At 41.6% G+C, this 144,179-nt stretch overlaps 1 protein-coding gene across 1 annotated transcript; it reads right to left on the bottom strand.

The window, feature by feature from the left end:
• Positions 1–54,524: 54,524 nt before the first annotated feature.
• LOC148036748 (uncharacterized) lies at positions 54,525–130,260 on the bottom strand. Its single transcript, XM_087677031.1, has 8 exons — positions 129,309–130,260; positions 127,986–128,450; positions 127,794–127,883; positions 127,632–127,702; positions 127,458–127,534; positions 127,226–127,373; positions 126,979–127,140; positions 54,525–55,139 (listed from the first exon to the last, which is right to left on the bottom strand). The coding sequence occupies exons 1-8, from the start codon at positions 130,258–130,260 to the stop codon at positions 54,723–54,725; spliced, it is 2,382 nt and encodes a 793-aa protein (XP_087533157.1). The 3' UTR covers positions 54,525–54,722.
• Between the last annotated feature and the right edge of the window lie 13,919 nt (positions 130,261–144,179).

The raw sequence follows: 144,179 nt of genomic DNA, 5'->3' as shown, positions 1-144,179 counted from the left end.
TAGGCAACTCAATTTCAAAAGGTAAAACACACTCTTCCCCATATACCAATTTGAAAGGGGTGTGGCCTCCTATAGCTCTTTTAAATGTTGTATTATAAGCCAAACTACCACATACAACTTTTAATCCCAATCACACTTACCTTCAAATACTATGTTGGATAAAATTCCCACAAGCTACTTATTGGTACTCTCTCATTGTCTGTTTGCTTAGGGATTGTAAGGTTGGTCTTATTATGTTTAATCTTTAGCACTTTTGTTAATGCCTTACTTAATTTATTTAGAAAATGTGTCCCATGGTTAGACAAAAGCTCTTTAGGTGGACGAAAATGACAAATAATTTGATCCAAAATGAAACTAGCCGTCTTCATTATCCTTCATCATAGCATGGGCCTCCGATCACTTTGTAAAATAGTCTGTCACACCACAATGATATAACGCTTTCGTGTAGTAGACAAAGGATGCACAAGTCCAACAACATGAATGCCCTACTTCTCAAAGGGTAGGGTAACCAGAATGGGATACTGATCTCTTATGATTTCCCCTAGCATTATGCCTCTAACAGATATCACAAGGCTTAACATATGCAAAATCATCTTGAAAAACCATCAGCCCACCAATAACAAATACGTAAGTCATCCAACAAAATGAGGCCCACATGTTAAATCATGGCATTCCTTTAAAATTAATGATACGTGATCAAGCACTACGCAATGACAATACACCTCATCCACTCCCCTTCTATAAAAGATACCAGCTAAATAATGGAGAAATGGAGAAGCAAAGTGTTTGTTGCTTAATCTTTCTCTTCTTAGATTTAGAAAGAGTTTTCATCAGGTTTCTTGTGGATAGATAATGCATAATTGACGCATACCACGATGGGATGAAGGTCGCATTATCTTGCATAGATCCCTAGTCACTAATATCAGCCCACTCTTCCTTAGCCTCACTAAAATCTACTAAATATTCAAAAATTTCTTGCAATTTTAGTGGCTTACTTCAAATCTCATAGTCAAACTCCTAAAAAGAGATTAACCACTTGGCTAGGCAACCAAGGGACGACTCTTGTTCAACAATAATCGTAAACACTCAGTCTTGGTGAAAAACACCACCTTCTCATGATGTCTAACCTTCTTGGTGGTGAACACCATAACCAAAAACACTTTTCTAAATAATTATAACAGAGCTTCAAAAAGCCTAATTTTCAACTTGCAAAAGTGATCAGATGATAGAGTTGTGCCTCCCAAATCTAAGATAGGAAACAATTGATACTACACCTCATTGCAACCGTAAAGATATAAAAAACCTCACCCCGTTTTTGGAGCTTTTAACACTACCATTTTAGATAATTAGACCTTAACATGCTCAAATGCCATTACACACAATTCATTCCATTCAAAAACATGGTTGTGTGCTAGGAGATTTGTTAAAGGTAATGAATGCTCAACCAATGTATTAATAAATTGACGATAATAGCTTGCAAACAAAACAAAGCTCTGAACCTCCATAGGGCTATTGGGTGGGCTCATGGCCACAATGATTGCTACTTTCTTAGGATAGTGGGTGGGCTCATGGCCACAATGATTGCTACTTTCTTAGGATTAGTGGGAATGCCAATGGCACTCACAACATGACCAAGGAATAAGCCATAAGGGACCCCAAAGACACACTTTCAAGGATTTAACGCTATGCAATACTCATGACAATGCTCAAAGCACTTATCTATGAAAATAAGTTGTCTATCATGGGATTTGGTAGCCGCTCCCAAATCATCTACAAAAACCTTAAGTTCTTTAAGACTAAATATTAGCAAACATCTTGTCAATCATTCTTTGCCAAGACCCAAGAGCATTGCATAGAACAAAAGCCATTACATGGTATGCAAAGATACCAAAGGCAGTAATGAATATTGTTTTTAAGGTATCCTCCTCAGCTATGGCTATCTGATTATAATCTCCAAAACAATCCATGAAGGAGTATATTTCTCACCTTGCCAATTGGTCTAAAATCTGGTCAATAAAGGATAGAGGATAGTAGTCCTTTACTGTCTACTTATTCAGCTCCTTAAATCTATGCATAGACAAATTTGATTGTTCTTCTTATTCCTTATCACAACCGATAAGCACCATTAAGTGTATTCAACAAGAAATATCAAACATGCCTTCCTTAGACATATCAATTCCTCGAAAGAGACTCTCTTAGCTCAAAAGGCATTCGTGTCTAACCTTCTGCCTTACTGGCTTACTACCTTCTTTCAATGTAGTTGGATGCATGGAAATAGAAAGGGGAATCCCCTTCATTCATCATAGCTCCATGTAAATATATCCTTAAAATAATCTAGGAGCGATACATAGTTTGCATGTTCATCATCAAATAATAGAGTACCATTAAACTTGATTGATGGAGATCATTAGGAGTCCCAAGATCCCAATCTAGCATATTGGCATCATGTATCCAATCTTTTGTCCCTACTATCGGCTCATTTAAACACACTTGATATATCACCTCCATTGTTGAACCCTCATCAGACTCACTAGAGCTTGAAGTTCGAGTGATAGAGGTGCCCTCAAGTGTCTCCCATTCTATAGTGGAAAGGTGACACCTTTTCACTCAATGGGCATTAAGGTAAACATCCAAAATCATTCTCCTCAGTCCAAAGATCAATCAACCAGTTGGGCTGCCTACTAAAAAATTAGAGTGTAATATCCATGGCCATCTTAGCAACAACTGATAACTTCATCTCTTAGAAAATCAAATAACACAAAAATCAAGAACAACTCAATGTGTGTGAGTATTACATGTACTTGAGAAACTATTCCTTCTGGTTGTCCTAAACTGTCACTAGCCATTTTTAGGATAGTTGTAACATCCTTTTGAATGGGTAAACCAAGCCTCTCTAGTAAGTCCATACTCATAATTTTTACAAATGCCTACCATAGCATTTTCTATCAAGATGCTATCAATATACGCCTGTACCTTGGGGAAATGTTTCTCCACATGTTCTCACCATTCACTACCCACTCAATTGATACCAACAAGTTATATGACATAACTCTAGTTCAAAGTCTCTCCACATGTTCCCATCAATCACTACTCAATCGATTGATACCAATAGGTTCTATGATATAATTTGTCCATAGGACTTTCTTGAACTCCTTGTTGCAAATGTTAGGTCACAACCATATTAATTGTAGCAAGTTCACATCTAGCTTGACTCCACATGGAGCATTTGCTAGATCAAACTCAGAGAAGTTTGCAACATCCTTTTTTTCTTGTCACACCATCCTCTCTTTTGGCTTTCTAATAGCCTTAACAACCTCCTTTGCTTTGTACTTGTACTTTCTCTTAATCAATCACTTCTCTAAGACACCTTTATATTTAAGAGGACCAACCTGGGTCTTGGCATTTGTAACCTTCTTGTCAACTACGATACACTTAAGGTTTGATTTACTTGTAGTTGAGTCATCATTTTGAACCGCTTTCATTTTCTCACCCCTAGTAACCACTCTTCCATTGTTGAAGGTTGTGTTTCCATAAATTGGAAGTGCCTCTACCACACTAACCCCACTAGGTACTTCCTCTAAGGTGGCTTTTCCTTTGCAAGATTTTCTTAAGGCCCTCCCCTCACTCCAACTTGCATTGGCCATATGTGCTGACTTCCCACATATATCGCAATTCACAAGAGGGAAATTCCACAAGAGGTGTTAACCACCATACCGCTTACAATTCGATCTTGATGGACCACCCTCTTCAAGGCATCAAAATCCTATTATGTGTTGTTGCTTCTTCAAGAAGTTTTTGTCTACGACTATTTGTCTATATTGTTCAATTATCATGTCAATATAATGATGTTCTTGACTTCCCTAAGAGCATTTGATGCACTAGACTCACAACCCTTGTTAAATGAGCAATGATCAAGATCAAGTCTCACTCACTACTTGATCTTGAGACATTAAGGAGTTCCGAATAAGGTATTGACTTTATTGATGAGTAACTCAAAAGAAATTTTTTTAATGTTTCACAAACACTACAAAACTCACACAAGAATCCAAACAAAACAACTATGCCTCTTGTAGCTCTAAAAGAACACAGAAGATAGACACTAGGTAGAGCATACATAAACATTCAGACATGAAATCTTGAGTTCAAAAACAAATAATCATTTCATACCTCTTTAGTATTCGATACACAATGCCTCGTCTTAGTAGCATCTAAAACTCTCGCAAGGTTCAACAAACTCTCACAAAAAACCATACTCATGTATGGGACCTCTTTTCTCTCACATTAGAAAATAAGCTGCATATCCAATGAAGGGCAAGGGCCCCTAGTACTTCTCACATCCTCCTTTTATAGGTTTACCAATTGAGTTATGCTTTTCTAAAAATCTTGAGGGTTTTCTATCATTTTGTAAGCTTTAAAAATTTAATCGTTTTAAATCTCTTGAAAGCCTTAAGGCTTTAGAGCTTAAAACTTTTAAGCTTTTCGAAATGCCATCTTTCATTTCTAAGATGCCACCTCTAGTATGATCATATCTCAATCATGTTTGCCTTCCTCGTTATCTTGAGACCATTGCTTTCTTGAGACTCATTGATTTCTCTTCTTCATTGTTAATCACCGTGTCATCTCCAACTTAAGAAGTCTCCACCAAGATCAAAAGTTTGGGCTCAAATGAACTCCTCTCTTGAGTCTTCAAAGACTGAGATTTTCCATATGTACCCGTTTTTTTTTTTGCAATGTGTCCTACTAGAAATATGCCATTGAAAATGTACTCCATGCTCACCCATTGATGATTTGAGAAAAGATAAAAAATTGGATCCATGGCACGCTATCAAACAAGCAATGTTCTACACGAAAAAAATGGATGCACTAGAAAATTGTGCCAAGCCTATCTACATGTGCCCATGCATCATGCGAGATGCAAACACAGTTTCTTAGTTAAATTATATTCTTTATCTCTTCTCTCATCTCCTAGCAAGAAATGTTGTACTCTGCTCCACCCTCCCAAAATCTTAGAGTCACTCAAAAAAATCATAGTCCTCAAGATAAGGACTAAGAAAACAACCCATCACACAACTAGCAATGTCCTTCACGACCCTCAAACTCACCCAATCACCATTCCCACTCAACCAAAGGATCAAAACTCAGTGATGAATATCCCAACTCTCATGCATGCAAGAAACAATTCATGCTCAATGAAAGGCGATCTCTCAAGTGTGCATGCAACTAATTTTACTACACATAGCTGCAACATGCCTCACACCATGCTAGTGCTCAACGATAGTGCAAAATGTGTATCAACCCAAGCCATGGCATGGAAATAATTGATAAGATCAAGAGACAACTCCCTAGTGCAGTGTATCATCTAATAAGGGCAACGTGAAGTGCTCGTGAACCCATAATCCTTGAGATGTACAAGAGTCTCGGCAAGAAAACATACATGTTCTAAAATATTCAATAGCTATTGGCAAACTATAGCTCCAACCTGTCCAAAAAAACCAAACTCGACCAAGGCTATCAAGTTTCCATACTCATAAAATCAAACAAAATAATAAAAACAAATCTTAAGGTAGACAAACACAAAAAATCCAACTACAAAATAACAAAACAAATAGTCACACAAGCCTCTAAGCTAACAAAAAATCAACCTATCTATAGTTTTACTAGGGGTTTTCAATTTTTGCAAAAATGCTTGACATATCTAGCACTCCCTTTAGTCTACAAATATATGTGCAGCAGTTACTTTCATAAAATGATTCAACATTTATGAGCCAATCAAAAATCGAATCCAACACTTCATTTTTGAGTTCTTCAAACTCAAAAAATAGAAAATTCAATGGCACATCACTCTCAAGCAACTCCTAAATGAACACACAAAAGTCATCCATGAAATTCCCTTTAAAATCAACAAAATTTTCAAATCCAAAATTCTTAAAATAATCGTCACTGTCAATACAAAATATATCATCATCCACAACAATCCAAAGTACTCATCTCTTCAAAAAAACAAGACTCCAACTCTTCAAATCCACAAACACAATGGTCAACCCTTTTGATAACACTCTCCAAACAATCTAGGGCAAAATCTCACAAGAAGCTTCAACAATACTAGGCAACACATTAGAGTTAAAATCCTGATCCAAATACCCTATTGTCCATTTGTATTCAATTGCAACCTCACAATCTCTTTCAAACTCTTTACCCTAAGTTTTAGATTTCTCTTCTCTTAACATTTTAATCATTTTCAAAGACTTAAATTACTTTTTACATAGAGTCATCAGTATGACTCTCAGGGTTCTCAAATCCCCAATCAAATCATCACAAACATCAACATAAACTCTTGGAGAACTCAAGGAAACCAAAAGGCTATTATATGAAGTTTTGTCTTCGTCATTAATGCCTAAATCAACCATACAGTCATTCATACAACCATTAAGAAGCATGAGGTTAGGTCTACTCAAAACAACATTAAAAACAACAAAAACAAAAGCTTCTTTTGTTGAGACTCAAGCTCATTAGTCTTCTGTCAGTTGTTTACCTTAGTGAATAAGGTTAAGTCACACTGACTTAACCATGATTAGATCTAGGTCAGTTGATCTTAGTATGTGTGTTGTACATACAGTTGACTTTTTTGTGTGTGTGACTGTGTGTTAAAGGAATGGATTACAGGGAGCATGTCTGCTACCCTCACTGCGTGTGCCTTTGTCATGGTCTACCTCTCTCTCTCAAAATGTGAATATGGTATCAGAGTTGTAAGGAAGAAGCATGGCTCCATGAATCCAAATGACAGAACCGTATGTGCACGATAGAGGGAAACTTGCTGATCAAACCCCAACGTACTGAATATTCTACCATTTCGGCACAGGACAGGGAGCGTAGAAGCTCTATCAGGCCCCAAAGCATTGCCAACAAGATCAACAAGATCCGTACAATCCATATCACGTTGAATTCTTGGAGGGCAAGCAGCTGGCCATGCCAGATTTGCCATCGGAAGTAAAGGACATAACATATGCAGAAGAGGCCAGCTATGCAAAGTGCAATGACAAGCACCACCGTAGCCAAGCCAAGAGCATCTGCTATAGAACTGAGATGGGGCATTACCTGTCCTATGGTGCATACTATCTCTGCACATGGGCGCTTCCTCTTCTTTACTCCGAAGAGGTGGCATTACCTATTCTTAGAGTCCAATGTCTGCACATTGCTACTCGTTCATTAGCAATCTGATCATTGAAGACCTGCCTGTGATAATCCAAGCTCAGGTATGGACCTTATACTCAGGCATACATCTAATGTCAGACTGAGCACACGGTCTGAATGTGAGGCAGATAGATTCCAACATTAAACCAGAACTCAAATTCTCACAATATACCACAACTCCAACTCTACAATCAAGTTGAGAATGCACAAAAGGATTTGGAAAGTGTGAATAAATGTTCATTCAAGCAATACAGGAAGAAGCCATTTCTTGCTTCAAGAAAACAGCCCGTGCATGGAAACTATTTTCCAGAAGAAGCTGTGAATCTTCCTCAGTCATGCAACAGTTAAGAACCTTTGTAAAGCTCGCGGAAAGGGTTCTTCGCTGAAGGATTGTCCATTTCACTCTAGGCTGAATGTTTTGCCTCTGTGTCATTGATTGGAAGCAGGATATTGCAAGCAAAGAAGGATGCCATAACTAAATGAAATTTTCTGTGTTCTTGGAAATCTGTGGTGCTCAACATAGCAGCATTACAAGAAAAGAATAGGCACATGTGTCTTTGTCTTCAACTGTAATTGGGCATCATCAGAACTAGTTTTACCAAGCTTTAAGATTTGGGATGTATGAATGCTCGAGATTGGATTTTGTGCATCTTCTGTATTGCCATTCAGAATGCTTTCTGAAGATTGGATCTCCATTTCAACAGTCTCTGTGACAGCAGAAGTAGTACAATGTTGCTAACAAATAGATGACAAGTTCACGGTTTATTCAGTTGCACTTGTAAAGAGGTGCTAAGGCACAGATAGAGAAATGCAGAGCAAGAAAGAATTGCAGTTTTTCATGGCTCTCAGTGTGGCTACTAACCCAGAATGTACATGTCATGTATGCTTGCCTGAACAGTGCTTAGTTTGACACTTCAAATATGGGTACTTGCAAATCCTTGCACATAATCCTAAGCTTGTCAATGGAGATGGTTCAGATTTGCCATAGTAGATAATATTTGCAGGTGCATTGGCTACAGACCTATTGTTGATGCATGTAAAAGCTTTGTTGGAGACAAATTCTGCAGCAACAGTGAATGTATCAAGTGAAACTTTAATATCTGTACTTGATGCTCTCTTATGCACTAGCAATGATTAATGGCAGCCATTGCTGAGAGTGGAGGTTGGAAAATGTATGAGCAGTGATACTTATGTTATGCAATTGGAGTCTGAAATGAGCTGAACTAGAATAAGTTCAGAATGTATGATATTGTTGTGAACTAAAATCTATTGGTTATGCAAAGTTGTTGATGCATTGTAACTACAGTTGAATGGAAACAGAAGCACATGTACTGTCTGAAAATGCAATAGTGGTTATTGCTGCAGTTTTACAGTAAAAACTGGTTGCACTATAGGTCATTGAAGTATATTGCCTGTGGCATTTTGAAAAATTGACTAGTTTTGCAAAGCTTAAGGCTTTAAAATGTCAAACACAGGAGATAAGGATACTATCACTCAGATAGTTGGTGAAAAGCTAGACTACAACAATTTTGTTCTATGGAGATTCAGGATGTCTAATTTTTTAATTGGAAGAGGTTATTGGGACCTAATCACAGGTCTTGAAGATGAGCCCAAGCTACTGCAATATAGACCTCTAACATAGGATCAGTTGAAGGCACACATGACTTGGTTGGAAAAGGCCAGCAAGGTCTTGCATTGGTTGTCACTATGTGTGTCAGACACAAAGGCTATGCAAATTGCAAATTGTACTTCCCCAAAAGCTGCTTGGGACTTATTGATGAAGAATTATAGGCATGTCACTCATGCAAGAAAGACACAACTGAAGCAAAAATTCAGCCACATATCCAGGAATGGAAGGTCTATTGAGGACTATGTCAGTGAGATCAGATCCATTGCAGAACAACTAGGCTCAATTGGAGCTGAAGTTGAGGATGATGATTTGGTAGCTACTACCCTCCATGGACTTGGACAGGAATATAAGCAGTTTGATACTTCCATTTCAATGCGTCAAGAGCAGCCTGACTTTGATGAACTTGTAGCACTTCTTTTGCATGAAGAAGTGAAACTTGGACTTAATACAAGTTCCAGTGGGCCTAAAAACAACAGGGACAGTGTCTTCTACTCAAATCAAAGGGGTAGAGGAGGAAGAGGAAGATCAAATTTTCGAGGAAGAGGTGCTGGAAATGCATATGCAGCCCGTGGACAGCAAGCTACTGGATGGCAAAATAGGCAGCCTCAAGCAAATAGAGGTGCCTCAAATGCTCGTGGAAGAGGAGGTTATTCACCTAGAGGAAGAGGCACTTGGCACAACAGCCTCAAATGAGTCATGGACAGCAATCAAATACAAATAAGGATTGTCATTATTGTGGCAAATACGGGCATGTAGCTAAGGATTGCTACAAAAAGCAGAATGATCAAAGAGCAAGAAGGAAGCAACGTGGTAATTATGCTTCTTCTAGTGGTATGCAAGAGGATGAAAGGTTGTTTGCAATGCAACATGTGAAGAAAGGGTTGCCTGTACACGGCAAAGCAGATGATGTATGGTATATAGACTCAAGGGCATCTAACCACATGACTCCTCATGGAGAGTGGTTTGACACATTGGTAGAAGGTGCTCATGGATATGTTTGCACAGAGGATGATACACAACATGACATTATGCATACAGGTATTATTCCCTTGATGATGCATGGTGACACTCTATGATGTATTATATATACCCTCCATAACCAAAAACTTGCTTTCTATGGGACAAATGGCTGAACAAAATCTACAAGTTAGATTCAATAGAGATGAATGCTACATTGAAGAGTATGGTCAAGGATACAAACTCATTGCTAAAGGCAAAAGAAATAGCAGGATGTTTACATTGGATACGAAAATTCCAGCATTGAATGCTGCTATGTACTCACATGAAAATGCTGCAATAAGGGACATTGAGATATGGCATAAAAGGATTGGACATGTAAATGTTCAAAAGTTAGAATAAGCAAGTTGTACTTGGACTTCCTAAGTTCAAGCATGCGGAATTGGGACATGTATGTCAGTCTTGTCAATTTGGAAAGCAATCAAGGCTTCCATTTATGAGGCATGTAAGCACTACTACTAGACCATTACAGCTTGTAAATTCTGATGTATGGGGATCCTCACAGAATGCATCTCTTGGGGGATAACGTTACTATGTGTCATTCATAGATGACTATAGTAGGTACACATGGTTGTATGTGCTAAAGCACAAGAGTGATGTCATGGATGCTTTTCAAGATTTTAAGAGACATGTGGAGAAAGAATTGGCTTGCTACATCTCATGCTTGAGATCTAATAGTGGTGGAGAATATGTTTTTAAAGACTTTGATCACTTCTTGGCAGCTCATGGAATTAAAAGGCAATTGGCATGCAGGTACACACCACAACAAAATGGTGTGGCAGAGTAGAAAAACAGGGTGATCATGGAATCGGCTAGAGCCATGTTGAATGAGAAAAGCCTGCCAAATGCATATTGGGCAGAGGCTGTAATGACTATAGTGTATGTCATGAATTGTACACCAACAGCAGGTATACATGAGGTGACTCCTTATGAGAGGCTTTATGGGATAAAGTTGGACATCAGCCATCTTAAGGTTTTTGGATGCTTGGCATATGTACATGTTCCACATGAAAAGAGGAAGAAGCTCGATCCAAAGGCAGAAAAGGCCATCTTTATTGGGTATGCACAAGATAGGAAATCGTACAAATGCTACAATCCTTCTACTCATGAGACATTGGTCTCAAGAGATGTGGTATTTGATGAGCTGAAATCATGGCATGAGAAGAAGATCACTTTGATGAATGATGATTATGGTTGTCACGAGCCTTATGTACATGCAGGTACAAATGAAAGTGCAAAAATTTATAGGCCTTCTAAAGATGCTATTGCATCAGTTAGTCCTTGGACAGGTAGATTGAAGACTTCAACATCTTTATCCATTGACATGGGTATGTCAGTGAGGGGGAGAGATTTGGATAAAGGCAAAGGAAAACTTGATGTTGTTATAGGGGCCACTCACTTGTGGTTATGATTCACCTGTACTGACACCTTGGATAGTGAGTTTGGTATTCCATCAGTTGTGACTCCTAGTGTGAGACATAGATATATACAACCTCATGAGAGAGGAGAGTCTCATACTGCACCTCAGTTGAGGAGATCAGAAAGAGTCAGGAAGCCTGTGGATAGGCTTGCATACAGTGGCTACACAACGAGGCACTATGCATATATGGAAAAAGTCACTAGCTTCAAGGAACCCACAAAGTTTTCTGAAGCTATTTTGGATGATCATTGGTGTAAGGCAATGGATGAGGAATATTCAGCATTGGCTGAAAATAACACTTGGGATTTGGTTGATTTGCCTGAAGGAAAAATGGCTATTGGTTGCAAATGGGTATACAAAGTGAAATGCAAATCAGATGGCACATTGGAAAGGTACAAGGCAAGACTTGTGGCAAAAGGGTATGCACAACAATATGGTCTTGATTATGAGGAAACATTCAGTCATGTTGCTAAAATGGCAACCGTGAGGACAGTGATTGCTTTGGCAGCATCTAAAGGATGGAGTATGTATCAAATGGATGTGAAGAATGCTTTTCTCAATGGTGATTTGGTTGAGGAAGTATACATGGATCAGCCCAAGGGCTATGCACATCCAGATTTTCCTACATATGTGTGTAGATTGAAGAAAGCATTATATGGGCTGAAGCAAGCACCTAGAGCTTGGAATGCTAAGATAAGTGCATGCTTACAAAAACTTGGTTTTACTATGGGCAAGGCTGATCATAGCCTATTCACAAAGAAGACAAGAGCTGGTTATGTGGTATTAGTCATCTATGTGGATGACTTGATCATTATAGGTGATGATGTCACAAGAATTGGAGACATCAAGGAAATGTTACATACTGATCACTGAAGATTCTCTCCTTTTCTTCCATAAAATTTAGGAAATGAACTGGCCATTGGCAAATAGTCCCAAAACAAGAAATCAATACACAAATCACAAACAAAGTCAACGTTTTCGACACTCCTCTGTAGGGGCACCAAAAAAAGAGATGTTAAACGAGTGGTGATCGAGATCAAGCCTCACAACTCACTACTCGATAACAAGACGTTAAAGAATGCCGAATGGGGTATTGACTTTGTTAACTCAAAACGAAATTTATTAATGTTTCATGAACAGGAACACTACAAAACTCACACACGAACCCAAACAAAACAATATGCCTCTTGTAGCTCTAAAAAAACACCGAAGATAGACACTAGGTAGAGCATACATAAGCATTCAAACATGAAATCTTGAGTCCAGAAACAAAAAATCATTTCATACCTCTTTAGTATTCGATGCACAATGCATCATCTTAGCAGCATCCAAAACTCTTACAAGGTTCAACAAACTCTCACAAAAAGCCATACTCATGTATGGATCGCTCTTTTCTCTCACATTGGAGAACAAGTTGCATATCCAATAAAGGGCAAGGGCCTCTAGTACTTCTCACATCCTCGTTTTATAGGTTTACACGTTGAGTTTTGCTTTTAACGTTTCGCTTTGCGAAAAAGCTTAAAACTTTAATCGTTTTAAATCTCTTGAAAGCCTAAAGAGCTTAAAACTTTTAGGCTTTTTGAGACGCCTTCTGAGATGCTGCTATCAACGGCGGCCGCCTCTAGTATGATCATATTTGCCTTCCTCGTTATCTTGAAAGTTGAGACCATTGCTGTCTTGAGACTCATTGGTTTCTCTTCTTCATTGGTAATCAACGTGTCAAATAATACGTTGACTTGCAACACGCCATTTTGGATAAAGCCAGCCCCGTCCGTATTTGGCACACTGAACTGCTATATTTCTTCCTTCCCCATTAATCTTGCTTTCCCCATGTTGGACTCCGACTTCTGGTCACTACCTTCCACTCTGTTTCATCTGAAGCTTCCAACAGGCTGAAGATAAATATCAGTATGGGCCCCAGATTTTCGCGGACGTGTTGGTTCTTTCCCGGTGACTTGCCGGTAGCTTAAATTTTTATATTTATTTGAATAATATATTTGGATAATGCAAGCTTGACATCGTCTTCTCACGCGGGCGCATGGTTCTGAGGGTCTGCATCTAACAGACACGGAACAAGGTTCGAAACCCGGGCTGTCAGTTGAGGAGAGACCAAACCTCATTTTAGGGGCCTTTTTAATCCGTGGGACCCATAATTACCTGGTACGGGCTGAACCCGTCAAAATCTATGGGCCCCGTGCTGAGATATATCCACAGCCCTTCCAACAGGCCACTAAATTACAAGCTTCTATTGTTATGATCATGAAAATATGGCCGTTTATGCTGACAACGTATGGAGAAAATCCGCATGTTACCTATGATGAAATGTGACGTCATAGTTTTCCCATCAATCACCTCATTTGAACAAGGTTTTTCAACATGTCCTAGTTTCCTGCTTCTATGTCAATATGCAACTGCTTTAATGTCTCTTCTCTCAATATAGAATCAAACTCGTCCATCTCTATCACATCACATGCCATGTCCAAACATATACCCTGCCCATCTTCCAACAGCTTCTCTATGATAAGTAATATAACTCTCATAAGAACTGTCATACAAGTCATTCCATCCCCTACAACCTTATTTGTAGCACTAGTAACTTTCTTCCAAAATTTGCTCTGACTTAAATCGAAGAAGTCTCCTCCGAGTTCAAAAGTTTGCACTCAAATTAACTCCCCTCTTGACTCTTCAAAGACTGAGATTTTCCAAATGTACCTCGTTTCGTTTATGCAATGTGTCCTAGTGGAAATATGCCATTGAAAATGTACTCCCTACTCATTCATTGATGATTTGAGAAAAGATGCAAAATTGGATCCATGCTATGCTATCAAACAAGCAATGTTCCATGGGGAAAAAAATGGATGCATTGGAAAATTGTGCCAAGCCTGTCTACATGTGCATGTGTGTCATGCAAGATGCAAACACAGTTCCTTGTTTAAATTATATCCTTTTTCTCTTTGCTCATCTCTTAGCAAGAAAATATTGTACTCCACTCCACCCTCCCAAAATCTCACAGTCACTCAAGAAAATCATGATCCTCAAGATAACGACCAAGAAAACAACCCATCTCACAACTAGCGACATATTTCCTGACCCTCAAACTCACCCAACAACCTTTCCTTTCAACTACAAGTTCCTAGGTCAGTGATGAATATCCCAACTCTCCTAGGTGCAAGAAATAGTGTGTGCTCATTGAAAGGTGCTCTCCCGATTGCACGTTGTCGTGACACTGCGTGTCCACCCCAGCAAATCTGAGGGCAGAGTTTTTCGCCAAGGAATTGATCACATTGGTTAGCATCGTTAGGAATTTATTTTCCATTGTGTGTGTCTCTTTGTTTGTATTTGCATGACACACGAGCACCTGTAGTTAGGCTAGGCACAAATTTTTCAATGCATTCATAATTTTTTGTGTGGAAGCATCGCTCGATTGATTGTATAGCATGGATTTCAAATTAGAAACCGCATGAATGATTGGGCACGAAGTTCTATTCCAAAGCATATTTTTGCTAGGACGCATTACAAGGAAGAACATGTTCATATGAAGAGAATATTCATTTTGAAGACTCCAAGGGTTAGTACACTATAATAGAGCTTATGAAGGAGAGAAGTTGAAGGAAGTGTCAAGGACAAGCAACCACAGTATGGACATTGTTGCAATCATCTATTCTCATAGCGAGGAAAAGATTGGACTGTAGGAGAAATAAAGAGATGTAAATTGTGGACACTCATTCAAGGACAACATTAAAAGGATTTATAAACTAAATCTCATGACATCTCCAAGAACTACACTCCTTCACAAGCCTTTAAGACACTCGTCATGCTCAACTTGACCAACTTATAGAAAAAAATCAACATTGTAATGTACCTTCAAGAATCTTTTGAGAATGTTAAAAGATTATGGCTAGAACGAGCTACATTCAAATATGTCATTGATCAATCTTTAATACAAACTCCATTCCTACAGTCAAAGAGGCTTCTCACAAATACTACATTCATGTGAATCTTGGAGCTAAAGCGTTCTACGGACAAGAAGCTAGTTAGTTACTGTTGTTCTTTTTTATATATCACATTCCTATTACAGTAACATGTTCCAAAAGAAAGCATATTTTAGCTCTTGTTTAAACATTATGTATTCAATATGTGCTTCTCCTTAGTATGGCACTCAACACGAAAGTTATCTTCCTAGGCCTTGACAGGTTTGGAGTCCAAGCAAGCAATATTCGTATTTGAATACATGGAATGCCAATAGAGTCACATTGTATGTGTGAATACACTTGAACCCATTGAGGAAGTTGTTATTGAGGTGAATGATGAGCACATGAGAGCCATCATAGAAATCATGTTTCACAAGCGTGGTGAGCTGATTGACATGGGTCCTTATGGAGATGCTATGGGTAGAACAAAACTCAATTTCACTTGCCCTTCATAGGGGGTTGTTGGTTATAGAAGTGTTTTTGTTACAGAAACACACAGAACTGGTTTTATGCATAGATCATTCTTAAATTATGCCAAATATAGAGGGCCTTTGGGAAATGTCAGAAAGGGTGTATTTGTTTTAATGGCTGCTAGAACAATCACAGCTCATGCTTAAATGAACCTTGAAGCTCGAAGGATTTTGTTTGTCTCCTGGCATGGAAGCATATAATGATTATAGAATATAATACGTTGACTTGCAACACGCCATTTTGGATAAAGCCAGCCCCGTCCGTATTTGGCACACTGAACTGCTATATTTCTTCCTTCCCCATTAATCTTGCTTTCCCCATGTTGGACTCCGACTTCTGGTCACTACCTTCCACTCTGTTTCATCTGAAGCTTCCAACAGGCTGAAGATAAATATCAGTATGGGCCCCAGATTTTCGCGGACGTGTTGGTTCTTTCCCGGTGACTTGCCGGTAGCTTAAATTTTTATATTTATTTGAATAATATATTTGGATAATGCAAGCTTGACATCGTCTTCTCACGCGGGCGCATGGTTCTGAGGGTCTGCATCTAACAGACACGGAACAAGGTTCGAAACCCGGGCTGTCAGTCGAGGAGAGACCAAACCTCATTTTAGGGGCCTTTTTAATCCGTGGGACCCATAATTACCTGGTACGGGCTGAACCCGTCGAAATCTATGGGCCCCGTGCTGAGATATATCCACAGCCCTTCCAACAGGCCACTAAATTACAAGCTTCTATTGTTATGATCATGAAAATATGGCCGTTTATGCTGACAACGTATGGAGAAAATCCGCATGTTACCTATGATGAAATGTGACGTCATAGTTTTCCCATCAATCACCTCATTTGAACAAGGTTTTTCAACATGTCCTAGTTTCCTGCTTCTATGTCAATATGCAACTGCTTTAATGTCTCTTCTCTCAATATAGAATCAAACTCGTCCATCTCTATCACATCACATGCCATGTCCAAACATATACCCTGCCCATCTTCCAACAGCTTCTCTATGATAAGTAATATAACTCTCATAAGAACTGTCATACAAGTCATTCCATCCCCTACAACCTTATTTGTAGCACTAGTAACTTTCTTCCAAAATTTGCTCTGACTTAAATCGAAGAAGTCTCCTCCGAGTTCAAAAGTTTGCACTCAAATTAACTCCCCTCTTGACTCTTCAAAGACTGAGATTTTCCAAATGTACCTCGTTTCGTTTATGCAATGTGTCCTAGTGGAAATATGCCATTGAAAATGTACTCCCTACTCATTCATTGATGATTTGAGAAAAGATGCAAAATTGGATCCATGCTATGCTATCAAACAAGCAATGTTCCATGGGGAAAAAAATGGATGCATTGGAAAATTGTGCCAAGCCTGTCTACATGTGCATGTGTGTCATGCAAGATGCAAACACAGTTCCTTGTTTAAATTATATCCTTTTTCTCTTTGCTCATCTCTTAGCAAGAAAATATTGTACTCCACTCCACCCTCCCAAAATCTCACAGTCACTCAAGAAAATCATGATCCTCAAGATAACGACCAAGAAAACAACCCATCTCACAACTAGCGACATATTTCCTGACCCTCAAACTCACCCAACAACCTTTCCACTCAACTACAAGTTCCTAGGTCAGTGATGAATATCCCAACTCTCCTAGGTGCAAGAAATAGTGTGTGCTCATTGAAAGGTGCTCTCCCGATTGCACGTTGTCGTGACACTGCGTGTCCACCCCAGCAAATCTGAGGGCAGAGTTTTTCGCCAAGGAATTGATCACATTGGTTAGCATCGTTAGGAATTTATTTTCCATTGTGTGTGTCTCTTTGTTTGTATTTGCATGACACACGAGCACCTGTAGTTAGGCTAGGCACAAATTTTTCAATGCATTCATAATTTTTTGTGTGGAAGCATCGCTCGATTGATTGTATAGCATGGATTTCAAATTAGAAACCGCATGAATGATTGGGCACGAAGTTCTATTCCAAAGCATATTTTTGCTAGGACGCATTACAAGGAAGAACATGTTCATATGAAGAGAATATTCATTTTGAAGACTCCAAGGGTTAGTACACTATAATAGAGCTTATGAAGGAGAGAAGTTGAAGGAAGTGTCAAGGACAAGCAACCACAGTATGGACATTGTTGCAATCATCTATTCTCATAGCGAGGAAAAGATTGGACTGTAGGAGAAATAAAGAGATGTAAATTGTGGACACTCATTCAAGGACAACATTAAAAGGATTTATAAACTAAATCTCATGACATCTCCAAGAACTACACTCCTTCACAAGCCTTTAAGACACTCGTCATGCTCAACTTGACCAACTTATAGAAAAAAATCAACATTGTAATGTACCTTCAAGAATCTTTTGAGAATGTTAAAAGATTATGGCTAGAACGAGCTACATTCAAATATGTCATTGATCAATCTTTAATACAAACTCCATTCCTACAGTCAAAGAGGCTTCTCACAAATACTACATTCATGTGAATCTTGGAGCTAAAGCGTTCTACGGACAAGAAGCTAGTTAGTTACTGTTGTTCTTTTTTATATATCACATTCCTATTACAGTAACATGTTCCAAAAGAAAGCATATTTTAGCTCTTGTTTAAACATTATGTATTCAATATGTGCTTCTCCTTAGTATGGCACTCAACACGAAAGTTATCTTCCTAGGCCTTGACAGGTTTGGAGTCCAAGCAAGCAATATTCGTATTTGAATACATGGAATGCCAATAGAGTCACATTGTATGTGTGAATACACTTGAACCCATTGAGGAAGTTGTTATTGAGGTGAATGATGAGCACATGAGAGCCATCATAGAAATCATGTTTCACAAGCGTGGTGAGCTGATTGACATGGGTCCTTATGGAGATGCTATGGGTAGAACAAAACTCAATTTCACTTGCCCTTCATAGGGGGTTGTTGGTTATAGAAGTGTTTTTGTTACAGAAACACACAGAACTGGTTTTATGCATAGATCATTCTTAAATTATGCCAAATATAGAGGGCCTTTGGGAAATGTCAGAAAGGGTGTATTTGTTTTAATGGCTGCTAGAACAATCACAGCTCATGCTTAAATGAACCTTGAAGCTCGAAGGATTTTGTTTGTCTCCTGGCATGGAAGCATATAATGATTATAGAATATACAAGGGAGAAAACATCGTTCTGGTCTGTGACCGCTTCTTTTTGCAGCAATGACGTAATTGGTGATGATAAATAGAATCGAAAATAATGAATGCTTTTAAAGCTTTTTGTTGGGGCCTCAAACAGAAAAAGTAGACGGATATTATTAACGTCGCCATTGATTTCACGAACAATTTTTTTTTTTCAAAAGCTTACGACGTGGTGGACGGTTGTAAAAGGGAGAAGATCGGCAAGCTCTGATCATCAGCGAACACGACAGTCAAGCAGACCGAAGGCGACAGTAGAAGGTGACAAAGACGAAGATGACGATGGTACAGAAGACGATGAGTGAACACAACAGTCAGGCGAACGGAAGGCGACGGCAGAAGGTGAGAAAGATGAAGATGATGATGGAGCAGAAGACGAAGACGAAGGTGACAAAGTCAGGTGACGGTAGCAGAAGGAGATGAAGATGAAAATGACGATGGAGCAGAAGACGAAGACGAAGGTGACAAAGTTAGGTGACAACAATAGAAGGAGACAAAGATGAAGGTGACGATGAAGCTAAAGATGAGAGACGCAAAGAGTGTGCAGGTGCTGCAAGTTGCTCTATGACCCTGTGTCGAACTCCTCCACCTCTTGTTGCTTCCACCTGTCCTTCTACATGTCTCACCGCCATGACGATCAGAAATGATACTATAGTTGAAGCCACATGATCCTCCATATGCTACAAAATTTTACAATTGATGTGGTGCAGAGGACCTACATGCACCTGGTTGTTCTACTTCCTTGCATTTGTCATATGATGATCCATAGCCTCAAATGAATTCATACCTCAATGAGTCATGCCTACATATGGATGATTTTTTAACTAAGAATGGGATATATGCTCTAGTAAGCTTATGTGTGTAATCTCAAAATCTCATGATTGTCATTAATGGTGTCTCTCTCTCTCTCTAAAAATCAATGAGAGGGGCCAAATTCCCCGGTTTTCCATGTTGGTATCCAAGTACAATGTTGTGCAATACTTCTTGTTAGTTTCTCATCAAGATGAAGTTGTACAACTGTCGTTAAGAAGTGATTGAGTTGTGTTGGAGAAGGAAGCCTTTGTGGTAGGAAAATATGCGTTGATTTCATCAAAACAGAAGGTTGAGGATGTACTTATGAAGTCTGAGTCAAACTTCAAGGACAAGCTAAATCAAGCACACTATCACCATACTTCCACTTCAGGAATTCGAAGGAGCACAAAACGAGACTGTTATCTTAATTAATATGACATATTTCAAGGTGTTACATCGTGAGCCTTATCTTTGAAGGTATTCAAATGAAATATGGACGACATCAAATTATCTTCAAGGAAAAGGGTTTTTTTCCTCATCCTTTGGGATCTTATTAATTGGAAGTTTCTTCACTTCAATTTAACTAGAAGTTCCATCACTTCAATTTGACCCTCTTTCATGCATAACCATGGAAAATTACCCTCTCTTGTAAGCAAGGAGCTTTGAATATCTTCGAAGCAAGAAATTGGTGAATTGGATCTTGTGTTCCAAAAAATTGTGAAGTTGGAAATTCTTGTTTCCCCTTCTGCCTTATCATTTGTATTCAGTCGAATGTGCTTTCTAGTTATCAAAAAATTATCCTGAATTAAGTACTCAACATCATCTTTGCTCCCATCTTGCAAAGTGTCCCTGCAACGAGTGACATTCACGAATCCTTGCGCTTGTTATTGTCTCAACCTAACGTGAAAGGCTTCACTTTTGATCATCGAGATGGGAGATTCTTCAAACAATCCACCTACATCATTGACTTCTTCTTCCTTTTGAAGCGATGAGATGAAGACTTTATTGCAAACTCTTTCTTTAGCCATTATGATGCAAAATCATCAGATGCAATTATCGATGCAGTAGCAACAACAATTACATAAGCAACAATTGGATCAACAATAAATGTTGCATCAAGAACAAGAGCATACGCATGGTGCAACCAAAGTGATCGAGACCGTGGTTAGTGAGCACAAATTATTTGATGGCCGAAATGTTTTAGCCTATCTTAAAGCCTTTGAAAGCCATATGCACTTCTTGAGAGTTCCTACCAACAACTAGAGCAACTATTTTCTATGGCTTGTGTCCCGCGCCTGTTTGCGAGTTAAAGTGATAGATTTATTTGTGCAAGACTCAAACTGGAATGTTTTCAAGAAAGTGCTAAAAGATGAATATTTCTTGGAGGATTATGGTATTGCTACGGAAAGACATTCAGAGGGTGGGTCTATCAACCCAACAAAGGATTTGTTGCTTCCGAGTTGTTGCGGGAGTTGGAAAGAGTGATATAATCTATTGGATGCACTAGAGCAAAGATCTCTAAACTTGAAGAAAGTGGAGTTATTCTTGCAAGCGGCTAATCTTGCACTCCAGGATGAGTTGGGAGAGCTTCTTGAAGACTGTACACAACCTATGGGATTGAAGACGGATTGGTAGGATGCTGTTGATGCGGTCTCTACATTGACAAAAAGGCAGAGATGGAAGGCTCACTTGCAAAATGGCATTCAACCACCACCAGCGATGTCTTCGCCGATCTCAACTTCTCCTACTTCTCCTATTGTACCATCCACTTCTTCTCCTATTTCTTATCCTGTGTCTATGCCTACTTCTATGCCTATGCCTATGCATATTCTTGTTGCGGTTGTCAGACCATTTGTAAAACCGACTGTTGAAGATATGGTGGAGGAAATTTCAAAGAACTTGAAAGATATTCAAGTTAAGATGACCAAAAGGGAGCAGCAGCCACTTAGTCCAGCTCCAATTTCTGCCCCAACTTCTTCTACTCTTACAAATTCTTCTACAAATGATCCACTTTGCCATTGCATGTGGTGTGATAGTCCAGACCATGAGTAGAAAGACTGTTAAGATTTTGAAGAGGCAAAACCATTGAAGTTGGTAGTCTAGAAGGACAAGATGATATGTTTCGGAGATACATAGTAATGAATTAAAACAAATTTTGGTAAAGGTGGTATGAAGAAATTATTAAAGGAGTCTCTTTTGCGCTCTTCTTATATGATGCGAGAGGTGGCAAGAGAATTTGTTGCCTGTGGTCTTCAGTTGGAGCAGTTGCCAAAGGATAAATCTCTTTTATGGTCCTATGCACTACATGCAGAGAGGAAGGGAAAAGCTTCATCATCGAAACTTTCAGCCACTAGGAGATACAATCAGAAAAGGGACTGGATGGAATGATCGAGTTTATGTCTTTTCTATCTATGCTTACATCATGAAATCTCAAGGATTTGAAGCGCTTGTTGAAGAGAAGTGCAAAAGAGATAATGATCAGCCTGAAGGATTGAAGACAGTGACTAGGAGAAGTGATCCGGTTCTTCAGCCTTCTTCTTCAGGACCGGATCAGAGTATAGCTGATGTTCAGAAGCCACAAGTACAAGAAGATTAGAAGGCCCCAAAGACAAAGGATTCGAAGCCCAAAAAGCAACCTAGATTCAAGCTGCTATATCTGACATTAAGAAAACTACAGACTTGAAAAAGGTACTTGAGGATCAGATTCTTAATTACAAAATTGAATTTACTCTTGGAGAAGTCTTGGGGATTTCCAAAAGAGAATTTCATGATGTTATCATTGACATTATTAAAAGAAAATGACAGGTTATTGAAGAACCAACAAGGGCTGAAATCTGCAGATTGTAGCAATGAAGCCTGAGTTCAAACTAAATATAAGACAGTAGACTTTATCCGTAATGCTCTTCTACTTTTAAGGTTCATAGATTTCTTGGAGATTGTGTGTTTTTTCTTATTTGGATTCCTCATTTTTCTCATATTGCAGATTATCTCTACCAGCTCTTGAGGAAAGGGCAACGTTTTTCTTGGGAGATGAGACATACTAAAGCTATGCCAAAATTGAAGAAATTATTGAGAGCTGCTCCGACTCTTTGAAAGGTAGATTATGAGTGTGGGAGACCTATTTTTCTAACTATTGATACCAGTCTTATCAGCATTGGATGGGCTATTGGCCTGGGCTATTGGCCAAGACGATGTAGATGGGAATAGGTATGCTATTCCGTTTGGGGAAAAAGTCCTAAATGAGCGGCAATGTAGGTATTCACAGATTAAGAGGGAGCTCTTGGGAGTTTTCACAACTCTCAAGAATGACAGAGAGTACTTCATTGGTGTTGTTGTGGTGGTTAAAACTGATTGTTTGCCTCCTTTAGGTATGATCACGAGTTGTTCTACTCTAGATATTGTCATGCTTAAGTGGATTGGGTACATAAAATCCATGAATCCTGAGTTCAGGCACATAGCAGGTAAAGATAACCCAGTAGCCGATATGCTTTCACGAGCAAGGTATGATGATATGGATTTTTCTTGCATTGATATTGCTGATAATGGGGTTGATCTTTCAGCCATGCATGTTGATCATATTTTTCATGTGTTTGCTTTGGAAAGCTTTGATGAGTCTTTGTATATAGGAGAGTATTTACTGATTGGTTGTTATTTGAGTACCATATCTAGACAAGATGGATGGATTGATGTAGACTTCAAGAAGATTAGGAGAAAAGCTTATGGTTTCTTCTTGCGAAATGGGCTACTTTGGAAGTATCCATGAAAGCGAGGAGAAGAGCCATCGAGTGTTGTCTGTGATAGAGCTTCACAGATATGGATCATGAAAGAATTTCATGAAAGTCTTTGGGCTGGATATCAAGCTGTTTGGGCGACCTATGAAAAGATCAAAGAGTCCTATTGGTGGAGAGGCATGTATAGAGATATCTCACAATTTGTTGAGATATACCCTGATTATCAATTGTTCTCTTCAATGAGGCATAGAGATGAGCTTCATCCTACCTACCCGCTATGTATTCATTATAAGTGGGTTCTTGATTTGATTACTATGCATGTTGGTTTATGACAGATGCACTATATTGTTTTGGCCTCACGAGAAGATCTCACAAATCAAGTGGAAGGAAGAGCATTATGGACGAAGTGTACTTCAGTGATTTGTAAGTTTCTGTTGGAGGATGTTATTTGCAGGTATGGATGTATTGGGAAAATTACTGCAGATAGAGGTGAGTTGGATGCTGATGAGGCTAGGGATTTTTTCTCTCACCTTGGCATTAAACTTTCTTTGAATTTGGTATATAATCCAAAAGGCAACGGGAAGAGTGAAAGAGGCCATCCGCCAATTTTGAAAGCCTTGGCCAAAGCCGGCGGTGGACAGGTCAAGGAGTGGCCTAGGTTGTTGCCTTATACCTTATGTGCTGATCACACTACTCATAGTGTGACTATAGGTTATATGGCAGCTGAGTTGATGTATGGAAAGAAGCTAGTCATGCCTACAAAGACTTGCACAGTTACTAGGAGTGCTTTACCGTGGCAACAAGACGAGATGACTAGAGAAAATATTTTGGCTTTTCGTATTTGTCAATTGGAGAGAATACCTAAAGATATTGAGAGAGAAATTCAAAAGCTCAAAGAGGCCAGGATTCGCAACAAAGACCACTTTGATAGCAAACATAGACTATTGAGACCTAAAGAGATTAACGAGATTGGGTGTTGGTCTATGACAACAGTCTAAACAACCAGTATAGTGCTATCCGCAAGGTTTTAAGATGATGGTTTGGGCCTTATTTGGTACAGCATGTCCATGAAAATGCTACATATTCCTTAGCAGAGCTTGATGGCACGGCCTTGAGGATTTCGACGGTAGAGAATAGAATCAAAATATTCAAGAGAAGAGATGATGCAACCTATGTATTTGAGGAGTTGGATGATGAGATTTATGATGGACTTGAGCCAAGAGATAATGAAGATGAAGATGTGGGCATTGCAAATGCTTTTATAGACAATGAAGAGATTTCATTGACCATCGAGCTTGGCGGTGATGAGGATGGGTAGCTGTGGCCCATCCGGAGGATGTGCAGGTTTGGAGGGGGCAATTGTTGTGACGTTGCACGTCCACCGTTGCAAATCTGAGGGTGGAGTTTTTGGCCAAGAAATTGATCACATTAGCCAACGTCATTATGAATTTATTTTCCATTGTGTGTATCTCTTTGTTTGCATTTTCATGATGCATGAGCACCTGTAGTTAGGCTAGGCACAAATTTTTCAATGCATTCATAATTTTTTGTGTGGAAGCATTGCTCTATTGATTGCATAGCACATATTTTAAATTACAAACTACATGAATGATTGGGTATGAAGTTCTATTCCAAATCATATTTTTGCAAGGGCGCATTGCAAAGAAGAACAGGTTCATATGAAGAGAATGTTCATTTTGAAGATTCCAAGGGTTAGGACACTATAATAGAGATTATGAAGGAGAGAAGTTGAAGAAAGTGCCATCAAAGACAAGTAATCACAGTATGGACATTGTTGCAATCATCTATTCTCATAGTGAGGAAAAGATTGGCCTACAAGAGAGAAAGAGATGTAAATTGTGGACACTCATTCAAGGACAGCATTAAAAGGATTTATAAACTAAATCTCATGACATCTCCAGGAACTACACTCCTTCACAAGCCTTTAAGACACTCGTGATGCTCAACATAACCAACTTATAGAAAAAGATCAACATTGTAATATACCTTCAAGAATCTTTTGAGAATGTTAAAAGATTATGGCTAAAACAAGCCACATTCAAATATGTCATTGATCAATCTTTAATACAAACTCTGTGTTCCTACAGTCAAAAAGGCTTCTCACAAATACTACATTCATGTGAATCTTGGAGCTAAAGCGTTCTACGAACCAGAAGCTCTTTAGTTATTGTCGTTCTTTCTTATATATCATATTCCTGTTATAGTAACACGTTCTAGAAGAAAGAAGATCTTAGCTCTTGTTTAAACATTATATATCCAGTATGTGCTTCTCCTTAGTATGGCACTCAACATGAAAGTTATCTTCCTAGGCCTTGATAGGTTTGGAGTCCAAGCAAGCAATAGTCGTATTTTAATACAAGGAATGCTAATAGTCACATTGTATGTGTGAATACACTTGAACCCATTGAGAAAGTTTTTATTGAGATGAATGATGAGCACATGAGAGCCATCATAGAAAGCATGTCATACAAGCGTGGTGAGCTGATTGACATGGGTCCTTGTGGAGATTTTTTGGGTAGAACAAAACTCAGTTTCACTTGCCCTTCATAGGGGGCTGTTGGTTATAGAAGTGTTTTTGTTACAGAAACACACGAAACTAGTTTTATGCATAGATCATTCTTCAATTATGCCAAAGATAGAGGGCCTTTGGGAAATGCCAGAAAAGGTGTACTGGTTTCAATAGCCGCTGGAACAATCATAGCTCATGCTTAAATGAATCTTGAAGCTTGAGGGATTTTGTTTGTGTCTCTTTGCATGGAAGCATATAATGATTATAGAATATTCAAGGGACGAAAACATCGTTCTGGTCTGTGGCAACTTCTTTTTGCAACAATGATGTAATCAGTGATGATAAATAGAATAAAAAATAAGGAATGCTTCAAAGATTTTCATTGGCGCCTCAAACAAAAAAGTAGAACGATATTATTAACATTGCCATTAATTTCACAAACAATGTTTTTTTTCAATATTTTCAAAATCTTAGAGATGGCGGATGATTATAAAAGGGAGAAGATCGGCGAGCTCTGATCATCAACGAACATGACAGTTAAGCAGATCGAAGGCAATGGAAGAAGGTGACAAAGATGAAGATGATGACATAGAAAAAGATAATGAGCAAACACGACAGTTAGGCGGTTGGAAGGCAACGGTAGAAGGTGAGAAAGATGAAGTTGATGATGGAGCAGAAGATGAAGACGAAGGTGAAAAAGTCAGGTGACGACGGCAGAAGGAGACAAAGATGAAGATGATGATGGAGCAGAAGACGAAGACGAAGGTGACAAAGCCAAGTGACGACGGCAGAAGGAGACAAAGATGAAGATGACGATGGAGCAAAAGATGAAGACAAAGACGAAGGTGACAAAGTCAAGTGACGACAACAGAAGGAGGCACAGATGAAGGTGATGACAAAGCTGAAGACGAGAGACACCAAGAGTGTGCAGGAGCTACAAGTTGCTCTATGACCCTTTGTCGAACTCCTCCACATCCTGTCACTTCTACCCATCCTTCTATGTGTCTTGCCGCCATGACGATCTGAAAAGATACTATGAGTTGAAGCCACATGATCCTCCATATGCTGCAAAATTTTACGATTGATGTGGTGCAGAGGATCTACATGCACCTGGTAGTTTTACTTCCTTTCATTTGTCATATGATGATCCATAGCCTGAAATGAATTCATACCTTGATGAGTCCTGTCTACATATGGATCATTCTTTAACTAAGAACGGGATATATGCTCTAATAAGCTTATGGGTGTAATCTCAAAATCTCATGATTTTCATTAATGGTGTCTCTCTCTCTCTAAAAATAGATGAGAGGGGCCAAGTTCCCCGGTTTGCCATGTTGGTATCCAAGTACAATGCTATACAATACTTCTTGTTAGTTTCTCATCAGGATGAAGTTGTACAATTATCGTTAAGAAGTGATTGCGTTGGGTTGGAGAAGGAAGCCTTGGTGGTTGGAAAATATGCATTGATTTCATCAAAATAGAAGGTCGAGGTTGTACTTATGAAGTCTGAGTCAAACTTGAAAGATGTCAAGGACAAGCTGAAACAAGCACACTATCCCCATACTTCCACTTCAGGAATTCAAAGGAGCACAAAACGAGACTGTTATCTTAATTAATATGACATATTTCAAGGTGTTACATCGTGAGCCTTATCTTTGAAGGTATTCAAACGAAATATGGACAACATCAAACTATCTTCAAGGAAAATGTTTTTTTTCCTCATCCTTTGGGATCTTATTAATTGGAAGTTTCTTCACTTCAATTTGACCAGAAGTCCCATCACTTCAATTTGACCCTCTTTCATGCATAACCATGGAAAATTACCCTCTTCTAAGAAAGGAACTTCGAATATCTTTAAGAAAGATTCATGAAATTTATTCTTTGAATGCATCAAATCAAGAATTTGGTGAATTGGATCTTGTGTTTCGAAAAATTGTAAAGTTGGAAATTCTTGTTTCCCCTTTCACCTTATCATTTGTATTCGATCGAATGTGCTTTCTAGCTATCAAAAATTTATTCTTAATTTACTCAACATCATCTTTTCTCCCATCTTGCAAAGTGTCCCTACGGCAAGTGACATTCACGAATCCCCATGCATGTTACTGTGTGATAGCGTGCAACTAAATTTACTGCATATAAGTGTTGCAGGTCTCACGCCGTGCTAGTGCTCAACGATGGTGAAAAGCATGCATCAACCCAACCCATGGCATGAAAATAATTGATAAGATCAAGAGACAAACCTCAAGTCGAGTGTATCTAACAAGTGCAATGTGAAGTGCTCATGAACCCAGAATCTGTATGATGTGCAAGAGTCTCGGCAAGAAAACATACATGTTCCAAAATATTCGATAGCTACTAGCAAACTCTAGCTCTAACCTGTCCAAAAAAACCAAACTCGACCAAGGCTATCAAGTTTCCACACTCATAAAATTAAACAAAATAACCAAAAAAATCCTAAGCTAGACAAATACAGAAAATCCAATTATAAAATGACAAAACAAACAATCAAGCAAGCCTCTAAGCTAACAAAAATTCAACCTATCTATAGTTTTACTAGGGGTTTTGAACTTTCGCAAAAATGCTTGACATTGTAATCATTTTCTTGGCATCCCAATTGCTTAACTACCTGGTTGGGTATTGGGTGATAATTAATTGTCATTTTATTGGGGTTCATAAATTGGCTCTCACTATTTAATGGGCCCATCTGGCTAGCCATTGGTAGGGTAGCATTAGGAGGAGTTGGCAGCATAAGTTGATTTTACATAACACCTCCTCTTGCATTAGGGTTTATTATAGGTGAACTTATTGCACTTGATCTCCACTAGCTATTGGTGTTGCCAAATTATTGTTAGGACCTAGAATTGAATAGAGATTTTCCCTAGATGCATAGGCCGCTTGTAATCACGACTCTATCTCCTCCACTCATGTAATGGCAGTATCTATATTAGCAACAGAAATACTACTCAATTGCACTTGGATCTTGAAATTCAATCCATGTAGAAAATAATGTAGTTGGATAATAGGTGGAATGGGAATAGAGGCTTGCAATTTGCAAATTTACACCTCCTTCAATTTCTTGGCATAAGTTTGAGCATTCTCATGAGGCACTTGACATATTACATTCAAAACACGTTGCCAATATTGACCACCTCTCTCAAGGAAAAACTATCTTCAAAAGATTGCATAAAATAGATCTATCATGGTTATGGTTATGACTTCCAAGCCATGATACCACACCACAGCTCTTCATTTCAAAGTCATATTAAAGAACATCATAAGATGCCCTTCATCCTGAATCCGATAACTAAACATTAACTTTTGGAACTCACTAATGTGGAGTTCCATATCCTCTTCTACTAACCCATTAAAAATGGGTAAGAAAAAACAAAGCACGGGAAAATCCACCATCCTACAAATATCGCAATTGGTTGTGCCATCATAACAATCGTATTTGCTCTAAGAGTTTGTATTAGGGGGGACTCAAAGTAGACTGACTTTTTGGGAAAAAGGAAACGTTAGAGCTTTCTCCTCTCCCTAATGAACTAACTGAGATATTAATTGGGTAAAAAAATCTCTCACTCTTAGCAATATTGAACTGCTACACTTAGGAGAATACCTCCTAATGTTCTCTACTATTTATCTAGCCCTTTTTTAAGCTCTTTCTTGTCATTAAATCTCGACTTGATGGTTTCTATCAGGATATATTGGATCTATCTCTCCACTTTTTAGCATACACTAACTAACTAGGTTCTTATTAGAATCGAGGTTCACAAGCCATCCTTATTAGAGGCTCTCGAAAAATGCACCACCTTTCGAGACCAAAAATGTGGCTCTAGGCTCTAGCAAGTCTCCTATACTCTCCAAGCAACCCCAATGGCCTCGCGACCAATAATGCTTGAATGCTATGAAATGATTTATCTACGAAATGCATTTGTGGACATGAGTTTCAAATTATAGTTCAATGTACCACCCATCTCAACTCCAAGAAAAGTGAGTATTCCATACATATAGGTGACTAACACCTCATCATACACACAAATAGAGCATCCCCTAGCTGATTTTTGTGGCTAATACGGCTCTCCTACATCCTAGGCATTAGCCCCAAGATGCATTGTCTCGAAGATGATGAATGAGTGTGGCAAAATCCTCTCATAATATATATAAAGATCCATGAATATTTTAACCTCACATAACATCTCCCCAAAGATTAGCATCCTACCCTATAATAAAGGAACCTCACACCCTTAGTGTAGGTCATGATTAGGCATAAACTACTATGCATTCAAGAGTTTCTCTTCTAATACCATGTTTAAATGCAAATGCAACGTGTATGACACATTGTGCTAAAAAAATTTCAACTATAAATCAGCCATGTGTCGTACAAAAACAACCCATTCATGGTTTCATTTCTTTAACGTTATTCTGTGTTGCAAAGGGATAGTATTGGGCTAACCCATGCTACTATTCCTCTTCAAACTTATATAAACCAAGTCCTAAATGCCATAATATGCAATGAAATCAAAACTTGTTCAAATCTTATCTCTTTTCTCCCTACTGCTTAGGTTTTGCTTCCATGCATGGGTGCAGAAGGATTTTGTCATCATTTTTGGCTGCAGCAAATATAAACTTTTCATACACAAATGGAGGTGGACTAAAGCAAATCCTCATGATCTATCCTCATTATATATCCACACACTCTTAATTTTTTATACTTTTTCACGCATTAAAACTAATTTTTCTCTATTTTTCCATTTTAAAAATGTTATTGTTCATGGTTTTTTCATTTATTTGAACATAAATTATTGATTTTTATTGATTTTTTAATTTATGTGGCTCTAGTATGGATCATGGTCCATCATCATATCCATTATTATCCCATGCGAATAACATTGAATCCTCAAAATCCAACAAACTTTCCCTTTTCACATTAAATCTCACATTTTGGGGTTTGCAATTTTAATTGTTTTTATATATATGACAGAAAGTGATCAAGTTTTTAATAATTTTCAACATGCAAAAATATAACTCATGTGTTTTTAACCATGTTCTACGATAGACACAAGAGATATGACATAATATGCAATAAATCGGCACTTCTGCTAAATCTCGCACATGTGATGCATCATATTTCAAAAACTGGAGCCGCAAATGCCATCACACGGCTATTACTGACACTCACCATTGTGCTTTCTTATTCCATTCCTTGCATCTTGTCACATGAATTGGTACCCATTTCCCCTCATCCTCTCAGTCCATATGAACAATTAAGGCAAGAGAGAAAGAGGAGACAGAAAGACTAAATTTTCATATTTTCATTCAATGCATCAGTTCTCTTGATTATTGCGGCAAAATAGAGCAAAACATTGCAGGAAGACATGGCCCACGCTACTCCTCCTGAATCAACTAGCTCTGCAAAACTCCATTTCATGGGGATTGAAGGGGTGCACCAAAAAATGAATCCCTCTCCCCTCATGAAAATTTTGAGTTATACCCCTTCTTAATCACTAATGAGAAAATGCCCGGTTCATTTCCCTTGCATTTGCACTACCAACAAAAAGTGGTTTGCTTAAAATGGGAGACCCAAAAATTTTGAAATTGAAATCTAAAAATACAGCCACATTTGTGGCATTGAAAACTACTGCCTTAGCCTCCATCACTTACTTTCTGGCTTTCGGGTCAGATAGCTGCTTTGTAATGCCAAACCTTGTAACCATTAAATGGCAGATCAAATGGACTCCAATCTGACGAACGGACACTTGTGTTGCATTTTCAACGTCAAAATATACCTTTAAAAACTTCAACTCCTTGATCCATGTGATCAACACATTTATCGCCAAAAACACCATTTTTACGGATCTTAGGCTACTTTTGAACTTTAAATTCCACCTTAAAATCACCTCTCACAACATCAAAGCCAAGTGATGTGGGAGCTCTTTGGACTAGATAGAAACCTACCTCACCTAATGGTGACCCATGAGGATCAACACCAAGTGATATGAGGGACCTTGATCTTATGGAGAAGCCTCCCTCACTTGGTAGTGACCCATACCATGTCTAAGTAGACACGAGGTCAAAACCAAGTGATGAGGGAGCTATTTAGCCTAGATAGAAGCCTCCCTTGTCTAGTGGCATTCAAGTGTACATGAGGGTCAACACCAAGCAATGTGAGAATCCTTGTGCCTCTACGGAGGTGCCCCCATCGCTTAGTGGTGACCCATGCTACATTCAATGCACACGAAGGTCAAAACCAAGCGATGTGGGATTTCTCAAGCCTAGGGAGAGGCTTGCATCTGAAAACTCTAGGATACTATTTGCATCTAAGTGCTTCACTAGGAACATTCTTCTTGAGGTCCAGACTTCAGTGCTAGAGAAGAAATCTACGAAAATGATTATAGGCATAAAAGTGGATATTTTGCTTTCACTACTTGAAATGTTGGGCTTTAGACATTTCTATACCCTCAGGTAAGTTACTCATGAATATATGTGTGCATCATGTGGGTTCAAAATAATATATTTTTAAAATACCATATTTATACATTTTTTACATACAAAAGGGTGTAATATAAAGGGGTTATTATAGATTGAATAGAAAAGGGTTATGTTTTATTCAATAATATTTTAAAAATAAGGATATTTATAAATAGTCCTTGAATGAATGTGATGTAGAGGATGTACATATAGTAACTTCCCTGAGTCTATACCTCATGAAATATCTTACACCTGTAACTCTTGCTTATTCTAGAATTTGGTAAAACAACCACTCCTTGCTCTTGAAATCCGGAAGGGGAAGGTTGGCTTCCCATTGCTACTAGAGAGAGGTGGTATTAAAAATTGTCGTTAAAAAATATGCCCCTCTCAGCTAGTGTGGCTTTTGTCCTCCCCAGTCATGGATGACATCTAGAACATCTACCATACATTCTACTAGATCCCACTCCTAGACCCTTGATGGGTACAAGTTTGTTAACATCAAATGGTCTTGTCAATTACAAGGTGAATAAGAAACATGAACCTACATTCATACCATAAAGTAGATACAACCAAAAAGCACCAAGAATTGGATCTATGGAGAGGGAGATTAGAGGCACTGGGCTCAAGGTGAAGCTCCTTATGCATGAAAATGTATTGCACACACACTTCTTTGATTGTCTTCTTGGAGCCACCAAGCCTAAAATCCATTATCATGCCCTTCCAACATGATAAAAAAGGGTTGGCCATTAAAGATCTCTTCCGCTTTCTTCGTTGCATGATTATCCAAGTTTCCTTTGTTATGGTCAAGGGAACCTACCTATCATACTCATTGAGCATATTGAAAGTGAGTATGGACTTGATGGAAGCATTAGATCATCTACATTGAGAAGACACCTCCATGGAGTAAGAAGGTGGAGGGAAAAGACATGCAGCTGCTAAGTGGAAAGAAAACAAACAAAAAATCCAAAGGGTGCATACCTCATGCAAGAGAGAGAGAATGAGCATTGAGAACTCAAAGATTTTAAACAAGGAGAGGCTTCCACCACCTTTTTTCCCCTCGGTAAGAGAAGGTTGAAATATGATGGCAAAATATTACTCTTGGAAAATGTTAGTACTCCGCTTTACTACAAGAAAGTGATAATTACTCTACTCATTTCAATAAGACTAACAACATCAAAAATGCCAAATTGATTTTCCAAGAATACAAAAATGATTTGTAGAAAAAACGTTATGTCATAGAAGCCTTCCCCTTATTAGTGGAGTGTATTCTCTCTCTACATGCTAAAAGACCAAAACCATCAATATACATACATATTGAGGTTGCCATCTCAACATTTATCCTCAAAAAAAAAAAGACTTACTACAATGGTTGGAATGATAGGTAAGATAGATTACTGCTTTGTTTTAGCATTACAAGACATATGAAAAAAATTGCATTAGGGAGAGTTTGAGGCCCTAATGCTTCTTGTGTTGTTTAGTGAGCTTCCTCTTATGTGTTGTGTGTGCTCGATGCACTAGCTTAAGCAAGTCTTCCCACCATGCAATTCATGTCATATACACAAGTATAAATAGTGTGATAGTCCCAAGTATGAGAGGCAAGACTATGTATCTTATCATAATGTGCAAGCTAGAAATTTTATCTTTTAGAAGGATAGTAAGATTCATTCAAGAGAGATAGGTTTGTCTCTTGAGCCAAACTTTGTCCACACATTTACACTTATCATGTCAAGGGTCATTATGATCCTTGCATAGCCTGTTGGGGGTAAAGGTGCCTCTGCCTAGCCGCCCGTGTATTACTGCACTGACAATACCTACCACTGCACACTGCAGGTGGCAGGTGCCCATCACAGTCACTTATTCTTTATTCTTTTAGTGACAATTTGAATAAAGGAAGGTCTGGCCACACATTGTGGTTGTTGGAGTTCTCACTTTGAGTTTCACTCTCTCTCTTGCTCTTGCTCTCCATCTGCCATAGCTCTCACCGCCAAGCTTCTTTCTCCTGGTTGGGTTCCACTTCCCTTTCAACTGGTATCAGAGCAAAGGCATTGGAGCTTGTGTGGCATTCTCTGCAGCCTAGATTTGAAGAGCTTTAACCCGAGCTTCAATGGCAGCCATGGCACCTTCATTTGCAGGTATGTCTTGATCTCCCACCTCCTCCCCAAGCTTTTGGACCTTCACTAGAATCTTCCAGGGCTGCATCGGAACCCCCTCCACATTGCCAAGTGCTCCCAAGCTCTGTTGAAGACCCCCCAACCCCCAAGAATAGCCAGCGCAAAATGCAGCGCATTTTTAGGGGGATGGGTTGACCTGCTTCTGGCATTTCTCGCTTCTTCCCCGACTTCTTGGCACTCTTCACAACCTTCTCGATCATTGTTGGACTCCTTGGCATTAGTTCTTGGCTCTCAGTGATCGATTGGAGTGCTTCCCCCCTTCAGCCATTGATGTATACACAGTCCCAGGACTGTCAAAATAAGGCAGCACTTGACATTTACTGTTTGATGCTTCTTGGCATTGCTCGTTTGATGCCTATTAATGCTCGGTGATGCCCGGATGTTATGGGATGCTATGTCTATGCTTTGGAATTGATTTGGAATAGATTTAGGCACCGTTTGAGCTTCATTTAATAGTAAATATGCTACTATAATAGAGTGGGATGAAGCTCATTTACTTGGTGTATGCTTGGTTCTTGGATACAAGGTGCTTACTACAGGCTTGAATGATCATACCGATGTATTTGGAGATTTTCAAATGCTTCCTTTTGGTTCCGGAATGCTTTTTAGCTTGGATTAGGCTCCGACTTGGTTGTCCTTCACTGGAATTTGGCTTCAATTGGCATGCTTTGGACTAGTTTATGCCTATTGTCACTGCTTAACATTTAGGCTTCTTGCATTTATTCTTTGGTCAAATATGGATGCCACTTGGTTTGCCCATGCTTGACAGTTACTTGGAGCTTCGTTTTTAGATGTATTTGAGCATTTTGGACCTACTGGGCATTACATTTGGTTGTCAATTACATGCTCTTTGAATGCTTTCAAGCTTATGCTTTAGGGGTTTGAGATAGCTTGGGATTTATGCTCCGGATGTACCCTACTCGGATTTGGCATGTCTGATGCTATGTTTTCGATGTATTAGAGCATTTCTTGCTCTCTTTGAATCTGACTTTACTTCCAATGGGAGCTCTTGGTATATTCGGATGTATATAGAGTCTTACTTACACTTGAGCTTGAGCTTGTGGGACAGTAACATGCATTTGCTCTCTTGAGAGCTTTATGTCTGTAGTTAGTCTGTAGTGGGCTGATTTGATACGCCTATTTTGGCAGGCACCTATCTCTATCATAGGTTTGTCAGTTTTGTATGCATCTTGGATGGTTATGCATTGAGCTTCTTGCTCTATCAGTTGTGCTTGTGGTTGGTCTCTTCTCTTACCCCGAGACCCATTACATGCATGACTTTTAGACCTATGAGATGTCTCTTTCCTGACAGGTTATTGGTTTGATAGTTCTTGGTACCTTCTTGCCCCTTGACACTCATTGTTGGATGTATCTTGCTACCTGGCAATTGCAATGACATATGTATCAGTGATTGCTTCATTTTGGGACAATTTTACATACTGCTGTCATTTTTTACAGCAAGCTGAAATTTGCAGATTTTGAGCATTTCTATGAGGGTAATGCTTACTATATGATGTTATCTTGGTCATATTTGGTAGACAGGTGCTTCTCTTGGTGATATCCACTCTTTCAGCCCGTTTTAGCTGTGGTTTTAGTGCATTTTCTGCTAATTACAACAACTTGCAATTTTGCTTTTTTGCTTTGATTTGGGATAGTATGGCTGGTCATCTGAAAGACACAGCTCTCTTTAACTTTGCCAAATTGGATGGTACCAACTATGGGTATTGGAAGTCCCAGATATGGTAGGTTTTGGTGCAAAAATTGCAGATTAAACCCTTGCATTTCAAGGGTGTTAAACCCAAAAATATGGATGATGATATTTGGATGGAAGTCGATAAGTTATGCAAGTCTACCATTATCTTGTCACTCTCAGAAGAGGTCCACCATAATGTTGTTGAAGATGAGAATCAGAGTGCATGGGATTGATGGGAGAAGATTCAGGAGCTCTATGCGCAACAGAGTCATGCGTCATAGATGTATTGGCTAAAGTAGTTAATGGACCTTCACATGAAGGAGAAGACCTCCCTATCATCTCATTTCAGTCAGTTTCATGCTATCATGAAGAGTCTATTGTCACAGGGTATTGAGTTCAAAGACAACTTGCACCCGTTGTTTGTGCTTGGCACCTTGCCTGAATCTGAGATGTCTTCTATACTGCCATATGCATGAACAAGCTTGATGGGCTGAAAATCAAAGATGTTGAGAGTGCTTCATTGACTGATGAAATCAATAGGAGAAACAATGATGCCTTCCGCTCTTCACATGCATTGACCATTAGAGGTGGTAGACATGGTAGGCATGATAATGATCATAAGGGTAGAGACTCTCAGAAATCCAGGTCCAAGTCACGTGGTTGCAGTAAGTCTTGTGGACGGAAGTCTGATCTTACCTGTCATTATTGTGGGAAAGCAAGACATATTAGGCTGCAGTGCCATAAGATGCGTGATGATAAGCACAAAGAAAATGGAAAAGAGAAAGTGCAGGAAAAGTCTTCTGAGCATAGTATTGTACTTGCAAAGTCCAGTGTGAAGATAGAAGAGGTGTTGTCATGCAGGCCACTGATTCAGATGAAGATTACATACTTGCAACTTCTTCATGCGATGCCTTATAGGCTTTTGAGATACATTCTATGTATGCGCAGTGCTGGCTTTTGGATTCGGGTGCATCATTTCATGTGACACCCTGTAGAGATTGGTTTCATACCTATCGTACCATCTCTGGTTCTGTGCATCTTGGTGATGACAAGTCTCTTGACATTGTGGGCAATGGAGATGTTAGACTGCAGTTTTCTTCTGGCAGTTCTTTCGTTTTGCATGATGTATGTCATGTACTTGTGTTGACTTGCAGCCTTATGTTAGCTGGACAGCTTGATGATGCACGGTACTTTGTGTCTTTTGAAGACTCTGCATGGAAGATTACTCAAGGCAGGCTTGTGCTTGCAAGAGGTGCCAAGTCTCGCAGCCTCTATCCCTTACTTGTATCTGGAGCTACATTGGATCATGTTTTGTCTATGGGTTCTATCCCCATGTATCCCTTTGGCATGCTCGTTTGGGGCATATGTCCCTTAAAGGAATGAAAATGCTCTGTGCTTTGCAATATCATCCGCCTTTTGACTCTTTGCATTTTGATTCTTGTGATCGTTGTTTGTATGGTAGGCAAACTAGAAATACGCATAAAAATTCTAGTAAGAAATACATGGGTGAGCCCTTGGCTCTTGTGCACTCAGATGTATGTGGGCCCATGCCTTGTCAATCACTCGGTGGGGCAAATTACTTTGTTACTTTCATAGATGATTACTCACGTAAGGTTTGGGCTTATCCCATAAAGAGAAAATCTGATGTCCTAGACACATTTCAGCATTGGCTTACATTTGGCAGAGAACCAGTCTCGGAAAAGGATAAAATGCCTAAGGTCAGATAATGGGGGTGAGTATGTATCACGTGCTTTTGAGAAGTTTTGTGACGAGGGGGGTATTAAGCATCAGTTGACCGCCCCTTACACCCCTCCCCAAAATGATATGGCTAAACGCATGAATAGGACCATTCAGGAAAGGATCCGTAGCATGCTTATCCAGGCTGGCTTACCGCAACACTTTTGGGCTAAGGCAGTTACTACTGCAGTGCATCTCATTAACGCGTCACCTAACAGTGGCATTGACTTTCAAGCTGTAGATGAGGTATGAGCAGGCAAGCCCCCCCTCTTATGATCATTTGCATGTCTTTGGATGTGAAGCATTCTACCATGTGCCCAAGGACAAATGCAATAAGCTAGATCGTAAAAGTGTCAAATGCATTTTCATTGGCTATGGAGATGCAAGAGAGATGGGTTACCATCTATGGGATCCGCAGGCGCGAAAAGTGATCCGCATCCATATTGTCATCTTTCATGAGGACAAAATGCATATGCAGCCTGAGAAAATGGTTGAGGTACGTAGAGTTATCTTTCAGGGGGAGCCACCTGCTCCCGTTCAGCCCGCTCCACGGCCAGGTAGACAACATGCATCATCACCTGATGCTCATGGCCCAAATGTTAGACATGTTGATGTTAGACATAATGTCGATCAGGCAGCAGAGCTTGGGTTGAGGCATTCTACTAGAGATAGATGACCTCTTGATCGTTTTACGCCCTCTATGGATTATGTACTAGTTATAGATGTAGAAGAGCCTCTCACTTATGATGAGGCTATGCACATGGGTGATTGTCACTCTTGGGAGAGGGCTATGCAGTCTGAGCTTGACTCATTGCATAAGAATCAGACATGGGATTTGGTTTCCTTGCCGCAGGGTAAGAAGGCTTTGCCATGCAAGTGGGTGTACAAGCTAAAAAGTACCCCTGGACACCCCAAGCCGGCATACAAGGTTTGATTGGTTGCTAAGAGTTTTAAGCAGGAGCATAGTGTTGACTTTGATGAAGTCTTTTCTCCTGTGGTCAAGATAACCACCCTACGCTTAGTCTTGGCCTTGGTTGCACAGCTTGACCTGGACTTGTACCAAATAGATGTCAAGACGACTTTTTTAAATGGGGGATTGCATGATGAGATTTACATGGAGGAGCCTAAAGGCTTTGTAGACCCTGGCAGGGAACACCTAGTGTGCAAGCCAAAGAAGAGTCTATATAGCTTGAAGCAGGCACCTAGGGAATGGTATCATAAGTTTGATGCATTCATGTAGTCATAAGGCTACAGCCACAGTGCTATGGATCCGTGCTTGTACACGAAGAAAGCCCATGACAGTTCTTTACTAATTTTGGTTCTCTATGTGGATGACATGCTTTTAGCAGGGACAGCTCATGAGGAGCTAGGTGCTCTTAAGGCTCGGCTCAAGAAGAGCTTTGAGATGAAAAATTTGGGACAAGCCGCTCATATACTTGATATGTGCATTACCCACGATAGATCTCAAGGAATACTCTATCTATCACTGAAGTAGTACATTCATAAAGTCCTTGAGCACTTCCATTTCCAGGATCTTAAGCCTATTGGCTATCCATTACCTCCTAATGTTAAGGTTTCATAGGCCGATTGTCCACAGACAGATGAGCAGAGGGCAGAGATGGCCAAGATTCCCTATGCATCAGCCGTGGGCAATCTTATGTATGGCATGATAGCCACCTGCCCAGATATAGCTTTTGCAGTTAGGGTTGTGGCATGTTATATGGCTATACCTAGTAAGAAACATTGGGATGTCGTGAAGGGTATCATGATGTACCTAAAGGGCACAACAAATATGTGTATTTGCTATGGCAGCCAGGATACAGAAGTCGTGGGGTACACTGACTCTGATTATGTAGGACATGCAGATAGTAGGAAGTCCACTTCTGGCTATGTATTCACTTATGCTGGAGGGGCTATCTCTTGGATGTCTAGGGCGCAGAAGTGTACGGCCCTTTCTATAGAGGCCGAGTATATTGCAGCCACAAGGCTTGCAAGGAGGCTATCTGATTAGGCCATCTGATTGTAGACCTTGGTATGATATATGATATGCCTACACTGCATTCGGATTCTATGAGTGCCTTTCAGTTGGCTGAGAATCCGGTCTTCCATGCGAAGATGAAACATATGGAGGTGAGGTATCACTTCATTCGCGAAGTCCTTGAGGAGAGATCTATTGACCTTGTCAAGATTCCGACTGAGCAGAATCCTGCAGACTTGCTCACGAAGAGCCTCACTACAGAGTGCTTTGCCTTCCTTAGGAAATTGATGGACGTTGAATGAGATGATGTCTTTTTCCTCATCTTGTTGTACGTGTGTACATGTTGTACTATCTTTTCTTTTCTTTTCTCTCTCACTGGGGCAGATTCGCCTTTAAGTGGGAGGTTGTTGGGGTTAAAGGTGCCTCTGCCTAGCCACCCGTGTAGTACTATACTAACAATACCCGCCACTGCACACTGCAGGTGGCGCGTCTGTCACAATCACTTATTCTTTATTCTTTTAGTGATAGTTTGAATAAAGGAAGGCCTAGCCACACATTGTGGTTGTTGGAGTTTCCACTTTGAGTTTCACTCTCTCTCTTGCTCTTGCTCTCCATCCGCCATTGCTCTCATTGCCAAGCTTCTTCCTCCTAGGTTCCACTTCCCTTTCATAGCCATATTTATATTTTGTTAGTTACACCTACCTACAGCAATTGGCATAGTTATAGTACCAAGAAATTAGTATAGTCAATTATGTATTGTTTGACTTAGTAGGTCACTTTCCTTTATGTTGCATATTATCAGTACTTTGTGTACATTACATTGTGTGTGAAAGAAGAAAGAAAAACTAGCAATAAAAAATTTCAGTCTCCATATGTCTTCTTATGTTATTAGTGAGCTTTCTTTTATGTGTATTGCGTGTGTTTGGTGCAATAACTCAAGAAAGTCCCTCTAGCACGTGATTCGTGACATGGTATCAAATTGGTGCCACTGAGAAAGGGTGATTTTAAAGGCTAAAATGAAAGAGAAGGAGTGAGGATTCAAAACAAGCAAGCAATGGATAAGAAGCTTTTACATTCTCACTCTCTTCCCTTAGTTCATAGTGCTTATAGAGGCACCATAAGTAGAGTGGAGAAAAAATCTTAGATTGCTATGAGATTGTTGACCATTCTTCAATGCACAAGTTATAAATTTTAAATATATGATTTTTGAGGTTTTTATCAAAAAGCAAACATAATATTTATCTACAAACATGTTGTAGATTGTATATATTATTTGAGAAGCTAGTGGAAAAGGCTTATTTTTTTACCACACCTTGTGAAGAGTTACAAAAGTTTTGCTTATTGTTTGGTACTCAAATCTATCATAATGGCTTTAAAAAATAGAAATACAATTATCAAAAAGCTAGATAAGAATAACTATCTATTATAGAAGTTCTATGTAACAAATTTTCTTATTGGAAAAGGTCTCTACGAGTTTGTTTCAGGTGAAGAAAAGGAACTAGAGCTAAGTAGTCCTGTAGAAGAATTAATGGTATAGAAATAATAGAATACAATAGTTAAAAAGGTAATATATTGGTTCTGCAATCATTGATAACATTATGCTAGAGCATATCAGAAATACAAAAACTTCACATGTACCTTGGATAATCTTTGAGAATATCTTTTCAATAAATACAAAGATATGGAAGATTCAACTGAAGCAAGAGCTTAATACCTTGAAGAAAGGGAATAAGTCTATAAATAAGTATTTTGAAAGGTGAGAATCATCTTTTCAATAAATGCAAAGATATAGAAGATTCAACTTAAGCAAGAGTTGAATATCTTGAAGAAAGGGAATATATCTATAAATGAGTATGTTTGAAAGGTGAGAAGCATTGCAAATGCCTTAGCAGGTATTGATATAATATCTAATGATGATGATTTGGTTTCATTTACTTTGAGTGGCCTTAATAATGATAATGATTTGATTTCATTTACTTTGAGTGGCCTTAATAATGAAAAGGCTTGGAAAACTTTTGTTACTTCTGTGTATGTATAGAAGCCATTTCCAAATTTCAATGGAGTGGTATCTCTCTCATGATCACTGAAGAGATCAACATGAAAAGTGAATCATTTGAAAAAAGTGGGGAGTAGGTTCAAGAATTTTACTCAAATTTAGAAATGCAACGTGGTAGATCCTCCTCAAGATATTGTGGTATTAATATGTGCTAGTGGTAACCAACAAGACAAGTTAAATCAATAGTTTAGAGACGTGCAAATTTCAAGAGGCCATTTGTCTTGATGGCTTGCTATTGTTCAACATTTTTCATTATCTGAGAGCTAAATATCATTTCCCATTATTCTTGCATTAAGAAAACCTTCTACAAAGAGGGGTACTTTGATTTTGGTATTCACTCCAAATCATCTAGGTCTTTTTGAGTGGCTTCTTGGTATCTAGGCTTGAAGGAGGTACTTTTATTTACAATGGTGGCTACTTCTCTTTGCAAGATTAGAAAAATCTGATAGAAATAAAAAGAACTTCATTTGCCAATCTCTCTCTCTCTCTCTCTCTCTCTCTCTCTCTCTCTCTCTCTCTCTCTCTCTCTCTGTTGCAAAATTAAGAATACAAAGTTTTTGTGCACATGAATAGCTTGTTCTATTCTTTCTCCTCCTTTAAATACATAATAATTAGTTTTAGGGTTTTCTCATCCCCCTAAGGCATCTACCCCTTTTGTGGTCCTTCTAACTAGTCATGGCTTTATTTACATACTTTTAGACCTTGAAATTTGATTAATGCACTTGACAATTGTAAAGGTGGTTTATTACAATATACATGAGTAGGAGCCCAACTCTCATAGCATAAAATGTTACAAAAATTGTCCCTTGTCAAAAATTTGTAGGCCTCTTTTCTTCCTTTCCTACTTGCACTTAACATATCTACCTCTCTTATCTCCTTGAGCTATCCTTGATGGTTAATTCACGTACATTAACAATGGGAGTAAGGAGATGAGCAAGTGAATATATGCATGGATTGTGGAGTGTGACTCGCCAAGCCATGACAATTTGGTAGGTATTGGTAAGGTTGCTAGATTTGTGTATGCAGGAAGGCTAGGTGAGAGGTAGTCGTGACAAAGTGTGTATGCATGAAGGCTAGGTAGGTGAGAGGTAGTCAAGACAAAGTGTGTCGAAACCCTTGAATCAATAAGGGTGTGTTCATAGTCCCGACATTGGGCTAGTAAGCACAATATGAATGTATTTAAGGATCCAAAATGAAAATTAGAATCTAATTCCAAGCTTCACATCTTCATTTCTCGCAATCAAACCATAGGAGGCTACCATTTTTATGATCCTATTTTTTATAATGTCATAATTGGCCAGGTTGTTATTTTCCTTGAGGATGATATCCATCATACCAATCTAATAGGGGGCCCTTCTACTTCTACAACTACGGAGACACAACCTTTGACTATTCAAGAGCAATGCCTTTACTCTCAACTTTCACACTTGTTTCCTATTTCATGGAGATCCCCTACTCCATCCCACTTATACCCTAGGTAGTCTCTTAGGTAGCTTCCCCTCAAGCCAGCTAGTAGGGTGCCCTAAGTTTTCACTTCCCTCTCCATTAAGGGCTAAGCTTTAGTTTCCAGTTACAAATTTATTAGTTCTAGAGGGGATGTCAAGGGGAGTGACCTAGAGATACATGATTCAAATTTCTAACAAGAGCCACAAACTTCATAGTAGTCAGGATTTTAGGTCCTCTAATGGTTCCAAAGCACATTGCACAAACTAGAAAGATGCTAAGCACTGAGTTTGAAATGATACAGCTTGAATGATATTACAAGTGTCATTATGTTTAATAACTATGTTGTATCTATATACATAACACTCTCATAAAGAGGTCAACATGGTAGATGAAAAAAAGGTGGACCAATAAAGTGGATGGTAGGTGTATCCATAAAGTGGATAGTAGGTGCATGTAGATGGATCCATAAAGTGGATGGTAGGGGATGAAAAAGGTGGATCCACATAGAGGATTCATTAAAGTGAGATGGAGATGGATGGATAAGGTTGTTGGGAAAAGTAGGATATTGAAATATCTTCCTTCATAACATATAGGATATTAAATATCGTCCAACATGGTTGCCCTTAACTCACCACTCACATGTTTCACCTTAACTCACCACCTACATGGTCTATCTGATGATCCACCAGCCATCACTGCTCAATAATATTTCCAAAAATATTTTCCAAATCCTCATAATTCATCACTCAATAATGCACACCATTAACTCTTTCCCACTTGACCAAATGGTCAAGTCCACATAGACCATCCCAATGTGGAGTCTCCATCATGACTTCTCCTTATTTGGGGTCCTTGCAAAATTTGACACTTGGATCATAGGGATGTGACTTGAGAGATGGGCATTTGAGTAATGTCCAAGACTCCCCTCAATGTCCACCCGAAAGTGAACTAGTTGTTTGGTCCAACACCAAGTTGATGTTGGCGCTTGGCTAGATGATTACTACCAATAGCCTTGCTCAATATGTTAGCACAATTTTCCTTTATGAAAAAATATTCCACCTCCACTTCTCCATCCTCAATTAGCCCTCACATCCTTGCTCTCCAGTGGTTGTCTTGAGGCTCATCAAGAACCTACTTAGGATTCCAACTACATGGCTAAAATTTGGCCTAGTATTGCATAGAAAGATAATATTTCCCATATGCTTCTAATAATTAATAAGGACATATTACCAATGTGTTCAAAAGCCCTTCTTTTCTCCTCTATCCTCTATGACCTTGAAAGTCCATTAGCAAGTAGCTTATTCTTAACTATAGAAGCTGGATTCTTCTCATTAGAGAGTTAATTTTCCCACTTGGGAACTTGCCTCCCTCCCCCTCTCTCCTCCTTAAAACAAGGAAAAGAGGAGAGAAGAATAGTAAAATAATCCTCTTCTCTCTCCACTTTTGCAATCTCGTTTTGCCTTTTTTATATTATCTACAAAGATATACTTAGATTCCTTCTCTCTCCTCATTCAAAAAGTCTTTTTCAACCAAATTTTATATTCAAAAAGGAGTTAGTCATGGGAGTGTGGTGCTTTGTTTTCAATGCAAAATGATTAGTAGATACGAGATAATTGATTTTTTAATCAAGAACAATGAAAATGAAATTTCGAAAGTTACTTTTAAGATATTTTGGGGATTTTTTATATTCTAGCTTTTGGTCAAAAGACAAACCAACTGGTCAAATTTTGTGTTTTTTGAAAATGTTTTTGGAGGTAAAATAGAAATGTCTAAAATACGAAAAGTCTTGGACATCCCTACCCTCTCTGAGCTATTTTTCCTTGTATCTATACTCTCTCATGGCTCTATTGTGACCTCTTCTCTATGTTTATGCAACCTTCATTAACATAGTGAATTCCTTACACCCTCCTTTCGCCTGGCACCTTTATGTGCCTCTCTGTGCATCTCCACTCTACCTCTTGTGACAACCAAGTAGGCTCCCCGTTTCTATTAATAGTAAAATGAATATAGGAAAGAAGGAGCTCCATATTGAGGTAGAGATTGAATATGCCCCATTATTCAAAAGAATCTAGCGCACTAATGTCAACCCTCAGGTTTTGCTGAGTTATAGGTAAATGGGATTGAGTCATGTGGACTTGTGGGTTGATGGGGGAATCTACCCAATTGACCCCTTAAAAAATAGACCTCCAACTTTCTCAGGAATCACAAATTTGCTTAAGTATGTGTGTGAGGGTGAAAATGGGTTGCTTGGTTACACTAGGCAGCTCAATGATCAAGCATTCAAAGTATTTACAACTTGCTAAGTAGCCATAAAAAATTGTCATGATGTGATTACTGCACATTAACTTCATATACAATAGCTCATATGACAAGTGGTACAGCTTAAAATGACACTATAATTCAACAAAACAATCAAATTATTTCAATGCAGAACACTATCCATGACATTGGTATCTCATATGAGGAGGCAAAGGCACAATTGGATGACCTGAGAAAGATCAACAACAAGCTAACACAAGAGTGCAGACAAAAGAATAAGCCAATCAATGAGTTAATTGTAAATAATAGCCAGTGGAAGTGTTGTATCAAAGCATGTAGGGTAGCTCAGAATGAGAACCTAGGTGAGGGTGAGGTTGGATTGTGTATTAGTAGATTGCTGAAGGCAAGTACATTGGAAAACACTTTGAGCAATCCTAAGTTTAAGGCTGTGAAGGAAAAGGTGATTGAGTGCACATTAAAAGATGTACCAATTGAGTTCTGAGCTATGGATGCACAATCCATTTTTGACAAGGCCGGTATTAGCACGACTTACTCAAAGATATTCAAAGATATGAAGGATGGGTTTGGTCGTGTGCTGAAGAGAAATAGAATCGTGCCTCTTCCTCAACCTTCAAAGTTAATAGAGACCCGATGGCAACTTAATACAAAGGTTTTCAAGCTGATAGGAGATCCCATGCATGTTCAATGCGTGGAAACACTAAAGGTTGGGACCAAAAATGCATATGAGATGAAGTTCACCAAACTCAACAATTACTATTTAGATTTATACAAGGTGCAATCGGAAATGGTAATGTGATACAATATATCTATTGAGGAATGTAATGGTAAATTGCAGTTTGTTATAAAATTAGATGGAAGTGAGGTTGTCAAAGGAGTAAAGCTTGAAAGAGAGTGTGTAACTCTGATGAATAGAGTTTTACAATTCGACAAGAAAAACCCAGGGGACTTTAGTGTTCAATCCAAGTGCCATGTGTGGTGGCTCGCTGCATTTGAAGTTCCTAAGGAAACATTTGAAGTGCTACAATTGTCCTTTATGCATACAAGCACTGGAAGCATCATTGATCATCAAGAACATGGTGAGATGCTCTCCGTTGAAGGGTATGGTCAATACTTGGTTGACTGGATCCTTGTAAGAGACTCGAAAACTTTAAAATGCATGCGTGGAGTCTCCAATGGTGCAAATACAAAGAATCCATGCCTATATTTCTTGACATAGAGGGTGGAAGAAAAGGACGGAAAGAAGAATTGGCAGAGGGTAACAAGTGCTGCACCAACGCACAATAGAGAAGATCCCACTTGGAAGCCCATCTTCAACATTCCATTGGATCGTATTCACATTTGTTCATTATATGCTTTCGCCAGAATCATGGAGAAACTTGTATATGAATATATTTTCTTTGCTTGTAGGATGCAACCAGAAAAAGAAGCCATTGCAACGTGTAGGAATGTGGAGCGAGTGCTATCAGAAATTGGGCTACACAAGCATCAAGTGACGATTGAAAAAGATGAGAAGAGATCAGAAAAATATGGTAACTTGCCAAGAAAACCTTACTTTGGAGGAGCAAAGGCTAGGAAGTTTCTCTCAGCACCCATAAATGAAGATGGGTGGAAAAGTTACATTTCGCAGTTCTTGATCGAAGTAATGGAGGAAAAACAAGGTTGGCCAAAGCCAAGGTTTGGATAAATATTAACAAATTGGCTCCCTTACTTTGCAAGTTGGTGTTTAACAATGAAGATAAGTAAGAAATTAGTGATGTTGTGCATAGCTTCTACGAAAACACGATGGAAGCATGGGGAAAAAGCTCTATCACACATTACATGGTGCCCACTAAGTTAATATTTTAAAATTGTATGAATTATATAAACTATTGAGCATAGTTTTACTCATGTGTGATATGTGTGTTTGTAGAATATCCTTGAGGCACATGGGCCATACTTTGCAGAAAAGGGAAGCATCAGAATTTGGTCCACAGAAGGAATGAAAAATTCACATTGGATAGCGTGTGGTGCATACCAAAGAAAAATTGATTACGATGGGGGGGTGAATGTTAGCAATCCAATGATCCAATTGCTATCTTGGTGGTATACGATTATAGTAGCAGATGAAGCTAAACTCTTGCAAAACAAATGAAATGAAAGTGCGGATGAATCGGTGCAGACATGATGGAATCACGTCGTGTCACTAAAAGATTTCATTATGAAGAATCAAGTGCCAAAGAAAACCATGCCAAGTGGCTAGAAATAAGGCTTCGACAAGGGAGAAAATGGGTTCGAAGAGAGCTAAGATAGTAAAATGAACAATGTGTTTAGTGTGAATGCAATTCATAGTTTGAGAGAGAAAGAGAGAGTGTGCATCTATATGAATGAGTCTTACAATTTAGGGTTATATAAAAGAGGGTTTCACTTTCTATCTTATTCATTGAGTTCTCACATCTCTTGTGCAGGAAAGATAGCTAGATCTAAGGTAGTTGCAAATAAGCTTCCGCTCAGAGCCCCATATCGTATTCAACCCCTTGGAGCATCTACTAGCTTAGATGCAACCCCTTCTAAACCTAACCCAACTTCCTCAAGTTGCCCTCACAAGGGTCCTCCTTGGCATCCCCACAAGAAAATCAAGTGGAAGCCAGGTACAATGGCCCTGAGAAAAATTAGGATGTATCAATGCTCTTTTGATCTCATCATTTTGAAGGCGAGCTTCTCGAGACTTGTTTGCAAGATTGTGCAAAACCTCTACCGCATAGAAAGCAAGAGGTGATTTTTGGCACAAGGTCAAGATAGACCTGATCGCTTCACAAAAGAATGTCTTTACACTCTACAGTGTGCTACATAGGCCTTTTTAGTTGACTTGATGGCTGATACTCAGTGTTATGCAATACATGCGAAGTGCATCACTGTAACTCCCAAGGACTTCCAACTTGTAAGAAATCTTCAAGCAGTGAAGGATGCATTCGTTCCAATGGAATGAACACAGTTTGTACTGTCTTTTTTTTTGTATAGTGTTCTTCTCGTGCATTCGACATATGACTATATCCTACTGCAAAACTATTGTACGCATTCTTAAAATATGAATTAAATTTTTACTCTTGTCCTTTGCTCTCAACTTTGACTATGTATCTTTGTTATATTTTCAATTCTTAGTTATAGTTTTTGCTAGCACTGCCAATTTCAATAGGAAAAACATGTAAAATTTTACCATTTCTTGTTGTAGACTTTACTTCTAATGCCTCTGTATAGTTTATTTATATGGTGCAAAGTTTCTAAGGGCTAATAGTCACGATGTTGATTTCTTGATCACTAATCCATCCATAATTTTAGTGTGGGATACTTTTAAAAATACTAAACTGTATCGAAATGTGATGAAACTTCATACGCACACTCGTTAGGTGGCCAAGAGCCCTTTTTTGGAAAAAAAATTGCATGCAAAGCCTTGGTCCGAAGTCCGGCATCTGGCATCTAGAGCCACTTTCTTGCCAGACGCCATACTTTGAACTAAGGGTCAACATACTTTTTTTTTCCTTTTTTTTTTTTGAGCTCTTGGCCACCTAACAAGTGCATGTGTGAACTTTCATCACATTCCGATAAAAGATTATGGATTTATAATCACACGACGGATAGTGTGTATGAAGCTGCATTAACCTAGTTGTGGGGTTTAAATGGGCTAAAAGTTCATTATTCTTCTCATTTTCACATCTTGTTTTCTTTGCTTCCTCCATTCTCACACCCCCAACCTCTGTCTCTTCTCCATCTTGCCCTCCTCGAGCTTGGCACACACCAAGCAAGCATTCTACCGTTTCGGTGACAACCGTCCGGGAAGACCTCATGCCATTTCGGCCCCGGCAAGACCTTGCACCAAGGCCTACCACCTCGAGCACAAGGTGAAGCCTCCTCTAGTGCAATAGGAGGTGATCCCCATTGAGCACAACAACCACCACAGAAGACAAGGAGATGGAAACCAAGCACTGTCGCTCTTCGGGAAGATAAGGAGAATCCAACACGGATATGAGCTTCTCATCCCGAAAAGATCTTTTCATAAGGTTGTTCGGGAATTCATGTAAGACTTGGAGCTAAAAGAAATGGGAAGGTTTTGGTCACGAGTGCGGGATGGCCCACCAACAGGAAGGTGGACTGTTGTAGCTATGGAGGCCCTACAAATAGCTGCAAAGGGATTTCTTATCAACTTGTTAGATGATACATAACTAGCGGCCATCCATGCAAAGCATATCACAATCACTGATAAAGACATGAACTTTATTGTTCGGCTTCGACACAACAAGGGGACTCCTCCATAGGTTGTGAGATTAATGATGCAAGGTTTTGTAATGAGTGTTACAACACCATAGCATCTTGGAAGGCCAAAAAATTTTGTATACTCTGCTACATTGAAATATATATATATATATATATATATATATATACATATATATATATATACATATATATATATATACATATATATATATATACATATATATATATATATCTCATGCGATGTGTATTGAATTCAAATAATTGAGTAAAGTTGTTTTGTTTTGTTTCTTAAAACGCACGACTCTTAATTTTTGTTTAACGTACAAATGTATCGAAAGTAGCAATATGTACGGATACAAGTTACGTTATTGCTTATGCACAATCGCAAGTGCAGTACTATGTGTTGACATAATTAAATTGGATTATGTTAACATATGCGAATGCATCATTCACGTACAACACGTTATCTTCACACTTACACGAACCACACATTTATTCAATAAGTATTTATTTATAGGGACAAAGTAAAATATCTTATATTTATCAAGAAAAATACATGCGATGGCTGATAGTGATGGAAGATACAAATAACCAATAGCCAATAAGAACTCTCAATTGTTCCTTGGCTTTTTCATTGATGAAAAGGAGGAGCCAGCTTCCGATGAAAATATAAGTTTCTTCTTTGCTTCAAAAATGATATGCTCCCCCTTCAGCTCTTTCTCCAAGAGAAGCGGATCTGACACTTGAGCAAGGTCACCTAATGTAGCAAGCACACACATTGCTTTTGGTCAAATAAGTAAAGAAGCTTTGACTGCTTGATAACCTCATTATCTGAGAGATCCCTCTCTTCCTTGTTTATAGAATCTTCAGCATTTGGCAAAGGCATAAGGTGGGCTACTTCTTCTTCTTATGACAACATAGAGCACCCTTTCTTCTCCACTACATGTGGCTGCTCTAGAAACACCACATCACAACTAGCAATTACTTTCTTAGTCTCATAGTCATATAGCGAATAGCTTTAGATTCTTGACTGTATCCAAGAAAGGTACATTTCTTGCTCTTGGATTCTAGCTTGTTTCTTTTTTAATATTGAATATGAACATAACACTCACATCCACTTGTTCCAAAGTATACAACATAGGGTTTCTTACCAAAGTAGGCCTCTTGAGGTGTTTTCCTCTATTGAGGATGTATATTGATATGTTGACTACTTCACCCCAAAAAGAGTTCCCTTCAACTTCAGCAAACAATATACCATCTCCATGATAGTTTAGTTTTGTAGATGAGATTTTACTGAGCTATGTAGATTTTCATGAGTTAGCACTAGATACCATTCTATTTCAAGTAATCAACAAACTCATTGGAAGTAGACTCTCCTCCTCTATCACAATGGGAATCCGTCATCTTCTTGCTACTTTCATTCTTTGTAAGCTGGTATGACTCTTTAAACTTGCCGAAAGATTTAGACTTCTCTAAGAATATAAATCCACATCTTTCTACTACAGTCATCAACAAGGAGCATATAAAGATCCTCCCAAAGGTTGAGTAGTCATCTTACCACAAAGATCAAGATGCACCAAAGTCTTCATTGGACATAATTGCTTTATTTTCAAATTAATACCCATTTAATATTAGAAATGAACATATTTCTTCTATTCGGCATTTTACATTGTTCGTTATTATTACAATGATGGGTCTCTTAGAGAACTATACTATTCTTCCTTTGTTGGTCATGTGATGAGATGCTCCATTATATATAGCACCTAGGATTCATCTATAATTGAAGTCAAAGCTGAGGAACAAACCTCCTACAATATAGCTTTAACAATGTTCATAGAGTTTTTGCCTTTAAAAGGAGACCTTCTAGTACAATTCTTTTCATCACCCCATCTTTTGTTTGACTTTTTTTTCCATGTGACCACCCTTTCCATAGTAATGGTACTTTCCTTTGAATCTAATCTTCCCATCCTTCTTCTTCTCACCTTTAGCTTTGGTATTTTCTTGGAATGCAACATCTCCACCATTGCTTCCATTTTCATTTGTCATGTTCCATAGTCCTTTCTTTGTGAGTATAACTTGATCCTTGTTTGTCAAGTATGGAATGCATGACCCCTAAACTTGATGAACAATAGTGCTAAGATTAATTGGTAAAGTAAAGTCAAATTATAATTACTGTATGGACCAAGATGTGGAAGAATATAATGCTTAGATTCTATAAAGAACGCGGGAACTCTTCAATAATGTTGCTATTCTAAATAACATAGTAGATGCTTAGAGACGTCACACACCATAATGAAGCTAGTTTGTATTTGTAACAAGAATGAGTGTCCTTGAATGCAACATAAAGTAGCCCTCTACTACTAAAATAGATCAATAATGCAAGTAACTTATGGTTAACTTTAGTGGGCCATTCTAGAGTAGCATGGACAACCTAAAAGAGAGCATGAAAACAGTGTAGTACATCGACATTTGTTAAATGTTTTCAGCAACATAAAGTAACTCTAACTAGGGTGAAATGAAGTGCAAATCTTTGAAGTAGCATGAGAGTTTTACCTTGAATAAAAAAGTGTGAGCGAGATGACACATCCATCATATAGATGGGCTTGAGAGTACGAAAGACACATGGAACCAAGTGAATAAGCTATTTGGGGCTCAATCCAAAAGCTCCAAGTTTGGGTTTCTTATGGAGTTTTTTAGATTAGAAATGAAATATCAATCCTCTTTAGCATCTCATTTGAACTACATGAAGAGTTTGCTAACCCAAGTTATACATATAGATCTCAAGGGGGAAGAAGAAATGACCATTGGTGTCTTATTCAAGTTTCTTCTTGAAGTGCATGACCATTTGGTTACTACTCACATCAACATTTCTCTCAAGTTGTTTGAAGTTAAGCTTCTCGTGGTGAAAGAAGAGGAGATTGAAGAGCAAGCAAGATTCGCATTGAGGTACACTCTTTAACATCTCATTTGAACTACTAACCTATGTTATACATATAAATCTCAGGGGGGAAGAAAAAATGGCCATTGGTGTCTTACTCAAGTTTCTTCCTGAAGAGCATGAACATTTGGTTACTACTCACATCAACATTTCTCCCAAGTTGTTTGAAGTTAAGCTTCTCGTGAAAGAAGAGGAGATTGAAGAGCAAGCAAGATTCCTATGTGTATCTCAACATGAAGCCAGAACAAGTTTAAGTTCAAAGGAAAGACCAATGATCCTCAATACAATGCAACTTTTGTCATGAACTAGTACACAAAGAGAAAGATTATTTCCACATTAGAAGATCTCAAAAGGTATCCATAATGAAGCAAGTCAACGAAAGTAATGAAGAAGAGGATAATTAAGCAAGATACGAATAAGAGTATCATGAAGCTTTTAATTATGGCATGCAAGAAAAAAGGAGCTAGAGAGGCTCCTCCCATTTCTCAAAGTGAAAGTGCTGCTCTTTAAAGTGTGCATTTCACTTTGCAAAAGTCATAATCCTTGCCTAAAACCATTCTTTGCATCAAAGCTCAAGATCCCTAAAACACTCAAATCTTGTATCCATAAGTAATGGAGCCAAGAATACCTCTATCTATCTTGAGTAGACAAGTCATTTGTGCCATTGAACTAATCCAAGAGTGTAAGAGTCCTTGAGAAGGTCAAGTGGTGACCAAGCAATTGCAAGTTGGTCATGCCTAAGATCTATATATCATGAGTTTGAAGGGGGGGCTTGAAATATCAAGCCCATGATGTGTATTTGGGCCATGTAAGAGATGCTAGCTTAGGATTAATTTTATTCCTATATTTATTTTTGTATCCATCAATAAAGGGACCTCCCTACAAACACTTACACATAGGAACACACTTCACCACAAGGTTAAGAGATTTGGCTACTTACCATTAGGTGGAATCCACTCTCCAAGACCACTAGCAAGAACCACTAATCCCTTTCACAAACATTTTCCATTTTACACCAAGATATTTTGTCCAAAAATTTAACTCTAAATGTAGATGTTAATGCAAATGGGAATGGGATTTGTTGTAGATGCATATAACAAGGCCCAAGATTCCTCTTATACGTTGAAGGATTTGTTTCAAGATCCTAAATGAAATAATACTTTAGGGGCTTACACATGCACTAACCTAACACCATGTGTTAAGCCTTGCTCGTAGTTTAGTTGCTACTTGATGGTCAATCTAGAAAGGCCATCATATCCTTGCCCTTGAGCATGGTATCTTATTTGGTGGTTACTGGATCAAGCTCTCTTCTCATTGGCTACTCACTTTCTAATATCAAATGAAACAATCCATTAAAAAATATTAGGGGCCCTTTGCTCATGAGCAGTAATTACACTGAACATTTGGATGCTAATACGAAAAGCAACTTTGAGGTACACAAGTCTTTATTGCTACCATTGTAGAAGGTATGTTGGATGGGCTACCTATCAAATTTGAGCAAAAAATTATGATATCTTCCTAGTGCTCAAAATTTTAGAAGAAAAACCTGCTGTGGGGTATGTTGGATGGGCTACCTATCAAAGCCATCAACGTGTGATATCAACAGCTTTCGATCATACCAACAAAGTTGCAGCATGCTGATACACGATTGGTTTCTAATTGCTCTTTACAATTGCACATACAATAGGGGCTGCAGAGACATGAGTTGAGGCAGGACATGGCTAGATTAGCTCCATTGTTCGTTCTTCTGCACTCCCCTGCTTCTCCACAAAATCAAGAAAGAATTAAAATCTTGTTCTCCTGGAGAATGATTTGCCTCTTGGATGCATGGACGGTCCTGCTACATCTATGACTTCTATGCGGGTTTCATCATTCTTCCTCTCGTGTAGGAAATTGGTGGCCAAAGGAGGCCAATGGCCACTTGAATCACTACCACTCGGCTGACTTCCTGCTGCTATTTGCTGTGAGCTGACCTCATCCTCATTGCTGGAAGATGAAGGATCGAGCCCATACTCACTTGTGTCACTGCCATGCCCCTGGCTGTCCGTCATTGCCATGACATCATGCCTCCCCATTTGGTGCTCTGTGCTACCGGATGCTGAATCATAAGCAACATGGAAACTGGAAGAGAAATCCATAGTGGCAATATTAGCACCTCCATATAAGCCTCTTTCAATTTCACCTTCCAAAGATCGAAGCACCTGCACGACAATGCATGCCCAACTTAACCTCCTAATATTGAGACATGAAACTATAGAATGTGAAAATTTTTAATCATAGCCCAGAACAGGTGTATCAAGGTGAAGTCTTCTCTAAAGACTGCCTGATCTAAAGTGACATAGTTTGACAGGGTAACATATGGATGACTGGCGCAGTTAAAATCATGCATCACAATTTGGTTGCATCTGTTATTTACTCCGGAGGTCGAGGAAACGGAGCGAATGAAGACTTCAAAAGACATCAATTACACAGAGATGAACGACACAGTTACCACTAGTCTTGTAGCAGAAAAGCCACACTCTGGCAATTTGAACCCTCTATTGAAAATTTCATTTCTAATCAAAAAGAAAGATTAAGAAGAAATAGTCTTAGGAAAATGTGATCAACATAAGGTACTAGTTGAAAAAAAAAAGGGTCAAAAGAAGCTTTTAATAGAAAATCCAAAACTTTTATAGCTTCTAATCAAAACCATCTCAAAAGAAAAGGCTAAAATTTTCATAAAAATTACTTTTATATGTATAGCATGCATCCACATTAAGAGAATTGCAATTAGATAAAAACTAACTTTTTTAAAAGCTCGAAATAGCATTGTTGAGTACTATTTTGACTCATTTTCATGCAAATTTCAAAATCCAAATTTTATAGCAAATTTGTTTCTACTTGAAACTTGTTCCAAACCTTTATTCTACCATCTTATAGTATTGGCTATCCAATTTTGGTATCATATGCACATGTTATTTCAAATACAGCGAAATAAGACCTGAGCCACTAAAGTGGCTACAAGCCACTTTTGTGGCAAATTACAATAGTAGTGTTAAAACCATGCAGCAGAAGTTGGGTGTGTCTATTGGTTAAGTTGAGAAAGCAAAGTGAAAAAATACGTCAATAGACACCAATTGTATGAGCAACCATCCCATTCAATCATGTGAGACTTTCCATAAAGTTATATGATGGTCCTCTATATATCCACAGTCAAGACGTTTTGCACATAACCAGGCTCAGGCCAATGTATTGAGCAAGTTTGAGAGGTTATCAATCATAAGAATCACTAAATATTGCACTCTCCACTGCAAGAGAGGCAGTTCATCATTACAATAAGGGGAGCAGAAATCCTTGTTACACACAATAATAAAGGCTTAAATAGAAAATGCTTTAATGCTAACATGTCTGTCACCTTTGACCCTCCCACTTTTACCACAAAAACTCTGAAAACTACAAGAGTAAGCTGGAAGAAACAAAGGAACTGAAAAATGCAACTTCATCTTTGCTATCAGTCTTCATGATCTAGAATCTGAGCAAGGCTACCAGGCTGAAATCCTGAATGCCTGGGGGACCTCCACAAATGCCTTCTTGTGCAAGGCATTCACTGTCAAGCTACTCAAAGCAGTGTCACTTCTATCCAGAGACTCTAGAACAACATTGTTATGGTAGTATGCTGCTCCAAAATATCTCATCATTATCGCTTGCAGGCCAGAAGCCATCATACTTGGTCAGCTCTGGGAGGCATCTAGATCACTCTTTCACCCCTACATTTTTCTTTCCTATGCTAAGAACTGACTAGGTTTTGAACAGAAACCTGCTTCTTCTTGAGGCTTTGACAAAAAACAACTCATCAATGCATGCTCAAGGACTATCCAAATGTGGCAGCAGTAAAGCCACTCTCAAAATTTAAAGTTGTCATCACAGCCTTTCATGCCAATTGAGTCTTGGACAACACTGTGCTTGCATGTGTACACATTTTAGTGCACGTTTGGGACAATTTTGTCCTGATTACCAGTAAGAAAAACAGTGGGCAAATGCATGGGGGAAAGCTGAAGAGCATGCACTGAACATTCAATGAAAAATTTGGCAGTAGAATGCACCGGCAAATATTAGAGGTTGCAATGGGACGTCGTTTGAGGATCAAAGGTACTTGCTATGAGCAAAGGGGAGGGTTTTTTTTGGGGGGAGAGGTTTTAGTGTGGGACCCTTACTCACTAGTCACGTGGGCGAGGTCACCGCGCTCAACAATGTACAATGGCCATGTCTAGTGTGAATCCGGTGTGGAGTAGGGGTAGTCTGGCGAGATGGATCTGTGTCTGCTGAGCTAGTAGTGCCTGTGGGGTTTGATCTTTGAAAAAAATCCATTATTGCTCTCTGCCTAGGTCCCTTTGGGTGAGCTGGTCTCCTATCTCGTAGTAGCATTGTGTGGCAGTTTTGGAGCTCCAAGAGGAAAAGCCCTAGATATCTCTAGTCCTCATACTCCATGACACGATGAAGAGGTCCAAAGCCCTCACGGTAACAAGACTCAATCTTATGAGGATCAGAACAAGGGAGTGTATAGGTCCCACGCGAAGAGAATTCAAGGTCAAAACCAGGGACAAAGGAAGAAAGCTAGGACCAACAGTGTCAATAATTTTGTTCCTACCCAAGGTAATGGCCACAATCTCTGTTGCTTCCATTACAACAAGCTTGGTCATTTCAAAAGCTCGATCAGCCAGGGCAGTGTTGTCATCTTTGAGCTTCGGTTGCATTGTATTAGCTCAATTCATTGAGCATGATTCGATGATTCGTCATTCATCATCTTCTTCTTGTGTTTCCTCTGAGTTTTTGCTTCTTTCAATGTTTGCCATACATTGTTTCACCCCACAAACCCTACTATCTCTTTGCTATGGTATGAACGCATACCATTCCCTCACACTATTTTGACACAACACACACACTCTCTCTCTCTCTCTCTCTCTCTCTCTCTAAAGCCAATGATACCTTCCTTGTATGTGATAGTACACTGTACATCTGCATAAGTAGTGCTCCTCCGTCTCATGCTTTCTGTCACAAAGCTGGCATATCCTATCCTCCACTGAAATATCTGTCCATCTGCTTGTCTCTACCTTCAACTGATGGGAGGAGGCATGCATTCATCCAACAACAGCCCACATACTATGGGAAAGGTGCGTGTCGATATACTGTGGTTGCAGACAATAAATCCATCCTCTGAGAGGTGTCAGAAGTGGCTCCGGTAAAACTCCATCTTTGGTCTTAGAGAAAGTGTAGCTTGATCCAAGTCCTCGATGTCTCAACTCTCATGACATTGGCCGTAATGACTGAATTTAGCTCAGATCGACTAAGAGGGAGTGTAGGGCAATCCAAGCTATAGTCAAAGGGCAGGAGTTGGTTGATGTCTAGCCCATGTAAGCTCATCCAAGTGGCCATCTACGAGTACCAACAGTCCCTCTTACTTGCCTTTGCTAGCTGTATGGAGGAAGTCAATGCCAATCTAGGATATTTGTGGCATGAGAGCTCCCATATCTTGTGTAAGAAAGTCATTGGTCTAAAGAGTGCCTCCACAATGATAGATGCTACCCCTAACTATGCTTTAATGATAGGGAATGGGGTGGAGGGCTTACTCTTAATCATGCCTGATATCATCATCACCAACAGTCTCTCTATGTGGTCCCAATCATCATAATGGTCTCTATTTGGGCCAGTCTCATCAGCAAGCGGGCTCAATTGTCCATGATATAGGCTACAATCCTAGACCTCTACTCCATACTGAAGCATAGGTATGACTAGTGTGTCAAACAACAATAGTTTGGTGTGAGGTTCTTGTAATTGTATATGGGTACACTGGCTCTCAAGGGCGCCTAGTGCTACATACACTCGCGTCAACCGGCCTTAGCTGCCCCCCTCAGTGAAAATCTCGAGCTAGAGAAAGCGACTCCCAAGTATACATATTCTCCCAATATGTTCCACTACATTTCCCCCAAATGTGAAGTGATACATAGATCGGGTCACCCATGCTACCAAGATGTTGAATACCATGACTTTGGCTTTTCCAAGATTCACTGTGAGATCTCTATCTTTGCAAAAGGTATATAGTGCATCCAAGTGACATTGTAAGCCCACTGGTGAGTCTGAAATGAGTACAATATCATCGGCATATAATAGTATCAGTATTAACACTCCAGCTAGGCTAGCTCTAGCTCCACCTCCTCTATCAATGTATTCAGATACCTCATCTATGTATAGTCAAAATAGTATGGGTGAAACTGGGTAACCCTGTTTTACTCCTATGGTGCTATTGATCCTCTTAGACATCGCCCCACCTGTGCATATATGGCCTATTATTTTCTTGTACAATGTATGTATCCCACTATATACCTTTTGGCACTCCAATCCCCTGCGATCTCTGCGTGAAACGTGCTCGATGTGCTGTGTCAAATCCCTCGCGAAAATCCAAAAAGCAACAATAAATCCTCCTCAATAATTGCCCTAAGTGTGAGAATATGATCCAATGTGGTGTATCCACACCTAAAATCAGCTTGCCCCTATGCTCTCTTGCCTTGCATCTCAGCCCATGCACTAAGCTCATGCTTCAGTTTCGATCCATATATCTTAGCCAGTGTGGGGCCAATCATGATGACCCTCTAGTTTTTAGGAGAGGGTCACTACTCTTAAAGAGTGTGAGTATAATATGGTGGTCTGACCACATTTCCCAGAATCTCTCACATACTGCTTTGTTGAACCTTTCTGCCAATGTGGGTGTCAATGTGTCATATGCATGTGAGAAGTGTTGTGCCACTAGACCGTCCTCATCTTGTGACTTCCCATTCTGTAGTCTATAAATCACCTCTATAACCATCTTACTAGTGAAGAAGAACCACTATGTTGGTCTGTGGGCCTATGGAGGCTATATGGGTGTCTGTCCCAATACATCATATAACTATTATCCCATAATGGAACCAAGCATTAGGTGATGTAATCTATATAGGGGGACTACCTCTCATGAAATATTCTCCAAGGTCTTTTGCTATCCCATCCAAAAAATAGCTAGTATATCTCTTTTTCAATTTTTGCTAAGTAATCTCACTTCTTCTGCACTAGACATCTGAAGAGCATCCTTGCTTGGCTATGTGTCCGAGTGCCCAAAGCAATCTCTCTATGTAGGTGTGTACAAGTGTGCCTGCACTCATTATCAAACCATCCATTTTGGGGAGTCGTAGAGTGTGGGGGTTTGCATGGGGGCAAGGTGTGTGGGAATGCATACATAGTTGAAGTATGCAAGGTCTCCGTCAAATCTCTTGTGCATCCTTTTAGTGATCTACTCAAATCTAGCATGTGTAATCTGTCATGCATAGAGCCACTGTATATATATGAAGTTTTCTCTGCAAAGTAATATTAGGGGTGCTTAGGGAGATATGGTGTAGTGTCTCTCATGTGTCCGCGAGAGGCTGCAAAGGTCAAGATGATAGGATCCATTGCTATTCCTGTCAATCTCCTTGAGATCTCAAAGTTCCTGATGTTTGGTATTAATGATGGTGATCCTATCAAGTAATCCATTGTACTTGCCCCTCGCTTGTGGTTCCAACAAGTCAAAGCATTTGATTATGGCCAACATAATAGACCATTGAAGCTGGCTAATCTATGTGCACTTCCTAGAGCTAGAAAGTGTGTCGTGTAGGTATTCACTTCTCTATCCTGGGCTATCCTGTGTAGATCCATCTCATCTACATCAATCTCTTTGAACATGGCATTCTCATATATGTAAAAGTTACTTTTCTTGACCCAGGTCCATGCATTCAAATCCCCTACCAAAAGCACATCTCCCAAACTAGAATATCTCATGATATCCTCGTACAATGCATCAAAGAGCAACCCATCTCGTGAAGCATAGCCTAAGTTTGTGGGAGGAAAGTATATATCGATAAAAATATCACGTGATCTCCCTATGTGTATCCTAATCCACATGTATCGTGCCTCTTCATCTTTATGTATCACCTGCACAATAACTTGGAGATCCTCTTAAAAAGGTATGGCCATGCCCCTAGATCCCCTAGTTCCACCAGACTTTCTAGCTTGTGAATGGAATGCATTTTCCCATCTGAACCCTTGAACATCTAGTAGTCGGCTACAATTTCATACTGACTTCCTAAGTGTCACATAGGCCATGCACCATCATTGTGATCGATGTTCTACAATAATCACTCTACCATCTCTGTACACTATGTACCTTCCCTCCTTACATGCCTCCAATATCTTGGGCATGCTGGCTTTTCTATGTTCTAGCTAAGCAGGTGTTAAATCCTCATCAAGGTATATTTTTTCTCCCTTGAGGGCCTCGGATTTGTGAGGAATGCTTTTTTCTTGTCCATGTTTTCAAACTTCAGCACAAGGATACGCCCTTTTTTACCCCCATTTTTTTACTCAAGGCTATTGTATCTTCTTGTGGGGTGCCCTTTTCAGCCCATCCTACTACACTAATTCAGAGTGCTTGGATTTTTTGTCTTGCTTCTTCCTCTATGGTAGCATTCATCACTTCTGCTTTTCTTGCATTCCCTCCTTTGTTTTTCTTTGCAAATTCAATCCATTGAGCATTTTCTTTAGTCACATGTTCCATAGCTTCTACCTTCTTTCTTGCCCCTTCAACTGTGTCGGCCCATGTATGCATGTCCTTCTTAAGACATTCCATCTCGTTTTCCAATGTAGGTGCCATTGGTATTGGCTTTTGTGTATCAAGTTTCTCCTTATATGCTGCTGTCTTTCTTACAAGCAACTAGCTGAGATTGTAATTCAGTAATTTCTTTGTCTTTGGCTATTATGCATGTATCAGTGTGCTTTCTTTCCATTTTGTTTTTCCAAGTTGTATCCAATTGCACCACATTATCTGCCGTTTCGGTTTGTAGTTCTACCTTTATGTCACTATATTTCCCATTTTTCCACTCATTTAAGCTTGCTTTCATGTGTGCATTCATGTCCTGCAATATAATTTTTTGTATGATGCATACATCACTTTTATCTCGGCTCTTATGAGAGACCTTATGTCGTCCAATCCCCCCCCCCCTTCCCGTATAGTGTCTTCAGTATTTTTGCAACCTTAGAGCATCTCTTGATGCTTGTAGGTGTGAGTGCATCACACCCGAATCTTTGCTAGAGCTTTTGTCGAGTTTGGAAGGATTGTTCATCTGCCACAATGTCACCTTGTTTTGTTGGTGATACCGTTTCACCCATATTTGCAAATGTCTGGCAGTATTGGGCACAATATTGCTATGTGCAATGTTTACTGCTGTTTTACCACAATCCAGTTGTATGTATTTACTGATGTGATACAATATTTGCAATGCTTGCTTCTGTGTTACAGCACTCCAACTGTATGTGTACCGCTGCATTCAACACACCACTGTTCACTGATGACTGTTCATGGTTCAGACATACACTGCCATTCAGCATACAGGTTCTGTGCACAGGTTTAGACATGCATTGCCATTTAGCACATAGATTCAGACATACATTGTCAGTCTCTCACACACTGTGCAAGCCTATAAGCTCTAGGTGCTGTTAGTCTCTAACAGACATTTCGTCAGAGAGAGAGAGAGAGGGAGAACGACTGTATCAGCATCCACAAATAGGGCTTAAACTGGTCACGACTGCATCAGCGTCCACAGATTACTGGGCACGACAGTATTTCGTCACAGGCATTTTGTCAGACATTTCGTCAGCACCATTTCATCAATCACAGGCATTTCGTCGGCACCATTTCTTCACAGTTCTCAATCCCTCAGCGCACCCTCAGGACAGTCTTTCAACAGTTTAGGGAGCATTCTCACTACGTTACATTCCCTCTGCTCACGACAGCTTAGGGCGCATTCTCTGATCACGGCAGCTCAAGGCACATTCTTTGCTCACGGTAGCTCAGGGATGAGAGAGAGAGAGAGGGGGGCCGCTCGCACACTCAACTACGATGTAGTATTCCAATAGTAGAGCACGAGCAGTGGAGATGATGTGAGGGGGGCCATGTAGAGAAGCCACACTTTTGTGGCATGGTACTTGGAGCTTCTTTGTCATTGCAGGGGAATCGCCAGGTCGCCCTTGAGTTGGGGTATGGCACAACTTTGTTGCTTCAAGGCTGTGCTCTTCTACCGTAATGATAAAGAAATACCACGAGGGGCACCAGGCTTTGGGGCCAAACAGTGTCTTGGCCATAGAGTAGCAGCATTCTAGCTCCCCTATCATGAGTGTTTCATTCACTGACTTATTTTTTCATTCTATTGGGTCTGCAAGTTCATGTTCTATGGCCATTTTCTTGAAATTGAAGACCGGTTTTAGGCAATCGATTCCTCAGCTTTGCACTTCGTTCAGATTTCTTCTAGTAGAGGGAGAGGCACGAACCGTTTATTCCATCTTCTAGCATTTTTTTTCCTACGTATATGTGCTTTCTAGCAAGTATAGAAAACCTCTTGTCTCCTCTTAGTGCCATTAAAAGTTCCCTACAATCTCTACCATCTATATGAAAGGGTGAACGATCTCTATGCAAGTACAAGTGAGTCTTCAAATACGATGTTGCTTCTAGAACCTCAATGCATTTCATTTTCCAGGTTGTATCAAACAATAATGCTACTAATGAGCTTCCACCTATGACAATGGCTTGCATTCGAACATGCTTAAGAAAAATCAAGAATGGGGATCATACTTAGCTCATCGTTTGCTAGGCATAAGTGGTTACTGTGGATGTCCTTGTATTCACAAGTAGTTCCTCTATTAACTGTTACCCCACACTACAGCTTCAAGATCATTTAATCCTGTGGTTATATCAAACCTAATATTCAGACTTCCTCAATCAGGACTATCTGCTCAGCTTGCCCCAAGCATTCTTTCAAACGACTTACATGGAATAAAGGATGAACTCAGATGTTTGGACTATTTTGTTGGGCAAAGCATATTACTTGTAGAGTTTTTTGACAAAGAGACTAGCTGATCCATGGCCTTTTAACAATTGCCATTTGTTTGAGTGAGTCCAATCGCTTTCTAAACCAGTCTACTATGACTCAAATTACAGTATGGTTTCAAATTACAGCAATCCCATCATAACATCCAAGGATATACTTTCATCTTTTATCAAGAATCTGTAGAGGATGTAATAACCCTGCTTATTTGACTAAGCAAGGCCAAAGTCCAGTATAGAACACAAAACCTAAATAATGCTGGAATGAAATCAGCATTGAGTACATGACTATGCGAGTGTGCAATACAAAAGAAATGAAAGAAACATAGAGAGGAAAACGTGGAAGATGATGACAGAAACAAATATCTTAGTGAATGCTGCTATAACAGCCCTTGCACATGTGACTGAGCATGTCAGTGAGGCTGTCACAGTCCAAAGGCAAGAGATTGAGAAATCTGATTGAGAAGAGAAGAGAGAGAATGATGTGGCTGCTTATGACTGCCACAGCAGGAGGATTGGAAGAATCTAATCATGTATGCGAGAGTGAAAAGCCAAGGCTAAAACTCGCAACTCCTGAACCTGGCTGACCAACAACTGTAAATACAGCCAGTTGCAATAAATGCAGTAGATCTGACCAACTAACCCACAAAGTGGCTGTCCAGCATGTTCGTTCTGAAAGTGATTCTGTTTGCCTTCAAAAGTGACCTAAAAATTGTTCACCCAGTAGTGAAAGTGGCAGCATGCACGACCTGAAGGAAAGATATCGCTTGCTGCAGAAGAGAAGCAAATACAAATGTGCCGCTTGGACTGCCTAGGAAAGGCTAGAAACTACCAAAGAAGCCATGGATGGGACATAGAAACCCTAAGTTTTGTGTGTGATGAAGTTGATTGTAAAGGGAGAAACCCTCTTCACCTGAGGTGCATGTGATGAAGGCTATTGTAAACTTGATGTGCATGTGATGACAGACAAAGGCAATGTGAGGGCTCCAGAAGTCCTCTTTTAAGGCTCACAATTAGAGCAACAAACATGAAAACATGTCTAACAACGACTCTATCAAATTCTGGGTGTGGTTGAAGGCCACATGCCAATGCTAATGAAGTCTGTTGATCAAGAAAACATCCTACCAAACAAAATGACCCGCTCTCTCCAAATAAAAGCCTGAAAACATGGACGGCTAAGACAAGCCAATGAGAGTGGAGAGGCCTCAAATGGATCATGAAAGGTGAGAAGGATCGAAGCTTGCACGCGAGCTATGGAGGGAGAGCAAGAGCAAGGAAGAGAGAGACAAGAAATGGGAACTCCAACCGTCACAATGTGTGACCGGGCCTTCCTTTATTTACTAGTCACTAAAATGAATGTAAAGAATAAAGTGATGTGACGGGCGCCCGCCACCTGCAGTGTGCAGTGGCGGGTACTGTCAGTGTAGTAATACACGGGGTGGCACGGTGAAGGCGCCTTTACCCCAACAACCTCCCACTTAAAGGCGAATCTGCCCCAGTGAGAGAGAAAAGAAAAGAAAAAAGATAGTACAATTGTACATAGGTACAAGGGATGAGGAAAGGCAACATCTCATCCAACACCCATCAATCTCCTGAGGAAGGCAAAGCGCTTAGTAGTGAGGCTTTTCGTGAGCAGATCTGCAGGATTCTCGTCAGTGGAGATCTTGACAAGGTCAACAGACTTGTCCTCCACGACACCACGTATGAAGTGATACCTCACCTCAATGTGTTTCGTCTTCGCATGGAAGACCGGATTCTTAGCCAACTGAATGGCACTCATAGAATCCGAATGCAGTGTAGGTATAGCATCAATCCCAAGGTCAGTAACTAGACGGCCTAGCCATATGGCCTCCTTGCAAGTCTCAATGGCTGCAACATACTCGGCCTCAGTGGTAGACAAAGCCGTACACTTCTGAACCCTGGACATCCAAGAGACAGCACCTCCAGCATAGGTGAATACATAGCCAGAAGTGGACTTCCTACTATCTGCATGTCCTGCATAATCGGAGTCAGTGTACCCCACGACCCCTGTATCCTGGCTGCCATAGCAAATACACATATCTGTTGTGCCCTTCAGGTACCTCATGATACCCTTCACGGCATCCCAATGTTTCCTGCCAGGTGTAGCCATATAGCGTGCCACAACACCAACTGCAAAGGCAATATCTGGACGAGTGGCTATCATGGCATACATCAAACTGCCCACGGCTGAAGCATAAGGGATCTAGGCCATCTCGGCCCTCTGCTCATCTGTCTGCGGACAATCTGCCTATGATACCTTCACATAAGAAGGCAATGGACAGCCAATAGGCTTTACGTCCTGCATGCGGAAGCGCTCAAGGACTTTATGAATATACTCCCTCTGTGACAAGTAGAGGAATCCCTGATGCCTGTCGCGTCTAATGCGCATACCAAGTATGTGAGAGGCCTGTCCCAAATCCTTCATCTCAAAGCTCTTCTTGAGCTGAGATTTAAGAGCATCTAGCTCATCATGAGCTTTCCCTGCTATCAGCATATCATCCACATAGAGTACCAAAATAAGCAATGAACCATCACGGGCTTTCTTCGTGTAAAGACACGGATCCATAGCACTCCTGCTGTAGCCCTGTGACTGCATAAAGGCATCAAACTTATGATACCATTCCCTAGGTGCCTGCTTCAAGCCATAAAGACTTTTCTTCAACTTGCACACTAGGGTGCTCCCTGCCAGGTTCTGCAAAGCCCTTAGGCTGCTCCATGTAGATCTCATCATGCAAGTCCCCATGTAAGAAAGCCGTCTTGATATCCATCTGATATAGATCTAAGTCAAGCTGAGCAACCAAAGGCAAGACCAAGCGCAGGGTGGTCATCTTAACCACAGGAGAAAAGACCTCTTCAAAGTCTATACCATGCTCCTGCTTAAAACCCTTTGCTACCAGTCTAGCCTTGTATGCCGGCTTGGGGTGTCCAGGGGTACTTTTCAGCTTGTACACCCACTTGCATGGCAAAGCCTTCTTACCCTTAGGCAAGGCAACCAAAACCCAAGTCTCATTCTTATGCAAGGAGTCGATCTCAGACTGCATAGCCCTCTCCCAGGAGTGACTGTCACCCCTGCGCATAGCCTCATCATAAGTGAAAGGCTCTCCTTCATCTGTAATCAAAATATAATGCATAGAGGGCTGAAATCTATCAGGTGGACGTCTGTCTCTAGCAGACTGTCTCACTGCAGGCTCTGCTGCCTGCCTAGCTACCTGTCCAACACCTTGACCATGAGCATCTGCTGCAACTGTAGGCTGTCCAACTGGCTGTGCAGGAGCTCTAGGCTCCTCCTAAAAGTTCACTCTACGGATCTCAACCACCTTCTTAGGCTGTCTGTGCATCTTGTCTTCATGGAAGACTACATCATGGCTGCGTACTATTTTCCGTGCATGCGGATCCCATAGGCGATAGCCCATCTCTCCTAAATCACCATAACCAAGAAAGATGCATTTAATACTCTTTGGATCCAACTTACTCCTCTTGTCCTTGGGCACATGGCAGAATGCCTAACATCCAAAGACACGGAGATGCGCATAAGAGGGTGGCTTACCAGCCCAAACTTCCTCTACAACCTGGAAATCCAATCCACTAGAAGGCGATCGGTTTATGACATGCACTGCCGTACTAACTGCCTCAGCCCAAAAGCTCTGTGGTAGGCCTGCATGGCTAAGCATAGAGCGGACACTCTCCTGAATAGTCCTGCTCATGCGCTCAGCCAAACCATTCTGGGCGGGGGTGTAAGGGGCGGTCAACTGACGCTTAATACCCCTGTCATTACAAAACTGCTCAAAAGCACGTAAGACATATTCTCCCCCATTGTCAGTCCTAAGGCATTTCAGCCTATACCCAGTCTGGTTCTCAACAAGAGCAAGCCAACGCTGAAAGACTGCCAAGACATCGGACTTTTAATTTATGGGATAAGCCCACACTTTCCTAGAAAAATCATCAATGAAGGTAACAAAGTACTTTGCGCCACCCATAGACATACATGGCATGGGCCCACAAACATCTGAATGCACCAAAGCTAAGGGCTCACTCATACATGGCCTACCCGATTTCTTATGCGTAGACCTATTCTGCTTACCATAAAGACAATGATCACACGAGTCAAAACATGCATAGTCCAAAGGCGGAAGATACTGCAAACCAGATAACATTTTCATTCCCTTCAAAGACATATGCCCCAAACGGGCATGCCAAAGTGATACATGTGGGATAGAACCCATTGCTAAAACATGGTCTACAGAAGACCCAGATACAACAAGAGGATAGAGGCTGCCAACCTTGGTGTTTCTAGCAAGCACAAGTCTGCCTCTGGTAATCTTCCAGGTAGAATCCCCAAAACAGACATGAAACCCTGCATCATCCAACTGTCCTGCAAACATAAGACTGCGTGTAAGCGCAGGTACATGACGTACATCCCTGAGCAAAAAGGAACTGCCAGTGAAAAACTGCAACTGAATATCTTCACAGTCCACAATATCAAGAGACCTGTCATCTCCAAGTCTAACTGATCCAGATACAGTACAGTAAGAGTGAAACCACTCACGGTAAGGTGTCACATGAAAGGATGCACCTGAATCCAATAACCAGCACTATGCATACATACTAGGTGTCTCAGTCAAGTGTGAGGCATCAGAAGAACTGGCTGCAAATATGAACTCGTCGCCACCATCGGAATCCTCGGTCTGCGTGACATTAATTTCCTCAATCTTGACGTTGGACTTCGCAGGTACTATGCTGCGATCAGAGGACTTCTCCTTCACTTTGTCTTTCCCCTTATCCTTGCGCTTCTCATTGCGCAACTCATGACACTGTAGTCTGATATGGCCCTTTTTTCCACAATGATGACAAGTGACATTAGCGTTGCGCCCACACGACTTACTACGCGACTTTCCACGAGATTTAGACCGACCCTTCTGCGACTCACGACCACGGCCATGACCACGATTATTTCTGTCATTCCTGCCTCTAACTATCAAAGCATGTGAAACACGAGAGGCATCCAAGTTTTTGTGATTAACCTCTTCCTACAGAAGAGCACTCTCAACATCATTCAGTTTCAGAGTAGCACTAGAGGCACATAGGGCAGTGCGGAATACATCCCATGACTCATTCAGAGTCCCAAGCAAGAAAAGAGGAGTTACTTCCTCTCCAAGGTGATATCCTACGAAGTTAGGTTCTTCAGTATAGCATGGAACTGGCTTAAGTGAGCAGACATAGTCGCATTATCCTTCATGCGCAGATCCATAAGCTGCTTCAACCAGTACATTTGACTCGCCGGACTTTTCTTATCATAGAGATTCTTGATTTTATTCCATAGATCCCATGCACTCTGTGCTTCCTCAAATACATTATAATGTACCTGTTCAGTGAGAGACAATACAATCGTGGACTTGCATAGCTCATCAAGTTCAAGCCAGCCGTCATTGTTCATAGTTTCAGGCTGCTCCCCGCTCAACCGAAGTGGCTTAATCTGAGATTTCTGCACCAAGACCTGCCAAATTCGACTCTTCCAATAAGAGTAGTTGGTACCATCTAACTTTGTGATGTTAAATATGGCATTATTAGTCGAAGAGGACGCCATAATGCAGGCTGGAAATGTACAGACAGTCTAAAACTGCTTGCTGTTTTACTGCAGAAAATGCCCAAAATCCACTGAAATGAGCTCCAAATGGCGAGAAAAGTGTGCCCAAAAGATGCTGCCCACTTAGTACTAGGTGCGATACACCAAATCAGGATATTTCAGCATAAAAAATACTGCTCAGTCCACCAATAAATGCTTGCTGTAATAAATTTCAGAACTGCAATAATGAGAGCAAACTGTCCCAAAACTGGATCTAATGTCAACTAAACAATGCTAGGTCCAAAGCCGGCATAAAGAGGACAAAGCAAAGCCAAATGACAATGAAAGTACATGAGCATAACACCGAGAGATGTCAAATAGCATCTGCCAGTAAGAGGCACATCCCCAGACAATCTAGGCAAAATGTACCTGCAACTGCCAAAACCTGACACAAATAGGTGTCTGCTAAAAAAAAAAGCGGATCCAAAAATGAGACTCAGCTCATAAGCATCCTGTGAACCAAGACATATACTCAATGCAACATCCAATTGTCGGAGTATAATCCCAAAGTCTCAATACATCTGTAAAAATTGCTCAATGACATAGACTACTCCAATACATGTAACTGCTCTAATAGCATGTAATCCCTGCTCAAGGTCAAGTAAGCATGCAAGATGCTCCCACTAGCACAAAAGGCGTACAAACGAGCTCAAGGGCTCAAGCAACCCAAGATAAAGTACCAGTGACAAGTGACCAAGTCAATGCGTCATACGCATCCCAAGAGCATGACATACATGAAGCAACTGATGGAAGCAACCAACGAGCAATATATAATCCCAAAATAAAATCTTTGTCAACTCAAAGACATCTGATAGCAACCAAGTAAATGATCAAACTGAGTCGGAAATGCTCAAATACATCCAAGGCAAAGCTCCCAATGTCGGTAAAGCATAGATGAACCAAGCGGCATATATCACCAACCAAAGCATGTAATGTATGAAGCCTAACTGTCAAGCATAGACATGAGGCATAAGCGGTCCAAGAGCATGCCAAGTCGGTCCAAATGCCAGTGAATACCAACCAAGACGGAGCTTATGTGTAGCTCAAATACATTCCATAGACTCAAACATGAACTCAAAGTCGTCCCCAAATGTCAGATACACGATGGCAAATCCCAAAGCATACATCCGGTACCAATAGGTAAGTGACAAAGCATCCAAAGTACCTTCAGCCCACTGTTATTACAGCCAAGTTTGACTGTCAAAACTGAAAAATTTCAGCCAATATTTCAGGCCAAAATCATGGCATAATCATGTGCATACATTCCCAAGGCACTAGGCATCAAGTAGGCCTCATACATCTCATAACCATAATCCATGACCATGAAGCATCCAAGAGGCAAGTGTTGCCCTATTTCCAGCCTATGAACAGTGAAAATCTGAGCAAACAAGGGCTCAATCCAGCTCCAAAAGCCTATCCAAACAATGGCACATCATCCCCAACCATATAGGCATTTACCGAGCACAAAAGGGGCATCATCGGACCATCACCACTGATCTCAGGCATGAGAAGCAGGGGGCTGCCCTGTATTACAACATGTAGACCTGTGATTTCTTAGCCTATCTGAGAATGTGGAGCTCAAAGCTCAAAGGCTAAGTGCCATAGATCAGTACCAAAGGGCATAGAGCAAGGCCAAGGTGGTTATTGAGTGCCCAATGAGCTCCAGGAGGAAGTGGGAGCTGGAGGAAGAGGAATGCCACGTCTGTAAAGTGTTGCCACAGCAGGGCGCAGCCTGCATGATCTCTGAGCAGGCCTGGACTGCCACGTGTGCTGGGGAAGACGAATGGGGAGGGTAGGTAGGCACTAGTAGTGCTCCAAGAAGCCTTGAGTGGGCTCAAACCACATGGAGCACAAGGGGGAACTACTGACGGGCTGCCTGGGGAAGCTGAATCAGTTGTCCTTCAGCTGCTAGATTTCAGCGCAATTTGCATGGGGTCACGCTGACTGGGAGGAGACAATCGAGGGCCAATGAGGGCCAATGAAGATGAAAAAGCCCAATGCAAGGGCTCACAAATCTCAATGAAGCCTGGTGAAGAAAAGGGGCTTCAAAAAATCCAAGTAGAAGTTCATCAATGGCTATCCTTATTCCCTGCTGTCCACTGTTTGACCTGTAGACTGAAGTCTGGCCTGAAAGAGAGGCTCTGGGCTGAGCTCACAAGAGCCCAAACAAGCCCTGAGGCATGGCCAACAAGTCCGAGAACAACCGGGGAGAGTGGGAGGAACAAGTCATACCTTGAAGCTTTGAGCTATGGCTGCCATGAGGACTGCAGGCTGTAGATATTCATTTGAAAGCTGAAGTAATGCGAGTTGAGGTCGAGCTCCACGGGATCGGAGAGCCAAGCTCTGATACCAGTTGAAAGGTGAGAAGGATCGAAGCTTGCACGCGAGCTATGGCGGGAGAGCAAGAGCAAGGAAGAGAGAGACAAGAAATGGGAACTCCAACCGTCACAATGTGTGACTGGGCCTTCCTTTATTTACTAGTCACTAAAATGAATGTAAAGAATAAAGTGACGTGACAGGCGCCCGCCACCTGCAGTGTGCAGTGGCGGGTATTGTCAGTGTAGTAATACACGGGGCGGCATGGCGGAGGCACCTTTACCCCAACAGATCATGTCGTAGGTATCCCTTAAAATTTCTATTCGAAGGAGAGAGCATCACTTTGGGGTGCAAGAAGAGGGAGACAAAGGTGAGATGTGTCAGAACATGAGGGGAGGAGGGAAACATGGATAGATGAGGGATAGGTAGCTGAATGCTTAATGCCCTTATAAGCAAACTCAATTTTAGGGAGGTAACACTCCTCTTCAATTTGCTTATGGGAGACATATGCATGCAACATATGCTCCATGGTTTGATTTGTTCTCTTAGTCTATCTGTCTGCCTCAAGATGTTTAGGCGACGGTATAGAATATTGGGTCTCTAAGTTCTAGAAGGTCATTTACTAGAAATGAATGGAGAACGTAGGGTCAGTTCACTGACTAATTCTTGAAGGAAACCATAAAGTTTATACATATGCTTGACAAAGAGACCAACCAACTCATGGCTTTTGACAGTCATCTCTATTGGGATAAATCTATCCATTTTTGTCAATTGGTTGACCATGACCTAGATTGCATCATGATCATAAAATCTTTTTGAGGATATTCATTAAGTACACACATCTTACCTTGTTTAAACACTAATCCATTACGAATGGAATACATTTTCACCATGTTTCTCTCAATAGCCACCTTTTGGATGTTTGGATCACCAAAACTCCCTAGGCTGCTAGGTCCTTCCGAGACTCATTGCTAGATCCTACCGAAGTAAGGATTGTTTTGACAATACCCTTTGAGAGAAAGATAGAAATTAGTCGAAATTTTAGAAAAAATGCATTAATTTTAGAGATCTGATTAAGGCATTGACAAACATATTAGTTGCATCCTTCCAATAACAGATCTCAAATTCAAGTTCTTGTATAAGCTCCACTCATTTGGCCTTATGGGCATAGAGATCAGGCTAATTGCAAAGGTGGTATTTTAATAAATGGTGGTCAGCCCAAATAACGAACCGGGTATCCGACAAATAATGACACCAAATTTTGAGTGCATGAATTAGCACCACAATTCCTTCTCTATTTGCCATATAACAATGGAGGGTCTACTTGTTATATGTGGTAAGACAGGTCATTGGAATAAAGGTTGCTCCAAAAAAATGGGAATTTCGTCTTTGCTCGCGCTCACATTCACCACACCCGATATTCCATTTTGGTAGTGGCAACTCCAGCAACCTCACGCACTCCTGTATCTCTGGCAATACCCGTTCCTTGACCGGTTGCGGTGGTTCCCATGGTCATTCCACCTCGTCACTTTGGAGACATCCTTCTCAAGTGGATTTGAGAGATAAATGAGGAATGAATTCAAGATGAGAAAGCGTAAGAGAAAATGGCTTAGTCGAAGACCGAGACAGGGGGGATTGAGCTAAGCGGGAGGAGAGGATATGCCCCCTTTGCAGATCAGAGGTGGAGAGTGAGGAGCATTTTGTTCTCAGATGCCCGGCATACTCAGAGTTGAGATCTAGATACACATTGAGCAGCTCACTTCAGGGATGTATGACTGATATGGATCAGAGATCATTTGGCCGTTTTCTGGGAGAGGCATGGCACATCAGAGAGCAGAGCACACAGCGGGTCCTAGTCAGAGAAGGGCCCACCCAGACGACTATTACACAGTTCTTTCAGACAGACAAAGTGAGAGCTACTGTACCAGCCTCCAGCCAGACCTCCAAGCTCACACTACAGCAGGCTGAGGACCAGCGTACCCGACGCCGCATGAGGATCCGTGGGTTTCGGACCCCACAGCCACACCGACAGGAGATCCGGAGGATTCTTGATCTACATCGACAGCAGATTGAGATCCGACGACACTCGAGACTCGACACATTGGATCTTAGATAAAATCATTGATTTTAGTCACTCTACTCAACATGCCAATTCCTAAGCGTGTGACCTCTTTGCTTGAGTAGGGACCAGAAGCGCAAAGTCAAAGAAGATTCAAGCAAAGTGGATAACCTCAAGCAAGCAAAGTGGTAGAGCTTCAAGAACAATGAAAAGAAAATCTGCATCAAAGTAAAGAAGGACAAGGAAAAGAACATTTGTCATGCTGAAAGAAAGCCATAAAAAGCTTACAATGTCATATTTGAAGATGAAGATCATAAGGGCCTATCTTTTCTTGTCTCCAGACCTTTTTATAGCCTTGCATGTACTTGCTGAATGCTCCAAATCATAAGCTTTGTAATCCTCATGTAACCCATGCACTACAGTCTCTACACACTTAGCAAGGCCTTATGATAGCCTGTAGCTTTACATGGTTGATTTTTTCCATGTCTATACTTAACAAGGTTCTACTCATGACAACCTCTATATACCCAATGCTTTTTATGGTTATGATTTTTATTTTTTTTTGCAATTAAAATGTGGCTAATTATATTACTCAAAAGACTGATAAGGGGACAAGAAGCCATGGAGGGGGGATATATCGCCGTCTAGTGCTACTTGCCTGCATCATGAAGAACAGGTCCTGGCCGCCCTAGGTGTGCAGAAAGTGAAAACAGAGCTCCTAACAAGCTCGAGACTTGCCCTACACTTAGTCCCACCGACCACGGAGGGAGTGGATGATGAAAGTCCAAAGCTCAACCAAAGTCGCATATACTAAAAGGCACTCCCCTCCAAAAATCTCCTAACAATGTACCTTTCAGATGTGCCATCCTGTAAGACTCCCTACGATCTCCCATACCTCAGAGCGGTCTGTTGTGGGCTCCAGTACTTGGCGGCTGGGTAAAGCCTCCAAGCCAACCACTACGCAAGACGGAGCCTCAATGATGAAAATCGTGTCCTGTATCCCTACCTCATACAAAAGGTGGCAGCCTTAGCTAACTGTCTACCAGCAGAAAGCTCCCCACGAGATACATCCAAGGTTGGGCGCTAGACGGCGGAGAATGCGGCAGGTTTCTCTCCACACGAGCTGTGCTGCCTCGCAAGACCAAAGGCATTGCTTTGGAGTTTCCAAAAGCTAATGTGGACAGCGTTTACACCCTCCATCTTGCTGCATCTAGGCTAGCCAACTCCCGCCAGACCTCCATGTCCTAAAAGCCATAGGAAATATGATACCCTCCTCGGACTCTAGTTATCCCATAGACAGCGCCAGAAAGTTCGACAGAAGGCATCCATGATGCTATGCTCCGCCTAGTATCTACTACGCGAAGGCGCGCAATCCATGTCTTCCTGCATTAGTACATGTCTGCCAATCCTGGTTGTGTACTCTAGGAACCTCAGTGGCTTCTTGGCAACTGCAGGAACCGGCCATAGCCACTCTCCAAGGTCCCACTCCAGCTCATCAAGTGGCTTGCTCTCCCATATCCAGAAGCGCCACTCCTTGAACTCCTCCCAAAATACATAAGGGTCCAAACGCTAGGTCTTCCCCTGGAGACCAACCACACAAATCCTCCTCCAAGGAAGGCCAACGATCTCCTCATCCTTCTGCCCTCTATCAAGAATCAAATGCTCCCCATCCTACACGGTGAAGAAAATCCCGTAGGAGGCGCCACCCACTCTACCTAACACATGTAGCGGGATACCTACCGATGAGAATCTAGTGGCCCACACCTCGCCAAGCTCCACTGGCTCTCGGATCAAGGGGTCAAGCCACTCCTAAGGGATCACTGTGTCAATCTCCCTTCTCCTCAACTCAATTCCTTGCTGATAAACTGATGCATGCTGCAGTACCTCCTAGTACACCTCCCACCACATCCTGATAGTACGAGCAGGGCGAGCCTCCCATCTAGCCCACTGGATGTGGGGGCGCTTGCCAATCTATATCCCGTCCTCATCTCTGACCTGGGGGTTCCAGACAACCGGCTGGAATGCTATCTCCTCCTGGCATCCTGGAGGGACTCTAAATTAGGTCCTTGCGGAGGCCCTGCCACACACGAAGTAGACTGCAGAGGAAGGAGAATCTGGGCGGTGTGATCCGGGCCATCATGAAGATCCATCTCAAAGATGGCCTCCAATCACCACCAATTCTCGATTTGCACTCTTGGAGACCCTCCTCCAGAAGGACCTTCCAGGTCTGCCCTCCTGGAGTGAGGCCGCGGACTACTAGCTTACCCAAAAGGTCTAGGCTCTAGAACTCTGGGTCTATGATCCCAAGCCCTCCCTCAAACCGATGCCAGATGATGGTCGCCCATGCCTGGCTTGAGAATCCCTCGAACCATCTGATCCGGCCCAGAGAAAATTCTGCCCTAAGTGACGAAGCTAAACTACACAAGATGAGGAGAAGCACCAACATGAGGCAATGTACCAAGCCGTTGCTAGAAGGACTTGGTTGACCACCAGGGCTCGGCCCGCTAAGGAGAGGCGGGCAGTACTCCAATAGGTCAGCTTCCGCTTGATAGAGTGGAGAATTGGAAGAAACTGCTCAGCAGGAGTGATATTGAGTCCCACCTGGAACCCTAGGTATCGGACTGTCCCTCTACACACCCATCCAAATCCCAAGTGGACGCCCCACTCTGTGGTAGAGTTCGGGTCCATAAGAAAACCAACCGACTTTCACCAGTTGATTTTCGATCCAAATGTAGTGCAAAACACCTCCAGGGCTAGCCTCACTCTCTCCAGCATCAACTCATCATCCTCTATATAAAGGGCACTATCATCTGCATACTCTAAATCTAACAGCTCAGTCTTCTTCTTCTCCCTCACCAGAAGTGGAAGGCCACGTAGCCCGCTCACACGTGACTGGAGGAAGTAGGACATTGCCTCTGCAAAGATTAGGAATAGATACGGGGCAAGAGAACAGCCCTTTTGGACCAATCTCTCCATCCGAAACTCTCGCCCCTCTTGCCACCTATCAGAACCCTATTGTAGCCGATCTATAAAGTGCAGAAACCCTGCGGATCCATACATGGGGGAAGCCCACCTCAGCGTGGTGCCCTCTAAGAAGTCCTAGTCGACCCTGTCATAGGATTTCTCAAAGTCCACGAGAAGTACAGCCAATCCCTAACCACTATGCTGGGCCCACTCAGTTGCATCGAAGAAGGTGAAGACATTGTCTAGGATGCTCCTATCCTGGACAAAACCTATCTGTACGTCATGAATGATGTCTGGAAGTATGAGGCAGAGTCACCTACCGATCATCTTGGCCAGTGCCTTATAGGCCAGTGACAACAGGGTGATAGGTCTTCACTCCGATAGCTCCAACCGGCGGTCTCCCCCTGTGGGGAGGAGACTAATCAGACTTGCCGATAAATTCCTTGGCATCCGTGTCCTCAGTTGAAAATCTCCTAAAAGGCCAGTAGTAGGGGGTTTTTCACCACCTCTCAATAGGTAGTGAAGAAGGCCTTAGAAAGGCCATCCACTCCCGGGCATTTCTGCCCGTCCTGTGCATGGAAAGTCTCCTCTAATTCCTTCTTTGTGAAGGGGTCTAGGAGGGAGCATCCCATCTCCTCTGTCCTACTGTCTAAAACGCTATCCTCTAGTTTTTTTTGTGCAAATAAAGAGTGGCTAATTATATTACTTCAGAAAAAATGAGAATACAAGGAAGTGCCCATGCTCGACAAACTAGCTGGAGCTAATACAGAGTCATGGATATATCACATATACAAGCCTCTTTAGGGCGATCTAGGGGGGATGGGGGCTAGAAGCCATGGAGGGGGGGTATATCACCATCTGGGGCTGCTTGCCTGCATCACAAAAAATAGGTCCTGGCCGCCCCACGTGCGCATGAAATGAAGACGGAGCTCCTGCTGAGCTCGAGACTCGCCCTGCACCTAGTCCCATCAGCCGCGGAGGGAGTGGATGATGGAGGTCCAGAGCTCTGCTAACGTCGCTTGTGCTGAAAGTCTCTCCCCGCCAAAAACCTCCTAACAGTGAGACTCCCTATAATCTCCTATACCTTAGACCGGACTTTGCTATGGGCTCTAGTACTTGGTAGATGGGTAGAGCTTCCAAACCAACAACCGCCACGACCCTGCCTCAATAATGAATATCGTGTCCTACATCCAAGCTTCATACAGAAGGTGATGGCCTTGGCTAACTGCCTGCTAGCAGAAAGCTCCCTATGAGATATATCCAAGGCAGGGTGTTGTACCGCGGAGGATGTGGCATGCTCCTCTCCACACGAGTTGCACCACCTCATACGACCAAAAGCAGTGATTTGGGGACTCTAGAGGTTGCAATATGCAGCGTTTACAACCTCCCTACTGCATCTGGGCTAACTAGCTCCCCACTGCCAGGCCTCCATGTGCCATCAGCTATAAGAAGTATGATATCCTCCTTGGCCTCGAGCTATCCCATTGGCGGCGCGAGAAGGAACGTCATAAAGCCTCCATGATGCTGTGCTCCGCCCAATGCCTGCTACGCGATGGCGCCCAATCCATGTCCTCTTGCATCAATACATGTCTGCCAATCCTGGCTTTGTACTCCAGGAACCTTGGTGGCTTCTTGGCGACTGCAGTGGCCAGCCATAGCCACTCTCTCGGATCCCATTCCAGCTCATCAAGTGGCCTGCCCTCCCACATCTAGAGGCCCCACTCTCTAAGCTCATTCCAGAAGACATAAGGGTCCGCCATGTCTTCCCCTGAGGACCAACCATCGGAATCCTCGTCCATGAAAGGACAAGTATCCCCTCCTCCTGCTGCCTTCTATTAAGGGCTAGACGCCCCCCCTCCTGCAAGGTGAAGAAGGTCCCATGTGGGGCACCTTCCACTCTACTCGCTATTTGTAGGGGGATACCTGCTGGTGAAACCTGGCGGCCTATACCTCCCCAGGCTCTATCGGCTCTCGTCTCAAGGAGTAAGCCACTCCTAAGGTCTCCTCAACTCCACTCTCTGGCAATCTGATGCCCATTGCAACACCTCCTCATCCACCCTCCTCTACTCCTCCCGCCATGTCCTGATAGTGCACACCAGGCCTACCTCCCAACCAGCCCGCTGGATGTGGGGGCACTCACCAATCTGTATCCCCTCGCGATCTCTGACCTAGGGGTTCCAGATCACTGGCTGGCGGCGGTCTATCTCCTCCTGGCAACATAGGAGACTCCAAATTAGGGCCTTACGGAGGCCCTGCCACACACGAAGCAGACTGCGTAGGAAGGGGGATCTTGGGGGTTTGATCTGGGCTGTCCTAAAAATCCGTCTTAGGGATGTCCTCCAATCATCGCCAAGCCTCGGTCTGCACTCTTGGAGACCCTCCTGCAATAGGAGGGTCTCCAAGCCTCGGCCTCCAATCATCGCCAAGCCTCGGTCTGCACTCTTGGAGACCCTCCTGCAATAGGAGAGTCGCCAAGCCTCGGCCTCCAATCATCGCCAAGCCTCGGTCTACACTCTTGGAGACCCTCCTGCAATAGGATCTTTCAAGTCTGCCCTCCTGGTATGAGACCACGAACTACTAGCTTGCCCAAGAGAGACATACTTTGATACTCTGGGTTGATGATCCCAAGCCTTGCCTCTAACCGATGTCAAATGATGATCGCCCATGCCACCTTGGCCCAGGAGTCCCTAGAGCCGCCGTCTGACCCGGCTCAGAGGAAGTTCTGCACTAGGCAGCGAAGCTGAGCTACACAGGATGTGGAGAAGCACCAACACGAGGCAATGTACGAAGTTGTTGCTGGGAGAACCTGGTTAACCACCAGGGCTCGGCTTGCTAGGGAGAGGCGAGCAGTGTTCTAGTAGGTCAGCTTCCTCCGAATAGAATCAAGGACTAGAATAAATTGTTGGGCGGGAGTGATGTCGAGTCCCACCTCGAACCCTAGGTAATGGATGGTCTGCTCACCCATCTAAATCCCAAGTGGATGCCTTACTCCGTGCTAGAGACCTGGTCTGTAAGGAAACGAACCGACTTTCGCCAACTGATTTTCGCTCCTGCTGCAGTACAGAATACCTCGAGGGCCAGTCTCACTCTCTCCAGCATCAACTCATCATCCTCTACGTAAAGTGTTGTATCATCTACATACTCTGAGTCTAACAGCTCCGTCTCCTCTCTCACTGGAAGTCGGAGGCCACGTAGCCCGCTCACACGTGACCTGAGGAAGTAAGGCATCGCCTTTGCAAAGAGTAAGAATAGGTACGGGGCCAAGGGGCAGCCCTTTGCCAGGACCGATCTCTCTAGTCGAAACTCCTTCCCTCGCCTGCCACCTATGAAAACCCTGCTGGTGGCCAATTTGTACAGTGCGGAAACCCCACGAATCCATGCCTGGGGGAAGCCCATCCTCACCATAGCGCCTCTAAGAAGTCCTAGTCCACCCTATCATAGACTTTCTTGAAATCCAAGAGTAGTACAGCCAATCCTTGACCACTGTGATGGGCCCACTCCGTCGCCTCAAAGAAGGTGAAGACATTATCTAGGATGCTCCTATCCTGGATAAAGCCTGTCTATGTTTCATGAATGATGTTTGGAAGCATAGGGCGGAGACGCCTACCAATCATATTTGCCAGTGCCTTAGATGCCACTAACAACAAGGTGATCGGTCTCCACTGGGATAGCTCCAACCAGTCTCCCCCTTTGGGGAGGAAACTAATAAGACCTGCCGAAAGAATCCCTAGCATTCGTCCCGAGGTGAAAATCTCCTAGAAAGCCATTCTTCTAGTTCCTTCTCTGTAAAGGAGGCTAGGAGGGAGCATCCCATCTCCTCTGTGACGAGGGACAGGATGTGATCCGAGACCTGTTGTTGTTTGCATCGCTAACCTCTAGCTAAGGCTGTCTCCTGCTAGAAAAGGAGTCTGTAGTAGTTGGTGGCAATCTCCATCACCTCATCTGGGCTAGAACGAGTCCTCCCATACTGATCCCGAAGACTGCGGCACCCAAAAGGCTGCTGAGGTGCAAAATGAGAACTCCGAGCACTTGTCCTCTAGGCCGGCGATGGCTGCTCGCACCCACACCTCCTGTCGTGGAGGATGGGATCCCCTGTTGCCTCCTGTAGTATGGCTGCTAGGTCCCGCCGGAGTGCTCTCTCCTCCTCCCAGCTTTGCTGCTTGGCCTATAGGGCTACCTCCTGGCGGATACTGCTTGACTCGGCTAGGGTCTCTGCAACCTCCTCTACGATTCGGTCCCTCCTGGCCCACTCCCTAGGCCAAATATGCTCAATTTCTCTTCACCTCCTCCCTCCTATAGATCGAGTCAGGGATCCGACAGGATCGTGTGTCTAGGGCAGATGATGGGGGATCAAGTGTCACGAGAACCGAGCAGTGATCGGACAAAGTGGTGCCCGCCAATTGCTCTAACTGGCCTCCATGAGAGCATCCCCACTCTCCCATATAGAACCTGTCCAGCCGCTATAGCAAGACTCCGCCTAGCCGCTTTTTTCCCCAAGAAAAGTCCAACAACCTCTTCCTCCTGTGGAAAGCTGGGTCTCTCCAAGCATCGCGTGCCCCTACCGCCAGAAGGAAGACCTCCCATGCCTCCTACTCCTCCCTCACCATGCCTTGGTAGGTTCTGTCTCGTCTTGATGGTCCTCTAAGGTCTCCAAGTTGTTGAAGTCTCCTCCTACAATCCAAGAGTCCACCTCTGGGAGTCCTGCTACGATCTCCACCCAGAACCTATTGTGTGCCCTAACCTTAGTAGGGGCATAGACATTGACGACTCCAAGGCACGAGTCCCTAATATCCAATCTGATCCATAGAACCCTCCTTGCCATGATTGTCCGGTGGTCTTGTACACAGGCAGTGAGGCTCATGCCAATTGAGGTGCATACACCTCCACTCTTGCCGTGGGCACCCATGGCATGCTCCCAGTGTGTGAACTGTCTGGGAGTACCTTCCCTACCCGCTTGGCCTGGGCAAGAGTTAGCTTGTGCTCTTGTAGAAGTAAGATGTCGATCCATCCGGCAAGGGCAGGTTGCAACTCCTGTTGAGCAATCAACTTGCTGGAACCACGTGCTCCACTATAGTGGAGGCTATTCACATTCCAAGATGTAAGATGTAAACTCATGGAGAAACCTGTGAGTGACTGAACAAACATCTGTTTGGTGTGGAAGCTGCTGACGAAGAAGAGGAGCTATGAGGCATGCAGATACGCTTTGCTACCGGCCTGGACAGTGAACTCCATTTCCCGATGGTAGCCCTTGGGGCGGCAAACCATGGGGATGATGGATGTGCCTGGTGGTACCGCCAAGGCATCTATCAGCCAAGCTGAGAGGCGAGACTCTGTACACTAGTAGAAGTGGGCTGCCTGAGCCAGGGGCCACTTGATCACATCCATCGGAACTCTCCATTGCGGAGGGGCTCGAAAGTTAATACTCAGATGTGGGACCTCCGCCCCAGCCCACTAATTAATGTCCATCATGCAAGTTGTGGTGCAAAGCAAGCAACTTATATGCTCATAGTGTGGTGCCATGGCAATACAAGAGAAATAACATCCCAAAAGAGGCAAGCCATGTGGCTCAAGGTATGAATGAATGCTCCTACCATCGCGTGATGCTCCATCTCACCCGACATCGCCAGTGTGTCCCCCAGCTGACCCGTGGCGTGCGACGCCTGCTCCTTGCTATCCCCTCCCACCTCCCCCCGCCTCCTGTGCCACGTGCCCCCCGTCTCCCCTCCAGCGTGACCCCCCGTCTTCCCCCTCAGTGCACAGAGCAACTCCCCCTCCCTCCTTCTCTCAGCGCCCCCCGTCAGTCCCTGCCCATGACACCAAGCCGTCTGCCCCTCCCCCCCCTGCATGCCTCGCCTCCCCCGCTGCAGACACGATTTTGCCACCCCATTTGAAAACCTGTCCACCCACCAAAACACACAATGTGCCCTTCCTCCTGAGGATCTATTTCGCCGCACCACCGCACCACCCCTCCCCCCCCCCCCCCCCCCCCCCCCGCCTCGATACGAGCTGGATTACAACAGGGTCCAACACTTCCCCCAGCGTGCAATCAAGCTTCTCCCACCCCCCCCCTCCTCCTTGCCATCATTTCTCCTCCCCTCCAGTTGCTCCCTTCCTCTACAGCAACATATCCCCCCCTTTCTCCGACAGCGCAGTAGCATGAGTGGTAGGTCCTTAGTTGGGACGCGCAATGGAAACCTGTGGTTAGACGCCGGCGTATTCTACGAGTGCCCCCCAGTCAAACACCTTGCGCATCATCCTCTCTGAGGAACAGCTCTTGGCCGTCCGGGCCACAGAGTTGGAGCTAAGAGAGACAATGATTTTTGGTCAGGTCGTTGGACACACCCCATCGAGAGCCCAGCTGCGGGGCTGGCTCCACTCCACGCTGCGCATTGGCACAACGCAGATCTTGGAGGTAGTGCTAATGGGCCGAGGGATCTTCATGGTTCGACTCACCTCTGTGGACGCAGCCCGTGAGTTGGTGGAGAGCTCGCCCTATGCCTCCACGAAGGGGCCATCTACATGGTTCCTTGGTATAGCGGCTTTACAGTGGAGTCATTTGCGCTCCACAATAGTTTTCTCAGACATCCAGTCACCCTACTGTTTCCTAGACTGGCGGTAGAATACCACCAGTTAGTGGAGAACTTTGGACGGCTTTTTGGCACAGTTCTCCCTGGCTCCTTCGCGGATGTAGTGACAGTTGCAGGAGTCCCAAAGGTACGAGTGGCTGTGAAAGACACAAAAAGTATACCAAAGTTCTTGGAGATTGAGGCTGGAGGTTACTCCTTTAGGCAGCAGGTCATTGTGACTGGGCAACTAGGGCAGTGCCTACGTTGCCATGACTTTGGACATCACGCAGTAGACTGTACGTGTTTCGGGGCCAAGGTGGCTCTCAGTAGCTGGCCGAGCCCTGGTGGTTAACCAGGTCCTCCTAGCGACAGCCTGGTACATCGCCTCATGTTGGTGCTTTTTCTCATCCTGCATAGTGCAGCTTCGCCGCTAGTGCGGAACTTCCTTTGGTCCAGGTCAGACAGCTCCAGGGATTCCCGGGCCAAGATGGTGTGGGTGACCATCATACGGCATCGGTCAGAGGGAGGGCTTGGGATCATAGATCCTGAGTTTTAGAGCAAGGCCCTCTTGGGCAAGCTGGTTGTTTGCGGCCTCACACTGGGAGGGCAAACCTAGAAGGTCCTATTGCACAAGGGTCTTCAGGATTGTAGACCGAGGCTTGGCGGCGAGTGGAGGCCGTCCTTAAGATGGATCTTCACTTCAGCCCAAATCATCCCCCCCAGATCACCTTTCCTACGCAGCTTACTCTGCGTGTGACAGGGCCTCCGCAAGGCCCTAATCTAGAGTCCCCCAGGCTGCCAGGAGGAGATAGACCATCAGCCCGGTGATCTGGAACCCCCAGGTCAAAGATCGAGAAGGGGCACAAATTGGCGAGCGCCCCCACATCCAATGGGCTTGTTGGGAGGCCGGCCCGGCTCGTACCATCAGGACATGGCGGGAGGTGTACATGATGGTGGACGAGGAGGTGCTGCAACGAGGTTCAAGCTGCCAGAGAGGAGTGGAGTTGAGGGAAAGGGACATAGACGCAGCAATACCTCTGGAGTGGCTTGCTCCCCCGCCAATACGAGTGCCAATAGAGCCTCGGGAGGTATGGGTTGCCAGGTTTTCACCAACAGGCATCCTCCTACAGGTAGCAGGTAGAGTGGGCGGGGCCCCGCAAGGGACTTTCTTCACCGTTCAGGAGGGGGGGCGTCTGGCCCTTGACAAAGGGCAGCAAGATGAGGAGATAGCTACCCTTTCATGGAGGAGAATTCGGATGGTGGGCCTTTAGGAGAAGACATGGGAATTGAACCCCTATGTTTTCTAGAAGGAGCTCAGGGAGTGGCACCTTTGGATCTGGGAGGGCAGACCACTTGATGAGCTGGAGTGGGATCCAGGAGAGTGGCTATGGCCGACCACTGCAGTCGCCATGAAGCCACCCAAGTTCCTAGAGTACACTGCCAAGATTGACAGACATGTACTGATCTAGGAGGATTTGGATTGGGTGCCGTCACGTAGCAGACATTGGGTGGTGCATAGCATCACGGAGCCTTTCCGACAGACCTTCTGGCGCCGCCTATGGGATAGCTGGAGGCCAAGAAGGATATCGTATTTCTAATGGCTAGTGGTACATGGAGGTTTGGAGGTGGGAAGCTAGCTTGCCCAGATGCAAAAGGAGGGAGGAGGTAAGCGTTGCTCACAATAGCCTGTGGAAACTCCAAAGCACTGCCTTTGGTCATGTGAGGAGGCGTAGCTTGTGTAGAGAGGAGCATGCCATATCCTTCACTGTACAGCACGCAGCCTTGGATATATCTCATGGGGAGCCTTCTGTTGGCAGGCAGTCAGCCAAGGCCGTCACCTTCTGTATGAGGCCGGGATGCAGAACACGATATTCATCATTGAGGCAGGATCGTGCGTAGTGGTTGGATTGAAGGCTCTATCCATCCGCTAGGTGCTGGAGCCCATAGTAGACTGCTCTGAGGTATGGGAGATCATAGGGAGTCTTACTGGATGGCATATTTGGAAGGCGCAGTGTTAGGAGACTTTCGGCCGAGAGAGACTTTCAGCACAGGCGACCCTAGCTGAGCTCTGGACCTCCATCATCCACTTCCTCCGCGGCTGTTGGGATCAGGTGCACGGTTAGTCCAGGGCTCGTCAGGAGCTCCGTGGCCAATTTATGCATACCTAGGGCGGCCAGGACCTGTTTTTCGTGATACAGGCAGGCAGCCCCAGATAGCAATATACCCCCCCTCCATGGCTTCTTACTGTTGAGATATCAAGCTCCACTCATGATACGCCAGGGTGACCGTTGTGTATTTATGTCACCGACTTGTTAGTTTGCAGACGCGGTTGGTACACCGCCCATGAATAATAGCTACATGATAGCTATCCTTATCTACTCTAGTTCGTGGCTTAGTTAGTATGCCACCTTAGTTAGTTGAGTTTGGTTTGAGACCCATATATAGGGTTCTTCTATTTCTTTGTACTAGAGTTCTTTTGGCTTACACAACTAAGAAGAGGAAAACTGTTTTCAGCCTCCACCTTTGTGTGTATTCCCCCATTGTGCAAGCAAGAAAGCTACAAGTGAGACTCCTTCCTTCTCTCCCACAATCTTGACATGGTATCAGAGCCTTGTTCGTGGTAAGGAGCTCAAGAAAGCAAGCCAAGCTCGCGGTGTTCTGGTAAGAGGAGCAGTGTTGCTTTCATTTTCTGTTTTGGGAGCAGATCTCTGCAAGTAGCACAGCCGGAAATTGCAAGAGTGCATTGTCTCAAGTTGAGACGCCCTTCACGGTGAAGCAAGAGGGCAATATATACTGCGACCCTATTTTTTAGATTTGAGGCCATTTCGGGGCCTGTTTTGGAGGCGGAAGTTTTCTGCACGCACTCAAGAAAAGACCCAGTTTTATACTGTGCAGCCACTGTTCTACAGGTCGGTGAAAAGTTACTGTAGAAATTGCATCGTATGCTTGTGCGCAGAGACATTGGGAGTTACAGAATCATCCCTGTTCCCTGTTGATGCAAAATTGTCACTAGGAAGTGACTGTGTGGTCAAATACCACTTTCGCCAGTTTTGCAGATTTTCCCTTGTGAGGGTGAAGCTGTGTTTTTTGCAGTGATAGAATTTTTTGCAGTGTTCTGTAATGGCATCTGATTCTCTTTCACAGATTGTCACTGAAAAGCTTGACAAGAACAACTTCTAAGCATGGAAGTTTAGAATGACGAATTTCCTTATGGGAAAAGGATATTGGGAATTTGTTGCAGGAAATGAAGAAGAACCAGTTCTTCTTGATGTTCCCAATCAACAGCAAATGCAGGCATTTAAAGCATGGCATGAGAGAGCCAGGAAAGTTATGTACTGGCTGTCTATCAACATTTCAAACTCTATGATTGTGCATATTCAAGATGAAAGTACGCCAAAGAAGGCATGGGATACTTTGTCAAAAATGTATAGCACAAATACGCAAGCCAGGAAAATGCAGCTCAAGCAAGAGTTGCACAATGTGCAAAGAGAAAGTATGAGCATCAATGACTACCACATGAAGGTGAAGAAGATTGCAGATGCACTTGCTTCCATTGGGTCGCCAGTGGAAGATGATGATTTAGTCTCAGTGACCTTGAATGGTCTAGGAAAGGATTATGCACAGTTCCGAACATCCATTTCCGTCCATGAAAGATTTCCTGATTTTGAGGAGTTGATTGCTCTTCTAATTTCTGAGGAGCAGAGAAATGGTGTGCATCTTCTTCAGGAGGAACTTCAAAAGAAGCTATCTTCTACTCAAATGCTGGAAGAGGTAGAGGTAGAGGTAGAGGAGGCCGATTTGGAGGCCGTGGTAGAAATCAGAATATGCAGCAAACTCAAGAAAACCAGTCCTATGGAGGCGGACGTGGTAACTCTAGAGGCAGGGGGAGCCAAAGAGGTCGTGGTGGATGGCAAAGAGGCCAAAATGCAAACAGTAATGTTGAATGCTACTACTGTGGTAAAATGGGTCATATGGTTAAAGACTGCTATAAAAAGCAGAATGACATCATGAATGGAAAACTGCAACAAGGGAATTATGCATCTTCTAGTAGACAGGGTGATGACAGAAATGAGCATTTGTTTATGGTGCAGCACATGAACAATTCTGTGACAAGTGCAGAAGAAAGCAATGATGTATGGTATGTTGACTCAGGTGCATCAAACCACATGACAGGTCATGCAGAATGGATGGAGGATGCAAGGAAAATGGAAAAACCAGGATTTGTGGAGACTGGTGATGATACTGCACATCCTATTGTGCAGATTGGAAAAATTCCTTTGTCTATGCAGGATGGGAAAAAGAAATACCTGTCCGATGTATTTCATGTCCCGAATATCACCAAGAATCTGGTTTCTGTTGGTCAAATGGTTGAGCAGGGCTTGCAGGTCAGATTTAATCCTCATGGATGCTTTGTTGAGGACATGAAAAATAAAGGTCGCTTGATAGCAAAAGGAAAGAAGAATGGCAGAATGTTTACATTGGATACAGACATGCCTGAATTGAGTGCAGCAATGTTTGCACATGGGACCGGTGTAGTTGCAGATATTGATATCTGGCATAAATGCATTGGTCATGTTAATGTACAACGACTTAAATCAATGCAGGCCCAAAATATTATTGCAGGTTTGCCTAAATTCAAGGTTGCAGAAATGCATAAGGTATGTGAAGCCTGTCAGTTTGGAAAACAGGCAAGGAAACCATTTCCTAGACATATTCAAGAGAGTGAGAAGCCATTGGAATTAATCCACTCTGATGTGTAGACTACTAAAGCTGCATCTCTTGGAGGCTGTCATTATTTTGTCACTTTTATTGATGACTATAGCAGAAAAGTTTGGGTGTATTTTATGAAAAAGAAAAGTGAAGTTTTTGGGCATTTCAAAACCCTTAAAGCTATGGTTGAAAAAGAAACAGGCCTGCAAATAAAATGCCTAAGGTCAGATGGAGAGGAAGAGTACCTCTCAAATGAGTTTGCAAAGTTCTTGCAGGAGCATGGCATAAAGCAGCAATATTCATGCAGTCATACCCCACAACAAAATGGAATTGCAGAAAGGAAAAACAGGCATATTGGAGAGGTATCTCGTGCCATGCTCAATGAAAAAGACTTGCCAAATTTTTATTGGGCTGAAGCAGTTGCTACAGCAGTCTATATAATGAATAGGACTCCCACTGCAGCAATACATGGAATGACTCCAGAGGAGAGGTATACTGGTAGGAAACCAGATATTTCTCATTTGAAAATTTTTTGTTGCATTGCCTATGTACATGTGCCAGATGAGTTGAGATCCAAGTTGGATCCAAAAGCTGAGAAGTGTATCTTTATTGGTTACTCTCTGCAGCAAAAAGGGTATAGATGCTATAACCCTTCTACTCGTAAGTTTACAGTGAGCAGAGATATTGTTTTTGATGAGATGAGTGGCTGGTATAAACCAGTAAATGTGATTGATAATGTAGATGCACAAAATGGTAATGCTGCACAGAATTCACAGCAGCAGTCACAAAATATTAGTGGACCTGAAGCGTCCTCTAGCAATGGTTTACATTCTTCGCCATGGACAGACAGATTGAGATCAGGAGAATCTTCTCAAAGCAATGCAGATAGTGGTATGCAGGTATCACGAAAAGGAAAAGAGAAGGTTGATCAGCCCATGTTTGATGTGAATGCAGGTCACTCTTATGTGGATGGTGAATCCAGTGGCTCAGAACAGAGCATTGATGATGAGTTGAGTATTCCTTCTATTGTTACACCTGGAGTAAGGAAGACCAGGGATGTTTTGAGAGCACCTGGGAGTGAACCTATCTTGCGCAAGTCTACAAGAGCTAGGTATCCTGTGGATAGGCTGAAATATGATGGATTTACAGCCATTCACTATGCATATATGGTTAAAGTGATACAGGAACCAGAACCCACTTCTTTTGAGCAAGCCATGGGAAAAGAAAAATGGGAGAAAGCCATGGATGAAGAAATGGATGCCTTGGAAGCAAATGCTACATGGGAATTGGTACCTTTGCCTAAAGGTAAAAATGCAATTGGGTGTAAGTGGGTTTATAAGGTGAAGCACAATGCAGATGGTTCTGTGAATAGATACAAGGCAAGATTAGTAGTCAAGGGGTATGCACAAACATATGGCATTGACTATGAAGAAACATTCAGTCTGATTGCAAGGATGGCAACCGTAAGAGCAATCATTGCTATGGCTGCATCAAAGGGATGGTCTTTACATCAGATGGATGTAAAGAATGCCTTCTTGCATGGTGATTTGCAAGAAGAGATCTATATGGAGCAGCCACCAGATTATATGCATGCTGTTCATCCCGAGTTTGTTTGCAGGTTGAAGAAAGCCTTGTATGGCTTGAAGCAAGCACCTAGAGCATGGTCTGACAAGATAGGACAGTATCTTGTTACTATTGGCTTTCAGATTTCCAAGGCAGATTTCTCACTTTATGTGAGAAAAACAGAGAAAGGTATTATGCTACTTGTCATTTATGTTAATGATTTGATTGTGACAGGTGACAGTGATGAAGATATCCTTCATGTGAAAATGCTATTGAAGCAGAAGTTTGAAATGAAGGATTTGGGAGAGCTGCGTTATTTCTTGGGTATTGAGGTGATTAGATCACCAAGTAGGATACAGCTCTTGCAGAGGCAGTATGGATTGGACATGCTGTCCAAATATGGGATGACAGGCTGTAAGCCTATTTCAGTTCCTTTGGAGCAGAATGTGAAGCTGAGCACAGATGCAGGTGAGCTTCTAGAAGACCCTACTATGTACAGACACATAGTAGGAAGCTTGATTTGTATAACTATTACCAGGCCAGATTTGAGCTATGCTGTTGGATTGGTAAGTTAGTTTATGCAGGCTCCAAGGAAACCACATTTGGATGCGGCTAGACGCATACTCAGGTATGTGAAGTCTACATTACAGTATGGACTATTTTATGAGACTGGGGTTCAGATACAGTTGCATGGATACACTGATGCTGATTGGGCTGGTAGTATTTCTGATAGACGATCTACCAGTGGATATGTGTTCTCTTTTGGGAGTGCTGCAGTCACTTGGAGCAGCAAGAAACAGCCTACACTTGCCGTGTCGAGCACAGAGGCTGAGTACAGGGGTGCAGCAATGGCTGCATGTAAGGTAGCTTGGTTGCATAAGCTACTTTATGATATGCATCAGTCTACAGATGGACCAGTTGTCATTTATTGTGACAACATGAGTAGTATACACTTGGCAAATAACCTAGTCTATCATGCTAGAACAAATCACATTGAGGTGCATTATCACTATGTGCGAGAGAGGGTTTTACTAGGTCTTATTGATCTAGTTTATGTCAGCACAGAGGATCAGGTAGCTGACATATTCACGAAGGCATTGGGCGCAGAGAAGCTGCGCAAGTTCAGAGACCTGCTTGGTGTGCAGGAATTGGGATTGAGCTCGAGAGGGAGTGTTGAGATATCGAGCTCCACGCGTGATACGCTAGGGTGACCGTTGTGTATTTATGTCACCGACTTGTCAGTTGCAGACGCGGTTGGTACATTGCCCATGAATAATAGCTACATGATAGCTATCCTTATCTACTCTAGTTCGTGGCTCAGTTAGTATGCCACCTTAGTTAGTTGAGTTTGGTTTGAGACCCATATATAGGGTTCTTCTATTTCTTTGTACTAGAGTTCTTTTGGCTTACACAACTAAGAAGAGGAAAACTGTTTTCAGCCTCCACCTTTGTGTGTATTCCCCCATTGTGCAAGCAAGAAAGCTACAAGTGAGACTCCTTCCTTCTCTCCCACAATCTTGACACTTACCCCCATCCCCCCTAGACCGCCCTGAGAGACTTGTAATCATGATGTATTTGTGTTTCAGCTCCCGCTAGTCTGTCGAGCATGAGCACTCCGTTGTAATCAGTTTCTTTTAGTAATATAATTAGACACATTTTATTTGCAAAAAAAAAAGTTAATGTCCATCATGCAACCTGGCCACTGGTGGGAGAAAAGTACCAGTCCACCTTCTCCCATCCACTAGGAGATGTGGTCTGCCACCTGGCTCTTCAACTCCTCCTCTATCTATGTCGTCGTCCAGTCTCCTCTATAAGAGGTCTGAAGGAAGAAGGCATAGTTTGGTCCATCCGATGGTGCTAGAAAATGGATCTTACCGCTCCTTAACTTGTGCACCACGAAGATTCCCACCTCTAGGGGTAGTGGGAACTCCCCGCGCTTTGCAAATCTCAAGTAAGACTACGGCCCACTACGAAAAAACTACTGTGGTAGCAACTGCGCCTGTCTCGAGAAAGTGTGATGGACGGCATGGACAGATGAGATGGTAGCTGTGTGGGGAGAGCAAGGGGGGCTCAACTGCCAGTGAGTGGAGGATGTCCGCGTATGGGGCTCCTCCCCTCCTATGGAGGGTGGGGGGAGGAGATGGATGGGCAGGAGGTCACCTGTACTAGGTGGGGATCAAGGGGATAGTCGATGAGGGTGGTGGTGGGGAGAGCGGGAAACGAGGGGTGGTGGGGTGATCAAAGGCACCTGATGGATGTGGGGGGGGAATTGGTAGCTCTGGAGGGGGGGGCCGTGGACTAGGGTTGGGAGGAGGGGGGGACCATGGGGAGGGGAGGGGAGATGTGGGCCCTCGAGGGAGGTGTCCTGTGACGTCTCTGTGGGGGGTGGATGCGTAGACCTATAGTCTTGCCAGGTGGGGCGAGGAGGGGGGGGGGGAGGCGCGTGGTGTTCTGCCAGGGGGGGAAGCACACCCTCCTGCTCCCTACTGTCGTGGCTGTGTCTGAAGGGGTGGATGTGGCCCTCCCATTGTCTTCCACTCTGTCATCTCTAGACCCGTGTGAAGCCATCTTCATCCATTTGTGGGCTTGTCAACAAAGCTTGGCTCTGAATCGCGTGCAGTTTGCTGCCTGATGCTCAAACTCATGGCAATGCAAACACTGCGTTGGGTGCCCAGTCACAATAACCTATTGCTTGAAGAAGTGTCCACCTGCCTCAATTTCCAAAAACTGTGGTATATTCTTTCTCTTTTACTGCCACCAATACATTCGAGACTCCTATTGCTATCACTGCGTCCGCAAAGAAGGCGGGAAAAACAATGCTGAAGAGCTGTTCAAAGTCCTCCACTAGTTGGCGGTAGAGTGCGGTACTCTAGCGCCAGTCCTGGGAAGAGTAGAGTGACCGGATGTCTAAAGAACCTATTGTGGAGCGCAAATGCCCCCACTGTGAAGCCACTGTACCAGGGAACCATGTAGATGGCCCCCTTCGTGAAAGCATAGGGTGAACTGGCCACTAGCTCACACGTTGCGCCTGCCAAGGTGAGTCATACCATGAAGATCCCTTGCTCCATGAGAACTGCCTCCACGATCTGCGCAATGCCGATGCGCAGTGTGGAGTGAAGCCAATCCCGAAGCTGAGTCTTGGATGAGAAGTGTCCTACAACCCGACCAAAGATCGCTATTTCTTTTAGTTCCAACTCTGTGGCACGGACTGCTAAGAGCTCTTCCTCGGAGAGGACGATACGCAAGGTGTTTGGCTAGAGGGCACTCGCAAGATGCGCCGGCGTCTAACCAGAGGTTTCCATTGCGCATCACTACTCAGAAACGTGCCAATCACACTGCTGAACTACATGAGGGGGGTGGGAGTGTTGGTACAAATGAAGGGAGCAACCAGGGGGAGGGGGGGGGAAGGGAGGAAAGGGGTATGTGCGATGTCGATGGGGGGAGGGGGTTTTTTTTCTGTTTGCTGATGATGATGGAGGCACTGGGTGCCACTAGAGATGTTTCCAGACTGAAGTCACACGGTTGAGGGGCCTCGAGCTACTGGTTGAATGGGATGGGAGACACTGTGGGAGTGGGGGAGACTGGGCGTCAGATTGGAGAAGCATAGAGGGATCAGAATGGAGGGGTAAAAGAGAAAGTCAGGCTGGGCATTTGATTGGGAGACAATGCAAGATTGGGGGGGCTGCGCGTCAGAGCGGAGCTAGGGCGGAGGGGGTTTTATGCGAGGAGGTTTTATTGGCGGAGGCAGGGTGGAACCAGGACCGGGGGGGTTAACGGGCATGGGGCAGAGCTATGGGAGATAGCTTGATGGCGCGACAGTTTGGCGAGGAGGAGAGGGGCGCTGTGGCAAGTCGACGGGAGAGACGGGGGTTAGCGCGGGCACGGTGGCAAGTCATTGATGACAGATGACAGAGCTGCAAAGTCTCTTAATGTCTTTGAATATTGCTGTCCTCTAGCTAAGACTGCCTCCTGCTGAAAAAGGTGTCTGTAGTAGTCAGTGGCAATCTCTATCACCTCATCTAGGGGCTAGAGCAAATCCTCCCATACTGATCATGAAGGCTACTTATCTGATCTCTTGAGGTGCGAGGCTGATGTACCTGGAAAAACTCCTTGCATACGGGCTGCGTCTGCCCAGGTGAGTTGTACCATGAAGATTCCTTGACCCATGAGAACCGCCTCTACAATTTGCATTGTGCCAATGCATAGTGTGGAGTGAAGCCAATCTCAAAGTTGGGCCATGGATGGGGAGTATCGTACGACCTGACCAAAGATTACTATTTCTTTTAGCTCCAGCTCTGTGGCATAGATGGCTAAGAGCTATTCCTCAGAGAGGACGACGTGCAAGGTGTTTGACTAGGGGGGCACTCGCCAAATGCACCGGTGTCTGACTAGAGGTTTCCATTGAGCGTCCCTACTAAGAACCTACCAATCACTTTGATGTGATGCTGGAGGGGGGAGTGTTGCTGCAAATGAAGAGAGCAACCGGGGAGGGGGGAAGGGTGGCTGTTTTCCAACGGTGGGGAAGGTGGTGGACTCCACAAATGGCCGGCTCCCTACGGGAACACGCAGGTGGGGGGGACCTGCCAGACGGGGCTGCAAGGTGAGGGAGGCGGGGGCAACGTGAGGGGGGAGGGGGGGCGGGGGGCAATTACAGGCATGGTACAGCAGTGCAAGGGTCTCGTGGCGGCCAGTAAGGCAGAGGGGAGGGGGGGAGGGGAGGGGAGGGAAGCATGAAGAGGAGGAGCTCGCCGGAGGGGGGCAGCATGTCAAGACGGAGATGGAGCACAACCGCGACGGAGGGAGAGGGGAAGGCACGATGGCGGGCAGGACGGGGGGGAGACGGGATGGCAGGTAGGAGGGGGGGAGGTGCGATGGTGTGGGGGGAGGGGAGGCGCCATCATGGGGAGCAGCACCGCGAGGGTAGGGAGCTCTTTTTTATGCACATCCCTGAGTCCTTTTAGTGGTCTCCACTCTATAGAATGAGTGGGATGAGCATGAGACAAAGGAGGCCAAAGTCATGCAACACTTTTGCTTTAATGATAAGTTATGGCAGAAAGTTGCCATTGTCATTGTCGTGACTCCCTTTTATAGGGTGTTATGTATGAGTGATTGCAAGGAGTTTACGATGGGCCTTCTCGTTCACTTCTTTAGAGTGACATTGGTGGAGATATGTGCTTGTACACTAATCACAAAGACAGCGTGCACATGTTTTAGAGATAGCAGAGAGGAGATAGTCATGGATGCATAAGTCCATCCATGGTTTTCCGCATTGGTACATCCGGTCTACAAGTCGTCGGCGATCATGGATGATAGAGAGCTCCGTTTGGACTAGCTTTTCTTATTTGTCTCCTGTGATCCTTGTGGGTGACCACAATGCACTGCTAGAGGAGCTAGGATGCTATGTAGATTAGAGAGGAAATTGTAAAAATTACACGGCGCAACGCAAACAGAATTTGAGAAAGAGATAGAGAGTTTACAACAGATAAGAGGAGAATAAAAATTTTCTTTAGCTCCAAACAACTGATACAAAGATGGCTCTGTCCACCCATGTACTTCCACTGTGAAGCTTAGATGGTGATCTAGACAGAAGATAGGTGAAGAGCTTAAGGCTAGCTCGAACAACTCTGACTGGGTGAAAGATACATGATAGATGGCTGTGAAGGGGTTTATCTTTTATAGCCTGCAAAGGCGATTAGGTCGGCCTAACCGACCTACCATATGAGCCTTCACTAGTCGGCCGCCAAGGAGTATTCCCTTTACCGTCGGGCCGGGGACGCTGACCCCGGCAAGGACCCTAGCCAGGGGCGCCGCTGGCCCGCCTGGGACCCGCCAGCCAAAGGCTGCTTTGGCGGCCCCCAGACCCCAAAGTAGAGGCCCTTGATAACTCCCTTACCTCGCAACTCGATGCAATGTGCCTCGAGTTGCTACTAGCTTAACTACTCCATCTAACCCAAAGATTAAACCCACAACAGTCACCTTTTTGACATCCAATCACATAGACCTCATTTGATATACAAGTAAGGACTCAATTAATATCCGGGCTCACATATGGCTTCTCATAATGGGGGCCTTACAACTTTGAGTACCATGGATCATTGGTGGCACCTTATGAGGGTGGGGCATTGAGCATATCTAATAGGAATGTGGCTTTTGCTTCTTCCACTTATTGGAGGAGAGAGTCACTTGTGAAGCCTTTATTTTGGTGGTGAGACTTTGGATATGCATTGGAGACCCTTCATCCCTTAGCCATCAGGGTCCTTACCCAGGATTGCTCTTCAAGTGCATATGAGAGAAATTGGAGTGCCTATTCTCTCATTCACATGAAGATTCGGAATTGGCTTAGCACATAACAGTTAGAGCGGCTAGCCTATTGCCGCACTAACTTATGCATGATGAAGGCTATGATGAGCATGGGTAGTCCGAAGCAGGCAATTACTTAATCTTTAAATTTAAAATTTTTTGTTTTAAACTTTGATATTTGAAGTTTATACTTTACAATTTAGACTTTAGCATTTACAATCTTATATGCATTGTGTAGGTGAATGTTGATACATTCAAGTTGACGGGCGATACTCTTCTGAATATACATCAAGAGGTGGACGAGGAGGAGATGATTTTTACAGAGCTCTATAGAGAGCTTATAGCAGCAGATACTCCTAACACTTGTAGTCAATGTGCTCGTGGGCGAGGAGTTTGAGTAGGTGGTAAGAGGGGCATGGTCATTCGGTGCCTTTCAACATCGAGGAGGGGTGGTTTGAGTGGCTTGCATACATATGTAAGGTAGGACTCTAGTAGATCACATCTTGTGTCTCATAATGGCATCCCCCCCTTGCCTACATAACCACCACCTAGGGAGCCATCATTTAATGATTATGTGTAACCTCATCCGTGAAGATGAGTATAAGTGTGTCTCATCATTCGATGCCAAGGAGTCAACTTCAGACTCTGTTCATGAGCACTCAGATGGTTCTGATGATGATGATGATAATGATGATGATGATGATGATAGTGATGCCTCATTATAGATTCATAGGTCTCTCTCTTTTTTATATCTACTATAAATGTATCCATGATTTCACATACATGAGCCACTATGATACACTAGATTGTAGTTGTATCGCATGTTTTGCGCAGCCCATATGACCACAATGGTCACCCTCATGTATTCATCTTATTTTGTAATGAAATGGCTATTTTCACTTTAAATATGTATTCTATCATTTAATGATTTATGGTTTTTTTAAAATCATATTTTAAAAAATTTACGTACTAATATTGTACCATACCTTATAAATTCATAAGGTACCATTTAGTACTGAATTTTATCGTATCGTACCTTTTGTACCTGAAAACTATGGTTGTGGTCTATGATGATAGCCTTGAAAACCAACATAGCAATATCAAGAAAATGGCAAAGAGATGGTTTGGCTCTTACATAGTAAAGCATACCTATGACAATACAACATATGCCTTGACAGAGTTGGATGGGACGACTTGAGGACACCCATAGCAAATAAGAGAATCAAATTGTTCAAGAGGAGAGAAGCCAAAGCAGTGGAAGAGCTGATGGATGATATACCACATGATGACATTGCAAACGAAGAAGGAGAAGAACTTGTGGATGATGAAGAGCTTAAAAGAGCAAAATATTGAGCTAGTAATGGATCTTAGAGAAGACGATGTGTAGTAGTGACACATGCCGGAGGATGTGCAAGTTCAAAGGGGGTGGATGTAATGGCACTACATGTCCACTCAGTAAAAACTTTCAAGTTTCAATCAAATACCAGGATTTTATCTATGAGTCATGAGGTATACTTGGCAATATTGCTTCAAGTTTTTCAAGTGTTTAGCAAGAAAAATAGAGTCAATTTATGGGTCCAATCAAGAGTGAAAAAATGCTTAGAGTACGAGAAAATGACAAAGATTCAGTGTTACAAGTAAAATAAGTGACTTGAACAAAGTATTCCAATGCATATGAAAAGTGTATAGAAACTCTCAAGAGTATATATGAGTTAAAACACAAAGGAAAGTGACCAGCCATGTATGAAAAGGGTTCAAGACATTTTAGAGGACAAAAAAAAAGTGATTAAGGCCAAAAGCAAAGGGAAAGCAAAGAAGAATAACTGGAGCCAAAGCATGAGCTGCTGCCCATGATTTACACTGTCCTCTCAGGCTGTTTTCATGAGAAACAGGGCACCCCATATTGCCACATTTAATCTCCAGCAAACTCTCCATAACAAGAAGATCCATGGAAAGTAAATTCTAAAGGCCAACTTGAGTTTGGAAAAGCAAAGAGTCGGGTAAACCAGGGCTAAACCTGTTTAGACTGATGTAAATATATAAAAGAGAGATTTTGCTGATCCTGAGTAATCTACAGAGTGATCTACTACTGAGAACTTGTGGACTGAAGTGAATGATGAGATTTCTTCTCTGCCCTTGGCCTATGAAGGCATACCTGTGGAGGGTATTTTGGGACACATTTTCATGTTCAGATATCTACTGCTGTAGATGATTGCACAGTGAGTTTTTACTGCTGTAATGGAAAGTTTTCACATGGTTTGGATAGGGCAAGAAGGCTGAAGTGGATCTGGTTCAAGTTTTTTTAGCAAAGTGAGAGTTATTTTATTCCATTGTACTGCTGTAGCAAAATTCTTTTGGGTTGCATAGAGTGTCCAAGCTAACATCTTGGAAGAGTTTTATCTGAGCAATCAACTTAGACACAATGTTTGTAACCTGAGAGTGTGGTTATGGTTGTACAAATTCATTGAAGAGTAATACATACAGTTTTTTGGAATCTTTCTGTCTTCCATCTTTCTTGATTCTTTCCTGAACCCTTGTGGTTTGTGGCTTGACATATATTCCCCCCGCCCCCAACACCACTAATGATATACCATGGTACAGAGTGGCATTCAACTATGGGTAGGTAACATGGGTACTGAAAAGCAAAAAAGTGCTAGGAACTGAAATAGATGATCCTAACGCTATCATGTTGGATGTAGATGTTGAATGTAGTCATGAATTATTGAAATAAGAAAGAAAATCTAATTTTTTATATGCAAATGAAAAATCTCAGTGTTGACTAGAAGATGGAGGGATGGGAAGGGCTTGAAAATAATTGCTACCAACTTCATGCTCAAATGAAATAGAGAATATAGTTTCAAGTTTACCTATGATGTATCTCCGTATCTAAAGTCTCATCAATTGAAATTTACATATTCAAAACTACCATTATCTAGATCTTGCATACCAAAAGGAGAAACAAGGAAGGGTAGTTTTGATTCATATGACCGACAAGGATTGGCTAGCCTCACCAACCAATCTAGATGTATTTGCCAAGGTTTTCAAGAGTTCTAAAGAGGTAAATTTTAAGCTAAAAATGCATTAGCTTGGCTTAAACAATCCCAAAACACGCTTAATTAATGAAGAAAACCTCTTATTTTAAAAAGAAACGCGATCCTAGAGAGATACTGTGTCCTACATGCAAAACCCTAATTTGGGTGCCTCAAACTCTCTATAAATAGGCATATAGCCCACCACTCTCTCTTAATCTTGTTTTTGCAGGCTTTTGGAGCCGTATCTCTGCTACCCACACCCCAATCACAAAGGACATCACAATCAAAGCTTCCCCTAGCCATCTGCTACTGTTTGGTGCTGTTTGACTTACTAGACCACTATCCTTTATGTTGTATCTTATCTATACTTTGTGCACATTTGTATTGTGTGTGGAAAAAGAAGAAGAAACCAGTAAGAAAACATTTTGGCCTCCATCTATCTTCTTGTGTTTTTGAGTGAGCTTCCTTGTGTGTGTACGATGTGTGTTTGGCACAGCAGCTCAAGCAAGTTCCCCCATCACAAAATTCTTGATAGAAGGCTTATCCGCTCATGGAAGGCTCATAATGCCTATGCTATAGACGAGCTTATACAGGGCTTGTTGCGTGAGTTTCACTCTCAACTTCAATGTTTTGACTTAGCATCCGAGCGTTGGGCACACTTGAAAATCTGCCTCATAGAGCACTGCACAAAACAGCTCATAAATTTCTAAGATTATCGAGCTTCAAAAAGGAAAGTTGCAGCTATCTTTCCAATCTAGAACTCTCTAGAACAACTCAGAGCCAAATTCTTTGATCTGCTATCCTAAAATAGCTCTACATAGCTTACAGTCCTAAATTTCTGCATGCAGTCCGCTTCAAACATTGACCTTCCAAAGACCATAACTTTCACATTCTTGCTTGGATCAATACCAAACTTGAGAGAGACCTTTATTAGGTGTCAAAGCACACTTTAAATGTGTTTTCCATCATTTACAACCATCTGATCAACACCAGATTTCAGAAAACTGAATCTGCCCCAAACAATAAACTGGAAGCAACCTACTCTACGTATAGTATGTACATTACTTACATCCCCTTTATTAACAGGATTCTACAGATATATTTCTTTAGACGGAACCCATTGATTCTACTATTGTGAACAGTCCCATATAAATCTTGTAGCAAGTAAGTGCCATTTTCAAACTTCTGCTTGATTAGGAAAGGTCCTTCCCATCTAACTCGAAACTTGGTTTGAAAAGCCGAGTCCAAGCTATTGTCATATCTCATAACCAGCATTTCCTCTCCAAGATTCTTCTTCTTCAGCTGTGTATTGAACCATTCCCTTCTCTTCACAATCAACTTTTCATAACAATCCATTGTTTGTTGCCTATCCAACTATAGGGTAGGCAAATTTAGTCCTTTGTTAACTCCCAATTTTGTTTTATCTAACTGATGCTTTCTTACAAACTCCATCGTAGGAAACATGACATTCATAGGTAATAAAGCATCTAAACCATATACTAACTAAAAAGGGGTGAATCCTATACTTGTCTTCTGCATTGTTTTACAAGCCCACAAAGCTTGATGTAGATAATTGTCCCAGTCTTTAGGATGATCTTCCACCAGCTTAAAGGGAATCTTTTGTAAAGTTCCATTGAATGCTTCCACCAATCCGTTGCACTGAGAGGGTAATAAGGAGTAGCAAATCTGTGTTTCAAGTCTAGTTTCCATGTTAATTCTCTCAATAGATTATTTCTGAAGCCAGGACCTTGATTGTTACTTTTACTAGTGGTACTCCAAATCTGCAGCATATGTTCTCCATGAGGAACTAAGTTATATCCTCTTTCTTGCAATTCCTTGTAGCCTTAGCTTCAGGCCATTTGGTCATATAATCAACTATAGTAATGATATAAGACTTTTCTCTTTTGTACCAGGCAAAAGTCCAATAAAATCCAAACCCCACTTCTCAAATGGTCCATAGGCAACAATGGCTTTAGCAAGTTTTGACATTAATATCCTTTTTACATATGACTGGCAAGCATGACAAATTTTACACCAATGAGGAACATCAGCGCTCAAGCTAGGCCAAGTAAGTCTTGCTAGCAAAATTTTCCTTTTGGTAAGCTCAAAACCAAAATGACCACCACGTGCTTCCCTCATGACAAGGAAGATAAGTAAGCAAGAATCTTAGAACTATCCAGCACTATCCTTCTCAATACATTATCAATCCCCTTCATGTACAACTGATCATTCATGAGCACATATGCCCTTGGCCTTCCTGACAATGGCATACCTTTTGTATTTATCAGTCAATGATTTTAACTCCCTAGTTTTTAGAAACTCTTCAATTAGGTGAAGGCTTTCCTTGCCCTCATATCTAGGTTTATCCACCCTCATGGCAACAACATACTGGGAAAGAGCATCTTCAACCAATTCATGAGCTCTACGGTTCTTCTCCTTGCCAATATGCCAAATTTCAAATTTTTGCAATTGCCTCATGAGGCCTTTTATCTTAAACAGCTAGTCCTTCAACATATCTTTATTAGCTTTTAAAACATTTTGAACCTATCTGACCACCAACATAGCATCTCCTTTGCAACTATCTTCATGTATCCCAGCTCAATACACTGTTTCAGGCCAGCATGTAAACTCGCATATTCAGTTTCATTGTTACTTTGCATCTCTTTACTTTCTTGGCTTCCAAAAAAGACTTCTTGATTTTTAGCGTCCATAATGACAAAAACCAGTCCTCTCTTTTTTAGCACTCTTTTGTAACTGCCATCAAAAAACAAGATAGCATCTTTATCCTTCATCTCCTCATAAATTTGCAGATGCGGAACTAGTTTCCAATTGCACTTTGAACAGGTTCTTTATAAGTCAAAATATCAGCTAAGCTAGCTCTTACAGTATCCTCCTTCAAACATGTAAATTCATATTCTTGAAGAGCCAGCAGCCACTTAGTAACTCTTGGAGCATTTTCAGCAAATCGCAAAACCTGTGGAAGCAACTGAGAACTAGTACGTACTACAAATGGTTTTTGAATCAAGTATGATTTCCATATTTTAACTGCATATACCAGCCCCCATACTAACAATTCTTTTTCCATTCAAGCTTTTTCAATTGCTCCAATGAATCTACTTATATAAAACTTAGGTCTCATATAAGACATCCCCTTTCCCTTCTGCATTAAAATGGCTCCCACTGCATTTTTCCCAACACTAATGCTAATGAAGAAATGTTCATTTTAGCTCGAAGGCATAAGAACCCGCAAAGTGCTTAACTTTTCTTTAATCTGCAAGAATGCATCCTCTTCAACTTGTGTCCAAATTAAAGGATCCCTTTGAGTTGCTTTCTGTAAAGGATATACATACTCAGCTAGCATATGGATTGATCTTGATAGATACCTCAACTTTTGAACAAAGCTCATTAGTTCTTTTATAGTTTTTGAAGAATCCATAAGACGTAAAGCCTCAATTTTACTAGGCTCAGGTGAAATACCATTAGCAAACACTACATGATCCAAGAGTATCACTTTAGTTCTTGCTATTTTACATTTATCAAGGTTTAACTGACCACCATCCTCATAAGTGTGCAGAAAACTTCATTAAGTTTTTGAGAGTGTAATGCCCTCGAGTTGTACACACAAAAGTCGTCCATAAACACTCACAAAGATTTTCCAATGAAAGGGACAAATATCCAGCTAGTCCACCTTGAAAAGCTGGCGTATGCATTCATCAGACCAAAGGGCATTACTCTATAGCAGAAGCATCCCCATGGGGTTATGAATGTTGTTTTCTTTTGATCTTTTTCTGCTATTCTGATCTGGAAATATCCAAAGTATTCATCACACACACTATAAAATTCATGACCAACTACTTGATCCAAGATTTCATCCTAAAACGGAAGAGGATAGTAGTTCCTCTTAGTCACTGTATTAAGAGGCTTGAAATCAACACACACTCCATCTTTCATTCTTCTTTGGCCTATTTACAATAGGAGATACCCACTCTGCATCATCAACTAGATAGATAAATGTAGCATTAAGTAACTTCTGAATTTTAGCTTTAAGTACATTTTCCTGAATTTATCAAGTCTCCTAAGTTTTTGAGCCACTGGTTTATATCCTTCTTTCAATTTGATATAGTGCACAATGCTGTTAGTACTCCTCAATTGGTGATATTCTGTAGCAAATAGTTTCAGGTATTTTTTAAAAATGGCTAAATATTTCTCTCTTTCATCATTAGTCAAGTCATTTCCCAACATATTCATAAGCTTGGGCAATCCAACATTCATTTCAAGTTGCTAATCACAGGTTTTTTGCATGAGGTTTGTACTTCCTGCAGCAATATTTACAACTTTTTCCTCTCTTTCTGAACCTTGGATTGAAAACCCGAAGAGGTCAACATCCCTAAAGAGTAGTCTAGCTTCCCATTCTCTATCTTCCTCATCAAGGCTGGAATTTTCTGAATCACTACTTTCATCGCCTCCAGTATCACTTTCATGTCCATTTTGAATGACAGACCCTATTTTCATGTCAAAGATCACCCTCTTATGAGCTGGCTTCTCTAGATAGAGTTCCAATTAACCTCTATACCAGTCTTGTTTGAACCTCATACCAATCAGCCACGGTCGTCCCAAAATGAGAGGATATGCCCCAAGTTTTGTGGCCATAACATGAAAATCCAAACATGCTCTTTGGCCTCCAACGTTGATTTCCAAGTTCTCGATGACTCCTAAACATTTCACTTTTGAGCTGTTTGCCAATTTAACCTTAAATAATGACTTCCTTGTCATTTTAAGGTGCATTTGCAGCATTTCTTCTTCAGTGATTACCCAAACTTGCGCACCACCATCACATAAACTTGATCAATTTTCCTTCTGTGTATCCATGCATCCATGACAGGTATAATGTCTTTCATATCTAATAAGTATGCCACTCCAACATGCCTAGTTTGGGTTTTTCCTTTCCTAATGCTAACCAAACCATGCCATTGCCTCCTTAGAGATAAGTTCATCAGCAACAGCTGACCGTATGTAACATAAGCCTTCTTACCTTTTAAATCCTCAAGCAAGTTGTAAGAAACTTTATTGACTCCGAAAGCGAAGTCCCCCATTTAAATCTTCCTTCATTATCTCGCTTTCTTACTAGTTTCTGGATTGTTTGCAACACTTATTTTCCTTTTTTAATCCTTGCTGTGAGTTTCAGTTTCAGTATCCCTCTCTGTGGCTTTCTTATTAGCTAAAACATCTGCATTTTTCCCATCATCAGACATACTGGTTTCGATCAGATTCATACACGATGTGCCTTCATTAGGTCTTCTTTCCAACTATTGCCTAGCTAGTTCAAGTGGCCTTTGTTCGTGTTGAGGTCTAGCATCTTGCCTAGCATTCCGTTGTGGCATGGGATACATCTCCCCTTCTACTCTTCTTGGATAAGGGCAATCGGTAGCAATATGACCTCTCTCCCTGCAATTAAAGCATTCAAAGTTTTCCCATCTATTTCTTGGAGATCCTTTAAATCTAGTTTGCATTTGAGGCTGCCTTGCTTGCATTAGGCTCATATTCAAATTCAAATTTGCCAACTGTCCCTACAGTTTATTAATCACACCATCATCAAGTTACCTATGGCCTTGTTGAGTTCCCTTCTCCACTCTTTCAAATGCCCCATGAAGATTCACAGCTTGTTGCCCTGCATTTCTTGCAACAGTGTCAACCTGATAAGGTCGTAAAAACACATGCACAGCAATACCTCTTGATTGATCCGACCTCAATTGTATTTTCCTTTGCTTTTCTTTGGCTATTTTGACTGCATATTCATATGTATCAGGATCTTTGATCAGAATCTTTTCTCTAATTTCAGGCCTAAGGAATGAAACAAACTTGTCCTTTTTCAAGAACATCATCGAAGGTTGCTCCATACTCTATGCAATTTCTATCCATTTTGCTTCAAATCTTGCAGCAAATTTAGGCACTTCCTCATTTTCCCCCTGAAACATCCTTTCTGAAGATTTTCATAAACTCTGAAGAGTTTGCTTAGCTGTAAACCTTGTAAGAAACTCATTTTTGGCTTCATTCCAATTTTCCCTTGTCTCTTCATTCAATGAGTTCCACCATAAACATGCAAAACCTTCAAGCAACATACTGATAATTCGAAGCTTATCTGCATCAATGTTCCTTCAATCTTGGTAAGCCATCCACCCCAATCTCTTGATAAACTGATTAGCATCTTCATTTTCAGTACCAAAGAGACGGGTCCATATCCAAAATCCTCCATATGCTTGAGTTTGTATATAGGTTGGTTTCCAAACCTAACACTTCCCAACTGATAAGATCAACAAGAGATCTTTAACACGGGAGATCCTCAACGGGGGCACCAATCTTTGGTAGATGAATTGGGTAGTCACTCTCTAACAACCCCCAAGACAACACCACAGGATAAAGACCAAGGATCTCTCCCCAACAAAGCCCACGAAACAACACCACTGAACACATTATCAAATATTTCTAATCACTCACTCCTCACTGAGAATTCAACTCAACACTAAGCAGCTTAAAACTTCAAGCTCAGAATTTACCATTTTTAGAGAGAATCTAATGCGGAAACGACTATGGCTAAGACTCTGACAACACAAGCTTTCAGATTCACACAACTCCTATTTTTTAAGGATGGTGACCCCACGCAACAATTTCCCCACAAAGCGTGGTTGCCTCAAAGAGTGAAAAATCAATTGTAGACCCTTTCTGTTCTTCTTTTCTCAGAGCACACATAAATACAAACCAAAAACACAGGTTACCAAAGCTTTATAAGGCGAACTTCATGCCAAGTCAGGCTACAAGCATTTCACTATTGTAGACATTCCATTACTGCATCAAAATAGAGTTTACACTGATATAGCAATGGATAATCATGATGACTTTCATGGGAAATCAATTTGGTGGTGTAGATGCTATTGAATTCACTTGTTTCCTCATAGAGCACAGAAATTGCCTCATAGAGTACTACAGAGAATAGCTCATAACTTTCTAACTAGGTCTCCGATCGCCAAGCTTCAAAGAGGAAAGTTGTAGCTCTCTTTCAAATCTATAACTCTCCAGAACAACTCAGAGTCAAATTCTTTGATCTGCTATCCTGAAACAGCTCTACATAGCCTGCATTCCTAAATACTGCTGCTCTACATAGCAAACACAACTTCTCTGCTCAAAGAAGCACAAACCTGCAAACGGGAGAATACTCTCTTTGATTTCAGATTATCATTTCAGCATACCAGCAGATACATTTCAGCATATCTTGCATTGATGAATAGTTACGGGAGCTTTGAACTTTATGAGCTCTAATTCATCATTTTCCTTGTCTACAAATCCTTTCAAATTTCCACTAACTTAAGTCCGTGCATTCAACACCTGTCCATAATACATATTCTCTATCACATACCCAGTTTCAGATTGTAGAGATCCTTTACTTCCATTCTTCTCTACTGAAGGGAAGCCTCACGCAAACAACTAACATATATCACTCTCAACACGACGAAGAACGGCCCTATGGTGTCTTTCACTCATATCCATACATCAGAACATATCTGCATACTCTATGCCCCACGCAGTAGTAGAAGGAAACAAAAAAAAAGGAAGACTCTTATTACCATCATATGAAAACTGAGAACTCATATCAGCCCATTGGCTTCAACAGCCCTGCCATCATGCTCCATGACTCCAATAACTTCAGCTTCACAGCCTCTTTCTTCTAAAAACTTGTTCTTATTCTTCTAAGCATCAAATTTCTCCCTTCTCTTCAGGCTACAGATTCTTCTCTCTCTCTCTCTCTCTCTCTCTCTCTCTCTCTCTCTCTCTCTCTCTCTCTCTGTGATACATTGATTGTCTTGTGTAGAATCCCTCTCTCTCTCTCTCTCTCTCTCTCTCTCTCTCTCTCTCTCTCTGATACGTTGATTGTCGTGTAGAATCCCTCTCTCTCTCTCTTCTTTTTTCCAAAGACCTCCTCTCGTTTTTGCTTTTTCCACTATTTTACTAAGTAGCCCCTAGCTTCCCCTTAATTGCTAGATGGCAAACATGCCTCTTAACACGTAAAATTCTACTCGGGTACTCAAAATCGGAAGCGAAAACACATTCCATGTATGAGGATATCTCTTCCTACATGAGGCACGTGTCTCAAAACTAAAATATCACAACCACGTATCGAACATACATGGTACCACTTGGGATTTCCGTTTATCAATCTGACTCCTACTACGGGTAAGTGTTAGAAAGACAAAAAATTTATATTTGCATGTGTTACCCCACTTGACCCCACGCAACATCATGTCCCCGGTCGCTCATTTTCACCCAACAACGTCCTCGATAGAGGGGATTCTAGTTGCATCTTCTCAAAGAGGGTAACATGGTAAGGGAAAAAAAACCTCAAATCAAAATCAAAATCAAAATAAGGCTAGTGACTCCCAAGAAAACACTCAATCTACACTTAAATCTGGATGATAGAATGTATCTAAAAAGAATAGGTATTGTCAACATTGTCAAAAGACACGCTATTATGACAACAAGTGTTGATCTAAGACAAGAGACACACAAACCAAATCCAAGAATCGGATCCCTGCACCCTAGTCTGGTAACCCCCAACAAGGAAAGCAAGGTGGTAGCAACCCTCAGCGAGGGCAGTGGCGAGGCCATACCCACACTGCTATCAGTTAGTCATCACAATCGAGGAACTATTCAACTCTAGAGGGTTTGTCTGACTGGTTTGTAGAGGCCCATATCATCTCCCTAGAGACATCCCAGGTACAAGTCTTGTTCACATCTGCGAGTTGCCTTCTAATGAGGTGCCTGCAGAGGCCCACTCGTCACAACTGGGCATGTCAGTACCTATTGGCTTGTGGACAATGGAGCTACCCATCAGATGAATTCTAAAACAAATATTTTTATTTTCCAAGCCCCTACAGTTGGGAGTGTTTGGATAGGAAACAACTCCTCGGTCAAGATTCAAGCCCACGGTCCTATCAGTTTTCCCACTAACCTGGGTCCAGATCATGGATCCAACTAACCAAGAAATAGAAACAACCAGCCCATATATCCACAACAAGCATCATCAATGACACGTTGGAAGAAGAATAGAAACAGAAAGTGAGAGACTCAATGTTTGGGTGATTGACCTGAATGCATGAGAAGTTGGAAGAAAACACTAAGAAACTATATACCATGATGAACATCAAGACAAATTTACACACATCTCCTTGGAGAGTGAGTACCAAGACTACCTATGATAATATGGAGGAGAGCTCCAAAGAGTATGCTCTCATCCTGTGCTTCCCTAGAGTAGAGGCTATGAGCATTTTCTTAGCCCAACACCAAATACTGAAAGGTAAAGGGGTGTTTTTGAGCAATGACCTCACACCAACCCAAGGTAAATTTACCTTTTATAGAGAATAGAGAGTTGTGATCATGGAGAGAGACATCAAATGATGGTGTGAGATCTATGGGACCAACATCATAGTAGCAATTTCGAATTATAATGGCACCTTGCAATTGAGTGTAGGAGCATTTGAGGAGACATACAAAGGGAGAGACATAGTATTCTACTCAAAGACACATCAAGGTCCCCATACTACACTCCCACTAGTGATAAGCTATAGATGGGAGTCAGTATACAATAGGGAGATGTGGAAAGATCATAGTAGTGGTGGCTGAGGTGGAGTCATAGTGTTGTTTAGAAAGGAGCTACAATAGATGATCCAAGTCGTTCGTATGGATGAGCAAGCCAAATAGATGTGGGTGAGAGTGCAATGCAGAGCATACCCTCTACATTGCCATACGCTACTCCCCCCCATGAAGTGTCAAGAATCGCGTGCTGGGGGGACTTGCTCAAGATGCTGCGCCGAACACACACAGAATGCACAAGGAGAAACTCACTCAAGAGACAAGAAGAGAAATGGATGTCAAAACGTTTTCTTGCTGATTTCTTCTTTTTCTTCCACACACTTTTCAATATACACAAAGTATAGATAAGATACAACATAAAGAAAAGTGGTCTACTAAGTCAAACAATGCATAACCGACTATAGTAGTCGACTGGCGCTATAACTATGCCAGCTGTAAATAGGTGTAACAACCTGAATATAATAAGTAATGAGTCAGTGGCCATGTGTGAGTCATAATGACCACCGATGTGCTAAGTGTAGATGTGTGGACCCATCTAACCAGGCGGTCCATCATCTATGTCCTCATGTGTTGAGCTTGTCATCTCAACACTCCCCCTCAAGCTCAACTACATCTCTGCGACTCTAAGTAAGCTTTGAAACTTTTGAAGCTTCTCTGTATCCAATGCCTTCGTGAAGATGTCAGCTATCTGATCCTGTGTGCTGACATACACCAAGTCAATCTCACCTGCTAGTACCTTCTCTCTCACAAAGTGGTAGTGTACCTCAATATGTTTTGTCCTGGCATGGAACACAGGGTTCCTAGCCAACTGTATACTACTCATGTTGTTACAATAAATGACAACTGGACCTTCCATCTGCACATCCAAATCAGCCATTAACTTTTGTAGCCATATTGCCTCACATGCTGCAACAACAGCACCTCTATACTCAGCCTCTGTACTCGACAAAGCAACTGTAGATTGCTTTTTGCTGCTCCAAGCAACTGCTGCACTACCAAGAGAGAACATGTATCCGCTGGTAGATCTTCTATCAGACATACTACCAACCCAATCTGCATCTGTGTATCCAAACACCTGTACATCTGTACCTGCCTCATAGAAAAGTCCATAATGTAATGTGGACTTCACATATCTCAATATGCGTCTGACTGCATCCAAATGTGGCTTTCTAGGTACTTGCATAAACTGACTCACAAGACCAACAGCGTAGCTCAAGTCTGGCCTTGTAATGGTCATGTAGATCAAACTCCTCACTATCCTCCTGAACATAGTAGGGTCTTCTATCTCATCCCCAACATTAGCACTCAACTTTACATTCTGCTCCAACGGAACTGAAAGTGGTTTGCATGCTATCATACCATACTTGGACAACATATCCAAGCCATACTGTCTTTGGGATAGCCATATACCATCATCACATTTGATTACCTCAATGCCAAGGAAGTACCTTAGCTCACCTAAATCCTTCATCTCAAACTTCTTCTTCAAAAAATCCTTGACTTCAGCAATCCCACTATCACTATCACCTGTAATAATCAAGTCATCCACATAGATGACTATGATGACCAAACCTGCATCTCCCTTTCTCACATAAAGTGCGTGATCAGCATAAGAAACATAAAAGCCAATATTGACAAGATACTCTCTGATCTTGTTAGACCATGCTCCAGGTGCTTGCTTGAGCCCATAGAGCGCCTTCTTCAACCTGCATATATACGTGGGATGCTCTAAATCTTCATAACTTGCTGGCTAATCCATATACACTTCTTCCTGTAAATCACCATGCAAGAAGGCATTCTTCACATCCATTTGCTGCAACCTCCAACCTTTGGCTGCTGCCAAAGCAATCTCACATCTAACAGTTGCCATCCTAGCAACTGGACTGAAGGTTTCATCATAATCTATGCTATATGTCTGGGCATATCCTTTTGCAACCAGCCTAGCTTTGTACCTACTAATAGAACCATCTACATTGTGCTTAATTTTATAAACCCACTTACATCCAATAGCTTTCTTGCCCTTCGGCAATGATACTACATCCCAAGTCTTATTGGCCTCTAATGCAGCCATCTCCTCATCCATTGCTGCATCCCAATGAGTATGACCAACAGCATCCTCAAAACAAGTGGGCTCAGCATCCTCAACTAGTTTCACCATATAGGCATAATGTTGAGCTGCATAACCTTCAAAACCAAATCTTTTAATAGGGTATCTGACCCTGCTAGATCTGCGTACCATCGGATCACTCAATGAAGCCTTTACATTATTATGAGCTCTCTGTACACCTAGTGTCTTGACAGAAGGAATACCAAGCTCATCATCTAAGCTCTCTGAGCCACTGGAGTCTCCATCAAGAACTGGATCAATACCATCTGACACTTTATTCTTTCCTTTGTCTTTACCTGTAGTGCTACTAGATGCACCTGAAGATGTAGAGGTACTCCTTAGTCTCCCAGACCAAGGACTACCAGATGATGTCTCTGGTCCACTAAGAGTCCGTGATTCTTGCTTTTTAGCCTGCACATGAGTGTCATGATCATCATCATCATCCAATGCATCACCACTAGATGCATACCAACTGCTCATTTCATCAAAGATGACATCCCTGCTCACTCTGAACTTACATGTGACAGGGTTATAACAGCGATACCCTTTCTGCTATAAAGAGTATCCAATAAAGACACACTTTTCAGCCTTTGGATCCAGTTTCTTCTGCAACTCATTTGGCACATGAACATATGCAATGCAGCCAAACACTTTCAAGTGTGAGACATCAGGCTTCTTACCTATAAAACATTCTTTGGGGGTCATACCATGAACTGCAACTATGGGAGTTTTGTTCATAATATAAACAGCAGTATGAACAGCCTCAGACCAAAAATGCTTAGGCATATTCTTTTCAGCCATCAAGGCACGTGCAACTTCTGCAATATGCATGTTTTTCCTTTCTGCAACCCCATTTTGCTGTGGGGTATACCTGCATGTGAATTGTCTCTTTATCCCATGAGACCTTAGAAAATCACTGAACTCATTTGAGGGGTACTCTCCCCCTCCATCTGACCTCAACCACTTTACTTTCAAGCCTATTTCTCTTTCAACTGCAGCCTTGAAAGTTCTAAAGTGCTCAAAAGCTTCACTCTTTTTCTTCATAAAATATACCCACAGCTTTCTAGAACAATCATCAATGAATGTGACAAAGTATGAACTGGCTCCAAGAGATACATTTTGTGTAGGCCCCCAAATGTCTATATGCACAACATCAAGGATATTTCTGCTTACATCTCTGTCATGTGAAAAGGGTTGTCTTGCCCGCTTACCAAACTGACATGTTTCACATACCTTATGAAATTCTACAACTCTAAATGTAGGCAAACCTGTAACCAACCCTTTGGACTACATTAATTTCAGCCTTCGTACATTTGCATGTCCAATGCGTTTGTGCCAAATTTCAATATCTGCAACAACATATTTTCCTTTAGCATACATAGCAGCATTCATAGTAGGAATTCCAGCATCCAGAGTAAACATATGTTCAACTCTACTTCCCTTTGCAACTAACCTGCACTTGTCATTGAAGTCTTCTACAAAGCAGCCCTTTGCATTAAATCTCACTTGCAGCCCTTGCTCTACCATTTGACCGACTGACATCAAGTTCTTTGTAATAGATGGCACATGTAATACATCTGAAAGACTCTTTGTCTTACCATCATGCAAGGACAAGGAAACTTTTCCAATGTGTGAAATTGGGTGGCATGAATCATCACCCGTCTGCACATAACCTGCATTTTGCAAATCCTGCATCTCTCCAAACCATTCTGCATGGCTGGTCATATGATTGGATGCACCTGAATCAACATACCAAACATCATCATGTGTTCCCTTTCCTATAATAGCATTCAGCATATGCTGCATAACAAATAGACGTTCATTTTTTTCTTCATTTTGTTGTGAAGACGATGCATAGTTTCCTTGCTGCAACTTACCACTGCGGATATCATCTTTCTTAGCATAACATTGGGCTGCAATATGACCTATTTTTCCACAGTAGTGACACACAATACCAGAGTTGTTAGAACCTCTATTCTGCCATCCACCTCTTCCTCTAAAGCTCCCCCTGCCTCTAAAGTTACCACAATCTCCTGAAACCTCCATATCGCCAAATTGCTGATTCAATCTGTTTTGCTGGTTGTCACTACCACAGGACGTCCTGTACCACGGCCTCTTGAAGAGAACCTGCCACGTCCCCTTCCTGAATTGGAGTAGAAAGCTTGGACCTGTTTACCACTTTTTTCAGATGTCTCACTTTGCATGTTGATCTCTTCAGTGATCATAAGGGAGACCAACTCATCGAAATCTGGAAATGGCTCTCTAACATATACGAAAGCTACAAAAAACTTCCAAGCCTTTTCATTGTTAAGTCCACCCAAGGTAGACGACACCAAATCATCATCATCGGGCATTGCATCAATCGCTGCCAAGGCATCTGCAATGCTCCTTACCTTCAGTGCATACTCATTGATAGACATCATCCCTTTCTTCAATGTATTCAACTCTTGAATGTATTCAACTCTTGCTTGAGTTGAATCTTTCGTGCCTTTGTATTTACAGAAAACATACTTTCAAGTATGGTCCAAGCTACATATGAATTCTCTGCATTTCTAATGTGTCCCAGCATATTATTGTCAATTACTGCAGGCAACCAATACATGGCCTTTTTATCTTTTGCATTCCATTCCTTCCGTGCCTTTGTCTCTTCTGCAGTTGGAGGATCACTCACCTCCGGCTCCTTTTCTTCACCTGAAACAAACTCGTAGAGGCCTTTTCCAATAAGGAAGTTCGTGATACAGAACTTCCATGAAGGGTAGTTGTTCTTGTCGAGCTTCTCAATGATGGGGCTTCCACTGTTCTCTACCATTATCACAAAATTAATACCAAACAACAAGCAAATCTTCTACAACCCTCGACCTGTAGTGCACAGCAATACACCAGACAGCCTTTTTCACTGTCTGCTCAACAATACATGCAATCTGCAACCAGTTTGCAGATAAATCTTGTGTTTACTCACTATAAACACCTTTGAACTTACAGATCTGAAATCTGTAACCTGCGCACCCACTTTCGGTCAATACAGTCGAAGTCACAGTGTATCCTGAAACTGCTGTCCGCAACCTTGCGGCTCTAAAACGGGGCCTGAAACGGCCTCAGATGCCCAAAATAACTGCGGAAAGCCGTAAAGGGCCGATCTGCAGAATACACAGCACTCTTCGCGCACACCAAATCTCACTGCAATCTAAGATTTTTGCTCGACCCTGCTTTCGATGTCTCCACAGGCATTATCCAAGAGAGAGAGTGGAAGAATAGGAGAGCTTCTTATTCATGGCTTGCTTGCTCAAACCTTGCTTCTTCTCCTTTTCTTCAGCCTTCGAAATCAATATCTCTCAGTGGCGCGGCTCTGATACCATGTCAAGAATCGCGTGGTGGGGGGACTTGCTCAAGATGCTGCACCGAACACACACAGAATGCACAAGGAGAAGCTCACTCAAGAGACAAGAAGAGAGATGGATGCCAAAACGTTTTCTTGCTGATTTCTTCTTCTTCTTCCACACACTTTTCAATGTACACAAAGTATAAATAAGATATAACATAAAGGAAAGTGGCCTACTAAGTCAAACAATGCATAACCGACTACACTAGTCGAGTGGCGCTATAACTATGCCAGCTGTAAATAGGTGTAACAATCTGAATATAATAAGTAATGAGTCAGTGGCCATGTGTGAGTCATAATGACCACCAACATGCTAAGTGTAGATGTGTGGACCCATCTAACCAGGCGGTCCATCATCAATGTCCGTATGTGTTGAGCTTGTCATCTCAACATGAAGTCCCAATACACCTCACCCAAGGGGAAATCACTATACATAGCCCTAGATAAGGGTATATAGGAGTTTCGAAGGGAGGAAAATGTCATTTTATTGGGGGACTTTAATTCTAGGGCAGCTTGGCATCCGGTAACTTTCTTTGATGCATCTGAGGAGTCATTATAGGAGCACAATGTGTCAAAGTTACAAATGAAGAGGACCTCCCAAGTCATGGAGAAATTCAAAGTATGGGAGGTATCATGTGGAGAGGGGCACTATACATGGACGAGCTATACTCAATGGCTTAGCTAGATACCCCTTATTAGGTGCCTTCATGTGCTACCCCCATACTAACATGGTGCTAGCACAATCGATTATGTACTTTTCCCTCCAATGCTTGTACTCCAAATTCAAGATCTCACAGTCTAACCATGCGTCATCAAAGTGGAAGTGGATCATGCTTGTCATTCATTGTAGATCTCCATTTCACCCGTGGATAGACCCAACATGTGGTCCACTAATACTTGAGATGTTACTTCCTAGAGAGAAGAGAATATTTATAGGGTGGAGATCTTCAAATTATTGTATTGATGCAGACCCGTACATTCCATTATATGATCTCACCTAGCAATTCAGTGAGGCTCGCACATAACAGCAAGTGTAGCCTTTCCACTTTCATAACCCACAAAGAAAGCCTCCTTCAAGGTGATATATTAGAATAGCTTGTATAACAATGAGTGCCGTGAGTCTAGAGAGAGGTATTTGTGGGATCCACCACCAACAAATAGGTACAACTACTCATCATATGCCTCATACAACAAAAGAAGAGATCATTCTTGGCCTAGTTGGAGAGAGGCTTATACCGATTGTTCTTGGTTAGGATTTTAGAGAGGCTTAGAGGCTTTTCAAAGAGCAGTGCTTGAGCACACCCATTATGTCCTCTAATATGCGGTATGCAGCCAATCTCTACATAGTAGCAAGTCAGCCTCGTCTCCTAATCCACAAAAGCCCTTCCTAGAGACTTTACAAAGAGTAGGTTTTGAGATTCTATTGATAGACTCAATACAGGCAAGGAAAAAGACCACAATGGATTAGTAGTTGAGCACTTGATCCATGCTAAGGACTTGGTGGTGAGAGTATTAGTGTACATGTTTAACAGAGCCATGTGCAAAGGTTTTCCAAAGAGCTAGAGTACTAACACTATTGTACCCATCCTCAAGTCATGTCATCCTACCCTACCAAATAACTATCAAACTATTATGGTTGGTGGCCAAGCTATATACCTCTATTCTTAAGCATGAGTTGAGCAATTTGACAAAGAGGTAGAGCCTCAAAGCACAAGGATAGGTAGGTTTAAGAAGATTTCTAAATGAGACCAGAGTTTATGGTGGATGGATCTATAGTTGCTTTGTAAACTTCCGCAAAGCCTTTGATACAGTGCCGAGAGACAACTTGCTACATTGAATACATGATATGGAAATGAATAAGGAACTCCTTTGGCAGATTCTGATACTATATGAGAGAGTTATTGGTAAAGTATGGATACCTGAAGGTCTTGCAGCATCCATTCACTCCAACATCAGGATGGAGCATCGATGTCTTCTTTTCTTGACACTATTTTGCATATGCATTGATGAGATCTCTAATTATATATCTCAAGGAGGAGATAGAGAAGCTCCACTAGCTAGTACTTGGATACCTCTCTTACTGTATACTAATGATATTGTATTGATAGCTAATTCTCCACAAGGACTACAGAGACATTTGGATGCATTACAGTCATGTTTGTTGGACACTCGACATCTTAGTAAATCCATCACAATGGGTTAAGAGATCAACACCTATGTTCATCTATGGGCAAGAGGAGATGAAGTATGTGGACCCTTATACATACCTAGAAGTTCTGTATACAAGACATACTTTCTCTATGAGAGAGGTAGCAGACACTAGATTGATACAAGGATATGTAGCACTATGTTAAGGATTGAGACCAGCAAATATAGATCCATACCACCGAAGGAGCACACATATCAAATATGTCAACTTGAGATAGAGATAAGAGGAGCATTATATCTAACCACATGAGGGACATTGATTTATTGAGCCATCTAGCTTGGTCAATCCAAACATCCTAGACCTAGACATAGACGTCATATATACACGGATAAAGGATATCATTGCTCTAGCTAGAGCTAGGTCCTATGTACCTCCATGATACACCTAGTATTGGCTTTTTACATGAATTTTATTACTCTAGATTTTATCAGATAAGTTTCTCCTTTTATTGTTAGCTCATAGATTTTACCTTTCTTCTACTCCTCATTTACATTTACAATTCTTTTTTTAGACAATTGTGTAATCACAATTGATTATAACTCATGGTTTCATAGGTCATTTTGTCCTTCTGCAAATATTAATATATAATTTCATTTCATTTTCCCCTCTTGGCTCCCCTAAAACTCTCCCTCTTGAAGAGTTCTAGAAATATATTTTTTGTTCCAAAACATGAACTCATACAAAGAAAGGTGTGTAGAGTCATCTCATTCTTTACCATTAGGGGTCCTTCAATCTTGATCAAAGGAAAACACTTGATTATAAGATATACAACCATGCATGAAAAAGTAGAAGTAGTGAAGCAAACTACATCTTTGCAACAAACCAAGATATGGATAACAGGTGAGCTCACACCCATCCAACTCAAGAAGAGGAAGCAAAAATTAGCTAATGTACATGAAACCCAAAGATAGGAAAAATGGACAATCTATAGACATGGTAGAGCCACAATTGCAGAGTTCCAAACACCCAAGGCAAAAGGGAAGTGACCTTTTGAAAATGTTTAGATTGATCTTTTGACATATTACACTCCTATCTTATAGTAATAGGTTGACCTTAGACCTTATCTTTATTTTTCTTTGTAATTTTCAATTGATTATGCCTTCTTGGCACCTGAAGTGGAATGTACAAACAATGATTAATGTACCTAATTTTTTCCTTTACGTAAAGGATGCTCAAGCAAGGACATCCCTTGGTTTGTATACAAGATGGTACAACCCTTGGTTCTATGAAGTCTCCAGAAGACTCCAAAACGCTCTAAAACATTCAACTCTCGAGAAGGTACTAGAGGATTGTAAGAAGGTTCGTGATACTTCTTTGGAACTAGAAGAGACTTGCATTAACGCTTACATCGATATTGCTTATGTCATCACTTATGTCAATGATGCTTATGTCATCAATGATGTCATCATCTAGAAGCTTCCCCTTAACCTCCTTAGTTCTAGTGTAGATAGGGGTCTTGGGCTACAAGCCCTTTGAGTCTTGCCAACACCAGTTGTTTGTGAGGCTCCTACAAAGTAAGTTCTCTTCTAATTCTTGTCTTGTTCTAGTCTTGTCTTGTAATCAAACCATGCACTTGTGAACATTCTCTTGTAATCAAGTTTTCTTGTAATCGAGTTATCTCACAATCAAGTTCTAGTTTAACTTCTCTTTCAAATTTTTCTCTTGTAAGTTGTGAGGACTCACTCGTTGTGATCATAGTTGTGAGTCCTCTTCCAGTTCTTGTTTTGTTCTTATCTTATCTTATATCTCGGGGGGGTCACTCATGAATATATGTATATATAACGTGAGTTCAAAATAAGGGGTTTTTTAAATACCATTTTTATATATTTTTTACATACAGAAGGGTGTCATATAATGGGTTTACTTACAGATTGAATAGAAAAGGATTGTGTTTTATTCAAGAAAAATTCACAGATTAGAATATTTATAAATAGGTCATGAACGCACGTTATATAGAGAATATATATATAGTGAACCCCCTGAGTCTTATATCAAGTCTTGTCTTGTAATCAAGCCATGCTCTTGTGAGCATTCTCTTGTAATCAACTTTTCATGTAAACGAGTTATCTCACAATCAAGTTCTAGTTCTACTTCTCTTTTAAGTTTTTCTCTTGTCAGCTATGAGAGCAATATCCTTGCTCCTCGAAGAGCACTTGCCATGATCATAACACTTTAGGTCAGTTTTGGCTTCTACAAGACATTAATATAGCTTTCTTTCTTTCTCTTCTCTCTCTCTCTATCTCTCTCTCTATCTCTCTCTCTCTCTCATTATATGGTAAGGAGAGTGATAGAGTACCTACAACATGGACGATTGATGGATCATAGAGGTATACAAGATGAGCATTTCAATTATGTAGTTAACATTTTGGCTCCTCTCCTTGCTTTTATGTTCAATACTGCCCTAGCAAAAGGCTTCCCCGATAAGTTGACCATGCATACTATCGTTTCCATCCACAAGTCTGGAGAATCCCTAGATCCAAGTAACTACCAAACCATCATGGTGGGCCATATGTTGGCAAAGGTATATAGAGCAGTACAAGAGGCAAAGCTCAATGCATATGTAAAGAGAGGGAGATTGAAAGCATTAGAACAGACTGGCTTGAAACGGAGATTCTCTACACTTAACCACATCTTCACCTCAAGGAGCATAATTAAGCATGCAAAAATGAGAAATAATAGACTCTATTGGTGCTTTGTGGATTTCCGTAAAGCCTTTGATGCGGTTCCACAAGATAGAGTACTACAAAGGTTGCACACATTGGAGATCCCATCGAACATGATTTGGGTTATCTATGCACTATATGAGAGAGTGGTTGGTCAAATGAGATGCCTTGGACGACTTTCAAACATGATCTCTAGCACCACCCGAGTGAAGCAGGGATATCCTTTGACACCTACACTCTTTCGTCTCTATATCAATCAGATAGAAGATCACATCACAGGAGGAGCAGGGGATAGGATGGAGTTAGCAACAAGTAGATTGGTCTCTATTGTGCTTTATGTTGATGATATTGATTTGGTCTTTGAACAACAGGAAGGTCTACAGCAACATCTCCATGCCCTTCATGACATTTGTATACAGCATGGACTGACAATTAATCTTGGGAAAACGAAGATTCTAATCTTCCATACATCGGCCCCAGTGAGGAGGAGATCAATCTTCACCCTAGGAGTTGGATAAGTGGAGGTTGTGGACTCATACGTCTACCTAGGGGGTCACTTTCACTACATCTATAGGAAGATTCACCATGGTACAGGTTGCCAGAGACCAACTCACATGAGGATATGCAACAATGGACATGACGGAGGGATAGTGCAACCAAGAATATTTCCATGAGCCTTGCACATAAAGGCGACCGTTTGATACACTGGTCACACCAGTCATAATGTATGGTGCACTTATTTGGACTCTTAGCTAGCTACATACCTATGGACACAAATCCAAAGACCACAAATCATCATGTTCTTACGGGGTGATTTACAACATACCATTAGTACCGCATGAGATTGTTAGAGTCGAGTTTGCTGCAACCCCTATGATGATGGAGGCCTTTTTTCAGACCATCAGGTTCGTACACAGAGTACGTGACATGCACCCAGATAGACTACCTAGGAGAGCCTTGGAGGCCTCTAGGCAACTAGTTGAGGTAGGACAGGAGACTTTCATGGTATGCACAGGTCAAGCAGTGGCTTACAAGATATGGGATTGACATGAGCCATTTCCCGCCCTTTCAGTATGACCTTGATTCCCCCTTCATACATTTCTTCCACACAGAGAAACTTGGTCATGCAACAAGACCTTCACCATTTGTACATACAACATACATGGATTTTACCCAGGTAGCCCCCTCCCCCAAGGATGTCTTACTATAGAGACCACCTCATGAAGACTATAGTAGATGGCTTCATTAAGAGACCCCAATACCTAGATGTATACATGCCACTTGAGAGGTAAGTAACCATTGGCAAGATCAGGGTATCCTCTCACCAACTTGAGATTGAGACTAGAAAGGCAGCCCACATTCCCTGAGCTGAGAAAATTTGTAGATTATACTCGCAAGAGGAGATGGAAAGTAAGGAGCACTACATTTGTAGATACAAAGCCTATAGCATAGTCTAAGCTAAGTACCCCCTTGCTATTTGAAGGAGACACCTCCCTCAGACTAGTCATGGAGTCCTCATACCAGTACCACCTCGGCTAGTTCTTAGTCAAGATTCAAAGGCTCCGCACATTACTACTACATGTTTTCAATACACAAAGAGAGGAACGCCAATCACAACTCACTGATTTCTTTTAGAAAGTGATCACACACACAACACCTAAACAGAGAGGGTTGATAATCTAGAGAGCCGAGAAAATCAAAGCAACACATTGCTTGTAGATATATACAGGGTACCAAACATAGATGCTACATCAAAGAGAGATGAGGGAGATCTGCTAGCAACATGAGCAGTAGCAGCTGACAAAGGTAAGGGCCCAATCCAGATGCTACCCTCCTACAATTTCATCCGGGATGTATGACATACTCAATCCACTGATCTTGAATGGGTGGAACTAGATATAGGGATATCATTCAGCCACACAGCTAGACATGTACTACCTCCCGATGTATCCCTATAGGAGCACTAATTTGTTTTTTACATCACCTTAGCTTCTTTTCATAGTATATCACTAACCATATTTTAGCATGTCACACTTTGATATCTAGTCACGACTAGCATTATACATGGTTTTGTCTCATAGGCACAAATTTGGCCTTAGAAGATGTCAATATATCTTCGTTTCTTTCTCAAGTTGCAAAAACAACTTTGGTAGTATGGGAGAAGCTTCAGATGTTGTATAAGGCTCCATCAACCATGTGTACAGTTATCCTCTATGGACAACTCTAATAGATTAAGTTCGAGCCTAAAGATACTACTCAATCCTTCTTGCTTCGTGTGACACATGTACAGGATGGATCACCTTCAACACATATTGTCTACCCTTCGAAAGGATTATCTAGTGGGGATTGTGCTTTATAAGCTCCCTCCAAATTTTAATGGAGTAGCCAATGCTTTAAGGGCCAAGACATCTTTGCATCCAATGAGCTTTACTCATATGTCCTCAATGCCACTTGAGCATGAGGCATCATTTAGATTACAAGGTGTCAAAATTGGATGCAGTGATGGAAGCGTGGGAAACTATTGTAATAGACTATTAAACACAAGAGACAAAGAAAAAAGAGAGAACAGAAGAACATTGCAAAAGAAAAGAACTTAGAATGCTCAGAAAAAGGAATCCATAGACCAAGACATGAGAAAATATAGAACCAATGTGAGTTAGTGGCTATGAAGGCATTGGCATCGGCTCCTCTCTCCACAAGAATGTGCTAGATGATGAATGAATGAGGAGGAGAGGCAAACAATAAATAGGTCAAATATCAACCATAAATATTGGCTAGTCGACCAACATTAAATGCTGGTTGATTGGCATAAAATGCCATAAAACACAAAGAAAAGGTTTAATAAAATGTCTAAAATATCAAGGTGCCGAACCTACTGAATCACATACATAGACTCGGCCATGAGCTGATATATCTGTTAACACCATCTCTCAGATCATGGATGATCTAATACAATTCAATATAATGTGACAATGATGATGATCCATCAAAGTTCATACAACAAGAAATATCAGAAAAGAAACATGGATAGCCAAGCAGTGAGTGACCAGCCTACCACTAAGATACCTTTGAGAGAATCCGATGTTGATATTGATCATACTAGCTCCTGTAAAATAGATAAGAATCATAGCAGCTCTCAATGTCTCTTAATAATGTCGCACAATAGCATAGAAGATCATCTTGTCAACAATGCCTCCGAACATATGTGACCATGGATTCCCCACCTTTGCTAGACCACTAAAGTATCCCTTCATGTGAACTCTGACTAGGAGCCAATACCTCTCTTTGTCAAAGAACCAACTCATCATGAACCTAGATGTCAATCCCAACTCTAGGATTTGAGCGTGCCATACTTTAGTTGATGGGTCTAAAAAACCCCTCTCTGGATCCTATGCACCTACACACCTCCCACACTCCCTCTCTGGCAGCATTGGAGAGTTGTGAGAAATGTCATGCATTACTTGTATTAGCAACCTGGAAGGGAGGCCTCTACAATCATCATTGAGGCCACATAATTGGAGCCCAAACCTCGACTTGGAGATGAGGAAGACCCACTGAGAGAATCATCACCCTTCGTCACCATCTATGTTTGCTCCTTCCATAAAGCTGCTAAGGTCCTATAATCTTTCCGAAGATATCCCTTATTGCCACAATAATAGCACTGAGACTTCTTCTTCTTCTTCTTTTGCCATATGTGACCCATCTCTCAAAATGGAAAATCTAAAGCACTAAGAAATAGCATCATCACCGAAACCTGAATCTCAACACAACAGGTCTCCAACATAATACTTGTAGATGAGTAAATAATGTCTATATACAAACCGTGAGGAGAAGATGCCGGAGAAGCCATGATGAGGGAGAAAGAAGAAAGAAATATGAGGGATTTTCACGAATAAAAGTATGCTAAAAAAGATAGACCCACAAGGATTGCATGAGTTCAAAGCAGAAAAGAAAGCACATAGAGAAAAGATCAACAGTAACTTGAATGTAGTGATGATAAGAATGATAACCAGATGCACAAGAACCCTCTCTAAAGCTGAGCAATGTATCGCAAAGTGAAAATACAGACCAAACACAACCAAAACCAGCCTGAATCACTATCCCTCAAACCTGCACAAGGACAAACAACCAAAACATAGAGGCTAATGGCAAAATGCAGTCAATAGCTATAATAAATGCAATTGACATGCATAACAATACCTCGCTTCAGCCTACTGTCCCCAAAATGCTCATATGAAAGAGTTAATAATAGGTTCCCGGCCTTGAAACAGCCTAATAAACTGTAAACACAGATTGCAAACAGCAAAATGCTAATGGAAATAAGTCAAAAATTAGCCAAGGATGGTCACCCATGCTAGAAAGCAGTCGCAGCAGCCAAGAAAAGGTCCAAGCAGTAGACCAAAAGTCAAAATACAGAACCTGCACCAATAGAAAACAACATCAAGGATTGTCATCCTGAAATCTGTTACCATGTCTGAAGTGGATGCAATGATGGAAGCATGAAAAACTGTCGTAACAGACTGATGAACACAAGAGACAAAAGAAAAAGAGAGAACAAAAGAACACTACAAAAGAAGAGAACTAGAATGCTTGGGAAATGGATTCCATATACCAAGACATGCTCACACCTTGTTTGAAATATTTAGGTGTCATTTGATGCCCAAAATGGCCATGACTCTCATTTTGGGCTTAAAATTTAAACGTTGTAGAAGGGGTTTTTGTCGAAAGGTCGAATCCACCGGGGATTAGAGGTAGAAGGAAGTAGAGATAGAAGATGAAAGAGAAGATAAAGAATACACAAGAGGTAAACACAATAATGACAAAGCACAATGAATCAAATCAATATGTATTAACAAAACTTGAAATCCTTTGCCTAGCACTACTCAAAAACACTCTCCATGCATTAGATCTCCTGGACCTCCCTCATAGAACAAAAACGTGGATTAGAAATAACAGCTCCTTCTCTACTGCTCAGAACCCAAATCTAATGGCTCCGTTGGCTTCGAAAAGGGGGTAAAACTGCAAAACACTTTCTCACAGATCTTCCAGATCACTTCTTCTTTCTCTTCCAGTTCAAACTGCAGTTTTCAACCTGTCTCAACAGTGATCGCGACGCACGCGATTTTGCCAATCTGTCTTTTTTTTAAAAATCCCATAACTGGCTGAAAAAACAAATTACTTTTTACATGCCATCCTAATCTAGAAGTTTTTCTACCTTTTTCGGATTTTTACAATAAATAATATCCAACATATCTAAAATAGGCTAAATTGTCCAAAAATCTAGTATTTTTGAATAATCCATGCCACTCAAACTAGCACTAATGACTCAGATCACATTGACTCGCTTGATCAATAAGAAAGTCAGATGATAATGCATTCTATGCTTTTTCACACTATGTTCGCATAGCATCACGATAACACCGGGCTGGCCCCCTCTTCTCCACAAGAACATGTCTGATGGTGAATGAATAAGGAGGAGGAGAGATTGACAATAAATAGGCCAAATATCAGCCATAAATATGGGCTTGTCGGCCAGCATTAAATGCTGGCCAACTGCCATAAAATGCCATAAAACACATAAGGAAAAGGCTAAATAAAATGCCTAAAATATCAAGGTGCCCAGCCTCTTAAATCAAATGCAAAGACTTAGCCATGAACTGACATATCTACTAACACAAGGGAGGTTTCCCTCTTGTTCTACATCTTCAAATAGATGGTGTGCTCGGTCATTTAGCATTTTGTGCATACATTCACTCCAGTATTTATTAGATGGTTGCTGTCTACTGCTCCCTGAGCTCTCCAGCTGGTTCCACATACTGAGCAGACCACATCATCAGCTCGTGTCTTGATCATTGCCATTCTAGACTGCTGCATTCTCATTCCAGTAGGCAGCCTATCCGTTCAGCATCATCTTCATCAATTCTGGGCCTGTGTTTTGCAGCTGTGCAAGTTGCCCAGGACTTGACTTACTTCTCCCAGCTATTTGCCCAACTCTAGACTACTGCATCTGACTAGCTGCCATCATTTTCAGGCGATACACTGCTGCATTTTCTATCTCCAGCTCCAGAGACTGCTGTACTCTTGTTTCCAGCCAGTTGCCCTGTCATTTACAGCATCATCTCACCTCCAACTTGTGGTTACGGCACTTAGGGTCCGTCTCCAGTGGATATCATATTCCTACTCCCTCAGCCCACTCCCACAAGAGTAATTGGTTATTGGAGCACTTTGCCTTTGAGCATTCTATACATACATACACTATTATTCATTTACTTCAAAGTTCTCTCTCTTCTTTGTTTGCGTTCTTGCATTTTGCCTGAATTATTGTAGTGAGTCGTGTTTGTACATTTTGTGTTTTCTGTGCAAACCCTAGCATATCTCCACATGCTAGACTCCCATTTTTCGAAACTTCACTTTTCAAACTTCCACTAAGATCTTGCTTGTAGTAAGAACTTTGATGGTCCCCAAGTGTGGCTAGGTGCTTGGTTTGTTGCCTCTTGCTCGTGCTTCTCAATGAGAAGCAACTTAGGAGAATGATGTAGAATTATGTGTGCAGTGGAAATATTAAATCTTTCATTATTGTTGAGATACCGATGCATGGTGCAGAAAGTGCTCTAGGACAGGATCACCCTCCTTCCATTAGATTGGTTGTAGTAGCTTTCTGAGTAGTAGCTTTCTGAGTTATAGAAAGTGCTTTCTGAGTAGTAGCTTAGGGAGTCGTGTGTGGTGGAAATGATTGGTTGTTCCTCACATACCAAGACACGGTGCTGGGAGTGGTCTAGGATATTCTTAAGATTTTGTAGAGGCTTTTCCTGCCACCCCTGTCTTGGACAGCATCAGCATCCTTCCCTGAGGTTTTATAGAGGCCTTGCACCACACTACACCACTTCCTTGCCGCTGCCCCCTCACACCCCCCCTCCTCCTTTTCTTCACAGCAGTTAATAATCATAGAGCCTTGTCATGCATTGAGGAGAGTCATAGACCGCCTCTGGAATCCCTCAACCAAATATCAAAACTTGAGTACAAATAGCAGGTGGAGCACAAGCATCCCTGAAGCATTGTATGTAAATTCAAAAGCATCCATGCAAGACCAAGGAGAAGACATTCAAGCAGGAAATATCCAATCATATCATTGTTATTACCATATCACCTGTGGATCAGCTTATTCACTAATTTTACCACAAGATGAGTTCTTAGGCCTTGCTTTCATTGGTTTTAATTATTCGTACACAAGGGGAGTGGAAGAGCATTCAGCATACCTCTCACAATACGTCAACATGACAATATGTGTTGTCAGCTGGGTCTGAATATTTATTACCATTAGGAAGGTAACAAAGTTCAAGAAAGATGTCTGTTTTTCATACCCTACCAAGACAGTAGAACGGTTTTTTACACGAGTCAGTTTTGCTTCAGCACCAGTAACAGCACAGTAAATGGGCTGGCTAACTCTCAAGGCACAGTGGCCATGCTAAGTGGTTTGAACTTATGAACTTGTCCAAACAGACATGAGGAGTAATCAGCCACATTTTATTTGCAAAAAGAAGACATGAGGAGTAAGGATAGCTAGTTTTGCTAATGGAATTGCTTGTCAAATGACTTAGGTTTAGACCGTAACAATGGTCATGCCTCTTGACTCATGAGTAACATGGACAGAACAATATTGAGTGTGAGGGTTTCAAGAGGAAAAGAAAATGTGCTTTCTAACAAAAGGAAGTCCCATTTACAGAGGGGCATTAAACATATTTTCCTGAATTCCAGAACTTTGAACCTAATTTATACGTACAACAAGTATGATAGAAGACTGCAGTATGTTTGTCATTCATAGGCCTGGGTTACACTGATGTAGTTTCATCTCATCAATTGGCAAGCCTAAACTTTTGTGTGTCAGAACTGGGAAATGTGTAACTTTGAGATAAACCACTGCTCAACTTTTAGTATCTCCTAGTAACACAAAAGTATAGACAACCAAACCTGGCCCATCGTAGGTCGCAAATTGGCAGAATGGCGAATGCATGCTGCAGCAGCTTCGGCCATCTGTAGCATTTCCTTCTGATTAAACTTCCCATCCAAGGCAGGATCAGCTATATGTTCTAGGTCCTCTTCATTTATTACTCGTGGAAGAAGAGGCCGTGCCTGCAACAAAATAATGCTGACAATATTATCAGCTGTTACATCTGACTGACATCTTGGAAACCCAGTAGATGTGCTGTAGACATACCCACTCCACCAGACTTTCCTCACCAGCAGGCCATGACATGTCCACAGGCTTCCGTCCTGTCATAATCTCCAGCAGCAAAACTCCAAAAGAGTACATGTCAGATTTTTCTGTGAGTTTTCCACTTGAGGCATACTCAGGGGCCAGATACCTGTTAAAAGTGCAGCTTAAGTAACCAATAAGGTATTAACCTTGCATTTACATAGGTTCTTGTACTGAATCTGATTTGACATACCCAAATGTTCCCATAACTCTAGTGGTCACATGTGTATTTGTATCTGATGTTGGCTTTGCAAGGCCAAAATCTGAAACCTGAACACATTATAGGCAAGATCACAAGTAGTTGAAATAAGCACATTAAATCATAGTGCATGGGCGTTCTTCAAAGAACTTATGAGAGATGAATTACTTGTGCCTCAAAACAGTTGTCTAGAAGAATATTAGAAGATTTGATGTCCCGGTGGATAACTCGAGGATGACCTGAATAGTTGAGGGACGATTTCATGAGTTCATTGTTTGACACACCAGAATCTCTCTAACACTCTTCAAAAAGAATCAATTTATTGCTTACAATCTTCATGCAGGTATGCCAAACCACGAGCAGCACCACGTGCAATTTTCATGCGTGTTTCCCAGCTCACTGGAGGCCTTCCATTCTTCCCTACAAAAGAAGTTGAATATAGAAGTAGCAATGTATGATCAGCAGCTGGCTAAAAGCTTCTGCACCTGGTGAACTTGAAAGAAGAAATCGCCAAATGCGCACCATGTAGATGGCATTCTAGAGTGCCATTTGGGACGTAATCATACACAAGCAGCCGCTGCTTTGCTTCCAGACAATAGCCTACCAGGGAGACCAAATGCCTGTGATGAACTCTGCTGATGATCTCCACTTCGGCCTGGAATTCCTTTTCACCCTGGCTTTTCCCAGTCTTCAGCTGCTTAACAGCTATAAGCTTTCCATCAGGTAGGATTCCTTTATACACACATCCAAATCCTCCCTCACCAATCAAGTTGGCTTCTGAGAATCCCTGTGTGGCTTTTGACAACTCATTATAAGTAAACAATGGCATGGAATTTCCCAAGCTCGGCGTCTGAGGACTTTGAGGAGAGGCGGTTAAATCTGTAGGTGGCCATGGATGGGGACGCACCAGCTGCTGGATGGGGAGGTCTGGGCCAGGGGCAGGAATGTTGTGCCGTCGTTGCTTGACATGATGCACATTCTTGGATTCTACAAGCAAAATCAAAAGCAAGGCCTCGTCAATTGATTAATGAAGGCGATTGCTCAGTAACATCCACAAATGTGTGATTGCTCTGACCATATCAGAGGCCTTTCTAAGAGCTTCTCATCCTCAGTAGCCTGAATTCCAATGTCAACATGAATATGTGCACGAGTGAGTGAAGTTAATAGTAGTTCATCTAGTTCCTTGAAACTCGTAATCTTGGATTGATCCTTTTGTTTCCTCATATTTTCTAAAGCCTCCATGAGAGATCTCTTAAATGGCTTTAAATGCACCGGAGCTTCTAGTTGAGAAGGACAAGATTTATACATGAGTGAGTGATTCTATAAAACTTAACCAATGGTTATCTAATATCCTGGTGACCAGCTTTCGACAACATACATACAAACTCACTCTATTATATGGTATCAGTCGACTCTTGCGTTGTCTGAAATTCGGTTACAATATTGGCATTGAACATGGGTGCATGTAAAATGTTGTTAGATTTGGTACGCGTTTTCACCAAGTAAAGATAAGAGGATTAACTTCCTGCATTTCTTGAATGTGATCTGGATTCATGCTGGAAAGCATGCATTTCTTGTATGTCCGAATACTTCAAAACTTTTGCAAATTACATGAATTCCAAACATCTACAGTCTACTAGCTTCTATAAAAAGTGGAACCATTGATTGAACCTGGGACTCTTTGTCAAACTTAGTGAACGAAGCAGCAAGGGATTTTCAGGTGCAAGTCTGGACCTTAAAGACCTATGCTATCGCAAAATAACCACCTTGGAGAATAATAATAACGTTCGTCTCTTTTCTAGTTCAACGAGTTTACATAAGAAAGAAAGCGTTTCGTGCAGGTACCATCGAAGCCATCGGAAGGGGTGACCGACTCTCTTTTCCTCTTCCGGCATGACAAGCAATAGACCAGGAGGAAGATGATTGCAACGGATGCAGCAGCAGCGACAGCGACGACGATGATGGTGATGGCAGTGGTGGAGATACTGTTGGAAGGCGAGGGTCTGAAGCTGGGGGAGGTGGAGGTGGTAGTGCGGGGAGGATTGGGGACGCCGGCACCGGTGGGAATGACATTGGTAGGGTCGACAGGATCACCAGCTGAGGGAGGACTAGGGGGGGGGATGATGGGGTTGGGAGGGATGAATACGGGGGGAGCTGGGACAGGGTTAGGAATAGGGATGACAGGGGGTTGACTTGCAGTCGATGAGTTGGGCGGCTGCTGCATGTTACTGTCTGCGGGGGTATCAGAGCCTGCAGGAGGCCGAGCGGGAGGAACGGACGTGGCAGGAGGCGGCCGCGCCGAAGTCGCGGGTGGCAGCGGCGGCACCGTCGAAGGCGTGGCTGGCGGTACCGTTGATGTGGCAGGAGGCGGAGGGCCTGGTGCCGAAGGCGGCCGCACGGATGTGGCAGGCGGTGGCGAGGCTGGCGTGGACGTCGAATTCGAGGTAGGCTGAGGAAGAGACGGCGGAGAGAGTGGCGGCGGTAGCGGCGGTGACGTGGGTGGACCGATGACCGGCGCTGTACCGTTGGCGGACTGCGGCGGCGCCGGAAGAGGCGTTATTATTGGTGGAGGTAAACTCGGCGGCACCTCTAAACTTGGCAAGGGGGCTGGTGCCAACGTGCTGTTATTGTTGTTATTATTAGCAGTAGTAGTATTGACCGTAGTCGAGGCATTAGCACTGGCGGTTGGTGCTGTAGCGGCAGCAGCTGAGGGAGCAGGAGAGGGTGACGCTGCCGGCGTCAGATTGAACGTTAAGGACGAGGATGGTGCAGGCGCCGGAGCCGGCGTGACTGACATTGAGAGAGTACTAGTGCCGGTAGACTGCCCTACTATTGATGTACTGTTTAGGAAACCTGCCTTACTTCTTGTTCCTTAGTAATCGCTACCCACCAAACAAATGCTCTGTGCAGCGTACCATCGAAGAAGAGACTGCTAGTGGGGGAGAGAGAGAGAGAGAGAGAGAGACTGACTGCTGCTGCTGCTTCGTCATGATGGAACTCAACTCCAGATGCTGCTTTTCCGTCAACTCGCATCACCTAAAATTAGCTGCATGCAGGAAAACCAAGATGAACAAGTGCGATTCCTTTCAAACCGTCTGGATATGCGACTGGTAGAATGCTTCCGCCTACTGAGTATCGACCCCTCTTTGATGCTCCACAGCCAGATTCAACTGCGCCTTGAACCCAGCGGCTTCTCCGTGGAACAGACAGACCATCCTAGTATCAAGCGACCCTCTTCCTCAAACCAGCCTGCTCTCCAACTACTTCCTGGATGGTTGGCGCTGCTTCTAATCTGCAGCCCTCAGAGTTTATCGTTCACAAACTGCCGCCAACTTGCGCTAGAAGCATGGTAGCCCGATCCTGTCCTTAGTCGAATTCTGCCACGTATGGCCTCTTATTCATTTCCTTGAACACATCCTTAGCTAGCTTGCTGTCCGGGCCTGTTTTCAACTCCTTTCCTTGAGCACGGGGCTCTGCATATGTGAAGGGTTGGAGGTCACCCGCGATCACCAAAAGGTCTCCCGTACTCGCAATGTTCATGCAACCACAAATAGAGCTCCCTTGCTTTTCGTTGATTTTGCTTCTTTTCGTTGATTTTGCTTATTCTATTCCGCATGTCTTAGCCTAAGTTAGTCGATGCCTTTTTCTTTTTAAATCTATAATAAGTTTTTTTCAAGTGAGACCCCAAAATGTAAATAATAAAAAATATTCCTCTTGATACAAAATATTTATTTTTTTCTTTTTATATGTTTTTCTTTTCAAGTCCAAACCCCAATATATATATATACAAAAAAAATTGGTGTATATATATATATATATATTTATTTATTTATTTATTTATATATAGATATATATATATCTCCCAGAAAATATTTCTCTCAATACAAAACGGAAAGGCCTTAAGTGTACCCTTATTGGATTCAATTTGGGAAACCTCGTGCTATGCTGACTTGGCATCTCAATAAGCATAGATAAAGCAATTATATATGCTAGTGCTGCTTTTGTCCTCATCTCCATAAAGCAAAATAGGGCCGATTGTACCCTCTATCTAGCATGCTTCCTCAAAGAGTAATCCCATTTGCTCTCTTATGTACCCTTCTCTGCTAGCTTGTCTTACAAACAATTTCGCTCTAAACTATGCAACAAAAGTATTGTATAAAAGAGTAGAAACAAATTTGTCATATTGCATATCTTTGCATTCCGTGTTTAAAGCATCTTGGTGGCTTATCCAACATGATGATAGTGCCAGCATCTTCAATAATAGGTTCTACGAGGTGAATGTCTTCATAAGGGATGTCTACGTTCTCATTTTGCTCAACATTACTAAAAATGTTTTCATTCCATAATGGTCCATGCATCCATAACTCAAAACAATAGCTAGTACCAAACGTGAAAGAAAAGACATCAAATGGGGACTCCTCCTCATGCTCTATACTTTGTACCTGTCATTAACATGCAACATGCTTGTAAACACCTTCCACATCCAAAAGAATCCCTTCAACACAAGAAGTATCATCTAAAATTGAAGAGTGCTCATCATTTCCTTGGTGTTGTGTGATAGAAACATTTGTTGTTGCCTCTTCTAACATAACCATAGTATCAACATCCTCCTCACTTCTTTCTAATTCGTGCTGTATTGGATCAATATCATTAACAAAGATGTCCAAGCTAGTGGTATTCTTAAGAATTATCCTCAAAAGTAGAATGAGAGATAATGGATTCTTTCTCATTTTCATTGCTTGTCCTTGACATGCATTATGCTTGGGATTTGGTCCATGTTGCCTACCTTGAGTGCTCATGCACCTACCTCAAGTTGATCACATACTTTTAGCTATCACTTACTTTGAGTTGGGGCTATATTCCTACCTCAAGTTGGCACTAATCAAAGTTGGCATATACATTTATACTCACCTCCTATTGCTTCCGATCTACTTCTTTCAGACCTCATTGGTTTGAAATAGTGACCCACTTGTATTTGTTTGGGAGCATCAACAAAAGACACTTGGTGAGACACGTTTCATCCATCATAAGAGTATTTGTGTTTTATGAGGATCTTGCCTCAAGACTTGCAAAACCTAGAAGCCCATAGGATTTGCACTTTCCAATAAACATTCTATAGTCTCACAAGAGTGGCTTGAACTAAGAGAAGAAATTGTTTGGATCTAGGTGTACACACCTTTTGAACTTCAAACACACACCTTGAATCACCTTAAACTTAAGATGTTGTGCTGAGGAATAATGAAAATCTATACACCCACCTCGAGACACACAAGATCACAATGATAGATCCTTTAAGTGATGTACATAAGGCACTTCTTAGGATAGGTACGACTAGAGTGCACTTGAAAAAGCAACACATATTACAAGTATTGAGAGCACTTCTTCCTAGGTAGTTTACCCTTAGCTCCTATATGGACCTACCCTACATTTCATAACCTAGATGTTTGTGGGCTTTTTCCACTGAGACTACTCTCCATGTTGCCGAAGTTTAGAAGTTGTGGTTGCTATAACCCTTAGACACACACACTCATAGAAGCTAGCAAACATAGTCCAAGTGAACTATAATAGGAGGTAGACACCTTGCCCTAGGCTAGATTAGACATAGAAATTCTAAAAATTATGAGAGGATAGGATTTCAAATCATTGGACCTTTTTTTCCAACCTTGAAGCTGTATTGATGATTGAGTAGAGAGAGGAATCAGCCTTTGATCATGCACCCATAATGGAAGGATCAAACTTAGAGTTAAATGGAAGTGTAGATTATGATCCAAACATACTACAACCAACCTAATCTTGAAAACCAAAGACAAAACCAACCTAGCATAATGGAAGGATCAAACTTAGAGTTAAATGAAAGTGTAGATTATGATCCTAACATACTACAACTAACCTAATCTTGAAAACCAAAGACAAAACTACCAATCCATTTATGAAGAAAGCATCTCAAAAGCACTCACAAGAACCTAAATTTTTATTATTAGAAGTGTGAAGAAATCACAAGATCTCCCTAAATATTCATGAAGTTTAAGAAAGGAGGTCAAGTCATGCCTACCCAACTTTTTGGCCATTATCACCTTCTTCTCCTACTCCACATGACGTATTATCCATCACACTTCCCTCTCTTCCATTTTTGTGTGATTTGCAAGGCACAACATAAAAATTCAAGTGGACTGTACTTGATATTCATTGCATTGGGCAAATTATGAGTATGGATGCATTCATATTCATGTAAGTTGTCAAGTCTTAAACTCATTAACTAAGGTTTGAATCCTGATGCATGAAGGATAAGAGAAGGAGTTCTATTTGGACCATGGAAGAGCATGATTATTCTAGACAGCAACAAAGCATTACAATGGAAAAAAGGGGGACTAAAAGATGATGCGTTTTATGGGCTAATTAGTGTGGATTTGGGGGTCACCCTCTGCAAGCACAATCAAATTAGGAAATTATGGGCTCCTATATGCGTCAACAAGTAGGGGTAGAATAGGACTGCATTGAAGCATCATAAAGGGGGCTGAATAGAGAGTTTTGGGTTATTCAAAAGGGGAAAATAGACAGATCTAGGCAACAACAAATGTGGACACTAAACACAAAAAGATAATGGCTAATTTGCTTGAAGACAAGAAGAAAGATACGAGTGGACAACAAACATAGACAATACATGCTATTTTCATGCATAATAAGGCTCATCTTTGTGATGTAGAGTAGGCCTAAACTATGTTAAAAGAGGGATAAATTTTCATGTTTTGAGAGCAAGCTTGAACTATTCTATCAAAGATTTACAATGTTGTCCCACTACTATCCAATATCAACAAAGGTATAATAGATCTGATTTGATGTATATACTAGGGCTGGTTTGAATCTCCATGTCATGGATATTTTATGTTGAGAATATAAGGGGCTAAAATAACATTTAAAAATTTTTGAATTGATACAAATAAGTACATGGCTATTCTTACATGTAATAGGGTTGATCTTAATCCATAGAAGCATATGAGATTGGCTACAAATACTATGGACTATTCATAATCATGTAGATCTTACCATAGCATTGACTTTACTATTCATGATGAAGATTACAAGTGTATTCATCTTCATCTTCTCTTTCTCCACTTTTTGAGCTCTCATAACTAGAGACCCAATAGCCGCACTTGTGTAAAATGTCTTGTGACACTGTTAACATACAACCGCCCCACTACCCTCTCCTCACACCACCAATATCCCCTTCCACTACCACCACCACACTCTTACCCAACTCCTATCCAGTCCACTTCCTTCTATCTACTAACACACAACCTCCACACCATCTGCCATGTTCCATTGCATGACTAGCATTCCCTCTCTAAGTACAAAAACCTTAAGACACACCCCACAACTCACCCACAACCACCATATACCCTTCTAAGTACTTTGCACACTACAAAGTGTTGATGGTCATTGGATAGTATCTTCACTTTCTTCTTGTACATATATCTTAGGATAATTATACCTCTTTCAATTAAAGTGAATATAAGGTCCATGCCACAATGAAAAACTCCTCCTCAACTTGAGATCACATGTCTACAAGGATTTGTCTTAAATTGAAGTGTGGTGTGTGTCTTTTTTTACACAAAGAGTTGTTGAATATACAAACTTTTAAAAAAATAATATACAATTGACCTCGTTATTTATCTGTCACATCCATTACACAGAAGAGAGTATGGATCTAAAAATAATTTAATTATCACTTTTTACAACATTTTTGTGGGCTTGGTAGCATTAATGAGAGGAAGAAATCATGACTTGGGCATTCTAGATTATAATGGAGTGTTTTGTTGTAAACTAATTGATGGCAAGGTTCTATATTTGTTTGGTTGGTGATTATAGTATTAGACATTTTAATCCCCTCTACCATCTCATTTTGATCACAATGCTTTTCAATATATCATGGAAAAGAGTTGTGTTGGCTAATAGCAAAGATGGAAGAAGAACTAGGGTCTTTTAGCTTAATGACCATAACAATAGTGAAATACTGAGATTACTTGCTATCAAGACAATGACAAACCTGGCATATCTTGTGCCAATCATGGAATTTCAATCCTGATAGTTGGTCCTCTTTAGAAAAAGTAGGCATGAGGGAATGCATCATATCCGTCGGGGTATGGATAGACCTGATAATTTGCTTCACCATCATGTACTCTTCTTTAGTAGACAAGACCCAAGGAGCGTGAGGTAGTTGCAAGTGACCATGAAAGCTAGTCCACTATGGCCACAAAGCACCTCCATCTTGCCTACCTCCTTCAAATCCATTCATGCCCCTATAGTGTCTCTTTTTCTTGTAATATGGTCCCCCAATAAGCTACCCACATTCTTGAAATATGCATGGGATCTAACAAATGGTTGATCTGTAAGTGGGTCCAATATGGTAACTCGTAGAAAAATGAGAACTATTGAATTCCACTTGAATGTGACTCCTTGTGGACCCTTTTCAACTTGTACCAGCTTTAGGCAACCGTTCATTCATGTTGGAGCCCATCCAAGAAAAGCTTCCCTCAGTTCATGAATCTCCGATGTCGCACGGGATTTGCATAGGGGTTCCTGAAGTCACTCGCCGCCGCAAGGACACAATGTGAGATGGGAACAAAGGATGAAGTAGAACACTCAACTCACGGTAAAAACATGGAGCAAAAAGAATCACTCGTCTCTGCAGAGTTCAAGGTGTGTGCAAACATATTTTGTTAGCATAGCATCAATCTTGTATTCAAGATTCTTTCCTGAAGTATACCCATAGTAGCAAACTTGAAGCGTGCCTTTTAGACATGAACAAGATAAATCTCCAAACTAAGAGTGTGTGCAAACATATTTTGTTAGCATAGCATCAATCTTGTATTCAAGATTCTTTCCTGATGTATACCCATAGTAGCAAACTTGAAGCGTGCCTTTTAGACATGAATAAGATAAATCTCCAAACTAAGAGCAAAACAATAAGCTCATTCAAAATTGTGGTTTTGTTTATCTTCACAATCAGCTCAAATAGCCTTCACTTCACAACTGTTTGGGATAGTCTATTCCAGCAAGCAAGGAAGAGAGGGCGAGGATGGTTTCTTGCACAATGAACTTCCCAATGGATGCACCCATGTCCATGCTTTTCTTTAAATTATTGCTTTGAATGTTGGTGATGTTCTCACCCGATCAAGCTGAAAGGAATATCTCATTTACTTTCAAGTTATAGAATCCACCCACAATAAGACCTCTCCATTGTGTTATTGATACTTTAAAAAGCCGATATTTTGGCTTAAATTCAGAAGCACTGACAATAGCACAAGAACTCAGACTTTCCAATCAGCAGACCATGGTTGCTCTTGCGCACACAACTTGAGCGAGATTGTGCTCCATACTTGTTGGGATAAGAGTTCACACAGTTGAATGCCCCAACGTTCTGGCCCGATTACTGCAATAGCAAGACATGTTTCTTCAAGACGCAACACATGAACTTTTCGAATTGTTAATGCTCAGGGTGCCATCTTTTCATTTGCCATGGCTGTCAGTCAATCTTTTCCTCGTCGACATCTTTTTGCCATCGCTCCAGGCACTTCGTCGTCATGTTTGACTTCTTCCGACTTGATTACTACAGCTCTCCATTCAACATTATCCGAGCTCGCCAGCTTCAGCGCCACCTTTATCTTCCTTTGCCGGCTTCGTCTAACTCCTTCGTCGCCACAGCTCCATCGTCGTCTTCTCAATTGCATCTTCGATCCATCTGTTGCGTCATTCCTGTCGACGCCACGATCTCCTCCTCTTCAGTCTAGACTAATGAATTGTTGTCTTCTAATGGTTCTTTTTTCTTCTCTCCCCCAGAGCTCGCCACTTCCTTCTTTTATAACATGTGCCACCACTACTATTATAGCTCATGGCTTTTCCCAAAAGCTTCAGAAAAGTTGTGCCTATTGAGGTGGGCGTGATCAATGACGTCCACTGCTGCTTGTGCCGCTACATCAATCTTTGCAAAAATAAGCTGCTTCTGTTGATTTTGGTCGTGAGCACCACCAAAAACAGCGATGCACAACTGAAGGGCCTCATGGTCTCGCTTGATATCATCAATGTATACATATATTGTACATAGTCCTATAATTATAAAGTTAACATGACCCATAATCAACACACAATTTCTTCTGTTTCAGTCACGTCACATGCTGCAATCTTTAAAACTGCACTAGTTGCCACTCCTTCTATCATGCTTATGCTCTTGATTAATCACCACTCTTTTAGTGTCTCAATATACTTGCATAGGAAATTTGACGTTGCAACTCCATAAACATGTTGGCCAACTTGTAGTTTTCTCCCAATATAATAGCCCTTCTTTAGATATGTGCAAGCTCTTCAGTTTGTATGGCCATCTTAAGCCTTAAAACAAAACCCCATAATAGAGTAGTCCCAAAGCACAAAAAGTCTCCTTCTTGCAAATGTCAGATGTGCATAATATGAAGGAATAACTTTTAGCTTTTGTAGGCTGCTAATTATTGACATATTATATGTGCTTGACAACATCCAATTTATCAGTTACATGAGAAATGTCCAAGTGAAGGATCATCATTGCATTCTTTTCCTCAAGTCCTTGAGACTTCAAAACAAAAATCTTCATGTGAATCCATTTTTCATGTATTGCACCCTATCAAGAACATGCTTTGGGAAAGAACTTTGTGCCCAATCACTCCTGTGGTTTGCAAATTAGTTTCCATGCTATGCAATCAAGCAAGCAATGCTCCACACAAAAAATATGAATGCATTGAAAATTTTGTGCCTAGCCTAACTATGTGTGCTTGTGCGTCATGCAAATGCAAAAACAAAAGATACACACAATGGAAAATAAACTTGAAATGACACTGACTTAAGAGTCCAAAATCTTGGCGAAAAATTCTGCCCTCACATTTGCAGTGGTAGATGTGCAATGTCACGACACCGTAAGAAAGGATCATGTCCCTAATATACCATCTTCTTCATGGTCTATGACCTTTGGGAGTCTAACTATGGCCCACACAATGGACATCCTTTATAACGTGAGGTAACTAGAACTATCACAATATCCCTATCTAGTCAACACAAACTTGAGCCATGTTAGATATCAACAACAAGAATGGAAGCCCACTTACCTAAGCACTCCTCGAATCCCAAAAAGTCATGCATGGTCCACATGAGAATGGCTCATATATTAGCGGATTGCTGACCATCATGTTTACTCATGTGTTCCACATCGACCTACTTCTCCCACAAAATCTTGAGCTCATCAGCTAATGGAAGGAGGTAGACGTCCATGTTCTTGACTTTGTAGTGCCTAGGAATGAGTAAGCTAAGGATCAGGTGTCCTTTCTTTGTAGAAAGCCATGGCGGAATGTTGTAGTTTTCAAGGACTACATACCACATATGGTAGTAAGTTAAGTGGAGACTAAATGGATTCACACCATCCATAGCAAGGCCAAGCCGAAGATTCCTTGGATCTCGTATAAAGCTTGAAAAGGTGGAGTCAATGTGGCTCTATGCATGTGAATCTGCCGATGTTCGTTGGACTCCATCTATGGATCTATTTTGCATATGCCATGTTGTCAAGAGATCGTCATGCCAGACGTACAAAAGATGTGACGTACATGCGATATAAGTGAAAAGCATATGAGAATCTTCAGAGGGACAATTTTCCCTTGCAAGTCCTATGGATACCTATAAGTACCACACTTTGGAAATGCTTTTATAGTCCCGTAGTCTCCTCGAAATAGAACATAATTGTTGATGTATGCATGGCTGCTATTGTAGTCCATGCCAAGCTTTCGTAACACCAATCATGCATCAAATAAGAATCAAGTATTGTGTTTCCAGGTGGGAATATGTGATATTTTAGCAACTTGAAAAAAAAACAACCACCTTAAAAGAGCATAAAAGTGTTTTTATAATGGAGTAAAAATCAAAGGAGCGTAGTATGTACATGAACAACTTAGTCACAGTTGCATCGCTTCACCCATACTTTGCCTACACAATCAGTGTCTTTAAGTGAGATACTTGGCACCCATATTCATATAATGGTATGGATACTTGCTCTCTTAGTGGATTAGATGACTCGATATCTATAGGTAGTAATGCATCAATCATAGCTTCCATCTTAGGCTCCAAGATTGGAGGAGAAATATCTGAAAGGTCCATTGTCTTCTATGGTATCGAGGATGTAGTCTACGACGTGCACTCCAATGGGTATATCGGCTCATGTACTCAATCCATTGCACGCCCACGAACTGTTTTGATGGGCCACAATAGGTGCATTCCTTGGGATGGAGAACCGCCTCTTTGTAGACATTTCTAAGGCATGTTTAATATTATTATATGTGATATTCAATTACTTTTCGAATGTAAAGCATGATTGATACACACTTTTTTTACTGTTTGCTCAAAGTCTAAGATTTTTTGGTCAATAATCTCTGATTGAAACTTGTTGAAGCATCGCATGTGGTCTATAGACAAGTGACACTTTAATCTAATTGCCAACTTGCACTTAGTTCAAGGACATGGGACACATTGATTAAGATAAACCTCGCGATCTTAGATATCATGACCATCATCATTGTCCATTTGGTCTATGTTACTACAAACAATATGTTTTTGTTTCTCTTGTTGATGATCTTTCTCCATTTTAGTCTCTACTTATCTTTCTAGCTCTCTACTCTTATATTTCCTTCCATTCCTTTTCTCTCCCCACCCCTCTTTCTCTCTCTCTTTTCCTTTCTTTTTTTGCCTCCCTTCACTTGGTATATTATACTAAGCACTTATAAGTCGATGATATAATATCATGACATGATTAGTAATGGTTTTGTACCTACACTAGGGTCGTCAACAGTATTTTGAATTAGTAATACTCTTGTATATCATGACATGGAATCTTGAAATGATTTCTCTTAAAAATTATAAACACACAACTAACTTAGCCTTGAAACACTAAAAGCATTGTTGAGAATTTTGTCTAATGGTACTCAAACAAACAATCCATGAGATGATCAAAGTGAAATAAGAAATTCAAGTTATCTACACAAATTCAAATAAAGATGGTCACATTGAAGAAAAACTTGGTTTATAAGAGATATAGTACCATCATTTCAAAAGGATCACAAGAAATAGGATCCCCTTCAGTGATTTATCAAGGAAGTCCAACGATTATGGCTGGGAGCTGCATTAACTAGATTACACATAAAAATAAATGTTGAGAAATGTGCAATCACATCCACCATAGCCTCTTTGTAAGGAACAACAAGGCAAAGAAACAGATTGCAAATAAAGCCTTAGACTAGGTCATGTATGCATGGTTTATTAAAACCACAGTTGGTGAATATCATCGTTACTTTCCACCTTTTTCCACCTACCAATACTACCTACTGTAAGCCTTTCTACCTTTTTCCATGTACCAATACCACCTATTATAAGCCTATAAAAGGCAACCATCCCCACACTCATTTCATCTATCATTATCATTTAGTGGTACTTGCGTTATGCTTGGATAATATCACTTGTTCTTCTTTGTCATTACTTATGCCTCATTATGATTGTATATTTGCTCATCAGTTATCCTCCTTAGCATGCATTCTCAATATTTTAACATGGTATCAAAACGGGTTCCAAGATAATGAATCATTAGGCCACTGATTGGGTCATTCCAATTTGAATTTCTAGCTTCCTCCACTTTCCCATGAATCTCTCACCTACCTCCATAGCCACCCACCTTCAGTGGAGGGCTTGAATCTCTCAAACCAGGCCATTTTAGCTCGTGCTCTCTTTTGGTGAACTCTTCCTCTACTCCAGGTGCTTCTCCATGTCACCTCAAAGCTAGACATTGTCACCTTTCTCCTCTAGCATTGCGCGTTCAATAGCTCATTGCCAGGTTGCACCATCTCTAATTCTTACTGTTTAATCTGCTTGCATGCGCAATGATATCATCCACTACTATAGGGAAATTGAAGCTACACATCTAAGCTATTTCCAGCTTAGAGGGTTTCTCAAATGGTTATGTCTATGAGTAGCAATAAGTAAAAAAACCAATCACCTGTTAAAACCCTAAAGAGGGCAGCCATAGCCATTAATCTTAAAGCTCAAATTTTAGTTCATTTTCCTACTTCCTTTGGCTCGATTTTTGAATCAAATTACATGTATTTGCCATTTCTATAACTAAAAATTTTCAAAAGTTCAAGGTTTTAAACCTTCTTTACATTTTGAAGGTTTTTAAAGAAAATTTGCAATTCACTTTACATTAAACCTCAGTTTTTTGTGAACACTGGGCATACATACCCTATAGTAAAAGAGCTATGTCTCTCCTCATCAACCTGATGATTTATTTGCTCTTTATTTAGTTTTGATAGCTCTCTCAAGTCTTGCTTGAAGCATTAAGAGGTAGAAGGGGTTTTACATTCAGACATGCAAACCTCACGACAGTAAGCCTAATCAAATTGCCACTCTACGTATAATCAAATTGAAGGTGTTGTTTCTTATTATATTTGCTTGGTCCAATTTATTGTGTAATTTCAACAAACCAAGGATATGTTTATGTCTTTGCCATCTATGTATAAGCATAACTATGTGCTAAAAAAAAATAGTAATTTTACTACTAATATGGTAATGTAGAACCATTATCAACCTTAGTTTTGATTAAAAATGGCTAATGTCCAAATAGTGTTATATTAATCTCATGTTAAGCTAAAGCATGCTAAACTATCATGCTTTTCTATTAGTCAATCTTGATAGTTCATCATGCAAATGCAACTAGTCACAAGATAAAAGTAGAGCTGAAGGCATGATCTAAAAAATTATTTTCCCTAAACTAATGAAATGTATGCTTTGAATCGACAGTGCACTATCAAGGATACATCACTATGGAGTTAATATTCAAGGCCTTTAATAACTTCATTGGATCATCTAAGTCTATGTTAGGATAACAATTCTTATACAATATAAATATAACTTGTGCATAGTCAAGTTGTGTAAATTTATGCTAAGAGTAGGCAAACCCATGAAGGATGGCAGATGAGAGAGAGAGAGAGAGAGAGAGAGAGAGAGAGAGAGAGAGAGAGAGAGAGAGAGAGAGAGAGAGAGAGAGAGAGAGAGAGAGAGAGAGAGAGAGAGAGAGAGAGAGAGAGAGAGAGAGAGAGAGAGAGAGAGAGAGATTTTGTGGCTTGTATGTCATTAGGATTTGTGCTTATGTTCTAACGTCTTCTTCAATCATGTTACCTATTTTAGAAAGAAAATCAAACTTAAAACCAAAGCAATAGTGTTGATTAAATCCTATGTGGGTACCATAAAGCATTTTAAAACCTTTGAGAAAAAGTATTATTTGCTATTGAACCTTGCTTTCACATACATGCAATTTATCCTATATGGATTCTAGATATAATACGTGAATTAATGTTACACTATATCTTTCTCTTTCTTTCTTAACTCATCCTCTATGTTCATGAAAAGTAGACTTTTAATTACATTTAATTCCTCTGTGTGTGTGTGTGTGTGTGTGACCAAATTTCTCTCCCACGTTCAAGGCTCCTCACTAATAGGAGGTTTATTGGGCAAGCATCTTTCACACAACCCTACATAGAGGTGACACCTTATTTCACATAACCCTACTATGTGCACATTATATACTCACTCATTGGGAAAAACTAAGGTGTGAATTAGTTTGCTATATGGTGGCTTTAGCAAGAATCAAATGACCATAGTGTCACATACTAAGATTGAATGTCAATCTAGTAGTTTTGGATATAACCTCGAGCATCACCATAATATTGCTACTAATGCTGGATGTCCACTTTACTATTGGGACAAATAAGTTACTATTTTATTAAATCTATCCATCATTAGAACATCACTTATGGATTTCTCTTCTAGGGCAACAAGGAATTTCTTGCAATTGGTGTTGGATATGCAAGTGTGTTTCTGTGCATGTGAGAGCGGAATTTTGATGACGATAAGTGCTTAAAAATAGCTAAAAATTACAAATATCAAGGGAAAAATATTCAACATCGAAGGCGGCGGCTCGATCTAGGTCGATTTTAAGCGTCAAAGTGCTTTGAAGGCGCCCGAGCGACACTTGTTGATTTTTCATAATTTTTCAGACTGTCATGTGGGTTGACACGAGTTATCGACCAATGGGGGATGCCGACCTGGACGCCCAGGATTTTTCAGAGCTCGATTTGGAGCCCGGACGGGGAAATGGCCACAAAATGGTCAAGATATGAAAAGGTGGACACTTGAGAGGCCAAAATTGGGCATGCCTTTTGAGTTTGGACCCCCCCCCCCCCCCCCCCCCCCCCCCCCCCCCCAAAAATTTTATGCACCTTATGAAGCAAAAAACGTGGAGAGAGAATGAGGGATGAAGAAAAACCGTGGAGCAACATGGTGGCTGTTTTTTGCGCCCTCTCATGATGGAGATGGAGTATGCAGGCTGAAAGCAACCCATACAACCGATCATGGGGCTGATCTTCTCCTTTCTTGCTAGTCTTATCGCCTGTCTTCGTCCATGAAATGGCTGTGGGAATGAAGAGATGGAAATCTAGTCTTTCTCTCTCCTCCCTCCCTCTCTTCTAAGGGCAGATTCATGTGGTGAAGAAGAAGAAGAAGAATGGATAATAGATGCTTGTCCAATGAAGACCGGATTGCTCCGTGGTTCAAGAGGAATGAAGATTGCTGATTGTGGGCTGTCATGAGCATTAATGGCTGCTG

This window comes from Lygodium microphyllum, chromosome 4, assembly GCF_053477565.2.
Source record: "Lygodium microphyllum isolate KBCC chromosome 4, Lygodium_microphyllum_v1.1.10, whole genome shotgun sequence".
Classification (NCBI taxonomy): Eukaryota; Viridiplantae; Streptophyta; class Polypodiopsida; order Schizaeales; family Lygodiaceae; genus Lygodium; species Lygodium microphyllum.
The sequence above is the reverse complement of the archived record's forward strand: the minus strand, read 5'-3'. Positions and strand labels throughout refer to the sequence as shown.

Excerpts from the sequence above, each read along its gene's own strand:
- LOC148036748 (XM_087677031.1), bottom strand. The coding sequence starts at position 130,260 with ATGTCAGTCACGCCGGCTCCGGCGCCTGCACCATCCTCGTCCTTAACG. Across the intron at positions 128,451-129,308 it reads CCCTTCCGATGGCTTCGATG|AATCCAAGAATGTGCATCAT; the intron begins GTACCTGCACGA and ends TTTTGCTTGTAG. Across the intron at positions 127,703-127,793 it reads GGCATACCTGCATGAAGATT|GTCATCCTCGAGTTATCCAC; the intron begins GTAAGCAATAAA and ends TCAACTATTCAG.